The sequence below is a fragment of the Mastigoproctus giganteus genome, chromosome 12 (assembly GCF_048544385.1).
Source record: "Mastigoproctus giganteus isolate SK-2022 chromosome 12, ASM4854438v1, whole genome shotgun sequence".
Classification (NCBI taxonomy): Eukaryota; Metazoa; Arthropoda; class Arachnida; order Uropygi; family Thelyphonidae; genus Mastigoproctus; species Mastigoproctus giganteus.
This window is the reverse complement of record NC_143586.1, coordinates 162,569,750-162,713,928: the sequence shown is the minus strand read 5'-3', so window position 1 is coordinate 162,713,928 and position 144,179 is coordinate 162,569,750. Positions and strand designations below refer to the sequence as shown.

General features: G+C 40.3%; 1 pseudogene; it reads left to right on the top strand.

Moving 5' to 3' along the window:
* The first annotated feature begins 15,747 nt into the window (after positions 1-15,747).
* On the top strand, positions 15,748-16,430 carry LOC150077555 (ras-related protein rab7 pseudogene; annotated as a pseudogene).
* The last annotated feature ends 127,749 nt before the right edge of the window (positions 16,431-144,179 follow it).

The window sequence follows — 144,179 nt, the reverse complement described above, 5'->3', positions numbered from 1 at the left end:
AGATTTTGTATAAGCAATCCACAAGCCAAGAATTCATCTAGTTAACGACCACGATCATTTGTAATTCTATCAAACCACGATGTTTAATTCGTGAGAGACTATATCTCTTATTTGCACAGGTTGATCATTTAATTCGCGAGATGGCAGCCCATCGCACAATGTTTTGGCGAGGCGCCGGTGGATGACAGGAAAGTGAACGTCCAAGAATACGTTGACACAGTTGCAAGTTCTGACATGTTGTCCGATATTTGCAACGTGGCCTTAAGTTACATACTCTTAGTATAAACCGATTTGTGAATGCATAATAGAAGATATGAAAACTGAACAACGTTTTTCTTATTAGCTATTGTGGCCGACATGGTATTATTACTACACAGTAGAGAAATGTCAGATGTTTACAGAAACAAGTGTTTGAAGAAAATCAATTTTCCATTGGCACAGGTGCATTAAACAAGATCAAAAATCTGCGGCTACAACGACCCCTCTTTAAAGACTCAAATGGCATTCGCAGAATGCTTCTATGAAAGGGTTCATCAATGGTGTAAATATAAGCACTCCGAAGGTGGTTCCTCTCTTAGCCCAAAGCTGAAATAATAATAATTGTTTGGGAACAGAACGGCCTTTTGGCTAAGATCAAAGTGTATTGTGTCTAGATGATTAACATCAACAACAAATAGTTAATCGATGGGAAAGTCACCTTTGTTCAATGGATCTTTGTTTTACATGACTTTTCAAGAAACGATAGCATTAGCTCTTTATTGTGACTTTGCGGACAAATTCCTGGAATTGGCAGAGTGGGAAATCTCACAAGTAGGGTTTCAGCAAGATGGTGCCACAGCTCTGCTGCGCGTATGGTTTAATTATTTGGAAATCGAATTATCAGTTAAGACCTTTGCCCTCCTCGTTTTCCAGACCTCACTCCAGCTGGGATATCGGAAAGATGTAATTAATATAAGGACGATAGGAACGCTAATCTGTGAACATTGAACGAAGCGGGGGAAAATATAAACTACATCACTGATAACGTTCCACTAACTTTGCAGACATGTGTGTGTGGTCTCCACGCACCATCTTCCCATTCTTCGTCGCTTTACCAGCGTTCTTTTCTTCTCCCACCTACCGCCGGACTGAAAAGTTTAAAAGCAAGACCAACCGAAGGCAAACGGACCTTTCCACTTCTGGCTTTCGTGAACTTTCGAGGCGTCACTAACGGCATGCCATCCGGTGTGTCGCGCAGGGAGTTCTCGACTTCCCATGCTGCCTCCTTCACGGTCGAATGGCTCTCTTGTGCCATCCGCCGCAAGCCTTGATCCAAAACGGTAGCGGAACGAATAGCTGATAGCATAAAGCCGTAGAGTGGCCTCGAATCTAATGTAAGGCACAGGAGTTGATACGATCCTCAGGGTTGCGAAAGGGACGCCAGAAGGAGCAGACGTAACTGTCTATTACAAGTGGAAATAAGGCGTACCTTATTTATTAACCAAAGAGAGAGAGAAAAAAAAAGAAAACAAATTCGAGGTTAAAAAACAAGGCAATGTACCTGTATGAGTATATATCCTCGGTTCTTTATTTAAAACAAGAGTTGCAAGTGAGTGCTGCATGATTGAAATATTTATTCGAATAGTACGATGTATATGGACAAAACAGATATGGTTTTGCAGTATTACTCTTCACTGCCACAAGCCAGGGGTTAATAGAAGAAAAAGCGTAAGAGGAAGCCGAATAGAAGAGTATAACGTCCAGATACAAGACCAGATGTCTCAAGATTAAACTTGCCAAGAAGATAAAATTTGATTTTATAATACAGTATTAAGTACAAGATGCCATTACAAAAGTACAAAATCCAATTAGGTATGATTAGATTGTCCAATTAACATTACAAGGCATTACCGGTGAACACTAAGACAAAACAAACATATCTTTTATGATCATCAAAAGCCCATCGCCAGCTGCAGTTCTTCTTGAATGTGGGAAGAGTGAGGTTAGATGCAGATTGAGACCACAGGATATCATAGGCAGGATGTCACTTGCACCAAATGAATTTGCAAAATGTGCCTTCTGTACACCCTTTATCAATGATGGACTGGTTAAGGTCGGCATTCAGCGCTTGAGGGTGTAGCATCTGAAAAGGCAGAAAGATGTAGAAAGACTCTCGCGTGAGCACATAACTCGGTGGCACCCCCACCCCCGCGACAACTTACCTCCAAGCTCTCACTTTCCAAAATGATCGCGTCGAGAGTTGCCAGCAATCATTTTAAGGTATTTTTGTCTGTACATGTTGGAACACGTTGAGTGTGTAAACACTGCCCATGCCAGTTGTAACTGAGGGGGATGCTTCTGCTGGTTCATGGTTCACTTTAACAGCGAAAACCCTGCAGATAAAATTATAATAGCAACTGCTTGATTGTAGTGGGCGCGGCGGATGTTCACTGCAATCAAGGAGAGGTAACTCAAGGTGATATTCAAGGAGAAGTAGCTGAAGATGATAACTGAAACGAAGTTTCTCTTAGAAAATCGTCCCCGAGGCTAGTATGTTTGGTAACAACAGATATTAATGCACCACAGAGAGAAGGCTGTAAAACAGAAGGAATAGTTAGTTCGAAGTTGCCTGATGTAGTAGTATGAAAGTTCAATGAGTGCCTCAGCGATTTCTGGTGTTTAGACTGGTAGATCAGCAGGTGGCTCAACTTTCGTGAAGATTTTCAAATCATTTGCATAAGAGAGGATGTATTGTCTGGTGTCAACAAGTGGGACAATGAAAGCGGTGAACAAGAGGCCATATAAGACACTATCCTGAGGGATTCCAACAGAAATTGAACGTGGTGATGCTTTCTAAGTCGCAAATCTGCATTTATTACTACATAATCCCCCCCACAAAGTACCCCTTTTATAGTTTCCTTTTACTACAATAGAAAGTTTGGAATAATTTCATTAGAAAAGGCTCAATTATTTGAAATATAGTGCTACACTGAGGTTGAGTTTAGCTGTTCAGAATTGTTCGGGAGAAACTAAGGCGTGAAGCATCATCCTGATGCAGCTGAGTGTCCAACGAAAGGGTACAATAGTACAGGCGTTTCAATTGACCGTGGTTCGAGCCCACGTGGATGCTAAATACGGTAATATCCTTGTATTGTATCTGTCTTGGAAATTCCTCTGATCGTCCTGAACTATAAACAGAATTTATTTTATATTTGAGGAATATAATGACTAACTGGGCTGCAGTGTGAAAAAGCCCATCCTTCCAACAGGAAATATTGTTTTTCAACTTTTGAATATACTGCGCGGCTTAACCTTTTATATTTTATAAATAGAGTTTCTGTATTATATTTTAAAATAAAACCACATAGAAATTAAAATTGCAGATGTCTCAGTTACGAATTCCTATAATTTATTTAACTCGGTTTTTTTTTTCTGATACTGTTATGCTCACTGTACGCAATATAAGTGTCAGTCTCTTGATAAAGAACCCAAAGTATGTGAATTAATGAAAGGTGTTATGCATATTCCAAACATAGGCCTACCCAAATCTAAATCCCAAAGCAGCTAATTTACTAATTATCCCATTAAATATTCTTATTGTCATCGCGCTTATGATTATGCTATTACTGCAGGGCGTGTGCGCCAGAACTAATTAAAACGCCATACAATTTCCCATATAACTGCAACTCTGTCTGCCATAATTGTAGGATTTTGTCTCTGCCCTACTTTTAAATTAATAAGAGTTCGTGCTGTAATCTCATCGAGTGCATCCTAGTCGAGAACCTGTTCGTCATTAAGAGGAAAACAAAGCTCAAAAATGAGCGTATCGAAAGAAACGAAAATTAATCCATACTTGTAAAGGAATCATTGGGCCCTAATCTCCAAACAATTCTATTTTCTATCTTTTGTAGAGGAGGTATTAATCGTTCGAGGAAACTGCTACTTCGAGAATTATGGAAGTACGAACACGATCGACTAGGTCAGTGGCTTTGGACAAAATTACACTTGCGCCCTCTGTGAGAGCGCTTGTGTGCAACCATTAATTACTCTAAATATTGAAACAGAAATAATAGAAGCAAAACCATATGGAAAAACACTTAAATAACTACAAGGGAGGGGGATCGGAGTTGCAGAAAGCAATAAAGTACAAAACTTAATTTGTTTATAACAGTAATGTCAGAATGACACCTTGATATTATATTTTTGAAGTGAATAAATCATTTTAATAAATAAGCAAAAAAATTCTACAAATTTAAACAATAAAATATGAACACCAAGGAAATTGTCTTGCTCTTTGAGCCGTGGTCCACGTTTGCTGTCTACGCCCCTGGATGCAAACATGCGATGGGGAATATCCGGCGATTTATCCTTGATACCAGAAACCTCCTCATAGTGGTCAAGTTGTACGAACAATGTCATAAATAAATTTATTATTTGCTACTGACCGAAAATCTCGGGTTTTTCATCCAACAGACAGACAGACCGACCGAAGGATACACTTTAACAGTGACATCTAATAACTTTCAAGATAATTGCCTCAAGATATGAATAGAATGGACAAGTAATTCCACTCTGTAATAAAAGTATGCCGAGTCTTGCGGCAGAATTTTTAATAATTCGTATGAACTGTGTGTAAACCTTGAAATTGTCTCGAAGACTTCGCCTTTAACGATTTACATCAAATACCCGCACGTGAATATCTAGCTTATTATTAAATATGATCCTGTTTTTGCCCTTATTGTCTGGAAATTTAGACAACTTTACATGGACTTTGAATATTGGACAATTTATATACCAGATGGTGCTGTGTTTTTTAAATTTCTTATTCGACAGACTTCTGCAAGTATTAACTGAAGTAATAATGCTCACACCACGCGATCAAGAACGGAGTTTACTTAAGTAATTGGTGATGGTGATTGGAAGACCGTGGAGTCACATACAGTCATGAAGAAGCAGGATAGAATGGCTGCTGAATACAGCTTCCTTGGGGATAGCAAAACATCCTGGTGTTGAGTTAGTTTGAAGATGAACACACATTATTCTTCATACTTACTTTGGAAACGCATATCTTTTCGCATATTTACTTTGTAAAGACTTCGAAAATGATTCATCCTCGAAGAGTTAAAGCGAAGGTCACATGAAGTCAAAGTTCAAGTAAGAGATAGGCTTGTTGGTACGTTATAATTTGTACAAGTCTAAGCAAAAATTCTATTGTCTCAAACGGAATTAAGAAATAAGTTTTTCGTTAGTTATAGAAAGATAAGAGATGAACTAAGTTTGCTATTTTATCGATGTGCTGTTTTATCAAGTCCTGTGGAATTATGGTCTTTCAATCAATCTTATTTTTTTAGACAGTCTTTCAATCCTATTTTAAACCGTCCCATCGAAATACAATAATTAGTCAAGAAGGGCAAATTAACATGATACCAAAACTTGCAGCATCTCAGATTTGCAAGGGTCGCTTTCCTTTTCTAAAAATATCACGTCACTCGACTGAATGCTGCAATAAAAATGGGGTTAACAAAATTGGAGACATTTTGTAACTAAATAGAAAAAAAAAAACCAAACTATTTCCAATGTTACAAAATATTCGGTACGCAAAATAAGGCTGGAAAGAGGTTATGATATTGATGGGCAAGTTCATGTGGTTCGGTGGAGGATAAATCTGAATTTCTTTCAGCGTTTACCATGTCCTAGAAATCGGTAATTTCTGTCCTGGTGGTTACTGGTACTTAGAATTAAAGGCAGAATTTTGTTGCATTTGCTGGATTTTTGGAGATAATGAAGAACATGAAGTAGCCCACGCATCTGATAAAGTTGGAAAAGAGTCTTGAGTAAAAGCTAAAGTACTGCTGTAAACAAATGGCAATAAGAAGATTGCACTTTATGCTACTGCAAAAAAGAAACAAGGAAAAAACAGGAACATCTCCTTTAAAATGTTCATTAATACTTTCAGGAGACCCCCTTGAAACCTAAAATATTTCTCGAGATTAAGAAAATGATCATTTAATGCTGCTGAAATGTTAAGTGTTGTGACATTGGGGTTATTCTTTGTACTGCAGATACTTGGATACAAGACAGGGTGGCTAGCGGATTCGAATTTGTTGTACGTACTTTTAAAAGTGAAGGGCTTAAGGAAGGCTTCTAAAGCATTAAGACATTCCGTCGTTGCATTTTGAAAGATTAAGTAAGCTGCTGATGTCTTAATTTTTCTGTCGTTTGGAAGAGGTGCCTTAAGGGGAACATCGGTTTGGTGAAGTGTTCCTTTTAGAGTCTTGGAACACTACAGCATTTTTTCCCCTTCTCATTCACCGATGAAGATAAAGATATCAGTATTTAGAGGACTATAAATCTGAGGGCCGAGATGGGGACATCTAATCCACGTGCAGCTTTGTCTGGGTGATAACTGAGATTTTAGTACTGATTGCTTGATTTTCAGGTGTTCTTGTTTTGTCGGAACCAAAATGTGGATTTTCTACGCTTCTTCAGTGCAATTTCAGTCTCAGTGTTCTGGAGACCGGAATCGCACGAGTGGTTACAAACGAGGTTATCTGTTAATTTAATAACTAGAGTAACAAACAATACGTAATACTTAATTTTTTTTTTTTTTGGACCGGTGGAAATAGTTTATGATCACCGCAGATCGGAAGACGAGCGATAGAGAATTGCCGATCTGTATCCCATGGTAAGAATTTTTGAGTTATATGTCATTTGTGAAAGTGTGCCCTCGTGGGTAGTACAGTTGATACGGCGTCTCCGTAGCCAGATGAGAAGGAGCAGCAGTGCGTAGCACACGCTTCTTGATTAGACCGTGTTCGAGCCCGTCACCACCAAATACGGAGGATGCGGAAAGGTCAGGGAATAACCACCGCATATTCCTGGAGCAATATGGCCTTAGTTGCTAATGCTCCTAAAAACCAAATAACAAACAGACAATAACAGTTGATACAATCGCTGTCTTCCCCACACCGAGTGGAAAAGACCTGAGTTAGAGTCCCGTCGATGACGTGAGGAATTTTTATGGTCTTTTTTTCACAACGTGGCTGAGTTAGTTGGTCTCAGGAGGATTGCATGTTTTTTTTCTCCCAAAAAAATCCAGGGTTTTTCCTCCAGCAGCCAGAAAGTCGATCACAGAATGCACGCAATTTACAGACCATATATACGGAGCAATATGGACTTAGTCACTGATGCTCCTAAAACCGTACTACTCGTGACAGCATAATGGGTTTTCCACTTTTTGCATGTCTGTAGAGCTGTGGGATCGTATTTCATCCGATGGTTGAGGAATTCGAGGAATTCTTCAGTCAAGACTGTAGAAGGCCTGACGTAGCCGAGTGGTCAGGAGCGAGAGTGCATAGCACTCGTTCCTTGAGTACACCGGGGTTCAAACCTGTGACTACTAAATACGATAAATATTTGTATTGACGATTTATTTTAAACTCTACTGACTTGGTTGTCGTGCCGGAGTATAAACAGAAAATTTAAATCAGAGAAGTTGGTTGATTTGGTTTTTAAAGGCGCATTGGCAGCTAAAGAAATCAGAAGAGTAGTAGCGATCTTCCCCATGAGGATTTGGGTGTCCACATGCGAATCGGTGCTTGAACGCACGCTTATACGGACATTATGCACAATGGCGCAATATGGCTTAAGTCGTGCGTAAAACTCGACAACATTCTTTTTTCCACAGTTGTGCCCTACAACGGCACTCACGTTCGCGTTCAAAAATGTGGGATCTTGAAGACAGAGTCTTTATGCACTCGGGAGTGTTATTGTGCAATGGACCATTTCTAAGTGTTTTTTGCCTTTGTGAATACGAGCAGAATCCTGCTGGAATAGCTATTGTCCATCGACCGTACTTCGATTACAGTGTTTAACTATCGTATCTCGATCCTCTCCACATCAGGAGGGAAAACACCCTGGTTCGAATCCCGTCAATGAAGCGAGTAATTTTTTATGGGCTCTCTTCATAACAGCACAACGTGGCTGAGTTAGTCGTCTCAGGCGAGGGCTGCATAGTGTTTTTTTTTTTTTTTCCTTGAAACTCAGATTTTTCGGCTAGCAAACATTCAAATCGACTGTAGAATACACGCAATAGGCATTGTGTTCGTAAATAGCCTTGGCTTTGATGAGAGAGAGAGAGCGCGCACATATCTAGAATTTCCTTTTGATACGGTTTTGAACTTTTGTACCCGATCCCCTCCAAGTATGACCGTCGTTGGTGACTCTATAAGGATCCATGATTGAAGCAGGCATATAATCTGTGAGACATCCTTATGGTCATGGTTGCCATTTTTCTGACCAATCTGTCTTCTTTTGAAATGAATCTGTCCAGCTTTTTCACTTCTCAAGCATCCTGTGGAGTCCATATAATTGGTGATTAGTTGTTTCCTGGCCTGGTTTATTCTATGGGTGTCCTGGTGAAGATGAATAGGGAAGCATTTGAGGATTTGAAAGTGAGATGTAGCCTATTATTATTAGTAACCTAACAGTGGATGCACGAAACAAAGCCAATAAAATACGGAATTTTTTTCCTAGCACTGCATTAGACATTGATCATTAGACCTTGCAGTGCTGGAACACTGGTTAAAAAGTTCAAAGATCGACTACGTGCACTGTGAAAAATAGTGCTTGCTTGTAAGGCCTTTGTGGAAAGCTTACTGAAATGCCTTTGAAATGTCTAAAGGATTCCCACTGCTCGTTGTTAAAATTGTCTTCGAAATGTCTGAAATAATGTACCGTGGATAACACAAGAATAAGGCACAGATTTCGAAACACATGCCCATTCAGAAAAAAACGACGAATCTAATAAGTTAGTGATACCAAGCAATTATTCAATTTCTTTCTGTAGCCAGCGAGTTCTTTTAATAAATTAACTTTAGAGAAGTGAGGGTCTCTTGTTCACGTACTTATTAAACCTTACTGCACCAATTATTAAGAAAGGAAACGCAGTAATGAGAAAATCCATTTCTGCGGAAGAAAGACTAGTTGCTACACGAAGACCTTTTGCAGCAGGCGGATCATTAGACGATTTAAAATTCTCTTTATCGATTTCTGCTCAAATTCTTCGAAAAATAATTCCACTATGGGGATGTTTAAAGTTTTCTTGCTGCATCAAGAAAGTAAATTTTTTTTTTTTTACATTCAATGCCAAAATGATTTAAAGAGCTTTTTAGTATAAACAGCTAATGTGATCGTAGGCAATAATCTAAATGCGCTAATCCTTGATATTGTTTAATACACATCGTTATGGATTCAATAAATCCTCCCCCTATCTACTGTATTTCATTATTAACTTTTCATATTGAGTCTAATGGCGACTCCTTACTTAGAGTGAGATTATTCCTCGCACCAAGCTGCAGAAGACTTTTCAATCACATGATTATTGAACTGAAGAACCAGCCCTAACGATTTGCTATTCTAAATTTGATGGGGTTAAGTTCTTTACTTGTAAATACCCATATTTCAATATTCATTCATCATCAATACCATGAAATGTTTTCGAAGATGAAAAGATTTTCGTATGATGTGTGTATCATGTTGCATTTCACCAAATAATGGATAAAATGTATTGTCAGTTTGTTTGAATCTCAAACAGTTGTTAAGGTTCATTCTTCAGTTTTTCTTCCTTCATGGTAACGATTCCTCTGCTCGTGGACTTCACACAGCTACCGATTTACACCTTTTTACCATTCACTAGTGTATTTCGGCTGGGGAGACTTCCTCCACTGTAAAGGGCCGAATAACACCGAGTTAAACTATCTTGGAAGCATCCGTCAATGTGAACGCCATTGTCTTTGTTTCTTCTGCATAAATAATTATGGTTGATGATTACTTCTTGATACTAATAAACTAAAAAAGAAGACGCTACTTTTGAACTGAGTCTCCGAAAGAGACTCGCTCGTTGCTACTTTCTGTTTCTGACACCGGTACAAAAGACCGTATTTAATTTGGGCTTGTCCGCATCGGCAAGTGAAAGCGAACACAAACAAAAAAGACAGAAGGCAATCCCGTGTGGGTTTAAAAGGCACCAGGCTAACTTGCTCCAGGTTGCTTGACGTTCCTTTTTCGTATGCAACACGGGCGAGAGATGATTTCCAGTCAGCTGGAAACAGTCGGAAGAATTCTTCTCGCCCAATGGTATACACTTAATTTCCTGAGAGGTCGGGCTGCGACTGCCCCCAGACGAAATGGGTACTACGAAGGAAAAGTAACCGAATCCCGTAGAGGCGGAGAAAGAAATTTCCTATTAGTGGAAAGACAAGGGTGGGAAGGGCAGTCTCCTTCTCTCGCTCATATCACAATTTAAACTGTTCCTCTTGCTTTACAGTGAACTATTGATTTCATTTGTTACCAGTATGTGGTGGGTTCACGAGTTTTTTCCAAGGTGCTGTTATTCGTTCTGCCCACAAAAAGTGGAAGAGGAAATGGACTTGGTCGTGTAGCGACAAAGAAAGAAAATTGCCTTATTGTACACTGGAAAAAGTTTAGCCAAATTCTATAAGGAGACGAGGAAGAAGAAAAAGGATTGGAAAAATATTCAGTGAAGGGTAAAAATGATTTCGCTTCACTGAAATAATCAGAATTATATCTCACATTCCAGGGATGAATCGTTAAACAACTTAAAATATCAAGTAAAGTACATATGAAATTGAACTTTGTATTTTTTTCCCTGCAGCTGAAAGCGAGAAGTTGTGATTTGATGTCCTATTAGTGGGAGTTCGCAAAATTAGACAATATTGGAAGGGAGGGAAATGCCTTTGCATCGATAAACATGTCGAGTCCCTTTATGGACTTCCCCTTTTCAAATAATTTAAAGTTTTATCTACTGTGATCTCAGTGGCGCGATGACTGCGATTTGCATAAATCGAGACTCTTTCCAGTTCTATTCACTCAGAATGATGTTGTTCTGCACTGCGTGGTCACTTCATTAGGACCAGTTACATCTAACTACGACTTCTCGCAGTGACTTCTTCTACTAGATGGTAACAATATTTCGTTTTATATTAGAACTAATTTCGGATTTCTACTGCCTCTCTGAAGATTCTTCTATTTGACCCTTGGGAAAGCTACTCCTGTGGATTTTCTTTTTGGACTTGTATTGTCTGGTGAACTGTTGAAGCCAACTTGGAGTTGCTATTGATTATACATAGTGTATGTATTTGTTAATACTGAATCTTGCCCTATCAATGGAGTGTAATGGCGCAAGCCTCACCACAAGAAGTGTAAAAGCGGCTAATTGGGGGGGGGGAATCCTGGGGTCCGCAACAACTACATAAATACTTTATTAGGACCATGAGCTAATGGCTGTTTTACCGCTGTTGGACCGAATCGCTGTTCTGATATGGAGTAAAGATAGAAAAATGACACGTGGGACAGCCAAGCATTGGTGTAAGAACATGGTCCTCAGTTCCTGGAGTGGCGCGTACTGATGATTGTAATGACGAACCCACATTTTCAGATCGTCCCACAGATGTTCACTGCTATAGAGATCTGTGGATTGTGCTGGCCAAGGCAGATACTTGATGTCTTCTTCCTGTTTCTCAAACAGTTCTTTCACTTATTTGGCGCAGACGATGGCTGTTCTGTCATCTTGAAATTTCCATTACACGTAGCGATGTTATACACATGTAACGCTGCCAGATGTACCTCGTTCCTTCGCCTTACACCTTCGGCCACAGTTGCACCTGTTTACAGCTTTTTTCTGGGCGTTTTTCTGTTCGTTAAAAATTTGACTGAAGTTTGAACATTCGACAAGTGCAACCATCTCCTCTCTACTGTAACGCCTGCTAAACAGTGCACTGTATTGCCAATCGTATGTCTTTGGAAGTCCGTGATATTCCTCCTTCCCCGTTGCCGTTGAACTAACTTAGGCGATAGTCGGGCCACATCCGCTTTATAGCGCTTTACTGCGCAAGTAAAACTTTCATCCTCTTGGATTTATATATTTTTGCGTAGATCGCTGCATACAGCTCCAGTCTCTGTGGACTTAATTAAATGTGTTAAAAGTATGTAAAGAAGGGCTTCTGGCCTTGATTCAAACTCAAAGCAGAAATCGTGGAAAACGAAATAAGCCTGCCTCAGGGGCATCGGCGATCTGTCATGTTGGTGTTGTAAAAGGAATGCAAATCAATTCGTCCTTTTAACCAACTTGCAATTTAAAACCTACATACGCGGCGCAATGCCAATTTGATAAAATTCCACAGATTGCATAACGAGGACAATAAAATGATATGTAGAATTAACCCTCTCACGGGTGAGCAGCTGGATGTGTGTGTGGACTCGTGCACTGAGATTGCAAAACGTGGGTGCGCCTGTGCCGGTGACTTTTCCGATTGCAGGTGGAATGCAAAGGAATGCAAATGAAAGGTAGCTCAGTGGAGTGAGTTTATTTGTAGAAATTGCATTTTGTAGAAATGAACAGCATACATTTTAAATATTTTTCTTGTTTTGACTCGATTGGCCAACAGTACAGCGAAATTGCTTTTAAAAATCCAATCAAATTTTAAAAAAAAATCAATTACTAAATTTTTTTTTTTTTTTTTTTTTTATGCAGTAATGTCCTTTACTTCTGTATATTATCAGATGATTCAGTTTTGTCAACCTGTACATCACAATTCCCAATGATTTATTCACTTTTGAATTTTTTGTATACGCCCAAATCGGTCAACTGACGCCAACGGGTACGAGTTTCAATTCCGATTTTCTTACTGAAATATATTTTAAACTCGGTGATCACTGAATTATGGCCAACTACCTAATACCGTGTTGGGCCACTATTCGCCTATGCATTGACCCCCTAGATGTCTGAAGGGATCTGCAGCAATGCCCTGCAAGGCATATTACAGTGTTGGTATAGCTAACGGTTGTGTGTCCGTACACCTCACTTCACGTTCTAGAACATCCCACAGGTGGTCAATTCGATTTGAAGTCGGGCGAATTTGGAGGCCAAGCAAGATGGGTAATATCGCCACTGTGTTCCTCGAACCACTTGCACACAGTGCTGGTAATGCTCCGATGACACGGAGTATTACCAGCTTAGAAGATCCAGTTTCTGTCGGAGAAAATAAATACAACATGGCAGAGTTTACATGGTCTCTTAAGAACTGCCGTTAAAGCTTGATGCTTAAATGAGCTTATTAACGTGTGGTAGACCAGATGGGACACCTCGGCCGTGCTGGTGGCGACCAGAAATTTTCTCCCAGATGTGTCGTTTGTTATGTCGTAAAAGACTGGGGTCTGGTTTTCCCTCAGTCTTCAATCCTCGTTCCTTATAACTGGTCATGGATCATTTAATGAAGAACTTCAACTTGGACTTATAAATACTAACTTATTCTTCTGTGGACAGAGCGAAAATTGGCATCACTTACTATTTGCGGATTTCATCACTTACTTGAAGCGGCCTCTGTATGAACAGGGATCTGCTCTTGAACAGATCCCTGCTTTCTCCCCAGACCAGGTCCATCCATTTATCAGCACTTCAACTAAACTCGTTGGCTTCCAAACCATCGCGCAGACATCTTTGCCCGGCAGAAGTCTCTAATTGCCAACCATCGACAAACCAACTCCAATTAACCTCCTTTTTTTTTTTTTTTTTTTTTAGCAAGGAACTTTAATGGGTTTTTTAACTCCGTGGCTGAGTTAGCCGGTCTCAGGCGTAGATAGCAAGGTTTTTCTCCCCAGAAACGGGTTTTTTCGTCCAGCAAAACAGGCAAATCGACCACGCAATTTAAAGACACAAATACGGGTTAATGTATTCAATTACGGGCAACCCTAAAATAATTTATATTTTTATAAATACACCACGGGAACTTTTTTTTTTTCTCTTCTCTGGAGTGGATCCCCAGAGGAATGAGGAATCTGGATCGCCTTTTAACAACATCAGGCAGGTCAAAGTCTCGAATGGAGAAACTACGAGCACAACTGGGGCTAGCCCACCTCCACGTGGTGTGAACGTGTACGTGCACCCAGAATTATATATATACTCACTCACTCACTCACATGGCCCTTTTGCAGTTATACTACTATCTTCACAGAGATAAGAGGCAGAGTTGAACTGACGTTCTGAGAGCCGCCTTTTACAAAAAGAACATGCACACACATGTCCATAGACCTCACCAGTGAAACGTTTGTCCATACGGACGAGGAGTCCTGATTCTTACCAGCAAAAAATGAGCCATATTAAGCAAGCATCGCCACCTGCCTAGATAGCGGGCACCATGTACGAGGGATCTATGAACTCGTGCCGCTTGTGCCACACACGAAAGTGTCTGTCGGGGTGTTGCACCATGTATTTGGACTTATCCAACCAGCACATTCATTTCCAGTCCTCCAGTTTCCAACCAGCGTGTGTTGTTGACGCCACGGTATTCGCCGTCGACAGAGGGTGTCTCTTGGGCAGCCTGCTGTGGAACAACTCCATACGTCTGAGTGTGCGACGCATCGTCATTTGGGATATTATTCTTGTATTTCCCATATTGTTTTGAGGTGCCCACTGTCGCACAGTGACCTGCTGTTGTGCCCTTACAACGTGCTGCACCCTTCGCTCACCACGAACATCCACCTGGCGAAATACTTTACAGATTTTTCGGCGGTTGGACTCAGAGGCGGATTTAACGGCGGGCGCACCTGGGCCCCGACTTCTGAAGGGCCCACGCAAAACCCCAACAAATTAGTTGAACATATTAGTTCAAAACTTTGTGATTATTATTATTATGCTATTATTAATTATATTATACATATATTATATTCAAATTTTATTGGAAATAAAACATTAATAGTACATAATATTTTTTACTTATTTAAAAAAATGGTTAACATGTATTTTTATTTTCCCTGTCTCTCTTTTTTTTAAGGGGCCCAATATTTTCTTCTGCGCCCGGGGCCTCAACCGACCTTAATCCGCTCCTGCGGTTGGTGGTTTGACTCGTTCGACACCATTCTTTTCGTATCTTAACCACAGTAGGCCTTGAACAACCGACAAGACGTATCGTGTTTGATATAGAAGCACCCGACGCATGAACTCCTACAGTCATACCTTTTTGAAACTGTTTTATCTTTACTAAGTCCCATAACTGCTACTTTATCACTTTGATTTGCACAACCAGATGCAAATTGCCATTGCTCCTGCGTGGGAAGCTGTGGCTTTTTATACTGCGAACTATGGTCTAGTTCATTACGGATTGGGTGGTCATAATTCAGTGATCTGAGTGTATATACACTGAGTGATCACTGAATTATGACCATCTACCTAATACTTCGCAGGTCCTCCTTTTTGCCCTCAGTACAGCAGCTATCCGACGTGCCATTGATTCAACAAGATGTCGGAATAGTTGTGTGTAATGCGGTCAGCAATGGAGGTGATTGGTGTATCCAGACGCCTGATATACCTTTCCATAGTATGGGATTGATATCGGTGGAGTTCGGAGGCCAATCGATATGCTGGAAGCCAGAACTGTGTTCCTCAAACCATCCCTGCACAACAAGTGCCCGATAGTTCGGCGCATTGTCATCTTGGAAGACAAAATCGCCATTCGGGAAAAAGTGTAACATAGCGGGGTGTACACAGTCAGCAAGCAGTTGACGATAGCCGAGACCAATGATACGTTGTTCCACATACACCAGGGGTCCAAGTTCCAGTGAAACATGCCCAACGCCATACAATCGCCTCCACCGGCCTCTTTTGATACCATGCATGATGGATGAAGAGCCTCATGTTGTTGACGCCAAATCCGTAACGACCATCCACTGTGTAGATAGAGGCGGCGTAGTGGTCTTTTATAGGTTGGTCTCTTTGATTAGGTATTCTTATTTATAATAAGGGAAAATAACTCCACATCATGACATCCAGAAAGAAGGTTTTGTTGAAAGTAATCATCCTAGGTGATAGTGGCGTTGGAAAAATTTCTCTTATGAATCAGTATGCAAACAAGAAATCTAGTAACCAGTATAAGGCCACAATAGGAGCTGACTTTCTTACAAAAGAAGTGATGATTGAAGACCGGCTGGTAACAATGCAAATTTGGGATACAGCTGGACAAGAAAGATTTCAGTCTTTAGGGGTTGCCTCTTACTGTGGTGCCGACTGTTGTGTGTTGGTATTTGATGTGACATCGCCTAATACTTTTAAATCACTTGATTCGTGGAGAGATGAATTTCTTATTCAAGCTTCTCCTCGTGACCCTGAGAATTTTCCCTTTGTTGTTATTGGTAACAAAAATGATCTGGAAAAAGCAGTTGTTACTAAACGAGCCCAAGGATGGCGTCAAAGTAAGAATAATATCCCTTTCTTTGAGACAAGTGCAAAAGAAACTACTAATGTTGACCTTGCATTCCAGAAAGTTGCACAGGATGCCCTTGCCCAAGAAACAGAAGTTGAATTGTATTATGACTTTCCAGATCAGATAAAGCTTGCTAGTGATCAGAAACCAAAGCTAGATGGCTGTGCATGCTAATAATATCATGATCATTGGCTAATGATTTTAATTTGTCCTTTGAAAAACTTGGTGTACCCTCCACTTGACAGTTTTATAATTAAGGAGAAAGACAAATTTGCTAGCTTAAGTGGGTGACTGTGGACTCCTGGTGGGAATTTTCATTATAATCTAATTAAGCAGTGTAGGCCTTTTTGGGAAGTTGGGAGACTGGTACATTGAGTGTATAACATTCAAGAAGTGGGAGGGAGGGGGAAGTATCAGCTATAATTTCAAATTGTACATAATGTTTATTTTACTTAATAATAACTTCGAAATCAGTATTGTAATGTCATTATCAATCAGTACTATAAATCTCCCAGTCATGAGCAAAGCTGGTCAGATGTAACCAATTATAAGTACATTTAAGCAGTAATAATGCTTATATATTTATTTATAGTCTAAAGCAGGTTGGATTATCTGTGTGTCTGGCCCATCTCCACACTCTCGTCACTGGACCCCAAAGAGGAACATGCTTCATCATCAAAGATGACGGAATACTACTGTTGTTCCCAATTCTCTTAAGGGTCAAATTTATTTTGATTTAAGATTACTTCTCGAAGTATTTGTTTGTAAATGAATGTACTGTAGCTTGAATGCTTTTCTTGCAGATCCAGGATTTTTTCAAATGTTCTTTTTTCGTTCTTTATTTAAGTGGAAATATTTGATCTTAATGTCATAATGATGTCTTATACTACAGATCACGTAGATTCTGTATTCTATTGAATAAAGTGGTGAGGCTAAATGTCAAATTTTTGCTATTAAAATTTCAGTTATAATTCTGTAATTGTAATTTGAAAATTTGGTGAAATAGATGGTGGGTTTTACATCGATGTAATCAAAGGGTATAAGTATAAAGGTTTTTGAATAATTAAAAAGTATGTATTTATGTCATATTTATCGGATTAGTTTTAATTTCAATGTTTAAGAAAGATTACAAAAGCCAATTTAGCGAAATAAAACGAAATCCATGAAAAAGAACGAGCAAAATGCGTGAGTTTGGAACAAGGTTATATTAAAATAGAAAAATTCTAAATGTCTACAGTGTTGCGCTTCTGCTAGAATATTCCCAGAGGAGATGACCCAAGTTTCCCTATTTTTCTTTGGTATACACCCAACTTTAAAGTAATCTAAGAGGAAGAATCCTATTCCTTTCTCGTTTAGCTAAGTGGAAAATTTGTTCTTTCTTTGTTTCCTCTACAAATATTCGTCCTCCATTGCTATCTTTGCTTTTTTAATTTTCTGGGCGTGTGTTTCAAAAGAGTAATCCAATAATGAAAATTATTAAATTTGGAGTCTGAATAAGTAGAAAAGCACATTTTTCAACCCAAACACAGCTTGCTGGCTACAGGTTATGCAAGTGATATAATCGTATTTTCAAATGAGAAAGCGGTGTCTTTCGAATATAAAGCTGGATTTAATTAAGTTTCGGATTTTATTTTACTAGAATGAAATATTAGTTTATACAATCGTAAATAATAAATTAAAATTGTATTTTCCTCCATAAGAACGTCAGTACTGAGTCCGATATCGCTGTCTTTTATTCAGAAACAAATTAAGATATTTTTAACTATTTATTTGAGCAATTTTATTAGGTTGTTATCCTTTGGCACGCACGCAGTTTCATTTAGAAAAATAATAATCTTTATTGCTTGTAAAAATCTTTGACAGGATGATATTGCAGCTTTGACAGCCAAGGGTTTCGCAGCAACTTTACAACCTCCACTTGCTGGAAGAGAACATCGAGCTCGTCTCTCCCAAACAGAGGAGGAGAATGCTGTAACAAACACTGTATTGATTTACAAAGATAAATTACTGCAGTTACATTGCATGCATTAACTAACAACATGATGCACAGTGAACTAGTTGGTTGTCTCGATACCACAAAGGTCAGCTACACATATTACCAAAAATTAACATAAATTGGCTATCCGGACTGAACACGATCGATTGCAACGGTTATAGAATTTAATTTTATATTCTGAGATCAGCGCGAAGATCGCAACCTGGTAATCTGTTCTTACTAACTTTGCACATTTATGCATACAGTATTTATATAGATTACATTTATATAAGAAGAAATGGTACAAGGGATCCTTTAACAAATCTTAATGTCTTGGCCGAATAAAATGGAGTCTGGGGAGGAATCTGCGACTAATGTAACATACTGATGGAAGAGCTTTATTTGAGGGGACTCTCCTTCCATATGAGCCCCAGGTGAGGATATATTCTCCATCAGTTGAGAGTAACAGTGAGTCGCCTTACCCAAGATTAAAGTTCGATACTACGCACTTTAATTTTGGGGAAATCAAGCTCGTTTGTAGCTTGACTTCCCCAAACAGGAGACAAATGAGCCAAACAAGCTACAAATGAGCTTGACAAACGAGCTCATTTGTAGCTTATTTGTTAGTTCAGATACATTTGGGGGAAGTCAAGTTGTGGTATACGATCGTCGCCCACCGGAGAGTCCAGTAGTCCACGAGCATTTAAGGCTTATGGAATAGCTCTCAAATTTAATCGGAATAAAGAATCCCATAGTATAACACCATTCTGTTTGTTTATCTTAAGACAGCGATGGGGATACTATATGCAAAATATAAGCTAAAATAGAACAGTTTTTGTGTACTATAGGAAAACAACTAAAATAAAATTAGTGTTGAAATAACGAAGCCTTTTTGTGCAAACTCCATTTTTTTTTCTTTTATTTTAAATTACTTTTAATGATGCTTAAGCATTTACTTTGTTGACTGGGGGACCAGTTGTCTTGCAATGTTTGTTAGGCTAGAATTGCTATGACCATTGACTTTGCGAATTCCAAAGAACTCACTGGATTTCATGCGACTGTTCACATCCAGAGACAGTCTACAACAAGACCTTGCAAATGGCTGACTACTCATTTGAAAGAAATGTATTGGAGAGCTTTATTCTGTCAGACAGATTGAATGGTTGGGGGCTTCGATTTCTCAAAGAGGAGCTCCTTCGCCGGCACGCGTGCCAAAAATATTTATTAGCATATTACCTATTAAACATATTAAAAACTGTAATCAAGGGGATGGTGAATATTTTATCTTGGACTTGATGTAGCTAAGTGGACTCGACTTGTGCGTGTTAGTTGTGGCGGTCTGTGTTTTTAAGTGATTCATTACAAATCTTTAAAAAATTAAGAAGACATCGGCAGACTTCAGAAAAACATGTTTCTCTATTTTTGCTTTCTATCTATCAAGCCTTTAAGAATGGGTCCCTCTTTTGAAAAAAGAGCTACAGTATTTTAAACATTTTTGTCTAAATATTCTTTACTTTATCATATCGACTAAAAATGGGAATAAAGCGCCATAATAGTCATCTTTTGGTATCTCTCAATCACTGCACTTCAGATGAGCATATGTTAGTTCTAAAAGACTTCTTTATATTACATCTGTAATCCTGGTAGTGTCAAATTCTCTGCTACCTTTTGAACTTGATAATACTAAACAAACGTCAGAATAAAATCTCTACACAGGATCACCACTATACGTATTTTCATTCCATCTCTTGCAACTCATTTAAATATAATTGTAGAATATTTCTCTACAGTAGTAATCGATTTTGCCCTGTAAGATTATTTCAAATTCTGACATTCTTACGAGCGTTAAGATGTGATATTAATTAAATACATTCTACCAACAGCAACTTCAGCCACTGATTGTGAATGGTGGCTTATTGGACCCATTCCAGTGGTGGCGCATTGTGTTAACTTAGCAATTGATCCTAGGTGGTTGAATCCAAGATGGCTCATTCTGCTGCCTCAGAGATCGATCCTGTATGGTGGCTGATTGTGTTGCTTTCGTGACTGATCCTGGATGGTAACTTTTTGTTGCTACTTTAGTGACTAAAATGGGCGGCGACTTTTTGTGCTGCCTTAGTAAGTGATCTGTACGATAGATGGACGGTACCGGCCAATCTTTTGCTGGCCTAAACAACACCATAAATATAAATGCCTTTCCATGTCATTTGAGATCACCAGATTTGTCTCCAGTCGAACATGTCTGGGATGTGATTGGAAGGAACCTGACTTCAAATTCTATCTCTCAATTGAGAACTCAGATGGAGCAGGGGGGAATGGCATACCTAAAGACATATATAACATCTCTTCGACTGAATGCACGCGAGGTCACACCCGATATTAATTTTCAATAATGTAAATATTTTTCATTAATCTTCGGATTGCTCTTCTGGTGTTAAGGTAGAAATCCTACTGGCCATACAATAGCAGCAGGTAGAGTGCATACTGCGGTATAGATGAATGCTGGCAGCTTTCCAGGTGGAAAAGTGGCCAGAAACAACACATACTGCACAAATATAACGTTGCACACGTTTCTGACGTTTTACAGAGTTCTGTATTCATCATAGTGTATCAAGGTGCAGTTGAAATGGTGTCCAGGTGCCCCCCCCCATGAGCTACTATACTTTTCTACATGTCTATATTTCAAGCAGATATCGGAGATTATTTACCACTGTTTTGATATAATAACATTTTGATATAATGGGAGAATAATTAAAGAATGGGAAACCAAAGTAGATTTGATCAAAAACCCCATGCTTTAGTAACCATTCAACTCTTCTCAACTGAGGAACAACTAAGATATTACAATCATTATTTGCTGTGCACAGAGAATTACGCCCTGGGTAGCCAGCACGGCCAAATACGATGCAAAAGAAATGAAGACAGCGAAAAGAATCATTCACCGAAGGGTAAAGTACTGTGTGGTGCGTTTAAAAGATGACCGCAAATAAATAACCCGAAAGAAATATCTTCTCTTCGTTGGAAACAGAAGGAAAATGTGTAAATAATCCGATTTCATCGTAAAAGCAGCAGGAAAGACCACTTCGGAGGAGAATATAAGTAATAAGAAAAAGGCATCGAACTAAGAAAGTTTCCAAGATTTTGAGGATACATCAGAGTGCGCGTCAACATGTGTTCTTATAAGGCAAATTTGTTTCCCGCAAAGGACGCTCCACGTGGCAGTAGCAAGCACACACGCGGAGTGAGAGGTCAGGAGATAAACGTGTTCATTACATAATGCACACCTTGAACAGAGAACCACTTTTAGCATCCGAGTAGCGGCATGGCAGCCGCCAATGGGGAACCGCGTCTTCCCGGCGTTTTTTGCGCGAGCCCTTGCTACACTAATGCAATTTGGGATGAGAAAATGGGTTTGGACGGCCAATGAAAGAAAGAAAAGGCCTCGGAACCACTTAAAGAATTGCCTTTCTTCATCGTGGCCACATTTAATTAGGCTGGTGGTTGTTGTCTGGTGTGCCGAAAGTGAACAGCGTTCTTTAGTGGTTTATTTATTGGAGAGGCATTTCCCTAACGACCTTACCATGTATGGCTGCCAGGATTGTCGCAAATTCCGCACTGCTGCCATAATTACTCGACGCTCTACCATCCCGTTCCATCTTTCTCTCTGCTTTCTTTCATTTTAACTTAGCTGCCGTAAGATCTCAACATTTTCGTAGTTGTGGAGTCCTAAAATCACTTAATAAGCCGAACTTTTACGAATAAAAGCCAGAACCGGAAGTCTCCTGCGGTTAATAAGCGTGTCCATATCAACATTTCAAACGTATTGGTCCATTTATAACAACCCGAACACGCCGTGATGTGAATTACGCCGGTGCTCCGGGCGTGCTTCATTTCTGCGGAGACTGTGACACTGCCAGTGTTAATGATAACACATTGCTCAACTCTCGTGCATATCAACAGCGTTGAAATCTCGCTATATCAGTGACGACAATTTCCAATAGTTTAATTCCAGACAGCGAATATCAAACCACTGGCGAACACATTTCCAATCAATGATCGTTAGATTATATGTCCTAAATGCAGAGTCACTGTTGAAAGAGCCGTCTATGTTTACTGGGCTTGAGCTATCGGTGCTGAAAAGACCAAATATGGGGACTAGAAGATACTTTGCAGATCTTTATGCCTTCGTTAGCACAGTTGGTATAATTACCGTCCTCTCCCTCCTCACCGCGTGAAAACAAAAACAAAAAAATCCGTGTTTATGCCATGAATGATGCGAGAAGTTTGTGGGGTTCATGCTAGGGTAGCGTGGTTTTTTCACCCGGAAACTCGATTTTCAATAAACAGCAAATTGACCACAGACCATACGCAATTTACAGACATGTTATATATGGTGCAATATTTCTTAAGTTTCTGATGTACTTAAATCTCTACAACATCAACAAAGCAGTCTACACTACAAAAATAACTGTTGGTGTTCCACAAAGAGGAGTTTTCTCCGGATTGCTTTCATGGCCGCGTTCATTTGATAGCAAGGAAGATATTTTGGCGTAGTAGATGACCTTCAAGATGTAGATGATGATCTCTTTGAAACGGTCGCCAACAAAATTCTGCCCTCTTTCCATGGAGCCAGATCTCAACAGTGAACAATCTCAAAGGCATTGGGATAATTTTCGATCCGAAGCTTATATTCCTTATTGAGGTCATAGTAACAAAAGTGCATAGCTTTAGATGGTGCACCGAACGAAATCTATATAATTGACGTGAGGACAAAGAAATATATCCAGGCTGTAATTTACCAAGGGTAAATTACAGTCTTGGATATATTGGTGCTGTATTCTGTAGAAATTTATGCGTCAGCAACTCCGATAGCAAAGAAAAAAAAATTATGCGGAACTGGTTCTGATTTGTAGTTGTTTGCTGTTGCAGTAGCGAGGCTAAGGCCATGTTGCTCCAACTATATTGTTTGTAAATTGCGTGTGTTTTGTGGTCGATTTACTGTTTTGCTGGATGAAAAGCCAGACGAGTACGGACGACCCAAAGGGCGGAACAGATAGAGCTACTTAAGCTACCAGCCACCATAGTAGAAGGGTGACAACTCCCTCCAGGCTGCTAACTGACGTCATTTCATTCCCAAGTTCTGGGATTTCTTAATTTTGTATCAGCAAGTCTTTGTTTTGTCACATCCCTAGCCCTGTAGGCTGTGATGGGTATGTATCTGATTGTGTGCAATAAAATTGTTATTAATTTAATTTTTGGTCTCGCATGTATTGCTGAACTTTCTCTACCCGATAGATGATTCATTTCTGTGTGCTCGGTGTATGGAGTACGACGATCTTAAATTAAAAGTGGGCACTCGTTTTGTTATGCAGATAGTTCTTGGGGGAAGGGGCAATAAATATTTTAAAATCGATCTGATTTCTTCACTAGGGTCGAGATAAATTGTTGCTTTCTTTGGGAAAGAACTCTAATTGCTCTGGACAATGCTTGAGATGTAAGTCTTATGAGTGTGTGCGTTGGAAGAGCACGCTTGTATTTTTTACGTTTAGTAACGCGGTGGGAGTTTGCCTTTTCTTCCATTCCTTAACTTTTCTGTTTACTTTTGAAATAAAACTTAAATGCACTTGTGGACCATGGTGTAATACTTGATCTCTCTGGATGCCGCTTTCTTGGCTAAATGTATAAGCCATTTTATTAACAGTTGAGTTGCTTCATAAACGGCTAAGTTGTTCAGAGAATTCTGTGGATAGAATCTTAGGATTTCCAGAATTGTCTTCATTATGGAATTTTGGTGACGCAATATCTTCTTCTTTTGACAGGTAAGGATGATCATCGTAGATCAGATTCAATGATTAAGTTTCATCAGTTCCAATCGAGAGTTGTATATTCTCTCAGTCAGTTCAGTTTAAAAATTGTATACAAAGTTATTCGCAGCAAACGTTGTAATGATTCTTCATTACCATACGTAACTTTAAAAGTAGTCCATATGCAAAGAAAAGAAAAGATTCTCTGAACTATTATACCAGTTCTTACAGTGAGAAATTACGGCACATATAACCCTTTTTATGTTTGGTTTAATAAAAAAAAAAAAAAACGGATTCAGTCCGAAGGACAGGTTTAAGTTTTGCGCGCATGCTCACTTAAGAAAACATTTCGACCAAAATATTTATCAGAAAACAGCTTAGATGGCATGCAGAACAAGAAAATAAAGGGGAAGAAGAGAAAAAAATATTAAAATTGCGCAAAACAAAAAGCGGCGACCATATCCAGGACATGTGTAGAAAGAGATTTGAGGGGGAGGATGTAGGTGGGAATCCTTGCTAGTTCCTTTTACTGGTATCATCTATTTACAGTTTTATCTATCTGTCTCTCTCTGTAGCTGCTCGGAAGGAAACTTCTTTCTCTGCGGGGTCCTATAAAGGGACTATAAGTGCTGGTGTTATGATTGAGATGATTAAATAAACAGTTGATGCTGAATTGAAAGGATGCACGTAAGGGTCAGGTGGAAATGGTTAAGCGTTGTTGACAGTGGAGAGATTTTCGACAATGAAATGGACGTTAGTTGTAGGGTGGACGTGGATATTTTTAAATCTTTCTTCACCCACAGGAGAACAAAGAAAGTAATGGTTTGACTTTGAGAGAGAGAGTTTGCGAGTTACATCTGAAGAAAATTTGGAGCAATGGAACGTTCACCACTACATGAATACCGTGCCATGATTACACAGGACGGTAGACTCTTCCCTCTGGTGTAACAACATGGACTGTTCATACTTGAAGTGTCAGCCTGAAGTTTTCTTTAAAAAAAATCAAAATAAGATTCCACCAAGTTTTGCTGGGATACGAACAAACCCAGTTCGTATCCTAGCCCTTCTGCAATGTCAGAAGTTCTACTGAATGGAAAGAGTAGACTTTCATTAAAGACTTCATTAAATCTCCACTTACAAATAGAATCCTGCAGCTTTCCGCTGGCCAAAATGTGGAGGCCTCAGCGGTCAATTCTTCTTTGAGAAACTCCAAGGACCTGAAGCCACTCACCTGCATTAGCATATCAGCTCCTTAGTTAGTGAAGCTGTCAGCCAAAAGTTTGCTCGTTGACAGGTTAATTATCCGTCCCAATTTGTACGGGTAATCATCCTTCTTAACCAACACATCGTCTCCTCACATATGCCAGTTCTGCTCGCTCTCTCTCTCTCTCTCTCTCTCTCTCTCTCTCTCTCTCTCTCTCTCTCTCTCTCTCTCTCTCTCTCTCTCTCTCTCTCTCTCTCTCTCTTTTCTAGAAGAGAATGTTTTATACCAGATCGTGGTTCTTTACACATCACGCGGAAAGAACCACGGTCGGTTCTTTCCGCGTTCGTAACACAAATTAATGACCTGGTATACAATCTTTCTTGTGGTGATTGCGACTCGTCTTACCAAGGTTCGACGCCATTTCCTCTGAATATTCGTGTAAATCAACACGAAGCCTCAGTTCATGCTTCTCGTTCAGCAGCATTAGCCTTTAATGCCATTAACGAAAAACACACTTATTTATCGAGGCCAAAATACTTGTGTCCAACGTAATTATACGCGACTATTAATTGCAGAAACCATAGAAATTAAATTACACGAGAATTCTGTTAATGTTCGTCGGCCATATTTGATCTCCGATGTTGTGGATCTTTACGCGCATGCGCGAAGACAATCACTATTTAAGTTTCAGGTTCAATCCTATTCGGTAATTTTCATTCCTGATCACGACATACGGTCAAAGCGTTGTCAGCTTCAGGAAGAAAAATCGTTTTGAATATTTTCGTTAGATTATTTTTAATTGCGTTAAATTGATTTGAATTGTGTTAAATTGGTTTTTAATTATTTATTTTTTACTCTAATGTAAGTTTTTGATATTTTCGTTTTAATTTCTGGAGAGTATCATACGCAAGTGTTCTACGAACTATATTGAGGTAAACTCCTCTTCTTATTTTACAAATATTAATATCAACGTAGAAGGTATTACAGCTCTCATTCATACTATGTAAAAATAAATGAAGAAAGATCTCGTTAGAAAAACGGAAATTTTTAATATCGAGTAAACTAGTTAACTCGATATTAAAATTTTTTAAAATTTTATTTTTGTTCCAAATTTTTTAACTTACGATATGGTTTTCAGCTCATCTAGAATAATAAATGGTTGTGTCCAGTTTATATTTAAAAAAAATGCGTGGTTGTCTGTTTATTTTCGGTCTTTCTCTGTTTTCCTTAGCTCCTCATTGAAGAGGATCCAGTAAAGCCCGAAACAGCTGTATGGGGAGGTCGTAACAGCTTCCTTATTTGTTCAATAGTAATTTTTCCATAACTTGTAGCGGGACTCGGTCTCAGGAGGAGTTCGAACCTTGTTTTCTCATTCAGCAGTTCAAATTTACACTTAATTCGATAGAAATCATGGGATACCTGCCTAGTAACGGGTAGGCCCACCTTTCGCCCGGTTAAGGGCAGTCACACGGCGAAGCACCGAGTCCACTAGTTCACAAAAGCGGTCCACAGGTATTTCCATCCATCCATGCTTGCTGCACCGCTGTCCATAATTCCGTCGCATTTCTGGGTGGAAGATCGGATCCAAAGTTCGAACGGACCTTTCCGTGGAGCATCCCAAAGATGCTCCACGGGGTTCATGTCCGGTGAACGGGGAGGCCGTTCCATGGTAGTAAAATCTGCGGAATGCTCTTCGAACCATGTTCTAGTCCCCACGACTCTGTGGGGAGGCACATTGTCCTGTTGGAAGAGTGCATTGCTCTGTGGGTGCACGATGACCATGACGGGATGCAGATAGTCTGCAAGGATGGACACGTAACCTGAACCGTTCAGATGCGTCTAGAGGTACCAGAGGTTCCAACATGTGCCAGTTGAACACGCCCCAGACCATTACCGACCGTCCACCCGCTTGAACAGTTCCTTGTTGGCATGACGGGTGCATAGCTTCGTGTGGTTCCGCCAGATACGCACCCTCTCGTCCGCTCTAAATAACTGGAAACGGGACTCATCGGACCTGTTTCCAGTCATCCAAGGTCCAGTGCCGATGTTCTTTCTCCCCAGTTGAGGTGTAGAGTCCTGTGTCGTGGTGTTAGCAATGGGACTCTGGTGGGTCAGCGTCGGCGGCTCCCATGACCTATTGCGGCTAATGATCACCTGATGGTGTTGGTGGAGACGTTTTTGTCATCTTTAAATTCTGCGGTGACTTGTGCCACTGTCGCTCTCCGTTTGGCTGAAACAATACGAGACAATGTCGACGGCCATGTCCATCCACCACATTTCTCCGCCCACAGCGCTGTCCACGATGAGATGTTATTCCGGAAATGGCGTATTGCTGATACACTGTTGATACTGTCGAACGGGGATAGTGCAATTTATGTATCACCTCCGCGATAGAGTAACCCATGTGTCTGGCACCCACTATCATCCCTCTTTCAAAGTCGGTTAACTCACGACATTTATTCATACTGACACCGAGTTTCCATTTACGTGAATGCAGTGTACTTCTGTACCTGCCAAGCGGTAGGTCCATCCACTAGTAAGAGGGGTTACAGTCGCGTTGCCCAGGAACCAGGTATCCCATGAATTCTGTCCTTTCAGTGTATTGTGCTGCAACTTTTGTTTCCACGTGTCTGATTAAGAAACGAAAGAACTCCATTTCTCATTTAATGTCAAATAGGGATTTCAAGGGATGTGTTAAAATTGGGTAGAAAGGTTGAGTAAGTGTGTTTTTGGGGTTTAAGATACAAACACTACTGAATTAATAATCTAAACTGCTCAAGGATATAAAAGAAATGAACACCAATTGGCCTTGTGCTTCTAGTGGTAAGGAATTTCATCTCTACTGTCATCAGATATTTATGACTTGCACCAGTACTGCAAATGTTTATTAAATGACGTCGAATTGCTTCTGGACGTGAGAAAGCAGAGCACACCATATGGCGCCAGACTGTACATGGTATTCTAGCTCTAGTAAGTAATTTACAGTGCTTATTTAGCCGTAGTTCTCGAAGTGAGAGAAAGAGGGAAAAAAATGGCGCACTGATGACAATCGCGTCCACTTTTCGCCACAGGAATCTTAAATTTAGTTAATTTAAGCACTAAGAATGGCGTCTTTAAACAGCTTAAAGTCAAACGTTTGTATCTGAGAAAGGAAAATAAATCATCGAAAAAAAAAAACAATTCCAGTTAGCGAAAATTCGACTTATGGTAAATTCGACTTACCGAATTTTATTGATTTTTCTATTTAAAATAATTTGCAGCATAAACAAAGCAGCAAAATATAGTGCAGGCCTCATTGATACATTATTTTACTAATCAAATTTAACTACAATTTTAAAAACAGTTTTATGACTTAAAAATGCAAACGTGAACACGCATTCCTTTATTTAAAACCAGTAAGAAGCTTATTAGGCAAACTCTTGAAAACAAACCATCTTGTTTGTGTTGAATACCTCGTTAGGGTTGTGCTCTTAGAATTTCAGCGAAATGTTGGCACCACTTGCAAAATCGATCTATTTTATATCGAGTATAATCACAGGGAGGAATGAGTGCGATATTTTCGATGATTTCATTATCTCATGATGCGAATGAATCTATAACTCATAATCAGAAACCAATAGCGCCAAATTATTCCGAAAAGATTAAAATTCGAAAACTGCTCTTCACGAATCATTAAAATACCTCCAAAATTACCTCTGAACGCTTCTTTATGTATTACGTCTAGACATTTTACATTCCGGTTGTACTTTGTGTCTGGTCTACCGCGTATAATGATAGGGAAAGGATCCTAATCTACATATCGAACACTGGGGAAAGCGGTATATCATAACACTTCCACCTTTGCCCCCCCCCCTACTTTCCTGCAGCTTTATGATCATGCAATAAAATAACAAATAAATAAATATCTGTTTACTCTGAATACAGCCGAGACCAGAAGAGTTTCATATTCGTTGTGACTCTGTTGTATTGAATTACTTTTTAATGGCAGCCAGATTTTCTTAAGCAACGTTTCAACGTTGCTGGATGAAAAACTGAAAACCATGCTAGCCACGTTGTGAAACAGACCCATAAAACTTCATTGATGAGACTCAACTCGCGTCTTTTTTACCCGGTGTGGGGAGGACTGCGATTCTATTGACAAGGGGTCACCGTGCTTGTAGTGCCTTGGCTGTTGTTGTATAACCACATTGAGCTGAATAAAAGTAGTGTAGCAGTAGAAGTTAGCTCTTTAGGCGCACAAAATCATTTGTGCTTATTACCCAATGGATCTCAACAGATCAAAACAAAGTTTATTTATAAGTGGCAGGATGAGTCCAGGTTCGTCAAATGTCCCCCCCTTACTGTACCGTTGGAAACAGTTTCACAGGGGCTTTGTGGAGTAATATGCAAAATCCTAACGAAGAGAATTTGATTAACCTTAGCTACCACGAGGCTTAGTTATAAAGTCCAGCATAGTTCGTGCAAGAAAAATTAACGCTGGCTGGCGGTTTCGTCTTTAGCAGCACGCGACCGAACTTAGAGCTTTTGTTACTCTGCAGCGTATGCCTTTCCAGACCCTCCTCAGTTCTCCAGTAAATTCAGTAACAGATGGTCTTTCCTAGGGTTGTTGCTCCTTAAAAAGAAAAAAACTTGAGAAAACAGCAGGTACATCCTCCTGAATATTTTAAAGAAGATTTTCCTTTTAACTGCTAACATGCTTCTCAGTTTTATTTTTTTTTTTCAATTTATTTAACGCCTCTTTTTATTTCCGTGGTCGAGCAGAGAATTCGTTGGCAAAATGTTTAATAAGAACTGCATTCCGCGTTCAATTAGTAGAAGATCGATGGCAGTTTGTGGGGTATTTTAGAGGCTCTCTCCTTCTTTTCGCGTTAATTGGAATTCTGTTTTGTGACGTGTTTCTCCACACATTAAAACGCCAGACGGGGTGAGTGTTTATATTTAATTAAGTAATTAACTGGCTTTTGATTTTCTTAAGTGATCTTTAAAATGTCTAAGGGAACAAAAAGGGAGAGTTGACTGCGTTAAGAGGTCATCCGCCGGCATGGGGCATTTGGAGATTAATGACCAAACTTGGTTTCAAAAAGTTTTAATCGGCTATCAGTTGTTGGTGTTGCCAGTTTAATCGATAAGTTGGAAGAAGTCAAGGGGAGAATGAGAAAAAAGGGAAGGAAAATTATTGCGCAGATTACATTCAGTACTAGATAAAGAAAAGACCGATTAATCGCTGATGGCATGTATAATGAAAAGCAGGGAGTATAACGCTTGTGTGGTGTCTGCGTGTATAATTTCCTTTCTGATTGTGGGAAACCGTGTTTGTAGGGTATCTCCTTGTTGCGAATCTTTTCGGAAAGTTTGAGATTGGATATGGAGAAAAACCGGAAAAGAATGTGGATCGATAAAGTGAGATGGAAATTGAGAATGGTAGGTGAGAAATGATGCTTGAATGAAATAATCAGAAGGCAGAAAAGAAACTGGATCGGACGTGCTTTGTGAGGTGAAGAGCTGATGAAGGATGTGAAGGAGGGAAACGTTAAGGGGAAGAGGCCCAGAGGGAGATTAAGAAAAACAATTTGAAATGAGTTAACAGGGAATGGAGTGGTGCAGAGAAAGGATAAGGAGATATGGAGAAGTTGTTGTTGAGCGTATGCTGGACTTGCCCTTGGCAGAACATTACCAAATTCAGGACCTACAGGAACTGCATTTGGCAATACATGATCTGGACGACTGCAGCTGTAGGAATGCATTTATATTCAATACATGAGTTCTATTGGAGAAAAAAAGCAACCTTGAGTGATTTGTAGGTCTGTGGAAACCAACCTTTGGCGCACTCAGAATTTGAAGCCCCGTAGGAATCAAATTAAAGAACATACTTGTATTATTTTCTAACAATATCAGCGTTTCTTTAAATAATATTCACTTTATCACGAAGTCCCACTCACATAGTAGAAAAAACTTCGCTGCTTCCTTCACTCTTTGGTTAAAGTTAAGTTGGTTGTCGAGCAGTCATTTGAACAGTGCTTTAGTATTTATGATCCAAACAACGAAATTGTACTGGACTAACTATAATGGCGCATCAATGCTTCCTTATGCCAATCAGTTGAATAAAAAAAGTCTGACGTGGTGGCGATCTCATCTCTGATTGATTCATTCGTGGTCAACAGCTAGACCTTTTAACATCAATGAGTTCGTAATAGAAAGAAGTAGCTTCGAAAGTTTCGGCCCAGTATTTTGAAGTATGTAATTAAATATTTCTGCAGTTGTTCGCAGAAGCATTTAATTGAATGGATAATCTATCTGGAAATTATTTTCTTTAGAGTGGGCGATTTTATTACACATAACTGATGGAACTTCCTCAGAGCTGTTCTTCTGTTAAGTGGATGCATACTGAATCTTTAACAGCAGTAGTAGTAAACATTTCAAATGTTACCACTGTTGAATCATTATCACTGCCAGCCGAAAATTCGTATTTCAGTACGAATTTAAATAATTTTGGTTTGAATGCTTCTAAATGACCGAAGCCAAGAAAACTTTGTCCTTTTAATGGGAGGCTACAGGTGTTGTTGATTTTTCAATCATTAGCTTGACTACATGCTCAATCTTGTTCGACGGATTCAGTATAACTTTACCCTTAAAGGATTGAAAGGGAGAGGACCTTGCATTTAAGTGCTGGAAACAATTGTTCCCGAGAAACCCTCGTCGTCATAGATTTCGAAATCTCAAGTATATGACAATGGGGATACTTCAAATTGCTGACCCCCTAGCAATGTGGGTCATATTGCTCAAAATTTGAGGAAACTTCTGCGTAAATTTCTGTTGTGGCAAATTCAAGTACATTGGTCACTTTCCGTAATAGCTGACAGTTATGTAAATGACAGAAATCCGGCATGGATATGGAGTCTGTTATGTGAGACCAGGTTGGTGCATGCCTTTAAAGAACGTTCAGGGATTCTACACAGACAAATTTTCCCTATATTGCTCACCATTTCTACAGCAGGAGTCAGTATTCCGATTGGCTAAACTGACCAATTATGCCATTTCTACAGTACGAGTTGCAGGCTCATGGTATCTGTTTGTCGGTATTTGTGGAGCATAATTCTTCGCTGTGAAGAACTGTGAACTTATACCTCCAACATCAGGCTCATTGTGCCTGCATGTAGCATAATCCTTTGGCTGTGGAGACTAGAGATACAATGACCATCAGTGACATGTAATATCGGGGCAATTCAGATCAATTGTTGAGAAGACCGTTGACGCTTTTCGGGAACGCCTGTAGGAGAAACAGAGGCTCTAGTGGAGGATAAGACCACCACGACGAGCTTGTTGGACCGCGTTTATTTCTCGATGGATAATTCGTGATATTATTGTGGTTCCAGAGACTGTACGTGGAGACTTATTGAGGTATTACTCTTTACTGTTATGTTGTTGGGACTGTTCAGGTTTGAGAAAAAGCTTCTTCATTGTGACCACAATTCCAGGATTAGACTTCTACTCATGATTTTGAATCTTCGTGGTGGACCTATAAGTATCAATTGTTGGTTTAAGGAGCATCGGTTTGCTGGACAAAAAAACCTGAATTTCCGGGAGAAAAAACCAAACCACGATACCCTCGCCTGAAACCAAATCAGCCACGTTGTGAAAAAAACCCACAAATTCCTCCCATCATCGACGGGACTCAAACCCAGGTTTTTTCCACCCAGTGTGGGGAGCACGGCGGTCCTACCAACTGTGCTACCCACGAGGGCATCCTCGGAGGTCATCCCAACTTAATGTTGGGACTTTATATGTCAAATACTTTCACGGTATTGCATTGTGACGTGGACATTACAAGAAATATTAAAGGTACCTCGAGAAATGGGCTTTCAAATACACCAATACTTAGCAATTAATGAGATCACCTATCTCATTATCAAAGCTCAATAGCTCATTAGAACTATAACTTATGGAGTAAGCCGTAGTAGTGTGAATACAGCACACCAGTGCCATTACTGCGAGAAATACATTAAATATTTTTTTCTTGTGTAAATATACATGATCTCAAGATTTCTGAAGGATCGTACAAGTCATGAATTTTATCTTATATTATTCCAACTAATGCCTCGGTCATCATCTATCGGAAATCAGTTATTTTCTCACTCAATTTTCTTGTTTTCCTAATGTTAACACCTGCGCTGACGTCCTTCCATTGGATTGACTGAATTATAATTCAAATAATTGTAGTAAAATTAACTTGAAGAAATCGAACCGGTATAATTCCAATATTTCTACTACAACTAACTGGAATTCAATTTACGACATCTCTAGATGTGGCCTCTTTTTGCAAAAAATAAACATTTCCAACTCATCAGTTCCAAAGTCTAAGCCAGAAATAATTACCAAACATTTCTTATCTAAAAAATAAAGTTCTGAGGTCATTCTGGAGATTTTCTAACGAGTCTAAACATACGAGCAATTTCATTCCTAAACTGATTTTTAACCGTCAGGTGGCCACCTCCATTTGCAGATGGGGAAGCTGCTACGCTATAACCACATTGTTTGGAAATCCATCCCATATTTTACGTTGATGGTCTATTTTAAAGGAAATCTTAAACCACAACGCATTAATCAGCTTAAATTTGACATCTTCAGTGGTGTTAATATTTCGGACGGGGGAAGCGAACTCGCTGTCGAGTTTGATCACGAGTTCCATCCCTGGCACAACTCCAGAGAAATTTGATTATTTTCGATGCCAACCATTATCTGTTGTCACACAAAAATGAAACGAAACATTACGAGCGACACGATTTAAATAACTCTCCGCGATAATTAGGGATATTCGCGCATTGGTCTCGTTAATATATTTCCTTATCAAAGAGCGCCTGGAAATGATAAATCGAATATAGGCGAGGGAAATGGAAGGGGGTGGAGGGGGCATTAAGCCCGTTTCATTAACAATCTGGAATCTTTGTGTTAGAGCTGTGGCAACGCTTATTCTTTGCGGTGGAGACGTCATCAATAACGGAGAAACGCTGCGTCGAACAAATCCGATAATTTTATTCCGTTAACGTAAATATGCTCTTTTTGTACCCGCCGTAAAGTTTCACGAATACGTTTTAAGGTAAGTACTTGCGGTGTTAAAGATTTTCTTCTTTTTGAAGATGAAATCGCATTAAGAAGAAGGAAAAAAACACGATCGTACTGGAACAAAGCGATCTTTTTTGTTCCAGTGTTGCAAACGAGCTGTTAATTTGGTAGATAGGGACAATGATTGTATCTTCCCCCCCCCTACAGAGACAGGAAACGAAACTACACTTGTCCGAACACTCAGGAACAAATGGGATTTATACTAAGTACGCTTACTGTCATTTATAATATGGGTTGAACGTGTCCACCGACTCTCAACGCATTTATTCAGCCAGTGTACCATGTTTGTTTGGATTCTTCTCAGCATATTGGGATCGACGATTAGGATCGTTCTCGGTCATATGATACAGGATTTGAATGTCGTGCACTGTGCTCCTGGGAACTCTGATGTCAACTGTGGTCTGTCTGACGGATTTCTGTGGGTTGACATTAAACTTAACAATCACTCCAATTCAAGTGTCTTCACTTGCAGAAGAGAGACCGTATCGAGGCTTGTCGGCGACAGATGCAGTCTCTTTAAATTTCTTCACCAGTTTCTCAACTGCGCTGTGCGTCATTGGATTCCTTTAAGAATGTCTAGCAAACTCGGGCGCCACTTCCCTCTGGGTCCATCGTTGACGCAACCACTATCTCCACCCTTTCATCCAGTGTTAATGCCATTTTTTACCTGTGAAGAAAAACATTTTTACCATTGGTTCCAGACTTTTCGGATACCCTGTATAATCACTGTCTCCAATAGCGGGTGTAAAAGGCCTCAGTTCGAATCCGTTCGAGTCAATGAAGCGAGGAAATTTTATGGGCGTTTTTTAAAATGTGATTGGTCAGTTGGTCTCAGCGAGGTTGGTTGGTTTTTATCTCCCCGAAAACCTGGTTTCCAGGAAACAAAAAACCACGCACTGTTTTTTCCAATAAGTTTCTGGATACTGAGTGGTAACAGAAAAGAAAAATCTGGTGAGAAATTTTTAATGTCCAGCAAGTAACTCCATAGACTTTAATGGTATAAATCTCTAGAAGACAATTTCTATAATTTTTTTTTTTTTTTCTGTGTGGCGATTGGAATCATGATCCACGTCTTCTGTATAGCTGCTGCTGCTTGATCCCTACTTCTGTTAGGTCATGTTATTCTGATTCTATTTTTGTTCCAAAACATCCCACACGTTGTTCAGTAGGATGCAAATCTGTGCTAGAAATGGGTTTATCACATTGCTCTCTCTCCAACCAATGTTTTACTGACCGTGATAATTATCTCGGTGTTCTTATTTGAGTTCTGTCATCTCTCGAGTTAGCTCATTAGAGGAAAATAAGATGGATGAAAAATGGATTTAGAGAATAGAAGGCAGTGGGGAAACAGTTATACGAGGGGAAGTATCAAAGATTTGTTATCTAACCATGTTCTACGAGTCCCATATAATACTTCTCTGTGTAGTCACAACCCCAAGCGACACATTTCTTCCATCTTTCGTGTCCTTCTTTATGCCATTTTTGCAGGTCTCACTTTGCTCTTGAAACCATGCTGCTGCCAGCCACAGAAATTCCCACTACATTGCCAAAAATATTCTTTTCACACAAAAATGATTTCAGCTGCGGAAAGAGGAAGTCAGAAGGTGCCAAGTCAAAATAATAAGGCGAATGTGGCAAGGTACGAAGTTAGGACTTCCGGGTAAGGTCAACGGTTGCGACAGCAGTATGGGCTAGTGCGTTGTCGTGAAGCAACAGCACGCTTTTGCAGAGCATTCCGCATGTAACTGTTTCAGTAAGTTGCTGTAGTGGTGTGCATTGATGTTGGTACCTTTCTCCAAGTAATCTGTGAGAATAATACCCATGTCATCCCAGATGGTTGCACTCTGGCCTTTTTCGCAGTAGGTGATGATGGATTTTTCTATTGTTTTGAAACCTGTTTTGTTTCTGGATCAAAGCGATGTATCCACGGTTCATTCATAGTCACCAATCGAGAAAACAAACAATCAGGATCGCTCTCACGCATGGCGATCATCCGTCAGCGCAGCCTACCTTTTTTCTTTCTGAAGACATGTGAGAAAGCGAGGAATCCATCGTGCTGACACCTTATTCATATTCAAATCACTATGAATTATGATCCATAACTTACTCAGTCTCAGCAACTGTCCATTTAATTCTTATCCGACGTTCATTGAAGTTCAGCTGTTCAATTTTCTCCACGAATTCAGCAGTATGTGAGATATGGATGGTCGCTCACTTCTTTCCTCATCGTGGATGCTCTCCCGGTCGCATTTGAACTGCCTCCATCAACTTTTTATTATACGAAGTATAATGAAAATAAATTGTTTTTTTAACAAATTCACAGACAGGATTTAAGCTGGTGAATCTTGAATATGAGAAGTCTCACTAGTAAAATTGATCTCGCCCATGTAAAAGAGAGGTGAGGCGAATAGATGCATTGTATTGATCTTCACAGTAGAGTCCCTTTTAGGCTCGAAGGTATTATGCTAACGAATCTGAGCACTATATGTTGGGAGATATCGATATTGTCATTAAAATGACTGCGATGTAAGGAAGCTTTGGGCAGCCTGTTGTGGAACGTTGGAATAAGTTGTCTGCAAGGAGAGCCGAGGCGGAAACTTTGGCTAAATTCAAGGACGATTTGAAGAGGCACTTTCGAAATAATCGAGTTTTTAGGGAAGCGTAGAAAGTGCCTGTCTGGTTTCGCCTTGAATTTAACCAAATTTTCCGCATCTGCCACATTTGTGGGTAATTTATTACAACTTTCACAACACGCTGCCCCAAGTTCAATTTCATGAGATCAGGCCCACTCCTAAAATTTTATAGTGATACTCTTGGTTCGTGTCTCACTCACTAGTGAGTGTGTTCCTTTCTCAATTAATTTTCCCCATAGGGGAGATTAGCAAAATTAATTGAGGGAGGTTTGTACACTTGAACTAACATCCCTCTCCCCAATCTCAAGGTGTCTAGTTACTATGTGGTCTTAGGAGACTATATCGCCTAGGCCATTCTTCGTGGGAAATTCTTAGCGTTCTTTACCAACTTTGGTAAAGAACGCTATGCATCCCTATATCTTTCTGCATACCGACCCGAATACAATATTCCAAGCAGGGCTTTGCCATCGTCTAATAGAGAGGGATAATGACCTCCTGGTTGCAAAATTTTGATAAATCAGAATACCATATTGCTGCCTGCTTACACTACATGTTGAACTTTTTCGTAATCCCAAAGAGTTTTTCATCCTGAATATCCTATAATTCCTCTCTCCCTAGTCTAGAGACCATTTTTTTCGTTTCTCCAAGTACAGTACCTCGAATTTTGTAGCTTTAGACTTTGGCTGCCATTTTTTAGAGCCATACTTGCAACCGGTCCAAATTCAGGTTCAATATAGTCTAGATATTTGGATCATGAACCACTTCCCCTGCCCCTCAGATCATCAGCAGATTTTGACAGCTGAAACTGGACATTCTTCCACTCTGAAGAATACCCAATTATGATTATCCTGCAGTCCTGTCTTTTGTCCAATTCCTAATCCCCTGATTGATCTTCTCTGTTCCAATTTATACAGTAATCCCTCGTGAAAAAACTTTACCAAAAGCCTTACTAAAATCCAGCTATGCAATATCAAAGTAGATTTTCGCATCCAACTGCTTTATACTCTTGTCACAGTAATTTACGAGATTTGTCAGACCATGCTAAACCTCATTTAAGATGCATGCCATTTTGTTTTCTTTCTATTGCGCTTCTCTGTGGATTCCTAATTCTACCAACCCCAATAGTCAAACCGGTCGAACTGTAATTGGACTGGGAAGACTTTAACCAGCTAATGGGAAATATTCCTTGACTCAGACGATCTCATTAACATTACTGATGGTTGTCGCCTTTTTTAGTATAAACGGATATGCACCATCCGCCCATGGAACACTGAGCTCTCAGCGATAGTAGCTTTTCAAATAAGTACTTCTCTGATATCATTATGCCACTTATTTTACATCCACCTCTATTTTCAACTCTACTTTTTGTTCATCCATGGTACCAATATAATTTCATAGTAAGATCGTTGCAAAATACGTTCCAGTCCTCCCGGTAGCGCTGAAGGACATCAGTGGTTATAATCACCATCCACCCACAGCTAAGAACGATCTGAGTTCGAATCCTGTCAAGGACGTGTGTAGAGTTTTTTTTTTTTTTTTTTTTTTTTTTGCGCGAGGTTTAAGAAATAAACTATTAACATTGATTACACATTCCAGTGAAGTTTGCCAGTCTCTCTCTCTCTCTCTCTGTTTGCCAGTTAAACTGTTCAGGAAATTTTATAATCTGATTTAATTTTTTCCCTAGTAGGATCTGAGTTCATTGGGTGTGTCGATGGAAGTTCCTCAGGGCGACTTCCATCTATAGGAAATTAATATTTCCTATAGATGGAAATGAAACCTTAAAGCGATTTATACCATTCTACAATATTTATACATCAGGTGACTTACCAGAAGAGGAAGTTCCCAGCATGCACTAAAGCAGTAGCACTGAGCGTTCTTGCAGAAGGTTTTCCTATGAGTGTAGTTATAAATTTTGTCAGAAAGAAATTGGAGTTTTTTTGTGTTCAATAGGCTTGATGGCATTTTAGATTATTGCAGGAATCATCTTATGGGGTGAAGATCTTATTTTAGATCCTATTATTATTTTTTTACAATAACATTTCAAAAGAGAGAAGCGTGTTGGGGTTCACAGAAGTATGGATGTTCTTAACTGTATAGTTAAGCAATTCTTCACGGTTAGCTTTCTAATAATTTAGGCACGTTTATACGCAAAGCTTCCTGGTGAGCCGTCCAGCATCATTTAGAGGAGAAAGGGGGTCTACCTATCACTTCCTGTTGCGTTGGTGTCTATCTTCCGATATTCTCTTCCCAAAAGCAAGTTAATCTGGATCATTATGACTCCGTAGTAGAGTTTATAGCCGCAATTCGTTTCTTGAAAACTGCCGCAGAGAACTCTTGAAATGTAGTGAAGACATCAGAATTTTCAATGAGCAAATGTACATTATTTTCTGAGAGATTATTTTACTCAGCAGTATCTGTCTTTCATTCAAATAATCATTACCTTCAAAGAAAACATGCTGCCATGTCTCAGATGCACCACAGTGACAGAAAGGGTCAGCCCTTTCAAAAAGTTTAGCCCTGAGCGACCCGTGGCCGATCATTAAACATGATGTGGTCGTGCTAGGCACAAACCATTTTGAGACTGTGGGTAATGATGCGAATTCAACATTTGAAATATCTTCGTGGAACCGCACCGTGTTCACTTTGAACCCATCTTTGCAGCCAGACAGCAGTGAGTTCCTTCCAGAGTCTTCGTTTTTCCTCTTTTATCCTGTTGGCAGGGTCTGTTTCAATTTTAAAAATATTTACAGAAATTCCTTTTTTGAGATTGTAGATCATACCCCTGTAGGAGATATAAAGATCCAGAGGCAGGGTTCCAGCTAGGACGTGTAGAGCATTATTCGACACCGTCCTAGGAGCTTGAAGAATAAGCAACACAGAACGCAGTAATGAAAGCAGTTTGGTTCTAATCTTATTTTTGAGACCTTCCAAAACCAAACATCTGCTGCGTACGCAGCAATCGGTAGGAAGATGGTCCTATAGAATAATGACAATGTTTTTTTTGCTTAGGCCCTATTCTTTTCTGGAAATCTTTGCAATTCCAACCGTGAAGTTTTTAATTTTCTCAGAAATTTTGGATACCTGAGTATGAAAGTTTTAGTTTGTCATCGATTGTAAGTCCCAAGTACTTGGTGCTGGATACGTAGGGGATTTGTGAACCATTTAGGATAACTCTGGATGGTCTGCCATAATTGAATTGCTTTCGAAAAGCCATTAAATTGGTTTTTGTAGGGGAAATTTTGAGCTTATTTAGCATCATTGGTCCAGTTGGATAAATCATCCAATATTCTTTGAATCTTTTGTTCCAAAATTGATCTCGACCTTCCAGTAACGCCGACCGCCAGGTCGTCTGCATTAGGCAATCCCCATTTTCCTTTGTCAGTCATTGGTCTAAGACTGCATTCCATAGGAAAGGTCCCAGTATTGAACCCTGCGGGCACCCTCTGGAAGCAGTCGTGCTGTAAGTCAGGTGTTTGGCACAAACCTGATCTGCCTGCCTTGAAAGTATGATCTCATATGGTAGATATGATTATCACACATGACTGAACGTAACGACCCGAAGGCGCACTCACACCAGAGGGAGTCGAAAGCGCCCTCCAAGTCCACGAACACCACCAAAACATACTTGCTGTGAGAATCTTGGGTGTATTTCAGAAGAGACATTATAGCGGTCGAGTGACCCTTTTTGAATCCGTGTTGATGGTCTGAGCACAATTGTTGGTCCGATAACACGCTTGCAATTCTGGAAGAAATTAATCTCTCAAAAAAGTTTCTCTAAGTTTGCTAGGAGCGATATTAGTCTGTACGCCCTTGGGTTTGTTTTGACTTTTCCAGGTTTATATAAAATTTTCAGTAGAGCTAGTTTCCAGGGTTTGGTAAAAAGTCCCTCGAGGAACTATTTATTGTACATATTGAGTAGGATATTGGAAAACAGTTTAAAAAATTTCACAATTACCAAATTCTCTAGCAAGTCAATGCCAGGACATTTTTTTCTTATTGAGTTTGGCAGTAGCAGATCCTAGTTCCACTAGAGTAAAAAGGCAAACATCAGTAGATCCAACATAGTTTGTTTTTCCTCTTGATCTCTGCCTGTTCTGGAGTATCACAGTGAGATAGATCCTTTGGGAACAAATTAGCAACGATCGTCCCAACAGTGGAGTGCCAGTCTGTTGTTTCTAGGTTATTACTAATTACAGTCTGATAGGTTTTTTTTTTTTTTTTTTTTTTTTTTTTATGTAAACTCCAAACAGGAGAAGTATTAGAACCTATAGTACTTAGTACCGTGCTTGGGTTGGAGGTTGAGAAGACGAAAGAAGATATTTGTTGACATTGGACTTGAACTTCTGTAGATTGTAATTTTCAGGCAATACGTATGAAGGAAGGTTGTTCCAGAAAACGGCAGTTGAATGAATAAACGAGGAAGATGAAGTTGGTTCTGTGGGTTTGAAGTTGGACAGTAAATGGATGTCGGCTGGTGGCAGCCCGTGTTCGGACTGTTTTGAAAGAGAGAGCGGGAATTATAGAAGCCAATTCAGAAGAACAGTGCCCGTGGAAGTATCTGTAGAAAAGGCATGCAGCAGAAACAGTACGTCTATGAGAAAGCGAGTGGAGAGACTTTGTTAGAGATGAATCATTAATTAACCTAACTGCCCTCTTCTCAATGGAATCAAGAAGCCTGAGAGAGGTTTTGGGTGCACCGCCCCAGATGTGGGAACAATATTCCATGGTAGGGCGGATTTGCGATTTATACGGAGTGAGCAGCTGTTTGGAAGAAAAGTAACGCCGAGAGCGAAAGAGAAAACCAAGATTTTTAGATGCAGAGGAAGCAATATTTGTAATGTGCTTGTGGCAAAAGAGATTAGAAGTCAGGGTAATCCCCAAAAGAGATATATTATTTTGCCTAGAAATTGGAGTGTCACCAAAGATAAGCATCTTTGGTGACACTCCGAAGAATCCTTTTTGCGAGATATAAGACAAGACTGAGTTTTAGACGGGTTGAAATCAACTAAATTTTCTATGCCGCACTGAAGAATTACTTGAAGATCGGCATTTAAGAAATTGGTAGCAGATTTTCGAGAAGTTGAGGCTGATTGAGCAGGACAAGGTTTCTCAAAATGGAAAGTGGAATGCAACGTGCTATCATCGGCAAAAACTATGGATAGGATTTCCAGTCAATGGAAGAAGGTCATTGATATACAAGAGGAAAAGAGTGGGGGAAAGAACTGAACCTTGGGGGGACACCGGCATTAGTGGAGAAGTTAGAAGACAGAGAGCCATCTACCATCACCCTCAGTGAGCGATCAGAGAGAAAACTGGATAACCAATTACTAAAAACAGTTGGCAAACCATAAGATGGAAGCTTGTTTAGAAGACCTTTATGACAAACACGATCGAAAGCCTTTGAGATGTCAAGAGCAACTGCTTGTGTTTCACCAAACTTTTCCATTGAATTAGTCCATAAATGGGTAACATAAGCCAGAATATCACCAGTGGATCGACACTGACGGAATCCATACTGGCGATCGTTGATCAGACGGAAGGTTTCTAGGTAGTTTAAGAGTTGGCGGTTAATTGATTTCTCCATTACTTTAGAAAGAGTAAAAGTAATTGCAATGGGACAATAATTGGATGGGAGGTATTTGTCACCCTTTTTAGGAACTGGCTGGATATGAGCAAATTTCCAAGCAGAAGGAAGAACACCTTTGGAATAAGAAAGTGAAAAAAGGCGGCAAAGAATAGGAGTAAGTTTAGGAGCACAGGTTTTGAGAACAAGTGGAGAAATACCATCGGGACCTGGAGCTTTCTTAGCATCAGGATTCGTCAAAATCCTTCTGACATCATTTTGATGGAAGACCACAGGCGGCATTGAATGGAGCGCGTTGGGAATGATGGGAGGTGTTTTACCAAGATCATTAATACATGAGTTGGAAGGAAAATGGGATGCTAGCAGGTCAGCTTTATCCTTGGCTGAAGTGACAACAGAACCATCTGGTTTGGAGTGGGAGCAGAGATGGGCAAAAGTTGCCGCCAATAGCTCTGGCAAGAGACCAGAATGCTCGGCTACCATTAGGGCAAGAAGCAAGTTTTTTTATTTTTCTTCTGAGGCGAAAGGAATCGTACAACGAATAATTTGGGCATCTGAGATGAGCAGTAGTTGAATCAACCGACAACTGAGATTCTGTCAGAAAAAGTACATGGAGTTTGGAAGACTGCAAGTGGAAATGGACATCGTTGAGATTGGAATTGAGACCACGTATATTTGTGAAATTAATTAGGAAGTGCTTGGGAGGTTTAGATCTTTTCGCAGATAAGCTTGCTCTATTAGTTTGACAATTCATGGTGTATTCAATAGTAAGTAAAACTGGGGAAGAGACGCTGCATGAAGTAATGAAATTTTTGGATATGGCGTACATGTGGTAAGAATATACCCAGATCCTTGACATAACGTGGCCTCGACAATGCCTCCCGCCTACACAGTACTCGGACTCCCTCCAGTCACTATCTGGCAGAGTAGTGGTAGCTAGATTATACACTAGCTGATCCGGAAGCCTCCTAGAGAGTTGCCAATAGGTTCGGACCGGTGTACTAACTAGCGGCCGGCCTGCGAACACCGGTTTAGAGCTGTACCCTCGAAATGTAAGGAATATTGGATCTCGCCACGACGTTCATCATAACCTTAAAGGTTATCAATCATACTGCATGATGGAAGAGATTGGGAAGGGTTGACCGGAACTTAGCTCTACAGATAAACATGGGTCCCACCACTTCAAGCCTCCAATAAGCAAAGTGGTGGTATTGCACTGGTTGATGAATCATCTACCACCTAGTACTGCCTGGTAATATAGAGGGGCGGCATTCCTGCTTGTGGTGGGGACGCCACACCTTGACCCCTGCTTACGTTGTTTCACACCTGGGTGGTCACCCACCATGTACTTGTGCATGGAGATTATACCCAGGATTACTAACAGTCCCAAGATATCTGCACTTGTCAGTTTATTCCTCATTATTTTATATTTGATTCCCCAGGGGTTGGTATTCCCAACATGCTTGACCAAGTTTTGCCAGCAGGTCCTCTTACTTTCAGATATGGCTCGATGGAATAATTTTCTTTTCTCTCTATAACTGTTTTTCAGCCTTTCAACGTCCTCGTTAGAAAAATGTCTACTACGCTGATACAAGCGTCTGGCTTGTTGAGTTTGAAGCCTCAAGTCAGAAAGCTGAGCGTTCCACCATGGCACTGATGGCTTTATGTTTTCATTTAGTTCAGTTTGACATAGCTATATATAGATGTTGTTGAACCGTGCAATCGTCTCCCAGGAGAGGACTGCCTTTTTTTTTTAATAGGAATAAACTACTTTTCTCTCTTGTTAGCTGTCTTCGTACACAATATTTGCAAGTTTTATGCCAGCAAGTTTTTTTTTTTTTTTTAAACTACATATGTTTATATGTAAATAAAATTACTGATATACAGTCTCTTGATAGCCTGTAACTATTCCATGCCCTTTACTTTTTCTCAATAAAATCTTTCAGTTCTCCTGTCATCCGTTTGGAATCTTTATTTTGCATAAATTCTGAACTGGAATAAATGTGTTTATGGCCAGGAGGTCACAAAGCAGCTCAATAAACCTGAGTCCATCACAGTCCCCTTCTCCTTGCAATTAAAGACTTGAACATCCTTTGAACACAGAAACGTCCTTTGACCACCGAAATTTCCTTGAATACTACCCACTGCATGACAATAATAATCGCTCTCCCTCTGAACTACCATATTTTTGATACTGAACTATCCTCCTGAAGTGTCTTTTTGATACTACTTGGAACCTTGGTGAGAATTAGGTCTTGGATGTTTGATCTTATTTTGCTTTTTGTAACATGTGGAAAATAAGAAAATTGTCCATCTACAATTTTGACAATACGCACTTAGCCTTTATGGAACTATACATCTCAATCTAGATTGAGGCTCTTTTGCCCGATGTCTATAGGCACCACCCAGTGTAAACTGAATCTAGTCTACGGCTAAGTGTTCTATATGTGGATGTAAATCGGGATAGGGAAAAAACTTAACCTCCCCTGATGTATTTTAGCAATATTCTTATGAAATGAAGTGATCACTATAGATTTTCCTTTACTCTCCCTTTTAATAACTGCTGGACATCGATCTTCTTGTCCCGCATATCTAGCCAGAGATGGCAATAGAATACACCCTCTCATAATTAGGTTGTTTAAAAGATGGACACGTGTCGCTTTTTCTGATTCCTTCGGATTAAAGTTTTGAAAAGAATAATTCTCTAGCAAGCACAAAGGTGTCGCTCTTGCTAACCACATTCCACTACAAAAATTAAGGATCCATATAGAAAATTAAAACAAAAAAAGGAGACTGAGCGAGCGCCCTATGCACACTCACGAAATAGATTTGATGGATAGTTTAAGCGAAGGTGGAGTTGAAAAAGAAATTTTGAAATAAATATGACACTACAATTATGGCTGTTCTTCAGCGCTTGGCTGAAAGCGGACATTGATTACAGATCTGTCCTATCGATTTCAGCAGAGGTTATCCATCTTGCTTCAACTAACGCATGCTCGTGACAACATTTCTAAAGTTGTAGATGGGTCTAAGTTGCTTCGCTCAGTGAAGTGTTCCAGATGAACGTTTAACATCTGTGAACCAATGGAGCAGCGTGTGCGACTTGCAATCCTCGCTTTTGTGCATTTTGATACGTGACAAGAACTGCAAACAATTGTGCCCACCTAAATGCGTTTATAAGATAGTTGCTGCTCTTAAAACGAACAAGTGTGTACTGTATTTCCTCTGGTACTTTAAATGATGTAAATTTATCTTTCTCGACAATGTCTACGTTTTCGCAATTTATGCTCGTTTTAGAATAACTGCAAAAACATGAAAGAGAAACGGCCACAAAGTAGAAACGTGACCTGAGCGTGGCATTTAATTTTCAATATAATCATCGAAAGCATTTATACTCTTGTTCCAATGATTCAAATTGTGGAAACACTGCCTAAAAAGACGTCGGTTTACATTTTAAAACCTCCGCATCGTCTCAAATAGAATCATGGGTCCACAGCCTTCGACTCGGATTCGAAATGTGTGTCAGCGCAATAGAAGCTTCAACACGTTTTCCATACAAGGTGTTGAAGTGTTATATTAAATAATTTAAGGCAATTATTTTGCAGGAAGCAATGGGACTACGCTTAAGATTCACCATTGAACGGTCAGTGCTTTTGCACCGTGTTATGTTCATTGTGAACTGTTCAAGTCGATAATTGGCATCGTTTTAATTGAATCTCATATTGTGAATCAGCCTTCAACGAGTTGCCGAGGTATTGCCTTAGTTTATACTATTGCACACCATCAGGCATCTCTCATATTGCGGACTTGTACTTCATAATTGGGTTGTCACTATTGCAACAACAGGGTACCTGCCCACCTACCGATGAGTAAGCCAAAAAGCTTCCAAACTATGCCTTCTGGGTGGTGGGGGGATGTCTGCCCGATATAAAATTTCAGATTGGTGGGATTAATACTGAAGATAAACTTTTAGAGCTTTGATATGAAAAAAACAACTTCTTTTGTCAATAAAAACAAAATATCGGCCTCGATTCGTTTATTACAGCACGGTATAATTTTAGAGAAACGATATTTCTTTCTTACACCCTCCCCATCTTCACTTAATTTCTAAGCACTTTCGCAATATTGTTCAAAACGGATGACGGATACAGCAATTAAAGAATCTTTAGTCAGGATTACAGGTGCGCAAACATTTTTTTATAAAAATTTATGAAAAATGAATAATTTGGGTTCAAACGAAAATTAGCATCATCAATCTTCGAGCGTTATTTTGTTCCTATCGCTACTTGACTTGGCTACATCAATACACCATCTTTCAGGTGATTTAGCGATCGATCGAAAGAATAATGGCGCTTTCTAAATGAAGATTCGTTGCTCACGCTGGACCTCCCTCGATGCATACATTTATCTAAGTTTACGTAAAGTACTCGCGCTTTACATAATTTTCCCTCTTGCAGCGCAATTAAATTGGAAAATAAATAAAAGGTTAACGAAGAACCGAAAGTAGAAAGCTCAAAAGTGAAATAATGCAAGACGCCCGATTACTCCGAACTTAGAAAATTATGCATCGCGATTGTACCAACCTGTAGGAGAAAGTTAACGACTCCTTGGGCTTTAACTAACCCATTAGCTCATGCGCAATGCGATGGTCTTAGAGCTTCATAGGCTGTTCAAGTTTATTAGCTTCTTTTGGCTCTTATCTAATAATTGAGTTCCAAATCAATTTTAACCTTAATTATTCACCATTCAGGCCAAAGATGGCCGTGCTAATAAAACTGGAGGGAATCCTTGATAACAAGTTTCCATCGGCGACGCCTGAGCTGCTCGTCGGTCTTTAAACATGCAACGGCTATCCTTTGGTGGCCAATCTTCTTTGCTGAGAAAATTAACCTTGTTGTGAACTGCCAGTATCACTTAGGGACATACTTTTCGAAATCTCCCCTCACCTTTATGAAAAAAAGCAAAAAAAAAAATAACTGAATTTGTTGGTCCAATCAGTGTCGATTATCGCAGTCCGTGGTAGAATCTCGTGTGCATAAAGAAAGGTTTAACTGTTAATTAGCTGAGAAGAGTGTCTTAGTGATTAAAAACCTCGTTAAAAAGTAGACATATTTAATCTGCTTTTGTAGTGAAAAACTTATAAGGCTGACAAAAATGCGAGTTTCATAATTAAAAGCACGTTAAATTAATTGATTTTTTTTAATTATAGCAGCTACTATAATTGACTAGTGTGGCTGCAAGACTGTCGCTATGTCTTCAACCACCTGCAACTCTTTCATACTTCAATGAATTAATTACTCTTTGGACAACGTGCAACTCGCGCATATGCATGCACGCGTGCACATCAGAACAGAAGGTGTACTGCACTGATGGAATTTGCAGTGCTGAAGCACGAGAGTTATATGCATTAAAAAATCGCTTAATTTCAGAACTTCTTATTCATTTTAAAGGGAGAAGGTAATTTCCGGTTTACAGATAAATAATTACTTTGAAAAAAAAAAGTCAACGTTGTGTAGAATATTTCTTTAAACTTCAAAGATACGCCAAAGTTATTTTGATATGATATCTTAGAAATTAATTATTTCGTGGATGTCATAAAAATAATACACTGAAAAAGAAATCTGTCTTTTGGTCTGAAGTACGCATGCAGAAATTCGCATTGCTATATCGTCTGCAATTTACCTTCCTTCTTTTGGTTGAAATAAATAGCAGAATTTCTTCAATAGACTTCCATAAATTCATTGTAATCTTTTTTGACGAATATTCTGTAATAATACACCACAATCCAATAGTTGGTTACCACTGTTCAAACTGGTAACCCCAACTGTTGGATTTTGGTGTACCTAATAAAGTGGACACTTAGTTTATATCAATAGAAAGATACAAGAAGATAATTGGTGGTCAAGATGAAGTTAGAGGTCAGCTTTTACAGTACCGATACATCCATAACTGTCCGAAGAAGAAATCTAGACCTAGATTACTGTGGACAGTGTCAAGGCAACCTCTTCAGGTTGAAGCAAAGTACGGAATCGCTTCTCAGTGCTCTCCTTGGAATTATGCAGCCCACAGTGCTCAGGTGTTGATGAGCCTATAAAACAGAGAATTCAACTGTTAACCGTGAGACACCTTATGTGGTATTTCGTTTTGAGGACATCTCGGCCTTATCAGTTGAAAACTTCAAGAAATTTCCATCCGTAAGAAGCACATCATTAGGTTTTTCATAGGGATGAATCTATCCGTGATAGATCTTAGGTGTTCAAACATTGCGTCCCCAGAACAAGGTTGCACTAGAGTTCCAGTCGGTATTGCCATCAGTAATTTAGTGCGTCTCAAAAATATATTCCCATTTAACAAAAGTGGTCTCTATAGTGCTCTCGCCACCGATTCCTACAAATTTTGCAATGAAATTAGCCACAGTTATCACTCAATTGGTTTAGGCGCATTAGAGACTAAAACTATATTTCTCCATTGTGTGTGCTGAAAAATTCGGAATGACTCGCGGGCTGGACCTTGCTCTATTTTGTTCTCCTTCCCTCTTGCAATACACTTCTAGCCAAAGCTACTGCCAGACAGTTAAGCTCAGTTTCAGCGTGGGTCATGGTGGGCACTACTCAGGTGAATTTTGTACCTTCATATCACCATAATTATGCAGTGACGAAGATTTTATATATTTCCTGACTATAATCATCACATTTCTACTTAATGGTTCCCATCCATCGTGATCTAGGTTATTATATTATCAATCCGTCTATTGGTGTCACGCAGTTTTTACTGTATACGTCTGGCCTGTGCATACTAGTTGGTGCTACTTGGGAATGAAACAACGTAGAGGGAAATCCAGCTGAGACGTGGTGTAAATTAAAGTCCTTCGCCCCGCCACAAGATACTTACAATGGAGGCCTTTCCAGAATTTAAAAATTGCCAAATATGTCACCTACCCATCCGCTTTCTTTTTGTTTTTGCAGTTTCCATTCAGAACCGTGTTGATTTATTTTATTTATTTATTTTTTATTCTTAAAACAACTCAAGTTACCGTGGGAGAAATATTTCTTGGGCCTTTCCAAGGGAAGCAATTAGACTGACTGTCTTCATTCTGTCAGCAGACGTTTTGCATCACACGCAGTATTGCTCTTCGGTTTAGCCATTAATCTGGTCATCTGCTATAAAATGATGGTTTATAGCACCGAATACGGGATTTTTGAGATGGTTGAACAGAACAGTAAATAACCAACTCACGATTTCGATCCGTGTTATACGCCAACCTCAAGCTAATGGTTGCAGTAATTGAAGCAGGAAAGATAAACGAGCTAATGAGGTCCCCAAAGAATAACCGAAGGAATGTAGCAGAGCAATACGTTCCAAGAGAAAGGCACAAAAACCTGGAATGCACAAGGGCTATGCTTCAAACAATCCTATTATGTTCGTCCTAAAAATGTTGAGAAATATGCGGGTAGTAAGCAGAATAGAAAATGGAAATTTTTGGTTTTGCACCCACAGTGTTTCCATTATTTGTATATGACCATCAAGCTAACATTCTGACGTTACGGGACACGAATTTCATTTTCATTCAATTTATACCATGCGTTTTCACAGGTAAGTGGAATGGGAAGAAATGAAGGAGGAAATGTTCCCAAAAATTTTATGAGGGACAACGTATTCTGTTCTTCTCTTTTGACACGTTTTCAAGGATCAATTTATGGAGATTCTGAAAATACATCGAAAATTCTGCAAGTTAAATGAGCAAAAGTTCATAGATTTAAAGTCTGCATCGGTAAGTAGAAAACTGATGGATGGAGGACCACTTTAAAAGTGTTTGATTATTTTTTGATCAACAAGTTAACTATTGATGTAGGCCTAAAAGATTCTTCTGCTTATCTTCAATGACACTGATTTCTAGCCAAGACCATATATCTCTATCGGGGATTACCCTGACATCTAAACTTCTCTTTCGCTCTCTGCGTTACTTTTCTTCCAAACAGCTGTTCACGCTGTACAAATCGCAAATCCGCCCTACCATGGAAGATTGTTCCAATATCTGGGGCGCTGCTCCCAAACCTCCCTCAGGCTTCTAGATTCCATTCAAAAGAGGGCAATTAGGTAAATTAATGACTCGTCTCTAACAAAGTTCTCCACTCTGTCTCTCAGACATTCTGTTTCTGCTGCATGCCTTTTCTACAGATACTTCCATTGGCTTCTATAATTCCCGCTCTTACTTTAAAAGCAGTCCAAACCAGTCAACAACACGTGCCGCAACCAGTCAACATCCTTTTACTGTCCAACTCACAGAACCAACTTTTCTTCTTCCTCATTTATTCATTCAACTTCCGTTTTCTGGAAGAACTTTCCTGCGTACGTATTTCTTGAAAATTATAATCTGCAGAAGTTCAAATCCAAGGCCAACAAATATCTTCTTTCATTTTCTCAACCTTCAACCCATACACGGTACTATAAGTTCTGATACCTCTCGTGTTTAGCGTTCATTCAGTTTGCACACAGACTACTCTGATATCTCGTAGTCTGATTTGGCCTTAACTTATCGAGAGTGGGACCCAACTACAACCATCTTGATGCATCATCACAACACTCGTAGGTTTCGTGCCATCCTTTTTACCGACTTGAAGTTATGCAACTTTTCCAGTTACTGAAGCTGTGTGGAGTCAAGTCCCCTTGTTCAATACAGAATACTTCTGGGCACTTGTCGATAGAAATTTAATCAGCATTTTTAGGTCATCATCAGCCATTTTCAATCCACTGCAGGATGAAGGCCTCTCCAGCAACTTTCCAGTTCCTTCTGTTTTGAGCACTGGCCATCCATTTACTACTCAAAAACTCATGAATTTCATCTATCCATCTCCGCCTTTGTCTTCCAGGTTTTCTTCTAGCTCCTCTTGGGTACCATTCTGTTATTTTCTTAGTCCATCTGTCATCATGTCTTCGAGCTATGTGTCCTGCCCAAGACCATTTTAGTTCTTTAGTTTTGATAAGAATGTCCTTTACTTGAGTTTGCTGCCTAATCCATGTGTTTCTCTTCTTATCTAACAGTCTGATTCCCAATATAATTCGTTCCATTCTTCGCTGTGTAGTTCTTAGCTTCTCTTCCATTCTTTTGGTGAGTGCCCAAGTTTCACTTCCATAAGTCATGGTGGGGAGTATGCATTGATTCATTATTTTACGTTTCAGACAAACTGGGATATTGCTCTTCAGTATGTGACTATATTTCCTGAATGCTATCCATCCAAAATTTATTCTTCTCTTGACTTCCAGCCATTTATCATTATTACAACTAATAACTTGTCCCAGATAAGTATATGACTCCACCTTTTCAATTACTGCTCCTTCAATCATTATTTCCCTTTCTGTGGCATACTTGTTCATCATTACTTTTGTTTTAGCCATATTCATCTTTAGTCCAAAATCCTTACTAGCTGTGCATAACTGATTAAGATTTTCCTCTAATTCTTTGGGATCGTGGCTTATAACCACAATGTCATCTGCAAATCGTAAATGGTTTAGGTACTCTCCGTTCACATTGACTCCTTTCTGCGACCAGTCTAATCTTCTGAAAGCTTCCTCAAGGGCAGCAGTAAACAGCTTCGGAGATATTGTGTCTCCTTGTCGAACTCCTTTCTCGATTTTAAATTTGCTACTGTCTTTGTCTAGTCTAATAAAGGATGTAGCACTCTCATATATTTTCTTCAAAATCATAATATATGGGGTATCTATGCCTTGTCTTTCGAGTGCCCGAAACATTGCCTTATGCTGTATGGAGTCAAATGCCTTTTCATAATCCACAAATGCCAGGCATAATGGTGTTTTATATTCATTTGCTTTCTCCATTAGCTGTGATATTACGTGAAGATGATCCATAGTTGAGAATCCTGTCCTAAAGCCAGCTTGCTCTTTCGGTTGATTCTCATCAAGTATTCTTTCTAATCTGTTAGTAATGACCCTTGTGAACAACTTATAGATATGGGACAACAAGCTAATTGGTCTATAATTTCCAATTTCTGATTTATCTCCTTTCTTATGCAGCAAGACTATGATTGCATTATTCCACTGCTTAGGCATCACACCTTTTCTAATGCACTTTGTGAAGAGCCTTGCCAGTTTTTGTGTTTTGTCTCTTCCTCCCAATTTTAACAACTCTACAGTAACTTAATCTTCCCCCGGGGCTTTCCGATTCTTCATTTTCTTCAATGCATGTTCTACCTCATCAGGAAGAATATCGGGTATGTCGTATGTGTTGCTACTTTGCAATCCATCTTCCCCACTGCTGGTATCATTCCCTCGCTCCTTGTATAATTCTCTATAGTAGTCTTCTGCTATTTGAATTATGCCTTCTCTGCTGTTTATAAGTACACCATCGCTATTCTTCAGTTTCAGTATCATTTGTCTTTCTGTATTACTGCTCATGGCTGCTGATTTAAATCCTTTGTTTTCCCTTAATGCTTGTTCTACTTTTCTTGTGTTAAATCTTCTTATGTCCTCTCTGAGTCTCTTTCTAATGGCTTTGCATAATTCAGTATACTCAATTTTCTCCCTGTCAGTGTTTTTCTTGCTCTTCATTTGTCGTCTTTGGTTCATCATGACAAGTGTTTCTTGACTAATTTTTTCTTCTTTGGATTTCTTTTTCCCTATAGGTTTCTTGGGCTTTATCACTTTCAGAAAGTTGTAATATTCCTCGTCGATTTCTTGGTCCTGAGCAGTCTGCAGAAGCTCAAACTTGTTCTTAAGTTCCAGTACATACTGCTTTTTCTCCTCCTCTGTTATTTCAAAGACCTTTGTATTATTTACTCGAGTCAGTTTTTTCCTTTCCTTTCCTACATCTATATCAAGTGTGCATCTTACCATTCTGTGATCACTTCCAACATTTACCTTATTCAGGACGGTAACATCATTCACAATATATCTTCTGTTAGTGAGGATGAAGTCGATTTCATTAGTTGTTAATCCATTTGGACTCTTCCATGTCCACTTTCTGTTCACTCTTTTCTTGAAAAAAAGTGTTCATTACTGACATTCCTTGAGATTCTGCAAATTCCACAAGTCTTTCACCTCTTTTATTTCTTTCACCAATTCCAAAATTTCCTATAGTTCCTCTTTCTGCGCTGTTTTGCCTTTTTCCAACCTTAGCATTGAAGTCCCCCATAATAATAGTGTAGTGGGTTTTCTGCTCATCTAGAAGACTATCAATTTCGGTGTACATTTCTTCAACCTCTTCATCATCATGGCTTGATGTTGGTGCATAAATCATTATAATCTTTAGCTTATACCTCTTAGAAATCTTGAGTATTAGTCTTGACACCCTTGGTGATGTACTTTTGAATTCCAAAATGTTGTTTTTAAAATCTTTATGGACCAGAAACCCAACTCCACCTTCACTCCTTTCACTGTTTCCATTGGTGTACAGCAGATTTCCACTTAATAAACTTATAAGTGATTCATTTCTTCTTCTTGTTTCAGGCAAACAGATGATATTCCAATTCACATTTTCTAATTCCTTTTCCAGCTCTAATATCCTGTCTTCACCGATGAGTGATCGTACGTTATAACAGGCCAAGTTCAATTTCCATGCATGGCAGCCTGGTCGTACCCAGAGATTCTTAGCACTCTCTGCTTCCACTCTGATCCTCTCGCTGCCGTAAGAGGGAGAGTGAAAGCTGCTGGGGACTGAGGGCCATTTGTATTGTTGTGCTCTCATTGCTGGAGGGTTTGGTCTTTTCCTCTTCACGCTGACCAGGCGTCTTGAAGAGAACCACTCTACACGTTCGTTGCCACCTAAGTGACGTAACAGGGCTTACCATCGAGAAGGTGTGCATGAGTGGATTTTAGGGAGGCAGGCCAACCGGACTTCTCCTAAATCTTCTGTAATAGAGAGATATTGGATCCATCAGTGTTTTAGGCTGAGTGTCTGATAACACACAGGATACCTGTTCCCCTCTAAGCCCCTTAGCATTTTTAGGTATTCGGGACTAATGTGTTCCAGGAGGATTTCTCAAGCATTAGGGTTTTTCATCCATCTAATTGCCAAATTGCCTTTAGACAGTTTATGAAACGAATGACAGCTTTCAGTTTTACAATTTTCTGCCAACAAATAATCGCAAAGAACGCAGAATGCAGCGTTACACTTTTCGAAATTGTCCAAGTCGGCAGTTAATGCCAATTTAAAAAATAAAGTAAACGCTTTACAGTGCACGCATGCGATTAACGCATTCGCATAAAAAATAAGCGCATTTAGAAGAGACCCTGCTCGCCTCCGTTATGCGGGTCATAAAATTCGCATCGATAGTTTATTAACTCCAGTTTTGCAGAATAATTCTCTAGCCATTCAGAAATTCTTACGTTGTCACAAGAAAGCCAGGAGAAAATTCTTTTCTCCTTTTGTTCGTAGGTTTTTCTTAGACGTTAAAGTTGTTTGCAAACATCCATTTTATGTTTTTACGTTATTGTCCTTGATGTGGCTTAAATCGGCTGAGCTGATTCCGAGTGAAGTCTGTAAATATTTACAGTCTGTTAGATTGTTACTGACGCATGCAAATAATCTTATTTGTATTGTGTATCGTGCGCCAAAAATACTGTAAACAGCTGAGCAAAAGATTGTTTTCATGGTTTTCTTGCGTGTATGTACCACTGGTAAAAGTTGTTGGATTTGTGCAGTGGTACGATGTCAGTGGGAGAGGGTTTGTGTTGTAAGTAGTTTTATATTTGACTTTGGAAATCCGAATACTCGTATAAGTTTCTGAATTATACTGGTATTTAAACTTTAGAGAAGACTGTTTTGAGAATGTTTTCGATATGGGATTTATCATTCATTTTTTTATATTTAATTTTTTAAATTTATTATTGTCCCGGAATTGAATGATTACAGCTATTTTCCAATAAAAAAAGGAAAGTGGATTTATCAGAGCACAATACGCAGTATACATCCCAGTGTTCCCGATATTTCAAAGAACTCTTCAGGGGCTGTACAAATCCTTTCGTAGACCTGGTCTGGCTCGCTGATCTTATGTTGGGCACCGTGTGCAATTTTGTTTCTTCAAAAGTAGTAAATAATGATAGAGGCAGGAAACGGATGATCCCGTTAAAGTGGTTGTCTATCCATCCTAGTTGATTGGAATTTCTGTAAATTGAGGGGTTGAGAGCTGCAACTTATAAAATAGAACACACGTCATTCAGAAAGAACTTTTGTAAATTTTATGTTTCTTGATAAACATGGCAAGAAATAAGGAAAGAAGTGCTGTACAAAGAAAGTAGTTCCATGAGAAGTATTGGCAAAAAACGTGTTTCATTTAAAAGAGTACAAACTACCATTCGGCGATTCAAGGAGGCTGGAAGTTTAAAGGACAAACCACGATCAGGCGGATCGCACGTAATAAATTAAGCACAAGATAAGACCATAACAGTGATTTCTAAACGCAAATTGTCCAATGTAGATGAACATTAGCCCAAGCCAACGTTTCTTTCGATTTTCCGTTTTTCATAAGGGTTTTCGGACCGGTACACGACCATGAAGTCATGCATGTTTAAGACGAAGAAACCCCATGTCTACATCCACTGTAAAACTTTTTAAACAAGCAGGATATCATGGTCGTGTGGCGGTCCGAAAACCCTTATTAAAATCGAAAGAAACGGTTGGTCTAGGTTAAGATCCATCAACATTGGTCAATTGGAGAATGGAAAAACGTACTGTGGACGGATGACTCCAAATTTGAAATTTTTAGATCCAACCGTAGAGTTTGAGACGAACAACTGAATTAAAAATGGTGCCATATTGTTAAGTGCTAACATTCAAGTACAGTGGTGGTTCCGTCATGACCTGCGGTTTCTTCTGTTTTTCTTGAGTGGATGACATCTACAAGGATATCAAAGAGGGTGTCTTCCCACAGTTCCCGAACTTTCGCAACTTTGTCCTCATTTTGAGAAGTTAACGGAATTCCTCTTCTTGGGTAACCGCAAACATCCTCACGTCCGGCTTTGAACCGCTTATGCAATTCAAACACACTGGTATGAGTTAATATTTCATCACGCTTTTTTAACACTTCATATGTTTCTGTTGCAGAATTTTCCAAATTTAAAGAAAAATTTAATACTCGTTCGTTGTTCCATTCCAAAATCGTGACACACGGAACGTTAATGCTGCTAACGAAACTGATTGTTACTTAAATTGTCAGCCTGCTGGACATTGTCAGTAGCACCATCTATTGGAGGAAATTTGAACTCCAACCTTACCTTCAGCTTATTTTCAAACTTATCGCTCTTTTGTAGATCCCTCAAGCAGGTTGCCCATCTCTGGACCCTTTCAAGAAACTCAGTCTCTTTTTAGGCTCAACTCAATACCTGGATACAGGTTCTAGTGCAGTCGTACAATTGTCATATACATCAAGATTATGACCAGCACATCTCAACAAGAAAATTTTCAATAAATCATCAATAGAACACCGTGGACTCTTCTTTGCTGTCTGTCTGCCCTACAGCCACTCTGTGATCCACCTCAAATCCTTGGAGAATCACAGGGTGGCTGCAGGTAACCTAATTATTTTATATCCTGGACAGTGTCATTTCGTGTTTTTTTTTTATTATTTCCTGTGGGGAATCAAAGTTTCTCTTTAATCAAAATGATTAAAGAGAAATTTGATAATTGTTATGGTTTTGTTTGAGACATCCAGTCGCTTTTTGTTTCTTTTTTTTTTTTTTATGTTCTCCGTGATGAATAAATTCTGTTTACAAGAATTTTAATTTAGCATTTTTAGATTAAACATTAATGGGAGAACAACGTTCCCTTTCATACAAATAAATTAATTAACCTTTTTTAAAGTATGCACGAAACCATGATGGTAAATTATAGTCAACTTTCAGAAAATGTCAAAAAATATATCTCTGGCACAGTTTCAACATTTGGCCGAGAGATGGCGGTATCGACGCTTCTTGAACTATCTTTCGGTACCCGACTGTCTTTTACTCGAAGTGTTTCTTAATCAAGTATGTTCCAGGGCTCGGTTCCAGTTATCCGAGCGTCCATCAACCTAAGAAAAACGAAATGGATAATCTTTTAAAACTAAATCCTTGGGTAGGTATCGATTTAAGCAACAAAAAACAAACTTCTGGATATAAAATGCGAATAACTGCAGTATTCGATTGTCACAAGCCAAACGACTAGCATGACCAAATTCTATTGGCCAACTTTTTTTATTTAGCAGGCGCCACCAAGCGGTAAGTAATTCTTTGAGTTTTGCAATTTGTAAATTCCCTTAATTCGACGAAAGCCATTTGAATTCGATCGTAAGTTATCCTTAATGCACCTTCGCGTTCTGTAATAAAAGGAAATGAAAACATGTTTTCATAATGTTTACTGGACGTTTTATTGATTTTATATCCGAAAGGGACCCGGTTCCTGGTTATCTGTGCCTCATAACAAAGCTTTTACTGTACAATGAAATCATGCTCGATGTGGAAAACGTGTTCCAGGTTAGCGGTGCTGAAAGTGTTCAAGGTGAAAGCTCTCGTCATGAAACGTAGACAGTGATGCGTGCCAAAGAAAAGGTTTACGCACCCTGGTAGTCCTGCAAAGATGTGGTACTGAAACTGAAATTTTTGCCACAGATCCATAAAGGACATTATTGTGGAATAAAGAATGCCTCAAAAATCTATGGATATGATTTTGGAGATGATTTCTGGTTTTATGGAGGCGTGTTTTTCATCCAGAAGACAACGAAATTAATGGGCAATGTACTAAAAGTGCATGCTCTTAGTTACCTCACGGAAAATATTAAAACAACAACAAAAACACAAGTGGATCCCGCATATAACGTCGACCAGTTCTTTTCGACTATTTTTGTACCAGTATGGCAGTTGTACTAATATTGAAACAGATAGTCGTAACAGTGTCCATGTAGTTTACTGTGCAGATCAAGTGACCAAATAACATCCAGCCCTGCAACGGTTATGCTGTGGTCGGAAACAGCTTGTTGATGGGAAAGGCCAATGGAGGCTGACAAGACGTGTGCGTTATAGTCAGTCAGTCAAACACAGGAACAGCAATCAGAACAGAGTTTCGAAACGTACTTTGTCATGGATGGAGTATTGCAGCTTTAGATTCTAACTTTCGAAATCAGCCTCTAGTGGCTAACAAGGAGGTAGGGGTAGAATACTTCTCAGTGGAGTACTTATTGTACGTAGTGCTGTAAGTTTGTCTACTGGTCAGGTACAAATAAAAATTTAAAGAACAAGGCATATTTAAAAAAAAAAAAAAAAACTGAGAAGTTTGATGCATCTGCTAAAAACAAAACTAGAACCAAGCAGGTTGGGTAGATTATTCTCCATGCCACTTCATAACAGCTGGTATTATTCAGTAATAATTTTAAAATAATCGAAATTTCGATAACTGGAGTCCGGCTGTATTTAATGTTTATCTTTTTTTTTTGGAATTCTTCATTATTTTTGTTCACATTATAATTCATTGTAATTAAAGTGGGTTACTTTGGACTTTAATACCGCATGTGTTCTCCCCCATGAGGTGTGTTCCACCTTTTGGGTTCGCCCAGTGGCGCAGCATCGATCCATTGTGCAACACTCTCAGTCAATTCCTTGTAGCAGACAAAGGGGAACTTTTGCCCATTCTTCCTTCAGTGCAATCACTAGTTCAGCTGTAGGCTGTTTCATCGGATTCATATCTGTCCTGGCAAGACAATCTATTGGATTTGGTTTCCTTCAAACCAGGATTTTAGATGTTTTGGAGTGAAACGTTATCGAGCTGTACCACGGAGGTACACATTTTCAACTGCCAGAATATGGTCACCATTTAATTATCCAAAAATGTCAGTATGGGACTCTGTTATTGGCTTTTGGCAGTTCAACCAAACCACATCCATTCCGTTTCCACTGTGGGCGCAATGGTACGAATGACGTTCCTCAGGCATTCTCATGCCCGACCATCTAATCTGAAGAAAACACAGTAAACCGACCTCGTCTCCCCAAAGGACATGTTTCCACCGTTCCTGTTTGCACACACCTACACACCCCTTGTTCTTTGATCTTTTCGCTACATCGGTTATGGTTGACGTAAGAGAGACGAGAGCCAGGTGATGCAAATATAAAATCTTAGGGAATAACAGAAGTTCATTTATATGTGGACAAGCGGGTTGTCGTGTATCTTTATTTTTGGCTGATGGGAAAGTGTCCACTTGTCATCATTATTTGGTCTTTCTAATATTGATAAACTGTCCACGGATTGTGCATATCTCGACGTCGGTTGGCTTCTTGACTTTCCGCTCATCCATAAATAAAGAATAATTAATGTGTTTCAGATTTGAGCAGAACTCACGCCATCAGCGGAGATGTCACGAGGTCCGTGATTTTAATTACTCGTGCTTTAAGAACACTTCTCTCATCTGCGATGTCCTGTTGGACTACGCGCGTCACGTGGAAGGACTTGTGGTCCAGTGCGCCATTATAGTGAAAACGACCCCTCAGTTCTCTCTCTCTCTCACATTTAAGAAGACAGATCGATTAACAGAGACAAGTGGCAGACAGTTGGCACGTATCCAGAAGGACACTAATGTGCAGGGTGACTTAACCGTGCTTACAGAGGTCATCTGGGGTCAGTGAAGCGGAAGGAAGACTATGCAGCAAAAATCGCTTTTCAGAAGAGACTCGCTCGCTAAACTATAATTAAAGTTACAGCGGTATAGAAGTTAAGAGACAGTTTCCTGAAGTGGCAATACTGCCACGCGACGTCTGCGTCCATAAGACTTCAGTCGGCGCCACACAACGCACACTGCCGAAAAATGGTGTGTCAGAAACGAAATGAAACAGAATTTAGCGCTGTTTATTCTTTCGCCTAAAAGGACGTTTGACACGAGGGAGAAGTAACAAATGTAAAACTGAGTTGTTTACACATTGTGACCCCTCTATCAGAGGTTTGCTTCTCATTTTAAAGTATATTCTTTTAAAATTATTTTCAATTTCCTTTGAGTATTATTTATTATATTATTAATGAAAAAAATGGAATCGATTTTTCACAATGTCTGTATTAAGGGTTAGACATTTAAAGGCAATGTAGAGATTTTTTTTCGGCTGTGAAAATAAAGCGTTTTTGGTTGATCTTCTGAAGGTATTTGGACCAATTTGTTGAGGAATCCCAAATTTCATTAAAATCGGGCCTGTCGAAATGAGAAAAATGCCATCCAAAGATGAACTGTGAAAACTTCAACCAAAGAACTCTAAATATCAGATTGCATTCAAACTGTCTTATATCATTTCTGGTACCTCTCGCAGGGCAGGCTCTAGGGTTTGTGGACCGAGTAGGATTGTAGCTCAATATTCAGAGGATCTTTTGTCTTATAAATAAATAAAGCAAAAAGAACAGAATATTTGGTATGATTGTGGAAATTAAAACAGTAGATTAATGATAAAACTTAGTAAATATTTTTCTACACATTACTGTAATGTTGCTGTTGTAAGAAGGTTTTAGGAGCATCGATGATTAAGACCATATTGCTCAATGTACGCTGTCTGTAAATTGCGTATATTCTGCTACTAGTTTATCTATTTTGCAGGATGAAAAATCAACGCAGTCGTCTCATGGAATAAATTACTCACCCAGAATGTACAAAATTACCACATATTACCCCCCCCCCCCGTTCGAAGGGGAGGAGATGTACAGGATTTTTTATTTTTGGAGTTGCTTTGCGCATTCAAAACAACTGAATCCTAACCATGCAGAGATGAATACCTCAAATTGTTTACAGAAGAATCAAAAAGAAAGAATAACATCTCCTTCAATGAGGGTTATGAAGAGACTATCGGAATGCCATTTTCCCCTGCCTTCCCATGCAGTGAAAACAGATCAGTTGAACCGGCGAATGATCACACAGTTACGCTGTGAAAGTTTCTCCAACTCTTCTTTAATGTATGTCAAGGTCTGATGCAGCTTGTATGTAGGAAGTAAACCCGAATAACATCGGCATTAAAACAAATAACTGGGGCATCCATCTACTGACGTAGATTCGCATCATTACGCCTTTTTGTTGAAGCGCGGTGTTCCTTGTTGCTCGCACAACACAACATAAAGGATTGGCTTAAAGGGCAACAAGGTTCGGCACACACCGTGAAACAGCTGCAGAAATCATTTGTATTCGGTAGCTGCTCTAGCCTGTCTGACTGCCGAGGAGGTTTTTTCTTTTTTGTATCGTGCGAGTACTGAAATTTGAATAAACCCAAAACATATGACATCCAAGTTTCTAATTGTTCGATTCAAAGTTCCAGAATCTCTTCCAAATATTCTGTCCAGGAGTCATTTCGTCTTTTTAATAATCAAATGATTAGCATCTAGTAATTACTAATCATTTGATTATTTCGATAATAGAAATCTCTCGATTACTAATCATTCGATTATGCATTACTTAATCCACGATGTAGGAAAAAACTGACTCGAATAAACAATACGAAGGTCTTTGAGATAACAGAAAAGGAAAAAAGGAAGTAGGTACTGGAACTTAAGAACAGGTTTGAGCTTCTGCAGACCTTTCAGGATCAAGATATCGATGAGGAATACTGCAACTTGCTGAAAGTCATAAAGCCCAAGAAAACTATAGGTAAAAAGAAATCCCAAGAAGGAAAAATTAGTCAAGAAACACTTGTCATGATGAACCGAAGACGACAAATGAAGAGAAGAAAAACACTGACAAGGAGAAAATTGAGTATACTGAGTTATGCAAAGCTATTAAAAAGAGACTCCGAGGGAACATAAGAAGATTTGACACAAAAAAAAAAATTACAACAAGCATTAAGGGAAAACAAAAGATTTAAATCAGCAGTAATACAGAAAAACAACAAATGATACTGAATATGAAGAATAGCGATGGTATACTTATAAATAGCAGAAAATGCATAATTCAAATAGTAGAATACTACTATAAAGAGCTATACAAGGAGAGAGGGAATGATGCCAACAGTGGGGAAGATGGATCGCAAATTAAGTACCACATACGACATACCCGATATTCTTCCTGATGAGGTTGAACATGCGTTGAAGAAAATGAAGAATCAGAAAGCCCCGGGGGAAGACGAATTTACTGTAGAGTTCTGAAAATTGGGAGGAAGCGACATGACACAAAAATTTGCAAGACTCTTCACAAAATTCATTAGAAAAAAGTGTGTGATGCCTAAGCAGTGGAATAATGCGCAATCGTAGTTTTGCTGCATAAGAAAGGAGATAAATTGGAAATTACAGACCAATTAGCTTGTTATCCCACATCTACAAGTTGTTCACAAGGGTCATTAATAACAGATTAGAAAGAATACTTGATGAGAATCAACCGAAAGAGCAAAGCTGGCTTTAGGACAGGATTCTCAACTATGGATCACCTTCACGTAATATCACAGCTAATGGAGAAAGCAAATGAATATAAAACACCATTATGCGTGGTATTTGTGGATTATGAAAAGGCATTTGACTCTATACAGCATAAGGCAATGTTTCAGGCACTGGAAAGACAAGACATAGATACCCCACATATTATGATTTTGAAGAAAATGTATGAGAATGCTACCTCCTTTATTAGACTATGCAAAGACGGTAGGAAATTTAAATGAGAAAGGAGTTCGACAAGGAGACACCAGTATCTCCGAAGTTGTTTACTGCTGCCCTTGAGGAAGCTGTCAAAAGATTAGACTGGTCGCAGAAAGGAGTCAATGTGAACGGAGAGTACCTAAACCATTTACGATTTGCAGATGACACTGTGGTCAAAAGCCAAGATCTCAAAGAATTAGAGGAAAACCTTAATCAGTTATGCAGAGTTAGTAAAGATTTTGGACTAAAGATGAATATGGCTAAAACAAAAGTAATGATGAACAAGTATGCTACAGAAAGGGACAATGATTGAAGGAGCAGTAATCGAAAAGATGGATTCATATACTTATCTGGGACAAGTCATTGGCTGTAATAATGATAAATGGCTGGAAGTCAAGAGAAGAATAAATTTTGGATGGATAGCATTCATATGGATGGATACTGAGGATGGATAGCATTCAGATGGATACTGAGGAGCAAAATCCCAATTTGTCTGAAACGTAAAATAATGAACCAATGTATACTCCCCACCATGACTTATGGAAGTGAAACGTGGGCACTGAACAAAAGAATGGAAGAGAAGCTGAGAACTACACAGCGAAGAATGGAACGAATTATATTGGGAATCAGACTGTTAGATAAGAAGAGAAACACATGGATTAGGCAGCAAACTCAGGTAAAGGATATTCTTATCAAAACTAAAGAACTAAAATGGTCTTGGGCAGGACACATAGCTCGAAGACATGATGACAGATGGACTAAGAAAATAACAAAAATGGTACCCAAGAGGAGCTAGAAGAAAACCTGGAAGACAATAAAGGAGATGGACAGATTAAATTCACTAGTTCGTGGGTAGTAAATGGATGCCATTGCTCAAAACAGAAGGAACTGGAAAGTTGCTGGAGAGGCCTTCATCCTGCAGTGGATTGAAAATGGCTGATGATGATTAATCCACGTTGTCTATTAAAAAGCCTGTATAGTATAGCAAATTCGTGTAGAGCTGAGATGGTACTTCGATTTGTAGCAAGATCTCGGTAAACTGGGAAAAGAGTAAGAAGTGGATCCACTCTGCACAGGCACCGAATAAGTATCTGACGTCTTCTAGATCGAATTTAAGAAGACGAGCCTTCAAAAACAGTGCCCGGGTAAAATGTATGATGTAAGAAGGCTTGGGTAAAACCAAAGCTGATTATTTTTTGAGATAGTGAATTTAATTAATATTAGGTATTAAAAAAGAAAAAAACATTTGGCCATCTTCATTAGTGGAGCTTCCGAAATTTAAAAGAAAGGCGTATCACAATATGCCAACTTTCTACTATAAATTATCAGAGAGCCTTCCACGATGCATTGTAGCATTCATTACTAGCAGAGGTTGGCCAACACAAGTACAAGTGTCCCATGTCTTTTGGCTGGACAGTGTAGTTTAATATATAACAGATGTAGTCTGCAGCAGCGGTTCTTAAACTTTAGTGACCGAAGGATCTTTTTTTTTCATTTCGGAAATACTTCCTGTTGGGAAAAAATTGATCCAGGAAGTGGTTCTTCGAAGATCATGAGGATCTACGGAAATCTTACAAACCCAACTAATCAAGCCATATGAGGGCAGTTCAACTGAGGGATCGCAACATATCCGTGAATAATTCTTTTACAAAAGTGAAACAGAAAAGCATGTTCTTCTCTAAACTTAGTTTTATATACTGCGGTTAAGTTCGCGCACAAGTTGTATCGGGGGATATAGTCGCCTACAGACACATTCTGTTCCGGTTTGTATCAAAATCCCACTCGGTACTAAAACTCACGTGGGTCAAGGACTTCGTCTTTCGTTGTTCTACCGTCCGTTAGCTGGTGATAAGCTTCGTGTGGGAGGGCTCACTCGCTTGCCTGTACAACACAGTGTGTTCAACTTGGAAAGAAAAGCTGCTGTACTTGACTCCAGATAGATCGAAGCTCCTGTGATCAGAAGGAAAATAAAAACGTGGAATACTTCAAAAAATTCTTGAAGTATTCCACGTACGACATAAGTGGAATACTTCAAGAAGATTTTCCCATTCAAACTCCTTCATGTTATGCATAATTTTGGTAAACTATTTTAATGAACGAATTGAGAACTGTTTTTCGGTGTGATTGGCGAATTGCTACTGAAAATACTAGTGATCATTTCTATTCTTGAGCCGACCGGGCTAGCCGAGTGGGTAAAGTACCTGCCCGGCAACCCAAAGGTTGCGGGTTCGATTCCCGCCTCGGGCTTGGATCAAAGTACTGCAAAAACCTTGGGAGGTGCAATATGGCCACAGAAGCCGATGCGCCAACAACTACCAAATCAAAAAAAAAAAAAATCATCTATTCTTGATTAACTTTAATCCCATTTTTATTTTCTAAATGACGAAATCATTAAAATAATTCCCAAAGTGCCTGTTCGTTGCAAAAATAAACGAGTACATTTAGAAATTAACCGGATTCGACTACTGTCATCGAACAAAGTTCAAGTATTACAATTTCCGCATATCCATTCTACAAAATCCAACAACATTCTAGTAGCTTGTTTGCACTGCTATAGAATTTTTCATTTCGGACAGTACAATTACCACCAAATCTTTTATACACGCCACTATCTTGAGGTTTGTACCATTCAGAGAGCATGTTATGCCATTTTAGTGCTATCCAAATACAGTACCATGCACTTATCACTGCTGCACATCAGTAGCCACTCTCCAGCCCACCTCCTCAGTATTTGTATTACTAGTGGAAAATCATGCAAGAAACCAAGCTTATAAAGCAACAGCCAATAAAAAAATACGCTTTCCCACATCACTTCCAATAGTGTTTCCTTGAAATTATTTAAGTTATCAACTTCCACAACGACAGAAAGTTTGTTCCAATAATCAAACACTCACTGGCTGAAGACAAACTTCTGCACATCTAATCTGCAACCGTCCTTCCTCAATTTGAATTAATACCCCATCATGTGCGTAGTCTGAGGAAGAATCCCATCAGCATTGAGCTTGCTCAATCCATTCGAAGCTGTAAACCCCTCAATCAGGTCACCTCGCAGGTGCCTAGTCTCCAGACGCTGCAACTTGCAGAACTTTAAGCCTCTCTTGGTAAGCCCATCTGTCTTTCTTCACCAAACGTTTCTCTTCTCTGCACCCGTTCCAGCAGATTTACATCATTTCCTAAAATGAGGCCTCCACACCTGTATGCAGACTCAAGCTGTGGCATAACCATTGCCTTATACAATAGGATAATCACTTCCATATTCCTACTCGAAAAGTTCCTGTATATCATAAACATAACCCCATGAACTGTTTGGCAGCCCGTGTGCACTGCTCAGAAAACTTCATATCTGACTGCACAATTATCCGCCGGTCTTTCATTTTCCACTATGCCGGAGCATAGTACAACAGAGTTGGTACCTTGCATTTGTCAATGTTATACTTCAACTTCCATTTTTCAGCTCATGGACCCAATTTTTCCAAATCTTTTTTTGCAGTACTCTTCTTTCAACATTTTCCTTTTTTAGTTTTAACATCAGTTGACTCTACCGAAAAGTTTTTAACAATGTCTGAGCCCTTTATAATCACTTTTGAGAAAACAAAATGCCTCCTCATTACTCTTGATAGTAGATATACTTGAATATTCTTAATACACTGACAAGCAAATCAAGAACATTGCTTTCTCTTGTCGCTTCTCTAACATGCTCGTGGAGAGGTAGTCATCCAGAAAATCGTGAAGCATTCTGCTACAGTGTGAACTGCGAACCTACAATTTCCAATCGATATCTGGAAAGTTGAAATCCTGCATAAAGTGAGATATTCTAATTGAGTAAAAGTGTGGCTAGTGTACAGTTACGCTTCTCCTAGCACCCACCTCCTTCCTATTTTTTACTCATTTGTGTATCAGGTAAAATTCACGGAACAATCTGAGAGAAGAGGGTTAGAAGTATTGTTAAACGCAACCTTGAAGAAGATTAGTCCAAAGAGGAGATGCCAGTATTACTATTCATACTAAAACAAATTATACGCTGGTCATCACCCATACTTCAGTGATAAGCTAGCCAATAGGGGACGTGGATAACAGTGCCCTGTTGTTAGTTTTCTCTCGCACGCACCCCTATGATCGTGCTGATGTCAAACTCAACTTTCCTCAGTGTCTTTTCCTTCCAAATGTATGTCTTAGCTTAGCAATTAATCTTTCCTGATTTTATAATTTAATTTTTTCTTGCTTCTTCCCTTATCTCGAGGGAGAGGAGAGGCCCTCCCTCTCAGTATTCTCAATGTAAGGGGATACAGAAATATTAAGAAACCTCCCTGGTTGTCGCCTTGGAAGTAATGCTGTGTTCTTGCGTCAAATCCAGCTATTCGAAAGCTTCATAGTTTATGGATATTTCAAAATTACAGTACACTCTGGACAAAAGTAGAGTATTATACCAAAGATGAGCGCGCAAGTTTAGCGAATATTTGTACGAGTTCAGACGAAGTAAAAGAACAGTCCGTTTTGATGCATTCATCTCTTGGTCTGATGCAGTTAATTGCCTAAAAAGTTGGCCAGCATTAATCGCATCGTGACAAGTAAAGTTGCCCATTATATATCTGACCTTTTCAAAATGACTGTAGCATGAAATCGCGCCTGGCATGCAACCAGCTGGCTGTGCAGGAAGTTGTAGCACCGATGCCAAAGCCATTGGATTCTTGAACTCTGCTAAGTGCCTCGGCAGAGTTTTGTTTTTTTGTCAGACACGAATGTGTCCTCATCTGCATGACGTGAGCGGTCTTTTTAGGCAACCCCGCGCAAATCATTCCAGGAGGTCGGAATTGTTGGAATTATTAGTTGCCTCTGGCCCTCTTTATTAATGACGTATAGATCAAAAAGTAGACTCGGTCAAGGCTAACAGTCCACTCTGAGATTTGTCACTGCCTGCCATAAACACGCAGATAACGAGTTAGTTCACTTTAGAAGTTTGAGCCAGCACTGCCTCACAAGCACGCGGTCTACATATTTGTGGAGCTGATGATGATTTGTGGTTCCAACGTAATTACCACAAGACCTGAACTTTCACTCTTATCACCCCAACACTTTTCAACACTAAAAGTGTTTGTAACATGAATTTCTACCACTTTTTCGCATCTCATACTTATAAGTTTGGTATTCTTTCGAAAAAATCCATACGAGTAAAGCAATAAATGTTTACAGTAAATTACTGTAAAGCTTATCCTCTTCTGGTAGGCCAATTGGCGTCAACTTGTACATGGTATTAAATTTCAGTATGAATAATGAGAAAAATACGGAACTTAATAAATAAAAAAGAACAGGAGTGCATTAAGTGGAAAAAAATTAATACTTTAAAAGGATAATGGAAAAGCGGAAAGTGTGTACATAAATTTTAGTAGAGATCAAGATTCTCGAGTGATATTTGTTAACCTTAAACGATAGTGGTTATATTCATCCAATAGATGAAGCGAATACTACAGAGTGGGTGAAAACATTTTAGTTCTTTTAGGAGGTCAAAAAAAGATACAGTGCTGCTACACTTTTAGAAGTTAGGTTGCTTTCTTCCCCTTCATTTTGGATGGGGGACGAAGGCGACCTAAACATGAAAATACAACCCATAACATGGGTTGTACTTTCAGTTTTCTTTGGCACATTCCACTGGCTTAAAAAGAACAGAATGCAGACCCACAGGAGATGGATAGAATAATTGAAACACCTGACATGAAAGTTCAGTTTTTTAATAGCTGTATGGCGTATTTATGATCTTGCAGGTAGAGTGAAGGAAAGACTACAAAAGCTTATGCTTATTTAGAGGTCATATAAAAAGGTACATAAAGAAAATAATCGACCTGTCTCAATTCCAAAAAGGTCAAATTGTTGGTCTACGTTTAGCATGGGCATCTGTCACTAAAACTGCTGATTTATTTAATGTATCCAAAGGAACTGTATCGAAAGTGATGTCTCCATTCACTAAGTAGGAAAATACAAAATCTGAAAGGACGAATTGTGGCAGAAAATGGAAACTCACTGAAAGAGACCACCGGACATTGAAAAGGATTGTAGCCCGAAATAATAAAGCTACTGCCTCAAAAATAACGGCAGAACTTAATGCTGAGGTTCAGATATCCAATTTATAGCAAACAGTTCGGTGAGAACTTCACAAAGCTGAAATTTTGAGCAGAGCCGATATTGCCAAGTCACTGATGGTAATGCAAGGAGGAGGATGCAATGGTGTAAGGAAGACAAAAGCTGGACATTTGATGATTAGAAACACGTCATATTTTCAGATGAATCATCATTCACGCTTTTTCAACATCAGGGAGAGTTTACTTTGGAGAATGCCAAAGGATGCGCATCTTCCTGATTATCTTGTACCAACTATCAAACATAGAGAAGGATCAACAATGGTTTGGGCAGCAATATCTTGGTATTCTTTAGGTCCTATCATCACTCCAAATGGGCGAATTACTGACGCAGATTGCCTTGATATTATGAACGACCAGGTTAATCCCATGGTGCAAATATTGTTTCCCACAAACGACGCCATGTTTCAAAAATGTAATGTTCCAATACACGCAGCCAGATGTGTCCAATCTTGGTTTGAGGACCACGAAACTGCGGCTCTCCCATGGCCTGCACAATCACCAGACGACATAAACGATACTAAGCCGCTGTGGGCGTATTTGAAGAGGAGAGTGATAAGTAGGTTTCCTCCAATTAAATCACTCAAGTAGCCCCAACCGTTCCTCTGTTAATACTGTTCCAATATTCCTCTTAAGAAAATTCACGATTTGTTTGAATCTATACCACGTAGAATGCAAGCATATTTTAAATGCAAAGGGTGACCTAAACCATGTTTGGGGGGGAGCGAAATATAACTGTAGTAGGCCTTTCCTTCCCTCTCTGTATTAACGCGGTTTATTTCAATACAAAATGACAGTAAACATTCGGCAACACTCTTCTACAGTTTAGGAGAAGAGTCTGGGTAAGACCTACACTAAAAGTCAGGTCTGAGGTCAACATTCGACTTATTAACAGTGAACGTTAAAAGCTAAAACTAGGTACACTTGGGCCTAGGTACGAGGCACATTTTTACTGACCCCTTTACATAATTTCATGTTACAGAGACATCTCTTTATTTAGAGACGTGTTGCTTAATATTCCTTGCTTAGAAAACCCTGTACATTTTCGTTGAAAATGGCATATCTGTGGCGGAAATGACGTAATCTTGATCGGTTAAATGTCTTCCTCATAAAGCACGCTTCGGCTTTGGAAGTAGCCAAGAATTACGGATGTCTGGGGATGGCAGTGTTTTGTAGACGCATCATCTTTGAAACTCGAAGAGTTTTGTCCTTGCTCATTACGTCATACCGCTTTCGTTTGGTTGGGTAACGTCTGTGACTCACTTTGGTATGGTGTGAGAGAGTGAGTTTCCCTTTCTGCTCTGCCAATGTGCAATATTTCACCTGGGGGCTGACAACGTTTAAATTTTCCATTACCTTTTGTTTATATAAATAAATATTCATTTATTGCAAATACAGCAAGCCCATCACAGCACATGGCTAGGGGCAGGTTAAACTACAAAGGAAATTACGTAAAATAATCGAGTATATGTACATAGCAGATTTTATATAGATATTAGCAATGGCTAGGAATTTTAGTTGTGAATTTAAAAATAAAATTGCAGAATAGTCCTGTTCTGCAATTTTTGACATCCTCAATTTTTATTTCTATGTGGTTGGGTTGTTTCTGAAGGAAATAAGTAATTTGAGCAGATTTGCTCGCATTTACATTCAGAGATCTTTCAGGTACTCGATGATTTCACAAATCTGTGAATTCGCATCATTGATAACTTTGCGAATATCATCACTGGCTTTGGAGATTATAAATAACTTTAAATCATCCAAATCTACTGAAAATCCAGTAGATTTGGATTTTCTTGTAGAAGTGGTTGAAGAGATGTTGAAAATATAGTACTGGAGAGAACGGCTCCTTGGGGAATGCCTGTTGAGGTTGTGACGAGAATATTGTCAGTAGTAGTGGGGAAGAGGAGAAGTCTGCGATTTAGGCTGTATTGAAGATGGGAAATAATCATTGTGTCAACGAGAAAATGAGATCTATTTTTTGAGATCTATGTTGTCGAATGCACCTTTGATGTCAAAATAAAATACATCGCAGGTGTATAATACAATGGTGTCAGCTAGGCTTGTTGATTGTGGAGCGCCCTCTAGGACCAAAATGCATATTGACAGGCGCATTAGCGAATATTGCATGTTGAAGATATGGGAGCATGATTTTTTCAATAATTTTAGTAATTATTGACGAAACAGCAATTGGTCGATGGCCGGGATGGTTATTTCTGCAAGATTTTTTAGGAATCGGCGTAATCCTGAAAGTTTTCCACTGTCTTGGAAGGAATGGCTGGCAGATGCACCTGGATATTATATGCACTAACGAATCAATGATTTATACGCTGGACAATCTAATAAAAAAAACCAGGGATGCCGTCAGGACCTTCACTACTATCAGGGCGTATTTGGTTAACTGCAAGCTGAACTGTATTCTTGTTCACAAATTGGTTAATTAGCAGGGCTTGATCCGGAGACACATCATGTTGCACTTTGTCTGCTTGTTCATAGCAATTAAATGCTATAAATCTGTTTTGTGTACCTTCAGTGAAAATGTCAGATCTGCTTGTTTCCATATTGCATCTTATCCATTCAGAAACTAGATCGTGCTGTAAGGTAGCTGTTGTTTTTGTAGAAAGTGCTCTTTTATTGTGCTTTAGCGTGGACATAACATCATTTTTGTATGACTGAATTTTTTTGAGTTGAAACAAAGCTCTGCTCTTTTTATACAAAGATGAAAGCTGTTGTTAATTCCTTTATTTATCTAGTACCCTTATCCCCAACTTAATTTCGCCGCTTTTTAGCATAAATCCCTCCCCCCCATACAAGTGTGTTAAGTGACTCGAGTGAACAAATTACTCTTATGTTTTCAGAACAGTGACTGAGGTGTGGTTAACGAGTAGCTGACAACTTTGCTGATTATTCAATCTCTAAAGGAGTGTTGCCAATGAGCTGCAATTGTGGCACCATCTTGTTAAAACATCTTCGATTTTCCACACTGTCCAAATTTCAACGAATTTATATAAATCCACAGGGTGTGACGACATTACGTTTTATTTAAAATTATGCGTGAAAGAAACGTTACATATGAATCCAATTCAGCTCTAATTTTTACTACAGATGAGCTCAATATTGGCTGTTTATGAAACCTCAGTAGTCAAAACGCATGTTTCCACGACCTTAAGGTGGTCCTTAATAATAAACGGCAACCAATCAGCAAAAACCATTTCAGGAGAGAATGAGAAAGAGTTGTCTCGAAGGAGTAAAGCTTCAAAATGCAATGGCTTTCGAGAATTTTGAAAGTTTATAAGCAGAATCGAGTTTATTAAATTTATTGATCAGAATTTTAAAATTGAATGGAGTTAGAGCCCTTGGAAAATTCAGCTTTGGACTCCCTCGCATGTCTAAGTCGAATTGAATTATAGGGCTGAAATTGAATAAGTAGATTTATTATTACGGGATGAATGTGTGTGTGTGTGCTAAGAAACTAAGGCTGATGAGGCGTCAATATATTGTGCCATTAAATTGCGTGTATTCTGAGTCAAGTTGCTTTTTGCTGGATGAAAACCCGAATTTCTGGAAGAAAGCCATGCAACCCGCTATTGAAACCGGCTAACTCTGCCATGTTGTGTCCAAAAACTCCAAAAAGTTCCTCACATAATTGACAAGAGTCAAATCTGTGTCTTTTCTCGCCGGTCTGCAATAGAGTTAACAAAAACACGCGCTGTATTGCCCTCTATCGACTTTCTGATCATTACTGATTTATGAAACAACAAAGAAATTTCATCGATTAATAGCGCATGTGCATCATCGTGAGAATGTTTTCACCTCTTTGAATCCATCGCACGAACAACCCTTCGAATTATAACGTTTGTAAAATCTCGCATTTAATTCTTTGGGCCATTCTTTCTTCACCGACCTCTAGCGACAGCGCCCTCAGTTGCCACGAGTTCTGTGTGATGATTACTGTATCTGTCACGCAAACATTGGTCTCCCTCGGCTTTCGAATCCCCCGAAAGCGGACACCACTGTGGAATATTAAACAGAGAAATACTAAAGACGTTTCCATCGTGAACCGTGAAAAATACTTCGGACGGAGATCACTTCCGCCTAGAAATACGAATCGGCGGTGGGAACGATCGATCGTCTTTTGTCAATAGGAACGTTTATTGAGGTCAATATTATTGTGTTTCCGGTAGACAGTAACCGGAAATGACTTCTCTCACTTCGACTTTTCATCTATCTGAGAACTCCTAGTCCTTTAACTTCTTTCTTAAGATTGTCCAGTTTTCTTCGTCATTTCTTTGCAGTTCTATTGACGAATTTTTTTTCATTCCCCTTTTTTCTTACTGTTCAAATTACCAATACGCTGAAAACTGGAAAAAAAAAACCGTGGAGAGCTCGAGCAACTATCACGCGAGCTGAAATCTTGATTGTCTGGTCTCAGACTGAAAGACCTCCTTTGCCCAGTAAGAAGGCTGGTAAAAGAAAGGGGACATCGCTCGTGGCTATCGTTTTTTCATAAGAGCCCTCTCAAGATCATATCCATGTCTGCCACGCCCCATCGGAGACTCACTGAAGAGTCGTCGTGGTATTTTGTTTTTTGTAAAACGTTGGATTGCTCGTGGGTTGTTTTATTCACGATGGTTATGGTGGATGGTAGCGTGGAATGTGCGCGTGCGCAGACCTATCCAAAATAGGCCTAGAAGAAGTGAATTACTTTTTATTGTTTTACTGGCGACTACTCTGTTTGCGCCTTTTAAACTTTGAACAGGCAGTCACGTGCTGCCGCAGGGAAAGGTTGGAGATTACTCCCACCAAAGTGGCTTCTCGGTTATCTCAGATGAATGTTCAGTTCGCAATGTCGCGTTCAATTGCTTTGATGATGACAAGTGAGAACACTCCTTACTAACGCTTATGAGATGGGGGAGAGTAAGCCTCCTGCTTGCGAGTTTCTGCGGGGATGAGGGAAGAGATGGAGGAAGGTCGTTTGAGAATGGTAAGAATGAGTCGATAGCGTACTCTAATAAGATTATCTCTGCGAATGATAAAGAGATGGGAAGCGGAAGAAACAGAAGAAGGGAAGTTAAGTTCGAAGCTTGTTACTTACTGGTTCCGAAGCTGTCCTCTCCAAGAAAAATCGATTAAATTCTCTTTCCATCGTGTAGCGCGTGTTTTGCATTCGCAATTCGGCACCCTATTGTGGAAGGCCGTAATAAATTCAACTCGGGCATTTTAGGTGAACTAAATTGCTAAAGACGATTGAAATTAAATAGATATACTCTTCACGAGCCAAGCGGTTTCACGTTTTGGTTTACGTGGACAATTGAATCCTCCGATCGTATTAAAAACCTTCAGAATGCGAATGATACTACGACTTTCATACCATTTGTAAATGGGCGCCTCAACAAGCAAATGCTCAGAAACAAACTCACTTAAGTCTTTCAACTTGCTTTGAATAATGATTATTTTGGAGCTCATTTTCGTCTGCCTGTTGGTTTAGTGCAGATACACTCCCGCCTAAAAGTATGGAATCACAACATTTGAAATTAGCTACGACAATGTAAGTTTATTTTTTATATAAAAAAACAACACCCTACAGTGTTTTAAGATTGTTTATTAAGCGCTGAAATATTTGCAGCAAAAAATATTGAAAATATTAACAACTATACTTATTTTCCATCAAAATATCCTCCAAGGGATTTTATCACTGTCTTACACAGTCTTGGCATTCTGGCGATTAATTTTATAATAGTTTCTTGACTAACATTGTTCCAAGCGATGTGCAAAGTTTCCCATAAATTTTGTGAAGGTGGGCGGATTTCGCGGTCTAGATGATCCCATAAAAGCTCTGCTGAGTTTCATTCAGGGGTGGCCACACCATAATTTACAACACCCCCCCCCCAATAGCCTGTTTTTTAGTTGCAAGGTAGTCTCTGCACATCTTAAGGCTGTGCTTTGGGCCATTGTCTCGCTGTTGTAATATAAAATTTCTTCCACAAATTCGATGTCCAGAGGATATTGCATTATGTTCAGGAATGTTTTTATAGCCTTGTTTTCTTAAAATTCCTTCAATTCTGACCATGTCACCCACTCCAGAAAAACAGAAGCAACTTCAGGTCATGATGGAACCATCCACTGTACTTGACTGTTGCTGCTCATCTCGCATAAACTCTACGTTTCAATCCAAACATTTAAAATTTCGATTCATCTGTTTTCTTCAATTGTCCAATTTTGCTGGCTCTCAAATGTTCGACTTTTCAACAAGTTGAAGATTTGAACGGTCGGAAACAGTTCTTGCGAAATCGAGTTGGATTCAACTTCGCAGTTCGTAGATTTTAAAGCTTAGTGCAATGCGCGTAATTGGATTTGATCATTTACCGAAGCACTTGTATTTCGGCTGTCGATAGCGGCACAACGACAGTTAAGCGGCTACGGCCTTGCTTAATGGCACGAGTAATTAGATTTTTGATCGCTTGAGTCAGTCAGTAATGTAGATAACTGGAGTCACAGAATTCATTCACTAGCCATCACTAGGTTCCAAGTAAATAACTAGAACAGGAACGTGGAATTTTTCATAATGAAGCACAATCGATCGAGAATTATCGGACTATTTTGTTACATGGATCACTGATTAAAACTGCATTCCTCGGTGTGTTCTATTGATTCCGTTGAATGAAACCTATTGAATAATTGTTCCATTATTCAGGATAACAGCAGAGTGATCATCGAGTAAATCCATTTCAGTTGACTGCTCCCAAAATGAATTCTTTCTAAAGTGGCAGCTATGCAATCAGAAAGCTCTTACTTTGGAGAGAGAATTCAGCCTACTGCAGTGGCCTTCCCGGTCAACAGATCTCAGTCCAATTCAGCACTTTAGGATGAGGTGGAATGAGCTCTTAGAAGTAGAGATCCCCACCCCACATTCACTTACTACGGATGTATCAGCTTCTGCAGTGAGTACTAGGGGAAATAGCAACAGTAGACAGACTGCTATTGGTCCGCGTAGTGTGGGGCAAGAAATTTAGGGCATTATAATGGCAAGGACAGCTTGACAATAGCCCAACTCAAAGAGGAGAGCATAAGAAACGAACCCAAAGCTAAGTCCAGTTTCTTAATATGCTCATTCATTACACAGAGTGCTGGTTCCTAAAGAAAATAAGGACCAAATAAATGTCTTCATCATTTCTGTCTATTGTGGAGGATGCCTCACTTCATGATAAGCGAAAGGCACGCTTTTCTTCGAATCAGATTAGTAAAGAGCTTTATAAGAAGCGATTTCACGACGTATATGTCGACATCACTTACTTCATTCGTAAATGATGGACATCAGTGTGGTTTCAACTTCCAGTTTTCTTTCACGCGAGTCTGCATAATTGTCAGCCGTATTCCAAGCGAATTGGCTCTGTTTCTTGTCGACTTTTTTTGGCAACAACTCAACTGACGTAAACACAGTACCACGCGTGTTTATTCCTGATGTTGGCCTTCCACTTTGCTTCTTGTCCTTGACACTTCCACCGACAAAAGAATAATTTTTTTCCACTTTAACAAAATCTGCTTCCAAATTAATCTTGCAAAGCTGCCCTCATTTTGAATAATTGTTTGTCTCGTGTCTGTTTCCATTCGTGTATGCGAACAGAAGCAACCAATCTTTTCGGCATGGCAGCAACTGCTATCCACTTTCCTTCGTAAATTTGTTTTGGAGAAATCCACGACACGCAACAAACTTTTAATCTCATCGGAATCCGTCTTAAAATAACGCTCACGAATCGCAAACTGCAGTAATTTCGTTTATATTCTCGTTGGATTCATTTTAAAATTCTTTAGAAACCTATTATAAGTGAAGGGACGTTTAAGTCGTCTCGTTGTACTTGTGCCCGGATGCAGTGTATCGTATAGCATTGCCCACTGCGTTGCTAAAAGGTCCACAAAGATAGCACTAACCAAAAATGAGAAAATAATTTTCAACTGATATTTCGCTTAAAGTGTAGATCGATAGCTTCCAGAGTAAGAAAATATTACATTTGCAGTCTTTTTTGTATTGAAATTGAAAGGGTACAATTCATATTCCGAGATTTATTGAAGTTCCAACTGTCGTTCTGATTTATTACTTTACTTTGATAAAACTTCACAACTCAGTAGAGGACAATACGGTTTATATTTCAGATTTCTTAAATGCGAATGCTTTACTTTCTGCTGACGTTGACACACGTATTCTTCATCCATTTCTCCCACTCTCTGAAGATTACTTATTGGTAATTTTGAATTTCTCCTCTTTTAATTGGCCTCTTTGAATGAACGAAACCATGAAGGTACGGCTAACAACCATATTGAGGACGATAAACAATTCCTTTCGGATCGTTTCCTTCCTTGCAGATCTTAACGCAAAAAGAAACTTTAATATTTCGACTCATCCCAGCGCGCTTGTCAGTGTCTCCTCGGTCGGTTAAGTTACCAAATCAACCTCCTTGTCTTTACCCAGATAAAAGACTGGTAATCAATCTTCTATTAATCGCGCTCGAGTGGAGTTAAAATTGCGACCTTTCACGCCCCAAATCGCGTGACCAGGATGGCTACAACTCTTAGAATTGTGTCGAGCAAAATATGTAAGCCTTGGTGAAGCCAGTGACTCGCATAAAAAAAAAAGGATCAAAAAGACAGAATCTTCCTCGTAAACTCATTATACGGCTGGAAGGTGGAAGATTCTCTTCAGATAACGTATATATACGTTATCTGAAGGTTTAACGAGTGTGTTGCGAATATTCAGCAAAGCGAGAGCAAAAATTTTCCTTGGGTTTAACAGCTATTCGAGACCAGTTCGCCATATAAATTTGGAGCACCACGTGTCCCAATATGTCGAATGCAGCGTTAAAAGGGAAGTTTAAAGACAGATTATGGTTTTTTCTTCAAATGGGCTTTCTCATGTGTATTCTAGTGGAGTTCCTACTGATTCACTGGGGGAGGACTGCACTCGACAGTGGCTTTCCTCTCTCAACTCGCATGTTTGCTTGCGCATTGAAAGCTAATCATTCCTCCTAACACATTTATCCTATTACTGTAAATTGCATTTGTTGCAGGGACCTTCCGTCACCTCGCGGGACCTTCGCCATGCCCTTTCTTTCTCATCTCCCTCTATTAATGAAGCGTGCCTGTTTACGGTGGTTTGCTTTCCTTCCCAATAGGCGTATCCACACTTCACGGATTCCTTTGTCTTGGTGGAAGTCGTTCTCATCCGCACACCTCCCCTTCCGATGGGTCCACCTTCGACCTTTTGTGTGGTTCCTTCTCCTGGGTACACAGAAGAAGAGCACGGGAAATTCCCTTTGGGGACTTTACCAAAGTGATCAACTTTTGTCACTTTCAGCCGTTCATTGTGTGGACACAGCTGCACCATTCTGCGCATGACAAAAGCCTGTGACATGTAAATAAGGTCTCTGTTGGTGTGTCAAAGAGCGACAGTGACCCCGATAACCCGGGGGAGGGAAAGGCAATGAGATTGGCCATCCAACTTAATCGGGCCGAACGGGTGGTAGTGCGAAGAGTTTATGTGGAACTGATTTTGAAGTGGACATTGCTGAGACAGCTCAATCGATGAGATGGAAGGGGATTAAAAACGGAAATTAATTTAATGAGAATGGGGGGAAATGGCAGGAAGTAAATATCTCCTCATTATGTTAGGGACACTTATCGATAAGCAAGTGTGAGAGGCAATCCTGCTGCTAACCTAAATTAAATATAGCGGGAGAGCCAGAAGAGGGCAGATTGGTTGTACTGCTGTTTGTGAAGGATTTGTTAATCCAGAAACGGGTTTCCTGATTTTTGGCGTCGCAGAGTTTCGATATTTAACTAAAGTTATAGAAACGTTTCTAAAACTTTCATTTTTAATTTATTTCCATAACACGTTTTCCAGCGTCAACATCAATCTGCCACGCAAAGAGCACTGATTCTGCGCTGGCTATCGTTTTTGATCCAATGTTAGCCAATTACAATCTGATGAAATAAAACCCATCTATTGGCAGAATTATCCGTGTAGAATCCCCACAGCTATTAATAGAATCTTTGCGGGCGAATTTTGGCTTTTGAAACGAATTTGCTAGAATCATCGGATCCATTCAGAATTGCGCGCATAGCAACTTAGCAGCTTGCAACTACTCATGGCACAGAGACGTTAAATGCTAAAATTGATAACGCGCAGTTATTAGCAACAGTTTAATTGCTCATTGGCGATCTGAATCTTTCCGATGTTTGGGAAACCACTGAATGCATTAAGTACTTATTGCATTCAGTGGTTTCACTGGATGCGTTAAGTTCGCCTTAGCTAATTCTCTAGCAAGGCATCTTGACGTTATTCCAGCATATGGGGAAGCTATTTTCAGATGCAAGAGCACCTTTTTGCTTGTTTACAACCGAAATAAACTTAAAAGAAACAGACTATAGAATAAATTTAAGGTCACCTCCGAACGCAGTCTATTTTAGATATTATAAAAGGAGTCTTGGTTTAGAACCTGATTAGTGCACAGAGGCACTGTTTCTTCAGTAACACCTAAATAGAACGCAGTACTGTACATTTTAATACAGCGATAATCAATTGCCCCACACAGGGTGGAAAAGATGTGAAGTCCCAGTCGGTCTCAGGTGAGTGTAACATGGTTTTTTTCTCCAGCAAATTGGGATTTTTAGTTCAGCAGACAAAGTCGATACGCAATCTACAGGAGCAATATGGCCTTAGTCGCTGATGCACCTAAACCCAATTCCAACTACTATTCGATGAACAGTTAGAAGGAACCGATCAAAAAGGGAAGCCCTAAAGAAATGTAAGCTATCACATGATATCCCATATAATTTCATTAAGGAGGTGATAAGTTCTCCGAACATTAAAAAAATCCAAGGCGACAGGAAGATAAAGGTAGACAACGTCCAGTTTCCACCCCCGTTTTGAGCGAGTCCCTTGAAGGCAAAAGACAATGTTTTCAATAGACTGGTATCTGTGAAACTGCCCTTCTTTTGGAAATCTTTACGAGCAGAAGGATTCTTAATTTTTTGAAGAAGAACAATCTTTTAGCATAGCTAAGACGAAAGGAAAATACTTTTCTCACGCACCTATTGAAAACGAAAGTAATCGAGTTAAAGATGTAATCGCTAGAAACATTGATTACATAATTGAGAATGGAGTCGGACCCAATAGCACAGAATAAAGGGAGAAATTTGGTAGTTAGTTTGTGGCCAACAAGGTGGACCTACAGAGGAATCAACTACACAAATATAGCTCAGCTGGTATATGTAGTCACGTGGTTGAGAGAATGGCGGATTTCTTTTTGATAGGAATCTGTTGCAAGCATAAATCTTGAATGAAAGGTTAATCCCATTTTAGTGCTTTTTAAATTCAACAAAATAAGCTTTGGCTTTCTTGTAGTCTTCGTCACTGAAACACTTCATAGCACTCGTCTGGAAAATGTTTCTTCCAGTCAGATCCTCCTTCTAAAACTCCTATCTGAGGGCCCATTTTGCATTATGCCTCACCTATATGGACTGACATCAATTTTGGTGCATGTTGTCTAAAGGTGCAAAAGAGGACTGTTAAGTTCAATGGAAAAATTATATAAAAATTAATTTATAAAACGCAAAGGTCTTTATCCATAAAGTTAAACTGCAGTCATTATCAATCCACTGCAGGATGGAAGCCTCCTCAACGATTCATGTTGAGGGAAATAGACCATAATCTGTCACGCTGGTCCAGTGCGGGTTGGCAGATCGACCGTATTTAGTTGGCAGTCAGGGGCTTGAACCCCGGTCTGCTCAAAGAGCGTGTGCTACTGCACTCCCGCTCCTCACCACTCGGCTGCTACGGTGGCCAACCTTTTTCCATAGCCCATTGCTTTAAAAGTGCTGAATTCTGTGTACTGTGTGGAAAATGCCTGGATATTTGATTTCCATCGGAACGGGGGTGATCTTGAATTTCTTTTCTGTAAACCCGTTATCCATGAGCGTTTTATGGAAAACAAAAAAATCACATCTTCCATCTCTGAGAAACAGCAACAGATCAGAACACTCATTTTGGAGTCAGTGTAATGGAACCTCACGGCTTAGTCACGATGCATATTCTAAACGATCCAGGACACTTTTTATCGTAAGAAGTACCTTCCAAAGGAAATTATTGCTAAATCGAAGAGACATGTCGTTTTTCTTCTGTCTAGCAATACGTGTTGGTTGGGACAGTGAGAATTATTTCGCATTTCGACTCTAAATGGCCAAATGTGGACTAGTTACGTATGGTGGAATCCGAAATGATCCCCTCCCCTTGTGGCATCAGCATGTTGATGGTTAATATGTCATCAGTATGCAGCACCGAGTGCACACGCATTCACGCGCTGCTGTATTTATGGATGAAGGAAAAAATATCGAGAAACGAAGTTGCCTGGAGCAATTAAAATTCCATCTGTGGAGCTTTCATGCACTTCTCGATGCCGGGTTAAAAATGCCCGGAATATTCGTGTTCGTGACCACCCGTTTTCTTTTCTTCCCACTTTCTTCTCTTTAAAGAAAGTAGAATGTTTTCTTAGCATTAGCCACTCCGCTTGTTTGTAGTTACAGTGTCAAATCCCCAGAGGGCGTTTAGTACAGATGACAGAGAAGAAAGAAAAATTACTTGACTAGCTGGCAACAAGAAACGAGAGGAGGAAATTAATGGCTGCGAGGAGAAAGATCTGTGTCCTGCACTTATCGCTAACGCACTGTCACGCAAAGACGAATGGCCTTTCTTTCTCCTTTTGTACGCGCAGATGTTCTGTGGGCACCTTCCACGAGGGAGAGTGTGGGGGGATGATTATTGGGAACCTCATATAACAAAATTTCGCGAAGGCACCATTGTGAACAGCTCGAGGAGTCTCCTTCACTTTCTCATTGTGATGTCTTCTTCAAGGGTGTGCGTGTGCAGAAACCACCTAGCGATCACTCGGGAAACTAAGAAATCTAGTAATTAGATCTAAATAAGTACGCGATAGGGAAACGGGTGGTGATCAAACGTCATGTCAAGATGCTTGGGAGAATGTTTAGTCCTTCATCCGCGAACATGGAGATGTTTTAGTAGAACTTATTTTTTGCACGCAGATGGGATTAATCTTTTGTATTCTAAAGAAAAGCTTAAAACCGTATTTAGATGTTGTCAGTTCTGATCCGGTAAGAGCTTTTGGTGAAGGAGTTTCTGCTTGAATGAGGATTTGTAACTTCAACCTTCGTGTGTCATCTTTTCTTCTATTCGAGTGAGCTCCCCTGCCCAAGTGAAATCCAAACCATCTGAAAACACCGAATTTTTCTCCCCAGTTCAGGGTATTGAATTTATCTCGTGAGGACCAAAAATAAATCCTCTGACAAGGCCGGACGCTGGTTCTACCACGAAAACAGCAGCGGAACACGTGTTTGTTGTTCCCACCACACCTGTCATTGAAGTTGTCCCATAAAGTTGCCGCAATTGAGAAGCCCAACTGGTCCCGACACCAGTTCCTTAAACCCCTGGTGTCACGTTATGTTTTTCTCCCCGCGTCCCTTCTTTGCCGACCTCCAGCTATTGACCTTCACCCATTATGATTCAGAAGACGATGTCACAGTCGTAAAACGTCGTTTTCTTAAACGATTTACGGGGAGATCCGCGCAGCTCAGATCGCTTCATAAAGAATTAAGGGGGAGGCTGCCTTCTTTCCTCTCTCGTGGCCTCCTTCCTTTCTTTCTTTCTCCTTTAGGTAAGAAAAATAGAGAATTAACCCCGGTTCACAAACTCATAGATAGTCGCTTACGGGGTGTTTGTTTAGCGTCTCGTGGCGCCCCCTGGAAGAGACGACAGCTCAGCTGTGCCGCATGAGTAGGTGGAATTGGAAGGATGCCGGTGGGCTGTTTCCCCTCGGACAGACGAAAGACCGACGGAGTGTGGTATTAGATTGTTAAAGTATTTTATTGGCACAAAAGTCAGCCCACGTAAATCATACACTCGCATCCGGGAAGTGAGTGGGAGTAAACACTCGCAAGTTGCTGGACTGGAAGGAAAAACGGACACGCAGGGTGAGAGAAGCCACGCTGAAGATAAATACGCGAAAATATGACAGAGGCTGCTGTTTAACCCACACAACGTGTGCCATATCCTTCTTTGTTCTAACGATTGCCCGCCCCTTCCTTTCTTTGTCTGGACAGACTGTCCTCACTTCGGTGTATTTTTAATAGCTTTTAGACTTTTACTTTAATATCTTATTTTGTGCGCAACATTTCACCCAGACAACATTTTGTTGTCTGAGTGAAAGGATCCTTTGGGCTTGAACAGTGGTTATTAAGTCCTTCGGTTTTGTGTAGAACACACTTGGGTTCGAGCCTCAGTCAGAACTTGCGAGGACTTTTTCATGCGGTGGCCAATAATAACAATAACAGAGTGGAATGAAGGTCCAGTACTGCGATGAGTCACCTGATACTTCGGATAAATTATATAAAATGTGATTTAAAGCATACTGTAAATCTTTGCTGAATATTTGTTTCGGTAGCCTCCAAAACTGGAGATTATTGGACATTACACGTACAGTGGACAGTGACATGGTCTTATCAATAATTATTGATGGACCAACCAGCTCAAACAACCTTACTGAACAGTAATATCGGAAAATCTTCAGAATCTGGTAACAGCTTGACGCGAACCAGTAGCAACCAACTCTGATCTTAGTTATTTTAAAATTCCTCCATCCCATTGAAATTTTTTGGGCGCTCCACTGTTTTTGAATTCGCGTTCCTTTGCTGAAAGAAAACCGATTGTTCATTGTAGGAACTCCTTTCATACATTTTAATTTAATTCTCCATACGAATTAAGTCGTTGAACCTCTCCAGATTAAGTGACTTCCATCTACTCTTCTGTTTCGTGATTCATATACATGACGTTGTTTACTCATTTTTGTTGGTCGAATTTCTCCGGAACCCGATCAAGCATAATGCGCCATCTTGTGGCCATGCAATTTCACGCAACGATTATTTCAAACACAAAGAACCCAGCACGAAACAAAGATCATTCGGCTAAAACTTTTAGAAACGGAATGGAAAATCGGATTTATTTTATCTGGCGTGTTTTTCGGGATATCCGAATTCTGATTGCTTCACGACTTCTCTAAGGCTCGCCATCCCTTGGGTAGAGAGTCCGTTCTTTTTTCTCCATATGCGTTGATTTCTCCAGAGAGCAGCTTTAATTTGTCTCTTCTTTGTCTTCTCTGTGGACTCCAGACTGAAACAGGATATCTTACAGAAACGAGGGATGAATAATATCGAAACCTGGGTGTCCTGAAAGAAGATTTTTGAGTAGGGAGGTGAGCAGTTTCCTTTGAACTCATATTTCTCGAAGGGTACTTCGATAAACATCAACTAGGTCTTGGTCTCCCTTCTGGAATTCTCTGGTGGCTTGCTGATGTGAACGTTTATTTGTTTATCTTAAATGATTTGACCAGCCGCAATGAAAAGGCTGTCATTCTGAGGTAGGCAACTGCTCTGTCGAATCCTTAGAGAGCCATTATTAATTTATCACGCCAGAATACTGCTTCAGTCACTGTGTGTTCTTCTTAACAGAATGAACTTAAGAATACAGAGTACATTGTATATAAAAATACATTTATTAAAAATATATAAGAATTTAATGCCAAAATTTCAAATGAATCTCGCACCCAAAGAGCTGCAAGTGACCACTGAGCTCAGATGCAGTTCCAAGAGTCATCCAAATGTGTCCATTACATGATTGGTCTGGTGTACGTATATGAAATAAAATGGCAAATGCACCCATGTTCCACCCAGTCATAAACAGCCAGTGCATAAATGCTGATGAGTCCACTTTTTTGAGGTATATCGATTTTCCAGCATGTCAGCAAATTTGTCTCAATTTGTCCCAAAATTATGGTTCGCGCTCAATGCAGGATGATCTAAAAGCAATTTCACTTATACAAAAGGAGCCCTTGAAGATCAAAAACATACGCTAAATTAGACCTTTTAATTTCATACTTACGATGATCTGGTTGACAGCCATTTCCTGTGAAAAGGCGCGCAGAATTTCTCATTGTAATGAACATCCGGTTTGACTTAAAAGTGCGAAGTTATTTTCAGACTGCTTCTTATATTAAATTCACGCCGTACATAACAGAAAACGTTTTATTTAATCGACTTCTCTAGCCTTCCCTCCACACATACGCACGCACGGATCAGCAATTTCTTATGTTGAGCATTTCCTTTGAAGGAAGTGCCTCAGTTTTTCGGCTTTCCCCCATTTTTCAACTTAAATGTACCCTCGCCGCCTTATTTCTTTCTTCTCGCGCACGTTTATTGGCTGGAACACAGCGGCCTACTTTTCTGCCCTGGATCCGCATCACACACTCCACTTGACAAACAGACTGCTTTTACTGTGTATGATAATAGCTTCTATCCCTGGCATATTCTCTTCCTAAGCCGCATATTTTACCATTATAATAACAATGCTCGGAGGTCTGAGAAGTGGATATTGTATTAATGCATCGCGAGCGTCCTGTGGTTGCATAAAGGAATGTTGGTGTACGGTGGCGGCCATTTTGGACTAGATTTGAATGAGTTGTAGGCAATGGCGACAGCTTAGCCAATTATTCGGCTAATCTGAGGTAAACAATGAGATCAAAGGCTTCTTGGTAACGAATTCTTCGAGTTTATATTCAAACAACATTAAACTTTCTTTCAGAAACATGTCTTGCAATTTCATGAAAAAATAGTTAAATATACTTCTATGTTTGTCCGTCTGACGTCTAAGATATGCCACTTCCGTCTGTCTTATCAGTCCTGGGGTATTACCCACCGTATCTTTCGTCTTTTGCAAAGTGGTGTTTGTTCCGATTGGTACCTGTGGCAATGGCGTCTATTTTTGATATACTAAGAAGGTTGCTATCCAAGAAAAACTATTTTGCATCCAAAGACATTGCTCTTAACGATGAATCGTTCCTGTGGCACTATCTGTTGCCTATTTTTGGACCTCTAAATTATTTATCGGGGTTTGATTGTATCTCAGACATGCTATTTCCCTTGACTTTTTAGATATAACTTTTAATATATCTACTGCGATTGTAAAACTGAAAAGAATCGTCTCTGGAACCATCTAGCTCAACTCGGTCGTCTTCTTAGTCCAAAGGATTGGTCACAGGAAAGTTTATTCCATCTGTGTCTTTTGCTTTAAAAAAGTATGTTCTAAAATCATTCTATCCGAGTTTCCATACTCTTTTCTTCTAAATAGCCATGAATTCCTTCGCGCGCTAAACTTGCTGTGTTTAATCTGTCTGATTCTCCCCTCTGTGACAGACTGGCAGCTTGTTCTTTTCACCTGTCCATATTACTTGGATTTTCGTCGGCCTCTGCCTGCTGTGTGTTAATTCTTTTCTCCTGGCAATGAATCATCTCTCTTGAACCCAAGAGAACAGCTTAATCTTCTGCAAGATTTTGCACATAAAATCTTCGCCAGACGTGGATAACTCATCACTAGTACTTCAGTTCCTGGAACTAATAATTCGGCTCTACCTTCAATTCAGGTCATCACCTCCTTCATCTGCAGTTGGCTATACCCAGTACCATCGTCACTACCACCTTCTTTAGTTGAAGTATTCATTTTAACCATCACCTTGGACTTAGACATTTGATTTACTCATCTTTTGAATGGTTTGGACATTCAATATGACATTCAAGTTTAGCAGCAGTTTGCGCTCAGTTGTGGCCCACCTCCTCGTGGCATAGATGGGTTGCGTTGGTAAAAGGCTAAAATGTCAAGGGGGAGGTCCAGATTTATAGTTCACGTCGGTGCCCATGGTTCATAATTTCTGTTGCTTCATTCTGTTCAACTTACTAATAAATCAAGGAAATTAAGTTTATTTTTTTTTTTTTAGTTCACTACAAAGAGAAGTATTAGAATTTTTAAATTTAGATCAGGTCAGTTATTAGGAATTATCACGTAGTTACGCCGACGGAATCTGGACAAATAGCGCAAGAGGGAGCCACGCGTAAAGAATAAGAGATTCTTAATCTTGACGCGGAGAAACTAATTAGAAAATTCTGTCATCGCTTTTGGCTGAGTAAATGCAGGAAATAAATTCTGTTCTACAACTCAATAAAAATTGGTAGAGTTTAAAATACTCAATAATCGTTTCACAAAACATGGTTTGTCCAATGTCTTAGGCTTACTTTCAGTATCTGAACTTAAAGAATGGTCACAAGTTCCTAAGCCTGGAATACTGGCTCCTGAAATGGCTCAACTGGCGGACTGGCAACCAATACACCATTTCTAGGGCTCAGTTCTACATAAATCTGGAAGTCACCCCATGGAAACAACAGATTGTGGCAGCAAATCTTCTTACACTTGCCAGACTAATCACAAGACGACTCGACACCCCTGACATCACTGATTTAATAAAAACTCCACGCATTGCCGGAAGGAATCAAATGGACCCAAGGCTCCCACTCACAATCAGCTTGAACAACCTGAAAGGATTGAGACGCATGTTCCCAGGAAACACGGTAGATTTGATGAACAATCTAGCCATCGACCTGGATAGAATCTGCGAACAGCATTCATACAGACGTCAGAAGCTAAAGGACACATATGCAAACATATACTTATGAGACGCCACCAGAAGGAAAATGCCACCACAATGCATCTCGTTAAAGATATTGAAGCCATCACTGTTCCTCTCTTACTTAGAATCTACTACTCCAAAGACGCCTGGCTGCACTATTACGTTCAAGATTGAAGAATTGAAGAGATACCACGTGTAACAACCGGTGAAGGACTGCCTCCTTTCTTTATATTTTGTATATTTCCCTCATGCTTATGTAATTTATACCAATTTAGAGAAAATAATACCCTTTAATTCTTTTAATTATGTAAAATAATAAACACTAAGTTCTGTACCTGTGGGGTTAGGCATACATGGGCCCCATGTAACCGCCAGGCACATGTCCCGGTCTTAACCTCTGTGTGTAATATCACCCCCCCCCCTAGCTTCTAGCTGTCCAGGGGGTGGCTCTTTGGCAGAGCAATAAACAGATTTAATAAATAAATAATAAAAATGTAGTAATTTCCACCTGCGCCACGGATTAGAAAAGCGTCACCCAATTGTACGATGTCTTCTGTTATGTTTGTCCCGCAACGCAGAGATACCGGGGTCATTGGATTCAGAAAATGTACCCAACAAAAGAAATACTCGGTTTTGTAATTAGGAATATTTCTTTACTTCGCACAGCGTTCATACCTCCTTGTATTCGCATTTCGATGTCTTCTTTTCCCGTTAAGAATTCTGCTTGTTAAGTTTCAGAGAGAGATGATCTTTGCGTCTTTTTTTTCTTCTTCGCAATCATCTGCATTCGTTTATCTATGGGTTTCCAGTTCTTTATTCTTTTTACCCACCTGTCGTTCTCCATCTATTCTCTCTTTCCCATTACACATAGTCCCTCTTTAAAACTGATTGTATTCGGAGAGCCCAGTATACAGTGTGTCAGCCATTATGTGAAAGACCTGGCAAATGTGGTTAATTTTAAATTTTTTGGATTTGTGTGCCAGTTATGAATTCCATCTGCAGAGCAGTATTTGCAAAAGACAGTCTGCTGTACGTGGTATGTTCTGGCTATTCTCAAAATATTGGTCCTTCATTTTGGAGATGCCGCAGTGGCTCAGATTGAGGTGGGGGATGTGATAGCTTTTTCAGCAAATGAAGAATTTGACCTAAAGCTAGCTTCGCTTTCGAAAGTTCATTTGTCAGGTGGCACCGAAGAAAGGATCACGATAGACCTCATGAATCATGGGAGACTGAGCGACTTCAGAGTTCCTACGACTTCCATCAATCTTTTCATATTCGTTTCGTTTATAATAAACTTATTCACTTTGGAGTAGATAGTGGCAGTCGGTGTGGGAGCAGTAAAACGAGAGTCGAGTTCTTTTCGAGACAAATTTCTTAAACTTTTTTTTACAAATCAAATAACACGTGATTTTGTTAAATTCGTTTATTTCTCAACCCCGCCCATAGATGGCTGACTACCAACAGGAATGTCTGTCGTAGACTTCTACCTGATTACCTTCTGAAGGGATGCAATATTTCTGCGAATTTACTTTCGGATTACGGCACTCTTGACAGGGTATATTCTCGACTTCACTCGCGTGCAATCTGCGTCAGTGTGAAAGGCCGAAGAAATCAATCATAAAAACGAATAACGAGAGTTTACACCTGCTGTCCTCGCTTATCCCCTCATTGCCCCACTGGCAAAATGGGGGCGAACATCAATTCCGAATGTTTGCGTTCATTCCTCCTCTCTCTCTCCCCTCCCCCTCTTTTTTGCAAGAATCTGACACTCACTCAATCAACAGCCTTTCCCCCCCCCTCTGGCGTCCTCGTGCCATTCCCATTCACCGCCATTAAACCACCCGCGATACCCGTCTTAAAGAGAAGGTACTCCGTGGTGGCGAGACGCCATAACAAAAGCGATCCGTGGACTAAAAAGCCAACTCACTGACCAGAGGAAACCGATAAATCAATAACCTGACCGCAGGCCCGCCACTCATCGATGTGTTATAGTGACCTCATCTACCGACACAATGACCCAGAGATGGAGGCTGTGACGACATCTTGGGTGATTAGATAGCGGGGGAAGGCAAGGAACGTCTGCTATTCGATGAGTCATGTGTCAGTTGTGATGTGGAAGGAGACGAACCCATCACTCTTACGCTTGGAAACGTTTGATTGCCCTCTGAGCTCTGCTGATTACGATACTGTCAGTTTGTTGTCTATATTTTGAATCAATTCCCGCATTAATTCCCAAGCAAAAGTTTATAACCCAAGATGGAGCAAGGATTTAACAGCATTTATCAAGATTCAGCAGAATTAGCTCTCTCGGTCCTCACTGTTGGTTAATTGGTTTTTTATGCAATCGCAAACATGAAACTGTATAAGGCTCATTAGACATTGCCAGTGGGTGACAAAAGTCTCAAGTTCTTCGTCGACAACTTGGAAAGGTCTTGTTCATGTGCGTCTTTTAGAAGTGGTCGGTAAGTGTTCCAAACAAACACAAAGAACACAAATTTTTTTATGGTTCAATGTGTGAAAAAAAATCATCGGTATTGTCTTGGATTGAATCTGCGGGATTTTAATGATGGAAAGATGCGCGGGCTAAGCTGGGATGCAATAGATGCACAGAATAATGAAAGAAGTACGGGAGGAGGAAAGGAAGAGACTGGAAAAGAGGATTAATTGTAACTATATATAAAAAAAAGGATAGGAAGAGTGTGAGAATTGAAGATGATTGTTGTTGGGTTTTAGGAGAACCAGCGAGTAAGGCCAATTGCTTTGTGTATATTGTTTGTAAATTGCGTGTGTTCTGTGGTTGTTTTTCTGGACGAAAAACCCGCGTTTCCCTTAATAACATCTTTGTCGAGAGATAGAAGAAGTGGATAGTTTGAAGTATTTAGGTAGTACAGTGGTAAAGAAAGGAGAATTGATAAGGAGATGTATGTACAAGAGCAGACCAAGGAAGAATGTTTTATAACTGCATAAAAGGTCTAGTTTGGAGAAGCAGGTACAAGATGGGAGGAGGATTTATAACAAACTGTCAAAGAGGATGTTAGAAATGAAAATGGATTGTAAAAGACCAACAGGAAGGCCGAGAAGAGGTAAAGAACGATGTGCAGAGAGAAGAATGGTGGGAAGATAAAGCTAAATGGATAAGAATGGTTTCATTATCGACACTCAAGGAGCTGGAACGAAAATGAACAAGTAATTAAAACTTGCAAATCAAGGGACGTGTTGTGGAAAATATTAGGGCCCATCCTGGCCTCAGGCTAACGTCGGACGAGGCATTTATTAACTTTCTATAACTACTTTGCAATTACAAAAAAAGGGTCCCTAAAACAGACCTTGAGATGCAATGTAAACGCTGATAGACATTCTGGGTTCGCCATTTGGTAACTGTAGAGATATCTAATGCTGATTCTCATCATTCTTCCAGGTATCTTATCCAGCTTTCCCATACGAACATTAGAAAATACTCCTCACTGAATGGGCTGCCAGTGCTGCAACTCAGCACAGACTTTTTTCCATCAGTTTTTAAGAAACTGTTAAGCTGTTAGATTCTTTTCTTTTTTTAAAATCTTTTTCTCATTTGTTTTTTAAATTTTTATTTCTTTTCAACACTTTTCCGTGCAACCCTTGTTGTTTAAAAAATTTTGACTGGCAACAAAACCATTTCCAGTGCCATTCTGTCCGGATATTTAAATATTACTCCATCGAAGAAACAGATAACATCAAACGATCTGTACACACTATAACAGCAGATTACAAACGTGATCGATGAATTAGTCGTTGGACCATTTTGCACCATTAAGTAAATAAGCACCTGAAATTCGGCAGATCCACTTTGATGTCAAACAAACATTTCCAGATATTCTTCTGGAGGGTGTTTAAGGTAATGGCTATTGACGACAACTGTCAACTGGTTCTGGATGTACTAAGAGGAGACAACTGACTGGCATTAGATCCAACCAAATAAATAAATACACAAATCACGAAGAAAGAAACTCAGAAAAAGGGAAAGACGTTCAGTTAAATCCACTTCTGGTGCTGCGGAGTATAATGCCTTCCACGCATGCCAAAAGAATATAAAATAAAATGCAGCTGTCATTGTCAATCCATTTTCTCCTCGTCCCTCTAAATAACATTAAGGTGCATGTCAATCTGCGATCGTGTCTCTTTGAAAGTTTGCCGAGTATTACGAATTTGGTTGCTTTATCCAGGCAGTAAGGATCTCCATCGAAGCAAACAAAATGACATTCACAGATGATAGTACCGGCCCACTGTCTGTCTCGCTTACTTCTTGCGGCCTTCCATTTCTCCGATGCTGCTCTGTTCCCCTACCTTCCTCCCCCCCCCCGTAAAACATCGAAGGATGCTGTTCTAACTCTGAACATGATAGCGAGTCGTATCTTACGGTGATGTTGGTTAACTATTGATCTGCGCTTCTCTTCAGCCTCTCCGGAAATGAGATCCTTTAATGTTAACTTAAACTGAAATAAATGAACTCAAACTTCCGGTAATCACTTGGCCCTACATTTTATAGAAGTTGGCAACAGCTGTTGTTTCAAAGTATGCGAATTTATTTTTTTAATAGCCACTAGCGCTAATCTATTTCGATAACTTTGTTGCCTAAGAAAGTGAGGAAAAAATTACGCTGTTTATTTTCTTAAGGACCATGACGATGCTACCATACCGGCCCTGCTACCGGGGGGAGGTAACGATTATCTTTGGTGCGAACGATAACTTGTATTGGTTGTTAAGGAGCACGGATGGAGTACTTTCTTAATCTCACAGGAGGTCCTAGAATTTGCAATTTCGCTACTGCTTAAGACATTAAAGCACCTACTCACCATCGATAAGTTCTGTCGCTGCTCCAGTTTAAATGGACTGACCATGAATTCTTCCGAATGTCAGTTTATCTTCATCATCTTAGCGAGTGGTTCATAGCGTTATTTTCTTCCTCAATGATCTCTTCGATGTACACATTGATGAAACCGTCACCAAAGCTTTAAAACTTCTGCACTTATCAATGGAAACACTTACAGGTTTAAAAACTATAATTATACCTCATTTTATATAAATCATCTGTTATTATCCAGCCTAGAATTTGGAATTCCTTTCGGGTCACCCTCAACAACAAAATTGAAACAATACAGAAGAATTTTGTACGCTAATTAACCTTCTGGAATTCCATGTATTACCACAGCATACATCGACGAATCCCTCTGTTTCTATTTCAGTTTCCAGTCGCTTCACTGAAAAAGAACTAGCACAGGCCTCGAACACTTAGCCTATTTTCTATGTTCTATCAGGCCTGATACCCTTAAAAGTATAAATATTCGTGCTTCGACGGCCCACACCAGAAATCTCAACTCCTCTCTTGTCTCCAAGTCAAATATGGATATTATGAAATGCTCTCCTTTGAAGGCTCTTCCAACTTGTAAATGAACGGATTGATTGATTTGGTAGTTGTTGGCGCATCGGCTTCTGTGGCCATATTGCACCTCCCAAGGTTTTTGCAGTACTTTGATCCAAGCCCGAGGCGAGAATCGAACCCGCGACCTTTGGGTTGCCGGGCAGGTACTTTACCCACTCGGCTAGCCCGGTCGGCGTAAATGAACGGAAGATTGACCTCTTTGCTAACATCATGGATGTTACGGATGCTTCCACTGAGCTGATTGTGACCATTTCAGGTTGATTCGTTGGCTATTTCTTCACAGATCCTACGTCACTTCCTCCAAACTGGTGACAGTGGTGACTGCCAATGTGTTATCCGTCAATGTTCTCATTTTACCAGAACGTTGCTTGTTTTAAACACTTGCTGACCTTGACGAAACCTTTGAGACCAAAGTGAACTCTCGCTATAATCTACCCTTGACTCACCACACGCTTCCCGCAATAATTCATAAATTTGTTAACGCGTTAGACCACGTCAATTTTCAATTTCTATAAAAGATCTTTGATCTGAAACTAATCTGACCTGACGCAATATTACCAATTATGGGATTTATTCATGATGACTTGATTCATGAACTTGAGAGAAGTTTCCCCCATCAAAGGGGACCCTAGGAAATGGTTTCACTTAAACGGAAATATTAGCATTATCAGCGTCTAACAGTGGGAGGGAAAATGAGAACAGTCTCCAGGAGAACCCCTCTCTAGATGCTTGGGGTTTTTGGAAACAAAACCTAACAATAAAAAACGTTTGAAGCGTGAACTTCGAACGTGGATTTGTAGATTTGTCTCTGGCCTGGTGTCGTATAAAGCGCTGACAAACGGGACATTTGCTGCAGATGCAAAGCCAGGGTCATAAGAATCCATACAAAATACACTTATTGAGAAAGATGCCTGTGGAAAGGGAGTGTTTATTCACTTTGGGCCTCGAGTTACTAAAACTTAAATCCGTCCGATTGACTGATGTAGTCAGCGAAAGCCCGAATCTATGTCGAGCTCTGAAGAACACGTATCATGAAAACGCAATGAAGAGATTTTTTTATGAGATTCCATGATAATCCGCGAAAATTGACGTCAGTTTTCTAGGATAATCTGAGAGTAGGGCTCAAGGAACGAAGTCAAAATAATAAAACAATAATCGTTTGCAGGATGAACAAATTTCATCAGCTGAGTTTGTTGAAATTTGTGAGAAATGTTGACGAAAATTGTTTGAAAGAATAATTAGCGCAGCTTAATAAATCTAATTAAAATTATTGATGTGAATTGCTTTTCTACAGGATTGTCTGTGAAGAAATTTCAAACAAAACCCTTGGGCTCAGTAACTGGTCTCACCGGTTAATTTTAGAGCACTAAATTAGAAGCGCTTTCCGTGACAGCACAGTGGCTCTGTTCTTTGTCACGCGCTTGGAAAAATCCAGGATTTTTCTGTGAAGGCTAAGATGGAACCTCGAAATGTGATCTTGTACAATATCTGCCTTGACATCGTGCCCTCTATAATGCAACGTACAGCGAAACAGAAAGACTACGCCATACCAAAACTCTGATAGTACCCGCGGGTTATGCTCCATGCTGAAATCTGTGAATTAACTGTTTTGAATCTCTTAGGACATCGAGAAAGCGACTGTTTCTGGTAAGGACAGAACTGATTTATTCTCACCTCTCCAATGTCGGTGGCCAGGAAGCTTTCTAAGGTTCCCGTGCGCTTTGCTGTTGAAATTTCGCGTTCTCTGCGAAGAGCGTCACCCGTCAGTATTTTCAAACCAAACATATTTCATTGGATGCTGATGACATCTATTTTTCTGTACAGCGTCGTTTGCTCTCGTCCGCTGCTTTGTTCCCTGTCACAAGTCATCACGCCCTTCGAGAAAAAGGAGAGAAATAACACCGTGTTCTTCATTCTCTCTCTCGGTAAAAGAATGCGAGTGGAGCATTTCAGTTGTGCGGTGGTTTTAAAATAAATTGCAAACATCGACCACCAGTGACCTTTAGAATCCGCGCGCGTGGTGGGTAAACCTGTTGTTTGAAGAAACCGAAATGAACGAGGATGTTGGTGTCGCTCATGCACCGAAATGATCCAGCTGTGCGCGATATGTCGATGGAAGGGATGGAAAAACTCATTGGCCCGTGGCCAAGGCTTGCGCCGCACAAATGCAAATCAGGCAGAAAGAAATAGGCTTTTCTCTTTTCAGGGAATTGGACTTTGACGCATCTTCCACATAACACGAGAATGGAAATCACAGGCCTCTAATGTGAATATGAACAAATCCTGCCCCCCCCCCTTTTTTTTTCTGGAAATGGAATTTAGCTTTTTGTTCCCCTTGGGAGAGCAGCACTTGGACTCACTGCTCTCCTAGGACGAGAAGGAGCTTATAAAAGACTTCAACCAACTATTTATAGTCGTATTCCGCTATAATTAGAGAAGCAATTAAAAGACTCGACACAGTTGAGGACTTCTTTTAGTAGTTTTATTGAGAGCAGAGTGTAAGGATTTCTAACAGGCGCCGTCTGTCTTTATAAAATTACTTCAACTGTCTGAATTGGGATGGAGTTCTTCTCTGCTTTTCTTACAGTATTTGGATTTCGGTTTTCTGGGTAAAGGTGAACAGACAGGTGGTTATTTCAACTTGATCGAAATTTGGCCAGGTCGTCTCCAACTGTGAAACTTTATAGTTTTAAATGCGAAACGTCAGGGTAGACTTTGGGGTGTTTTATTAACTATAAAAACCGATTAAAATTCTCCACGTGCACTGTCCTGTGCGTGATTTAGGTGAAGTCATACTGAGCTAAAGCCGAAGTTAAGCTTTTCCATGGAGTTCATCAGTGAGAGCGTGATCAGGAGAGTGAGAAAAAGCTCTCTTCTTCAATTGAACGGACTGTCTATGAAGTGAATCTTTGCTGGATTTCAAAATTGGGTTGGCAACAAAAAAAAGGGAATTTCCGCCACATTTAAAGAGGATTTCTTCGATGTCAGTCACGAAGTAAATCAATGAAATTAACAATAAATCTTAGATGTCTAAATCTATGTCTTCTAAGTTGAAGATGCAGAAATTAATGTCTCGTCAGAATATATTGTAGTGAAGAGAAATCGCTACAGGAATTTATTTTTGCACAGAAACCAACTGAATTATTTTCTCCGTAGTTATATTTTAATTGATGGAGGTGTTGAAGGTTTCTTTGGATAACCATACCTCTGGTTTCCTGCTCCCATTTTGTTTGCCATAGCTCATGGAGCTTTGCGGCTATTCTTTTTCTTTTAGCATTGAAGGTGTTGGTTGTATCAAGGTCTGTCCCCAGAAAATCTGTGGGTATGCCCTTTTTAAATCTATAATATAAGCCTCTTTTGGCTACTTCCAGGTAAAGTGGAAGAGCTCTGGCCATCAGCTGTAGTACAGGTGTGCTTGCTGCGCTAATTTATTCCTATTTCTTACTATGGCCCAGCAGGTGAACCAAGCACCGGCTCCATAGGTGATAACAGGTAGGAACATTGCACGGTATATGATTGCCAGGGTCTTTCTTTTGAGCCCCCAGTCTGCTCGACTGATCCTGGCAATCATACCTGCATAATTTCTCACTTTCTTCGCCAAGTAGATCAAATGGGGATAAAAAGTTAATTTTGAATCAAAGACCACTCCAAGATATTTCAGTTCTGTTACCATTTTTATAGTGGTTGTGTTGATTTTGATTTGTGGACGTCTTCTGTCCAAATTGCTTTTTAGAAGTATTTGTTTGGTTCTTTTTTGGCGATATTTTGAGCATGTGCATTTGTGCCCACTCCTGCAGTTGCAAGAGAGCGGCATTTGATCTTTGCTCTACAACCACTCGCGTGTTACCTTTTTTGCAAGGAAAATCATGTCATCTGCAAAGGCCAGGCTTTCCACCGAGCTCAGATCCAAGGCCAGAAATTCGTCCAGAAGAAAGGGCCAAGGATTTAACCCTGCGGGCAGCCTTTATTCACAGGGCATGTCAATTCCTGGAACCTTGTGTGTACTGAGACACTTCTGTCTGTAAGGTAGCTGTTTATTACCTTATGGAGGTTTTGTGGGGCATTTTCCTAGCGGAGTCTCCCAAGGACAGTGTCACCAGAGTGAATCAAATTCCACGGCAAAGTCAATAGAGATATGCTTACCAATTTGCACCTCCAGAAGATTACGGCGAGGTCCTTCACCTGTTAATTGTTAATATCTTTATTGCAGGAAGTGAATGATTGCCTGTTGAATGTTTTGAATAGGTGTGAAGCCAATGTAGCAGAGTTTCTAATTTGGTGATAGTGACGGCTGGTTTGGTTTATAGAAAGCCTGTTTACGGCAGTTCAGCAATCGAGATCATTGAGGGTATATAAAGGGGCGATCCCACGATTTTCTGAAGGGAGTAGATAATGCAGTTAAAGAGGTTGATAAAGCATTGTACTTCGGAATCATTAAGCTTTAATCATCATGTAGCAGTAAAATAATGAACATTATTTTGATCATAAGAGGGGAAGATATAGCTCTATCCTGCTTGGCATCTTCTTCAGAAGTTTGCGGCCTGATGTAGTCGAGTGATTAGCTTGAATTGAGGTTTAGTTGACCGACCTTGGATCCATGTGACTGCTGAACACGGTAATGGTTGTTATCTTGACAATTAATTGTGTAATATTCATACTTCACCTGTTTTACATACTTTAACGCTCCACCGACTTTGTGGTCAGGCCAGAGCATGAACAGAATTTTTTTTTTTTGTTTCTTTAAATGCGACTCAAGACCTGGGTACAATATCCCAGACCCGGTCGCACCTGACTTGGAATGTTATACGATTACTGCACTTGAATCCTCAAATAATTTGAGCATAATTGGAGAAGGATAAAGAGTTGAAATAATTCTGAGGAGTCGAGTGACAAAGCTGAATGCGAGGGAAGGAAGGGTTTCCTTAAGTGGCAGTTGTAGAGACTATTAGCACTTAAGCAAACAATGTTAATGTAATGCTATGCTAAAAACGGCTAGGACCCAGGCTGCAGTGTGATGCCAAGCTATTTGGGGTTAATGAGAACGCTAGACACTTTCTACAAATTGGAGGGTCCCATGGGGTTTAATTACAGGCGTAAACCAAGAAGTTGAGCTGAGACAGGTTTTCTGCTGTTTGTCTGGGTAACAACATTCGTGTCATTAATTTCCAAAGAATTAATTTTTAATTTCAACACAAGTCAATACCATTTTCGTGGTACTATGATTTTCAGTTAGGGGGAAAGGTCTAGGTGAGCCAGAATTTCTTCTTGAAAAGATTGGGGGAGGGGAGCTGCTAATTGATTATGTTCAATTAAAATTATTTACAGGCATGCCCAATTATTCTAAGATATTCACACAGTTTTTAGTTTTCAACAGGGATTGAGTCTATGGGGGATATAATTGTCTTTTATCTTGTTGGCGAGGGCCAGCAGGTGAATTCTTTTACTTGGATTTACACGGAAATAAATCTTGTCTGCCTCACATTCATAACTGTCCAGTTGCCTTTTGAATTTGTTCAAGGTGTCAGCCTCAACTACCTGCTAGGGCAATTGCCAAACTCTGTAGCCCACATATATGGAGTCTTTCCTCATATGGTCGCCCATCTCACCATGCGAGTTTCCGGTCTTTGGGCCCTTTCAATAATCTCACTTTTTTTTTTCTCAGATAAGGTCTCCATACTTGAAAACGTATCCCAATTGTGATCTTACAATTGCCTTATAAGTAGGACTATGGTCTTTCTACCTCTACAGAGTAATTTTCGATAAATCATCGATAGCACACCATGGGCTTTCGTGGCTGTCTGTTTATATTGCTCAGAAAACTTCTGCCCTTTTCTTAACTCCCATATCCCTTCCTTTCTTTACTATTTTAAATTCAACTCCACTAAGCGTATAACTTATTTTGGGGTTGCTATTCCCCCAGTGTAAGACCTTACAATTTGCTGCATTAAAGCACAGCTGCCACTTCTCTAACCATCTTTTAAGTCTGTTCAAGTCATCCTGAAGGAACGCTTCTTGGCACTGATCATTAACCACCCTACCAGTCTTTACATCATCTGCAAATTTTGACTTCATACCTTCTATCCCTTCGATGTCATTTATGAAAATGAGAAACAGCAGTGGTCCAAGAGAACCCGTCCTTGTGGGGGACCCAATCAATATGAAGAATATCCATTAATCACAACCCTCTGCCGTCCGCCATGCAGCCACTCAGTAATCCGTCTTAGAATGTTTCCAGTAATCTCGACGTGTTCCAGCTTAAACGTAACCTCTCGTGAGGGACTTTATACTTTTACGTTTCGTAAAAGTCTAATCCTGGTACAGAGTACAGTCTAATCTCCCCATCCGTGAAAATGCCTAAAGAAAACTTAAATAGTTGAGGACTGTGGCCCTGCGGTATATTTTGAAAAAGAAATATTGCTATACGACCTCTTGAAATCCCGAAAATTCAAAGATTCGGTAAGGACCAGGTCCCGAGATTGTTTGAATTTAGAGGTTCGACTGTACTATGATTCTTTATTTTACTAGGAGGTATGCCAGCCTTTCTGGTCGACTATCCCAGTGGATTGCAGAATGCCCCGGAGTTTGGTTATAAAGACCTAAAATAAGGTTTAATGTTCAGTGGTTATATTTAATCGGAAGATTCCCTTTCCGAATTCGTGTTTTTCATTTTTATCTTCTTTTTAAATCGCTATCACTTTCTGTTAACAGAATGAAAGAATAGTTAGGGAATTCGTTTTCTCCCTCTCTTCTCTTGGCTTGAACAAGGATATCTTTGTAAGGCGGATATTTTTAAAACTAAATTACTCTTCTGGCCTGGCTGTTGTGTTCCTTGAATAAACGTAATTTTGATAAGATGGGATGGATGGATGAACATCAATAATACATTTATGAATGTATTAAACTTTCTCGGCCATTAATAGATAAATAAACAGACGCTGTAAGTGTTTACCGAATCTGCGCAAAGTCTAGAGTAGCAACTTAATCGTTTAGAATTGAAAAACAAATAATTAACGTCCCTTGTCATCCAGCTGATTAACTGGAAGCTCTTGTGTGCAGTGTCTGTCTCCGTCCTTTTTCAGTCTTTGAGACAAAGTGAAACCAGCGCATCATCTGCGTGTTCGGAATTAATTAATGTAATCAGCAAACAGTCTGGTTGACTCAGTAGTCTAGACAAATCATCTGGATTGCTGTAACATCCCACATTGAGGTTAAACACCTGTGTTAGCCGTCGCCCAGAAATATTTGAGCGTAAGGAAGCAAGCGATGTGGGATTGATCGCGCACTATTTAGAAATTAATGAGATATTTGGGATTAATCTAAGGCAGGGAAGGTCGGAGCAGCCGCTAAGATAAATTCCCATAACTCATAGGTGAGATGGCATTTCAATAAGAGTGATTCATTATCGTTCGTCCCAATGCCTCTTTGTCTTAACCACTATCATTAAGAATTCTGGCACGCCGCACCTTTCCCGAAATGTGCAGCGCCGCATCGTTCATCTTTTATTACAACTTATCAACTTCCATCTCTCCGCCACTTGGCCTCTTTCTCTCTCTTTAGGGCATTCATTGAGAATTTTTACAACGCGGGTTCTGCATTTCCAGTTGGCAGAGCGCGTATTTGCAATGTAGGATTATCTAAATACGAAGTGAAGTTATCCATCCCTGAATACTGTTGAGAAAACTCCATTTTAATGAAGGCCTTTTTGATTTAGTTGGTGGTTAGCTGCCTGCAGCAGTCTGGACATTGCAAGATTTGTTATTGCTAACAAAAGGCATAGCCCACCACAGGAGTTAACAAATAAAATAATTTTTATTGCTGCTTAGCAAGTATTCAGAGATAGTACGCAATACTAGGAACAGTATTACTCGTCACTCGACATTTCGAGGAGCATTACAATTTAAAATTGTAATGAAACTTCTTAAGGCATGAACTATATGAAGGCGGCTGTGAACGTTGCAGGAATCATTTTGTACCATGTCTCTAGGATTGTGTTCCGTATATCTTCGGTAATCCTTGGTGGAGATGCAAATGCGTCCCTACTTTGTGGAATAGCGCCAAACAGACAAGGGAGAGTTGCTTGGAGACCTCATTATGGCAAATGACTTAATAATATGGAATATAACAGGACGTCCACCACCTTGTGCAAACCCATGGGACAATCGTACATTGGTGTGTCCCTCTCAAGCAGAAATATGCAAAATAGAATCTCAGATTGACAGTACACACCTCTTGGTCGATTAGGGCCCATAACGTTTTTGATTACTTCCTTCTTACAGGAAAGACATTTAAGATTTTACAAGATACAAGACCAAAGTTGCTAATTGGGCAATTTTTGATGACTGTCTGCTTACTTTTCTGTCTCTGCCTGCTACCAAAAGACTGCATCGTCTTAAAGCACAACAACAAGCAGATGAAATCTAATCCGTAATCATCAATGCATGAAACGCTGCTATACCAATAGAAGAAAAGAATTAAAAACCACATGCCCTGGTGGACTGAAGATCTAACCACTGTGAAGAAAACCACGGTGAAAGCCAGAAAAGATCAGGGAGCAAAAAGGAAAAACGGGAGAGGAGACCAAATTCAAAGACTCCCCGATATTTATAAGGAACATAGAAGAAACTATCATAATAACATATATCATGAGAAAAAGAGGGCCTGGTATCTTTGGTTCAAAATATAACAGTTTCGGATTCATGGGGTTAATATAAAAATCACGGACAAACTCCAACCTGAGAAGGTACTTTCCTCCATTAAAACGATTATAACCAAGAATCTCCTTCTTGGAATGATTTAGTTAACAAAATTCTGGACTGCATTATTCATCAGAACATTTCGTTTCCGAAGACTTCCACAAACAGACATGAGAATTCAATGTCTTTCTTTTCAAGGTTCTCCAAACGAAAGGCCTTTTGTTAAGGAGGTGATCGATATCGACATAATCTACGATAGATGGGAAATGTTCCTGCCAGGACCTGGTAGAGGTGGATGTGCTAAAAAGAGCATGGTCCATGATTTCTGACGTTATCCTTAACTTGTTGAATGCTTGTCTCAAAGATGGCGTTTTCCCACAAAGCAGTGGAAGCATGCAAATCTTAAAACATTTTTAAAAAGACCAGACAACTAGCAGATGATCCAGGGTCTTATAGACCCATTCCGTTCTTACCAGTCTTCGAAAGGTTTTAGAGAAACTTGCCACTCTATTCAAGAGAAAATATTATCTCTCCTCATCAATACAGCTTCACTCTTGGGAAATATTGGACAACGGTCTACTGGAACTGTATTAAAGCAGTTCAATAGTAACAGTGGCACTTTCCCCAGACTATCACGTGTTCCTGTGGTGACAGCACTCCGAGTGAGCTTTATTTCTTCGCTCGGTTGAACAACGAACAAAAAAAAGGATAAAATCGGAGAGAAAAGAAAAACATGCGCATTATTAAAAACACGCTGATTGTTCGTGTGAGTGGAACCGTCAGTACAGCGCACGAGGAAAGCGAGCAACCAGTATATCGTGAAATTAGAGAAAATCCAATAACATGGTTTCTTTGGCAACAAATGTTCACTTTTTTTCCTGTCTAATCATATAACCTGAAATTATTGAAGATGTTCGCAGTGAGACAGAACTGGCGTTGTTTTTTTTTTTGATCAACAGGAATCGAAAGTGGATTAACGTTTATTTTCTTCTCTCTGTCTCTCAACCGTTTTGTCTTTGGTTTCTTTGTTGTTCCTTGGAGATACCGCGATGCGAATTTTATTTTGACGGCCATAAATCAGCTTTAGTTTGTCTTAAATATAAATACATTTCCCGGTTCTTTCACACGTTTGAATAGATTGGGAGCATCTGTAGTGTCGATGCCTGATAGTGGGATGTGATAAATGCCACACTTGTCATCCTTGACGATTGTATTGAAATCTATCTCTGAAAAACCTAATTTTTCTGAAAACCCCGTGACTGTACTCTTTCAGCAGCCAAAGTCTCTTCTCTCCCTCAAAGATATGAAGGTCGATGTTGCTCCTCCCCACCCAGATCAGTTCCAGGATAATGGGTTCCTTTCCTGGTGTTAGAACGATTGGCACGTGTGAGTGGAATTGGAGAGAAATGGGAACGCGAATAATCAACTTCTCGCCAGTTGAGAACATTGCAAACACCAAAAATTACTTCAATGAGAAGTAATGTTGTAACTTGAACTTGAGAGTGAACCTCACGTTAAAGTTCATGGCACAATGGCTATTTGGTCTTTGATCCTTGGACAGTGAAGTCTGCAAGGTGCAACCTTTGACCGACCATAAACTTGCTCACGACATACTTCTCCTTTCGTCATGATGTTTCCATAACCACGAAGTTGGCATTCGTGGCACAGTTAAGGCCCTGGCCACTTCCTGCCATCATCTCGCTAATAGCCATCCACTACTCCGCATACTGTAAACGTCAACCTGCCATTTTAGAGAAAAAGAAAACCCAAAAATGGTATGTACCTCTACACACATCTGATTTGGATGTTCCGGTGATCAAAATCATTTTCTGAACTCAATATTCATATTTATCAAGTTAAATAAATACTTACCCATCAGGATATCAAATTTTACATAAAATATTTGTTTTTTTTAACTTTAATTCTGTTCGTTAGCGCCAACCGTGCTTTGGATGACTATCCCTTGGATCGATTTTTAGAAAAACAATGGTGAACAATTGTTTGCGTTGAGGGTCAGCCACGAATGAACTTGTATTTCATGGGCTCATAACTAACTGCTTCTGGCTGCTGAATGTTATTAAATTATTCCAAGAGAAGTTTGACATTTCTTGTTAGTGTCTTGAAACAGCGGAAATGACGCCATAATTAATTCGGAAAAGATTAACTCGTAATCCGATCGCAGCGCAGCACTTCAGAAAGAGAAGGAAAAAAAGGTCTGAAAGGTTTAACCTTAAGCTGGACCATCTGGCTCACTTCGAGCGTTGTTAATGATGTTATTCAGCTATTTCTTACTTCTTGGCCTCGCTTCACCTGATGCGGCATCGTCCGTTGCAACAACAAAACTTGTTAAAGAAAACAGCCAAAAATAACAGGAACTTGAACAATTACAGTATGTATCCCTCACCTTAAAATAAGCCCGTTGTTTCATTGTAAATGAATGAATTTCAACGTAAGAAATTTACTTCTTTAATATCTTTCTTTAAATTTGGATGATCCTTGGATAACCTAAAGGAAGGGGGTTTTGAACATTTAAGATGATTCAAAGGAGGGCTGGCCGGCCTAATGGATTTGTTTCCGGTTCTTTGAATTCAGTTTAAACATTGAGTGGGAAGTTAAATATCAAATTCCAAAAGTACCTGATTACTGAAGTGAATTGAACCAGGTTTTCCCTCCCAATAATAATTTCATCCTTTGTAAAGCGATACACACTTTAACAAACCGTAATTTGTGAATCTGAGAATAAATTTAAATAGTTTTATTTAATAGCTAAATCACGTATTTGGTTTTTTGTTTACAAGAAAGGAAAAACTCATTTGAGATATTCAAAATGTCCTCCTCCTGCTCGCAAGAGCACGAATTGGCCATACACATCTAACACACCTATTTTTACTGCTCCACTTTGCTCGCATTGTAATACCACACTTACCGTGAAGCATATTATCATTGAGTGTCCACATTACCATTCAGCTAGAATTGCTGTTTCAGATCTACTAAATTCACAAAAACCACTGCAACTAAGACATATACTTGGAGATGATGCCAATTTATCAGAATTGTTTATTTATCTAAAAATGATCAATGTATAAAACAACTTCTAGACCCATCTCTAATGTGTTGATGAACATTCGAAAGTAACAGGCGCAATTAGGCCATAGTAACCCTTGCGCCAATAAATCCCACTATAACAACCTCATCTTGCAAGCATTCATAAAGGACAATGTTTTTTCAACAGATTCTCCATTGGTATTGGTTTTTGAGAGTGCACCTCATCTTTCAGGTATCTCCATCCAAACATATATAAGGGACTGAAGTCCGGAGGCCATGGCACGTTTTCAAAAGCAGTCCATCCACTGTTCATGTAATTCCCTGTCTAGATAGTCTGGACAGCGTCACGTGCTCCAGTTTTACCAAGCCTCACAGAGCATTGGTGAATTTTTACTTACTAGTTGATTTACCACCTCTGCAGCGACGTTCCTACATGTATTGGATGTCAGTGTACGTCAGTATTCCAGTGCGCGCTCTTCTCCTTTTCTCGCTATGCAGCATACGTCCACCTCCATCTGATTAATTCCTTCCATCTTACACATGTTCTTGTTCATCCTCGTTTCCGGCTACTCCGTCCTTCAACAAGCATCGAACCGATCGACGGTAAGTGTTTCAAGTCTGCGCCGTACTTCCTCCCCCTTTAATTAAACAGTGTTAATTAAATCCCCCCCTCACCAGCGGAGGCACATTTCGTTATCGGACTTAATTAAACAACTATTACCAGCAAGGCTACGAATTTGGAACCGTTCTGAACTGAGACATTGGCAGTGCTGGAATGGATTTTTATCAATCTTCTCGAAGCCGTGGAAAAGCGAAGCCATCTGTCTGTCCACGTTCTGTTCGTTCACCCTCTCTGCGTTTCATTATTTACTATTAACAACTGTGAAAAAGAAGAAATCAAAAACTGAGTCCGTTTTGGATTTAATGGCTGACGTCTTTAAATAAACCTTTTGTTATTTGCGTCAATTACTATAATAGCCGGATGCAGAATGAGGGTGGATTCAAAGATTCACTTGAAATCTGAATTTATCCAATTTCCTCACAGATAAATAAATAAATGCAACTGACTCAACAAGGTAGTGATACTCCACAACGAAAGATGGGGAAGTAACACCATCTTTTCGAACATAGTACAGTACACTAATGTATACGCTGTTCATTCTTGGGGATGGTGAAGGTCACCGTGTGAAAGAGTGTTTAGCAGCTTGTTTCCCTTCTTTTCTCTCTCTGTGCAATAACAAGGGTTGGAAAACGTCGAATGAGATGACGCAAATCCGCCATCCTAATTAAAGAGAAGTGTCACGATAGCCGTGAGAAGATCATGGTGAAGTGTCCGCCAATGCAGACCCTCTCCTGCTACGGGATTACATCTCTAAGTCATAATCCTGTCCGGTTGGTAAAAGCTCGGCTTTAAACCAATCGCCTTTTCGAAAACGTGTAGACTGTTACATTGTAAGCTTTGTACAGGCTCTGCACGCAGGCAACGCCCTGCATCAAAGTCTCTTTCTCTCTCTCTCTCTCTCTCTCTCTCTCTCTTTCTCTGAGCGATACTTGTTACATGCGCTGTTATCCGGACCTAACAAATCACACGCCACCGCCTAAATACTTCCTCTTGTTTCCATAGATTATCTTGCATCTGTGGATTGTCCAAGAGCAGACTTTCCTCGATGTCCTTTTTGCCCTCGTCTTTGCATTTACCCTTGTTTTCTGTTATGTACATATCCAAGCACACTTATCACTAGAGCAACGAAGAACTGAGACAATGGCGATATATTCTGAAACAGTTTCGTTCCGAATGAAAGTCTGTTGAAGGATAATTTCACAGAGGATGGGTGGGTCGCACGTAATAATGGTGAGCAAAAAACACTCAGAATATCCCCTTATCAATGTACTCTTTCGGTTCGTCTTCTCGGAAGGCATCGATCTATTGGATATTTTCAAAAAATTAAAAACAATTCGATATTAAAATGATTTTAAACTATCTAATGATTTTAAAGCCTATCTGAAGTTGCTTTTATTTTTATTCATTTTGAATTTTTGATTTATTTTTTTTTTATATAAAACTTTTTTAGATGTTCATTTTCACAACGAACCCTTATCGTAGTTTACTTTAGGATTTTCCCCCAAAGTCTACACGTCACCCTGAGACAGCATGGATATGGCAAAGGTTCCGTATGGATAAGAGGGCCGAAAGAGAATTTTTGTCACTGAGGGCGGTTCCTCCATTCTATGGGCGATGAAGTTTACAGGGGGTCTATTATCCATCTTCTGGAAGTGTACGGGGGTCTATCCCCTCTTCTAGAATTGTACTAGTATCTCGTACACTTCCAGAAGAATTTGAGACCATCTGTTTTGCAGATGATCTCAAATTCAGGACGAGAATTGTGTCCAATGACCAAGGTGCTGATATCGATTATATTATCCCCTCGAAATTAAATAACTATAGGGCTGTCTGCGAAACGTTAACCTCAGTATTAACCCATTCAAATCAGACTTAAGAATTGCTCAACAATTTACATGGACAGAAATTTGGGCCTCCGATGCCTCAACTAAGGCCTTCGGTAACGAATGCTGGCTACTGCGATGGGTGGATAATACTAAACATCCCTTCCCAACAAAGGACAGTGCTGGTCAATCGTCAGGGTTTTGATATTGACCTGAGGGATCCTTCGTGAGCTATTTATTTAAGATTTGCAACCTCTTCTGCTGGATACTCAAATTCAGTTATGCATGGACTAACTTGCATATTTCGAAATTGATACTCCATCAATTTCACACATAATCCATAGCACACCTGCCCAAGGAAATAAAAACCCCTTTGGTTAAAAAGTTAAGAACCACAACATCTCGGCCTAATTACCAGTGGAACTTGTTTCACCATCTTTCCCTTTTTCTGAGGTTAGACTATCAGATTGCGTTTATCTTTCTTATAAGGCAAAAAGAAAAAAAACTGAATTGAGAACCCCAACTTAAAAATAGTTATTTACATATGAATAGAAAAGGGGCTTCATATTTCAGAACCAGTCTCGTGACCTGTCATCTTCGGAGTAATTAGCGGGGGAACCTTTTAGCTGCACCGACGTAAACAAGTACCTGTCTTATCAGGAATGTTAACGTTCTACAAATTAGCCTTCTTGTTAGAAACAAAAGATTGCAGCGCATTAATAAATATTTTAATGGCAGCCATTGTGGTGGGTTCGCGAACACAACGGTTCTAAACAACGTTTTTCGAGATTCCAAAATTGCGTGGAGATTTGTGAAGCTTTTCTTCAGATAGAAATGCGAATTCGAGTATTCGGGCCGGCAAAATTGTGCTTGAAGGGGAACAATCGTCCTGGAGAATTAATAAAATTACGCGCTGGCGATATTGGTCGACCCTAATTAGCTACGCAAGAGCGCGCGTGCACACACGTGACGCATACATTATGCGCGAGCAATACTATCGCTTTCCAGGATGCGTGCGAACTGTTGCCTCCCGGCGTGGCTTGCGACATTATTTAGCGAGTGGCACCGGCTGAAATTAACTAAGGTCAACGGGGTCAAAAGAAACAGGTGAACAGACGTTTTCCTGCATACGATTGGGCCCTTTAAAGGTTGAAGCCGTAACCACGACCTTTACCCTCCGCAGGAAGTCTCCACCCGAATGAGGAAACTGCGGTAGTTTGTGGATGCCTTTGGATGAGGTGCCCTTAACTGCAGTCTGTCGCTGCCATCGATTTCCGCTTCTGTGTACGCTCATATGCATACCTCCAGCACTCAACAGCTGCACCCACTGATCGAATGGTGCCCCCGTTATTTGGAGGGACAATGTAATATCACTGAAATGGGACTCTTCTGGCCTCCTGCCAAGTAGCATTAATTGAAGACACCTCCTGTACTTTACAAAATTTCAGGAACCCTCCTACTTTGGAACGTATTTTTCATAAAGCTTTTCTATATTCGTTATATTGATCCTAACACCATCTAAATTAACGTGGAATCATCAAATTAAGTAGTTCGGACTTCTCACTGATTCGTACTACCCCTTCTACTATTGCTTTTAGTATCAGCCATTTTGTTTTTCTTCAAACTGTCAGCCTCAACTACTTGTTCAGCAAACAACAACTCGTCGCTGGCTTAAAAAAACCTCAAAAATCTAGTCAACCTCCTCCCATGTAATTTGAATTTATTGATGGCCACTAGTTATGGAATCCTTTATGATAGTGTGTTCAGTGTCAAACTGCACCAAGAGCTTCTCCCATATCCGCGTACTATGCATTGTGGGTGTGAAACAGAACACGGTCAATGCCAGAGGTTTAAAGGTATATGGATCTTATATTTGTGTAGTGTTGTGTACCGGTGTTCCTCTGGTCATTTAGCCGCTGGGCCCCTAATGGGACCCAACGCTGTACACACTCTGCTCCGTGGAGGCAGACCAGGTACACCAGTATTATAGTTATTTACACTGGCAGATCCTGCCACCTAATTTCCTGAGGACCTAAAAAAACATATATATATAATAAAATACATTGGACAAGTCGCGATCGTAGTTTAGTTAGTTAAGGTTCTTTTAAACATCGTTTGGGGTTTACACTGAAAGTCTGTAAGGCCTAAAAGGTCGGGCATAAATTTTGGTGTCTTAAATTTTGATGTTGGGCTGATCGCTATGTTAGAAGACGGTTTTGTGTGGGGAGGCAGAAGACTGGGGATGGAAGTAGGAAGCATAGAGAAGATGACCCCCCCCCCGTTTTTCAGTGGAGCATGCCCATGCCCCACCAGAGGTAAAGAAGGGTGGCAAGGGGAGAAGAGGGTTCTCCCCCTGCGAGGAAATGGGGTTTAAAGAGGCTGGCGCTCTACTCCAGTTCTGGAACGCTTCGGTATTGGTCTCTTTCAGGAATTTGTCAGTGGTGACGAGAATTTGTCTTGTATGGGGTAGTTTTCCTCAAGATAGTTGTTTTCTCCTTTTCCTGTGAGCAACTTTGATTAGACTTTTATGGTGCATTTTTCTTCTAATGGTGATTAGACTTTTATGGTGCATTTTTCTTCTAATGGTGATTAGACTAATGGTGCATTTTTCTTCTTTGATTCTGGTTTGTTTGAGTTACTCCGTTGTTCTGGTTCATCCATTCCTTCTAAGTTTAGCTTCTCTATTGAGTGTTGTTGTCTTCCTGCTGGACAGGTTGTATTGCAATAATTGTTTTCCTTCTTGTAAATAATTGATTTGCAAAGTTGGTAAAAGCTACGAACTCTTCTTGTGCATTCAGGAGTCGGGATTCTTGGTTAATTGGATTGTACTGGATGTTTGTAATGAGGCTCACTCTTATGTCGTCATAATTTTCGCATTCATGCATGACATGAGTCCATGATTCGGGTTCTCCGCAAGTACAATTTCTATCTTCTATTATGCCTAGTATGTTTAGTTTTTCCTTAAATGGACCATGATCCGTTAGTAGATAGTAGTGTTAAGGCCCGGGAAAAACCACGGTGGGGCTTTCGGGTGCATTTTTGTCACTAGTGGAAGAAATTTATGGGTTATTGCTCCTTTGGTGGTTTCATTCCACCTTCTGTGCCAGGTTTCTGTTAGGAATTGATCTATCCTTTTTTGTTCCCTCTTCCAGCCACTAGTCACGTCAAGGGTTATGCCACAGGTTGTAATTGGGATCGCTTTTTTGTGATAATACACTAGTCCCGAGCGAGAAACTTCCAGGTCAAGGGGCAGTGCACCTGCAATGACCTGGAGCACCGCCGTACTAACTGTGCTACTCGCTCTAGTGATTGTAAATAGTATGTTCCTCTGAATTGTTTCAAGAAGTTTCCTGTTTGTTACTCTGCTGGTTTTCGTCATCCATACTGGCGATCCGTATGGATGACGAAAACCGTATGGATCGCCATACTGTATGGATGACGATCGCCAGTATGGCGATCCATAATTACCGGGATGAAGAGGGATTTGTAATATAGGGAGAGGATCTTTTTATTTAGCCCCCAGTCCTTACGCGTGATTCTTGCTATAAGTGCTGTGTATATGCGTATCTTCTTGCTGAGGTAGTGTAAGTGGGGTTTAAATGAGAGATTGCTGTCAATGATAATTCCACTTCCCATCTTCCCATCCAATTGATACTGTAGGCAAGTATTTTGCTAGAGATTGGATCATACTTAGACGATCTAGTTAGGCATCGAATTCATCTGCAATTTGAAGCCAGTGGGGGTTCAAGTCGGACAGCCCTGCATTCAAATCTCCAACCTCGATCAGCAGTTGGAGATTTGAAATCTCTAACAATTCCCACGTTAGCCCTTTGATCAATGGAAAAATTATCTCAACACCACGTAATTGGTTTTGTACATCACCCCTAGCAGTTAACAGTTATAGTAAACGAGGATTCTTCCATTTTTTTTTTCTTTCTTACGTTCTTCCTTTTTAAGTTAGGATCGTATTTCTCATCCACAGAGGCTGCAGCAAAAAGAAATATTTCAAAGAGAAAACTATTTTGTGGTTTATATTTTTATCTGTCATGTAGATGCGGCACACATTGCCGCAGTGGTGTGTGTGTGTGTGTGTGTGTGTGTGTGTGCGTGCCTTTACGTGACATCGGATTTTCTTTTCACTGGTCCAATAATCTCAGAGATTAAGACGTGCTCATTATTAACGAGGCTTTAAAGTTTCTGACGGGAAAGTTCAAAGGTTAATTACTCTACTCCAGTTGTAGTGTTTATCAGAAGCACATGGTGTCAACGGTAACCCTGACATCCTGACAGTAACAGATGCTTAGCGTTAAAGGAACCACAAAATTCGAGAAGGTTTTTTGTACTCCAAATGGTAACGTAGAAAACTCCCAAAAGTTTTCTCTGGATTATTTCTTATCCCTCTTAATTAAGGAATAAGGAACGCATCGATAAGAAGGGATGAGGATCGTAATAAATGATGTAAGAATTTCTTTTATAACTTCTTAACGTTTTAAGCTGTTTTAGCTCTTAGATTTCATTAAAATTGAAAAGGTCATGTGTGTAACAAACTGAAATTTAAGTAGGCCATCAGTATGTACCATCTTGTAGTAATGCCATTGTGGAGATTCATTCATCCGAGGTTAGAGGCTCTATCAGTCTTGTATTTTCATTTCCTTCAACGACTAACTCCAAAGTGTCCTTTCCTTTTTACCAACCCGTAATATAATTTAACTACGAGATTTCATTTGCCATACCACGAATTAAAAATTATTCCGAACTGTTTATTGAAAAGATAAAATGTCACCTCCTAACACCCTCTTATTTTGGAGCTGTCACCTCAAAATAGAATGGCCTTACTCTTTTTTGATTCCTGCTACTCCTTCTGTTTCATGTTGAGTTCCTTATGGGTTTGAAATCTATATTCTAGACACCCTTTCCTTTGGGACAGCAGAATATTAGAACACCACTGTAGGAGAAGAAAGAAGAGATTGGTCTGCCAAATTGAGTTGCAGCCTGATGCACAATGTGTAAACAATCCGTTGGTTCCAAGTCTTGCTTCCATCTTCATACCGTGCATGGAGAAGTCAATTTTTGTTAAAGCATTGGATCCATCCTCAAGGCTACACCTTAAAGTATATATAATCTCTTTCCAAAATGGTCTAGTGCTAAAGTGGGATATTTATTGGTCCTCGTGTTAAGCAGATATAGGTTTTGCAAGAAATGGAAGACAAAAGCACTGATGCTGAGAAAAATACTTGTTGGTTCTTTTGCTTTGCAGTGTATGGAAAAGAACTAGCTGACAAGTTGATTCTGGACTGCAATAAAATTGGGCGCAGAAGGTTAATCAAGGCCATTATTTGCACTCTCACTGGATTTTTCATTTTCAGACTAATCTGGGCATTGTCATTGAAAGCAGCCTGCAGAGATTCCACCAGGACATGCGGTCAATGGAGAAGTGGTTCTGAGGAAGGTGGGATGAAGTTGTAATGTGTAATTATATCTGTGTGGGAAACTTTGTCAACTGACTCTTTCAGTATAATTTAAACTTTTGAGAAAGGAAACAACTGAAGAGGAAAGGATAAACCTTATGAATGCTACCAGAAAGTTTAAGTCATTAATTAAATTTCAGTTGATAATTCAGTGGTCCGTGGTTCAAACAGCAAACAATTATCTTCTGGTGGGAAACTAAGGTCATGTATTCTGAAAATGCTTTGAAGGATTTGAATGGATTCACGCTCTTTTTGTTTTTTCGTTCATAGTATCCATCCTCCCTCTTTAGATTAATTATATCCATGGTTTTATAGCAAAACAAGGACTATGCCTTCCCGTGTGGAAAGTGTTGTCGCTGTTTTAATGAATATGGAAATGAATTTTTGCCGAATCGAGTGGATGGAAAAGAAAAACTGAAAATCACGTGTTGAATATCTAGAGTTGGTTTGTAAAGACTTTGTTTACAAAGGGACTCAGCGAGTGACTTTGGAGGAGTCCACACATTTTTGAGTGGATGTTCCGGGAAGCTTGTTTGGGATCTGTATGGAATAATTTTTGTAAAATATATCGTATCTTATCATCTTGGAAGAAAGAAAATGCATCATGGTTTCAACAGAAGAGTAGCAAGAAGGCAAAAATTCATTATGAATCTTTGACAAGGATAGCAAAAGGGGAGGAGGGTCCCCCATCCAAGTACAGCGAGGAATAACTCTCTGTATTGGTAACAGTCATGCTCTGGTGATGATAGAAGACTGGTTGACTTTGCACAAGTCTCTTCACACTTGGTGGCCGTATCAGAACCTCTTGTGTATTGAGTGGTTTCGTGAGCACAGACAGACAAACATAATGGCAGTGGGCGAATTGCAATCATCCTCTTATGACCAGATCACTTCGACGTTTCTTGAACCCTCGCTTCCAGCAGAGTGGCTGCAATAAAATTCTCAATCAATCTATCTTTGCGTGGTATGAATATTTCACAATGTTCCATTTTAATTTTACATTTAATTCCTTCCAGATTGTTGACTAACAAGATGACTCGAAACGGTATCGATATTCCTTATCCTTCGAACATTCACGATGGCAACTGCTAAAGAACCCTCTTAAGGCAGAATGGACACGCAGCAATTAATCAAAGGCTACGTACACTATTCACCAAAAGCATGCGCGACTTTCGGGCGATTATGATTATTGCAATCGAATGTTCCATAAGATATGCCCTTTGTAAATTAACCACTCTTTCTCTCTGTTTGTCTTTTCTGTTCTTCTGCGAAATCCTTGAAAAATATGCAGCTGAATGAACACCAAAATTGCCTTGTTTCCACAAGCACAGTTTGTCGTCGAAACTGCTTGCATCACTAAGCTATATCCGTTTACTTGAAAGGCCAAGAGTCAAACTCGTGCATAGCGGCATATCTCCTCGTCATCTGCTCCGCTAGGACAATTATTCTGACGAGGCTTGTAAGGATAAGCCCGCGAAGGTGAGAATATGCTTATTCTTAATGAGAGCTCCGCAGATTTGACAGCATCGGGTCAAAGGTTAATTACCCCATAATGTGTCAGCCAACGGTGACAGGACAGACAACAAAATGGCGTTCTAATACCTAGACAGTTGCTGCAGCCGAGGGAAACTTCCAGTTCTGCAGCTCGTTTAATAGCATATTAGGAACAACGATCCTTGGACGCATTTAATCAATGTGGATGATCATTCAAAGGAGATGGAAATCAGAAAACGCTTTCAAAAAATTGATAAATAAATTTAACTTTTATTGTCGCCGTTGATCGCGTGATCTTCTTACCCGCACTTTAACAACAGTGGGTGTCAACCACTAGAAGAGCGATGAGAGGGATATAGATGTACAATAATACACAAAAACTACACGTTCTTCGCGGAATCTACACATCCCAGACTCGTGTTAATTCTACACACCCCAAATGTGATTCATCATTTCTTGCTGTTTAGGAAAAGACAAAGTAAACATCAATCCATCACTGCTGAAACGGGACCTTCAGCTTTGTTGGCAAAGACGCTATTAAATTTATTAACTGCCAAAAATTAACAGCATCCTTGCGCAAACAGAACATGTTGGAACCTTTCTCAACTACCACTGATGCTATACAACAGTAGCTAGAGATACTCGGTTTTCGTTTCCGCCTAATATCAGCTTATTGTTTTCTGTGCAAGGTGCTCCTTTCAGTCGAAAGATAGTTCCATCAATACAAAATTTCTATTTGATGGGACGGTCTTCGATAATAATTCGCTGTTGGTTCTGAAAGAAAATTACAAATTATGGCCCTCGAGTGACCTCCTCCTGTTCTCTTAATAATGATATAAAATCAACCGTCTAGTCCCTTCGACCTTTGAGACCTCCTCAAGCCGTGGAGGACCTGGTGGTATTTTGGTTTCGCCATACCACCAGGTCCTCCATTAGATCCTTCACAGAATAATTATATTCTTCTGCGAAGATTCTATTTGGGACAATTAGCTTTTACGTGAACCAGTGAGAAGCAGCAAATCCACAGATTCACGGCCTATTTTATGCTGACTTTTATATGGTTTCTCCAGAACAGATAGCTACGGTACCTTCCAATCATTGTTCGCAATGCCTGCAAGAAAGATCCAAAAGAGCAGAGGGGCTTATACTTAATTATAAGACGCTTTTCTGAGGCTGTTTTCTGGAAGCTGGACAAGCATGTTTAGTTTAATTGAAATCCTGGCTAGTCGAATACAAGTCTTCTTCCCAGTTAAAGATTTATTTTCTCCAAATAAATGAGCATCCCATTTCTGAAGGGCCAGTTTTATCTAATTGAAATGTCTGAGAGTGAACGTGTACTGCCAGGGGAGGTGTATGCCCTCTGAATATCATAGTTCCTCAGGAGAGCATCTCATAACTCCAGAGTTCTAAGATGCCCTCCTTCTACTGATATTAAACGTGTATTAAAACACGTGCTTATTTTATTGCCTTCGTGTGAAATGGGAATGTTATTCTGTACGTTCAACGTGCCATTAGCGCGTTATCGGATGTTCTGGCTGCGCTGTGTAGGAAACATTGATTTTGGCTTGGATCCGTGGCAAGAACTTCGAAGAAGAGTAATGAGTTCCGGCGCATCTTGGAAAGTTATTTGAAGAGGTAATTAGAAGCTTCAGATCTTTCTCCTTCCGAGCACCGAATATTTGAATATCGTCATACTGAGTAAACATTAAGAAGCTTGTCAAGAAACTTGTTAATCGCGAGTCTTAGAGGTTAATTCTGGTGATCTGAACATGTCTCATGTACTCGGGAAGAAATTCGCTCTCCACATCTTTATATACGGTTGACAAAGATTACAGGAATGTTTGTGACTTCCTTGGACCTTAAAATTAATTTGTTTTCAGCTTAATTTATGAATCAATATCGCACGTCCCGCGTTATTTCGGATTAAGCTAATCCCTTAAATTGTCGTTTTAAAATCTATTTCCTTAAGCGGAGATTTCCATTTACCAACTCGTAGCGCTCCCCTAAATAAGCCTAAACAAATAGGAATGTAAATGGGGACACATTTATTGGGCACGTGACATTGTTAGCAACGGACCGTGCTTGTAATGCAGCCTGTCAGCCAGGGTAACAAAAGCACGGGCAACGAAACAGGGGTGAAACAGCTCCACGTCATTGAGGCTGATTACTCCATCGCAAGAGATAATGTTATTGAAAACGCTTTGCTCGATGGAAGCCCGCGAGATATCATCTGTTATGGGTAAACAAGAGACCTCGAAGCGGATTCCATGAACGGACGCATTTGAATATCTTTAAAAACAGAACGCCACTCATCTGCCTGCATTAATGCGAAGGAAATTATAATTCTGGGGGGAAGTGGACCTCGCGAAACTGTTTACTATGGTGAAGCGTGCGACATACGTCCTGTTTCGTAGTAACCTTTGTTCCTCTACCTTAAAGAGCTTTCCATTTACCTGACGAAAGGAACTCTTTCATTCTACAACACGTGCAAGCGGGAGGTTCAGGAAATGCATAGACGGATAATACGAGAATGTTATATGCGGTTAATCGCTGAGATGAAAGATGGTGTTTTTCAAATGCAATTCTCACTGGGAGAATGCTTAAGTTTCGAAACATATTCCTCTTTCTGAATGAGTTTAATGTCTCTTTCGTAAATTGTGTATTTGCGGTTCAGTGAGCGATAGGAAAAATCTTGTAGAATGTTTTCTTAATTTCAAACTTCTTAAGAAGCACAAAATTAGAAAACTTTTTTTTTTTTTTTGTTGAGAAACAAAGAGCGTTCCAACACTTTCGATATAAATGAACAGAACAACCTACTGTAGTCACATTCTTTTTTAAATTGAAAAGACATTTGCACGAATCTTTCTGTGGTGTTCTTTCATTAGAAAGCCAATTTTGAAACTTGTGTTCAAAAAAGAAATTTTGTAAGATTCGTTTTGTTTCCAAATAATCATTATCAGCTACTTTCATTCCACTGATGAAGGCCTTTCCAGTTCCTTCTGTTTTGTGCAATGGCCATCCATTTACTGCCCACAAAATCTTGAATTTTATCTGTTCATCTCCGTTGTTGTTTTCCAGGTTTTCTTCTGACTCCTCTTGGGTACCATTCTGTTATTTTATTAGTCCGTCTGTCATCGTGTCTTCGAGCTATGTGTCCTGCCCAAGTCCATTTCAGATCTTTAGTTTTGATGTGTTTGCTGCTATTCCATGTGTTTCTCTTCTTATCTAACAGTCTGATTCCCAATATAATTCGTTCCATTCTTCGCTGGGTAGTTCTCAGCTTCTCTTCCATTCTTTTGGTGAGTGCCCAAGTTTCACTTCCATAAGTCATGGTGGGGAGTATACATTGGTTCATTATTTTACGTTTCAGACAAACTGGGATATTGCTCTTCAGTATGTGACTATATTTCCTGAATGCTATCCATCCAAAATTTATTCTTCTCTTGAATTTCAGCCATTTATCATTATTACAGCCAATGATTTGTCCCAGATAAGTATATGACTCCACCTTTTCAATTACTGCTCCTTCAATCATTATTTCCCTTTCTGTGGCATACTTGTTCATCATTACTTTTGTTTTAGCCATATTCATCTTTAGTCCGAAATCCCTAACTCTGCACGACCAATTAAGATTTTCCTCTAATTCTTCGGGATCATAGCTTATGTTGTTTCCAAATATAAATGAAAAAATCTTCTTCGTACTCGAGGATGGCCACAGGGGATCAAAGGAGTTTACAAGCTGCCCTCAATGGAAAAATCCCTAATTTTTCGAGGAAGTTGCAGACTTCTTGGCTGAAATACCAAGATGATCCTGATTTCGAAATAACTGAAAGAGGTATTGCACAAGAAGGCCAAACATTTGTGAAGGCCAAGCAATTCTGGCATTCCTTCCAGCAATGGCAGAATCGCTGCACAAGGTCTAATACCTCGCAAGAGTATTAGATTGTTATTTTTAATCTGCATGCACGCAGACTTCATTCTGTTAAATTCTTGTGTAGGTTTTCAGAAACAATTCCTCGCGAGCTGCATCTTAAGACGGCTTGTAGCCTGTGGGGCATTAATTTGCAACTCCTTTATAAAATAAAAATAAATCTTTCCCAAAGCAAAAAACAAACTAGTTCTTCCTCTGCCTTGACCTGCAGGTCTTATCTGGAAAATCTCCATAATATGCGGCATATCAGTGATGCTCAAGAATAATTCGATGATCCCTTAAGAAAAAAGGAAAGAAAGTAAAAAATGACTACTTTTTTGAATGCTTATCCTCTTGCCTTCATCGTTCTCTGATTGCAGTTTGTTAGAATAAACAGCCCTCTCGTTTTCTGTACGCCCACCGACTATTGCCACTAATCAGACGTTGCTAAGATACCTCCTCGTGCAAACATCCTCTGTTGCTGCAGTCGGCGTGTTTTGTGCGGATCAAAACCTTGAAGAAAATTACAGTGCGGACTTGAAGAAATTAAATTATTCGCATTGAGAGCTTTTATTTTATTTTTTTATGTTTTCTGTTTGTGTTTCTTAAAGTGCAAGAAAAACTTCGTGTTTTAAGTTGTTGTATTACAACTAATTATCGAGTAAATGAACTCGTTTTTTTCTAGACTTTTGGTCTTCAGCAGTGAAATTACTTTCTCTCGAGCATCTTTCGTGAAAGTTTTTGTTAAAATGAACAGTCTACTGAAGTCCATCGCGCAACTTCTTAAGAATTATAAATAACTTAAACAAAACACTCAATTAATATTTACTAACATATACACAGGATACTGAAAATCATGTTTCTAAGTAAGGACTATATCTACTACATCTATGAAGGCTGCTTCTTATGGTTTGGCAACTGTCCTTGGTAATTGGGTATCGATAGTCGCAGGCCTCCAGATTTTAAATTCATATTGAACTGTGGAATGTCCAGCAGTTTCCATCGAGGTGTGTTGTGATTTTGGGCACCAAGTTAATAACAGAGAAATCATTCAAATACTTTTAAAAATCATTTGTAGGATTCTGAATGATTTCTATGAAAAGCTCACTGAAAACGGATTCTTTTCACGAAAGCGATCGCTTAAAATACATTTAAATGTGCAATATCATCAAAGTGCAAAGTTATCTAGAAAAATAAAACTTCCATCTGATCATTGATCGACAATGTGGATTCCATCAGTGTCCATCCACTGGTGATATTCTAGCTTATGTTACTCATTTATGAACAAATTCAATGGAAAAGTTCGGTGAAACTCAATCTGTTGCCTTTGACATTTCAAAGGCTTTTGATCGTATTTGGCATAAAATTCTTCTAAACAAGCTTCCATGTTATGGTTTGACAACTGTCTTTTGTAATTGGGTATCTATTTTTCTCTCTGGCCGCTCACTGCGGGTAATGGTAGCTGACGCTCTGTTTTCCAACTTCTCCACTAATGCTGGTGTTCCCCAAGGTTCAATCTTTTCTTCCACTCTTTTCCTCTTGTATATTAACGACCTTCTTCCATTGACAGGAAAACCTATCCATAGTTTTGCTGATGACAGCACCTTGAATTCCACCTTGCTCAATCAGCTTTAACTTCTCGAATATCCGCCACCAATTCCTTAAATGCTGATCCCCGGGCAATTCTCTAGTGGGGCAAAGATAACTTAGTTGATTTCAATCCTTCTGAAACTCAGACGTGTCTTATATCTCCCAAAAAGGATTCTTCGCTCTTATCCTTATCTTCGATAACGCTCCGACTTCTAGCCAAGATCATATCTCTCTATTGGGAATTACCCTGACTTCTAATCTCTCTTTTGTCGTACGCACATTACAAATATTTCTTCTTCTGCATCTAAAAACTGTAATTTATAAAGAGCTGCTCACTCTGTACAAATGACAAATCCTCCCTACCATGGAGCATTGTTCCCACATCTGGGATGGTGCCCCCAAAACCTCTCTCAGGCTTCTATGTTCCATTCAGAAGGCGATTAGGCTAATTGACTCATCTCTAATAGAATCTCTCCACTCTGTCTTCTCATCGACGTGCTGTTTCTGCTGCATTTTCTGCAGATACTTCCACGGGCACTGTTTTTCTGAATTGGCTTCTATAATTCCCGCTCTCTCAAAGAAGTCCGAACACATGCAGCAACCAATCAACATCCTTTTACTGTCCATCTTCAAACTCACAGAACCAACTTTTCTTCTTAATTTATTCATACAACTTCCGTTTTCTGAAAAAACCTCTATTCACACGTATTTTCTGAAAACTGCAATCTACAGAAGAAGTCCTAATCTTCTCAAACTTCAACTAATGCACGGTAGTAAGATTATAGGTTTTAACACCTGTTTTTAACACATGAAGAACGTTGTAATTAGATTGAAAATAAATAAATTTGTTACTTTTTTCATATTTACATACCAAACAGTGAAAAGGACCATGCGTCAAAAACCAGTCTTCCACAATACGATATCGTTTTGAGGAGGTGCATTCCAATACAGGAACCATCAAAATGATGTATAATTTTCTGATTAATGTTGAGGAACATTTCTCACAGTTTTCGGTAATCGTGAGATCATCGGTACCTTAAGTTCAAGAATTGTAACTCAGACATTGTAAGGAGTCTTGAAAGCCAAACATTTCTCATATCCACCATACCATTCGTGCTCATTGAACTTGCCATGATTATCAAAGCGGGCTTTTAGTTCTGGAGGTTTGGCTGGTCACTTTATCCAAAGAATATCCTCACACTGCAGAGATTCGTAGACCAGCTGAGAACCGTATGAAAAGGTAATATCGTCCATGAAATGAATTCAGCCTACAGCATCTCAGAAAAACCTATCTACTCAAGGAGCTGATCCCTATAATTTTTGGCAGGCAACTACTTCCTTCAAAGGTGTGGAGGTGGTCCAGTGATCCACCTCCACACCTTTGAAGGTGTGGAAGTGGAACTGCTGCACTCTCTAATTAAAATAAATTAAGTAGTTTAGTGCAATTTGTTTGAATTTTGAATTTCAATTCTCTGGTGAACAAAAACTCAAAGTAAATATATTTGCAATTTAAGTCGATGTTGTTGATCTTTAGGATGGCTTTGGTTCTTTTTCAGCTTCTTATAGATCTCGTGGTACCCAGTAATGGCCATCGCGTCTGCTGAAGGAAGCCGCCAAGAAAGGGGAGAAAATGATCGCATTTGACGAAATATCGTTCTTCAAGATCTCCAGTCAGAGGATTTTACGCAGAATGGTAAGTCAGTCGAGTAGTACAGGCTTTACTAGATTCCTTAGGACTTTAAATCAATTATAGAAAATAAGCGAAATGCAATAAGTTAAGGAGATCCAAGAAGAAGACAAAGTGGGAAAAATGCGGATCAAGGAAAGAGCGAATGAAGTACAACAAATAGAATTAAAGATGGGGGAAAGGAAGGAGAGTACAAACCGATTATACCGTTGCCCAACTAACAGATGCGAGAGAGGGAGGACGTGAGAAAGCCTACAAAGGAGAACCTCCTTTCGGATCAGAAAGAAAAAATGGAGCGCGATGAAGAAGTGCACGTCTCTGTTCTCTTTACTTTTCATAGTTTGCTTACTGCGTCTCGCGCAGGTTGTAAAATTGATTTGATTCAATACGTGATCCGTTGCCACGGCAACGAGATACATTTCCAGGATAATTTTGTAACGACTGTTACGGATACGGCGCTATTCGGAGAAATAAGGTTAAAGGAAAAAGTTTATTGTATCGTAAACCCACTGCCGGAATGGGTTGCTGATTTTTACATCTTTTCTTCATTTTTTCCTTCTTGCCCTCTCGAACGTGGCGTTTCTAAGCAGGAACAATTTCAGACATTTGAGAACGTAGCCCATTTTGAATAACCCCTGTACATCATGCTTCACTGCCACACACATTTGCTATGCAGGTGTGCTCCGTTCGCAGACTCCCAATATACAACCGAATAACTTCGTATATAAAATCTACGTTTCCCTCCCTCCTCCCCCCATCTTTTATTAGCTTTCTTGTTATTTGATTTGAGTATTTCTCCGCTTCCCCGCATTAACATTTTCCCAATATGTCCCCCAAATAGAACAAAATAAGACTTTTAAAGTTATCACGGGCAGCCCTGGCATCTTTGTTATGCTCGCTTTAAAATAGTTAGTTTTTTATTTATTTATTTATTTTTTATTGCATGATGCATAATGCATTTCGGTCCAAAATCTTATTATCCGTTAAACAACATTTTGGCTGCCTCTCCAAGCTTGCTGATGCGATCTTCTCCGAATATCGAAATTTTCGAACGCATTACCTCGGATAGCTTAGGGCGGTAATCTGTTAAAGGCGTAATGCGTTAACGCGCGCAAATACTTGGCGTTTTAAACTACTTTATCTCGAAGAAACTGAATAAACCTTAAAGGGGGTTTAAAGCAGATGATGGTTATCCTTTGGTCGTGTCTTTTTAACGCGTGTGCCTTAAAAATAGTTTCAAATTAATTATAAATCATTTTCGTATAAATTAAGAATTATTTCTTATTATGAATAAGAACTTTCACTTTCTTATGAATCATGAGATTTAAATAGAAATTCCGTGTCCTCCATCGTCTCGTCTTTTAATCGACCAATGTCATTCTCCACGAAGTAGGATTCTAATTAAAGTTTAATTCCTCTTAATTAAGAGTAAGGGAGCTCCTCATTTAAAATCTCGTTGTGGTCAAGTCCATGTGCTGCTGCCCTCGCGAATCAGCAATAAAGTATACTGGGTTACCAAAAATATGGATACAATAAGGAAAAAAGATGGGCATTATAGGGTTCTATTCTTCAGAATCTTCGAGAAACACTTGGCATAAGTTTATCGCGTGTTCATACTGAAATATTCTGTTCTTCCGAATTCATTGAGGTTGGACTCTAGACAAACTCTTTCTACTATACTCTCTCTAGGAGGACACATCTGAAAGGATGAACGTTCCCGGAATACCTAAATTTAAACCGGATTATTATATCTTACAAGGGGTGTTCATAAATTACCTACCTAAGGTACTTCCAATAGTTATATTTCAATGATTCATCATGTTCCTACCTATCCCAACTTGAATCATACTAATTTTGATCCCACAATGTTTTTAGGTTGTGCTGCTGTAACAGAAAGAAGGAAGATACCTGTATCAAATTATGGATTTGCTGAAATTGGAGCATCGTTTAGTCATGAAATTTCCCACCAAAGAAAGAAATGGGCCATTCATGAATAGGTGTATGGTAACAGTGCACATTCACAGTACCAGGTGAAATTCTGATCAAAACAATTTAAGCAAAGTAGAGCACCCATCGAAGATGATCCATGTCCAGGAAGGACTCTGGCAGCGACCTCTCCAGAAAGGTGCGAAGCTGTGGAATCCTTGTGCTAAATAAAACGTTTAACGGTGTCCCAAATCTCTAGGGTTATAACCACCCTACATGAATATGTTGGATGACTAAGGTCAGTGCAAGGTGGGTCCCAGATTTCTAAGCCCTGTACAGAAGAAATTCAGAGTACAGTGTAGTGATGATAATTTAGAGCTTTATGGAAGGGATCCTGGAACTTTCTTCTCCAGAACATTACGGGTGATGAAACATGGGTTCGTTACTGGGATCCTGAGACCAAGCAAGAATCGATGCAATGGAAGCCTAAGGGTTCTCCTCACCCAGAAACTTTCCAAAGTGTGCTGCTTCTCCAGGACAACACACACCAGTGCACAAGTCACATGCGACTTGAGATGTTTCGACACCTCAAGAAAAACTTACGTGGATGTCGCTTGGTTGATGATAATGAACTGAAGTCTGCTGTTTCTGCTTTCTTTTATGGACAGGACAAAGAATTTTGTTTGTCGACAATTCCTCATTGCTGACAAAATGGAACAAGTGTATTGGGGGATTACGAACAAGTGTTCAGGGGGGGTTACATTGAAAATAAGAAGTATATTTTGCCTCTATCTCATTTCCTTCATAGATAGATAATTTATTGAACGCCCCCTCGTATTAAATATTCCAATCCGAGTTCTATGTTCATTTCGGGATGAAACGCCCATTTGTAGGAAGATCAACTGACTTGGAAAAAACATGAGACCCTCGCTTGAGACCGATTAATTGGACCACGGCTTGAAAAAAGTTCATAATAATTCCTTCGGTGTCAACCTACACTATTTCTCATCTTCGATCGGAGATGGGAACTGCATTCAAACCTATTTCACCTGGTGTATGAGAGGGCCACTTCTCTTTCCGCGTGGGCGTCATAAACAACTTTAATAAATATTATTTATTGAGAGTACTGTTTCAGTAACTTCCTCAGAAGAGGTGGCAATAGCCATAGCAACAGTGGCTGGCACCCGAATTATAGATAACCAACAATTAAACGCTTCATATAAGAATTGCTCTTCATTTGTAATACAAAGCCAAGGCAACCCGTGGTGATAGCATTCTGAGAAATCAATATCGTAGTGTAAGGACTTGCCCTTATTTCTCTATCATCCCCACAGCCGGATTTATTTCAGTGGATGAGTTTTGACATGACATTGTGCCAAACAACACTTCGGAGTTCATTCACGGTGTGTCGCTTTAGCCCAATGAACTCCGTCCGCTGCTTACGTCCTTTGTCTGTGTACGCCACTTGCTATTTGCACTAACATATTTGAGCCCGCAGGAAACGTTGTCTGTACGGTCTCAGAGTGCCACGGTAATCCCTCATAAAACACACGAGTCATCATTCTTCCTGACGGCTTAGGGGGGGGGAAAGGAGAGGGCAGCAGCTTTTCGCTCCCCTCTCAGGGTTGAATGAGGGAACATTTTCTTAAATCCACCACTGCCCACTGTTGGTATTCTTCGAAAAGAGAATCTCCAGTAAAATCGCTTCCATTAATCACCGCGGCCAAATATTAAGATGCCATTTATCTTCGGAAATGACGGCGGGACGGCGTGTCACTCCGGGATGAGTTACAGTTGCTTAAGCGAACAACGCAAAGATTGACACGACTGCAAAAAATTGAGCTTTTGGGAAGAAAGAAGCCCAGAATGTAACGGGGTAATTGTCTTATTAATTGTCTTCCATGATTGATGTCTGAAGGCATATTACGGGCAGAAGAGAGCGCTGATCGTCGAGGTAGAGGGCGACACAGGCGTGGAGGGAACACCGCCATTGCGGGCGAGGAAGCAAAAACGGAATATTTAAGGAAAAAGAACTTATAAAGGAGTTGAAGTCTTCATAATCGTAAGAAATGGGAAAAAAGTTGAAAAATTAGGAGAGAATGGGGTTCTAACCGGGGAAACGTTTGAAGTTAATTCGTCTGATTAATGTTAGGGGTTCCAGTAGAGACATTGTTGTCTTAGTGTATCATGAAGGGGGTTCTTTGCCCTATAAAAACGACTAACATCGAAATTTCTGGGAGAAAAACTACGCTCTCCTCGCCTGAGACCGACTAACTTGGCCACGTTTTGAAAATGACCCATAAAAATTCTATTGCTAAATTTCAACTATCTATAATGGGCTGCTGATAAATTCTCGACCTCTAATCGAAAGAAACAAGATAAACCAATTATATCCACATATTCGAGTTTCAACTCTACGCACTTTGATGTTCAAGCATTTGTAAACCTTTCAAATGGACTTCTAAAGGCTGCTCTTCAAACCAGGCTGCTATAGCTCTCGTGACATGGTGCCTGTAAGCTGGAGCATTGTTCTCCAAAAACAGCACTCCTTGGGTGAGCTTTCCCCTGAGTTTGGCTTTCAATTCCTCCTTCAGTTTGTCCAAATGTGATGAATAATTCTCGGCAGTTATCGGTGTACCCTTTTCCAGGTAGTTAATGAACAAAATCCCATCCTTGTCCCAAAAGACAAGAGGGCCTGACCTTACTAGCAGCTTCTGGGTAAGGAACTTCTTCGAACTAGGATAACCAATGTGTTTCCACTCCTTCAACTGTTCTTTGGTGTCCGGATTGTAACAACCATATTTCATCTAAGGTCACGATTTCAGCCAAAAAGTCATTGGCATCTTGCTAAAAATGAAGAATGGCAACCGATGGCAGGACACGTTTTGCATTTTGATCAACATTTATGTACCGCCCAGAAAGCTTCCCCATGTCCAAAATCCATGAATAACATTTCCAACAGGTTCCCTTTCTTGCCAAGTCTCAGCTATTCGTTTAGCAGACATCCATCTCTCACAAATAGTATCGTGGTGCTAATGATCAATCTTCAGTGTCAATTTTCAAAATGAACATTAAGAGGGCCGAGAATTTATCAGCGTCCCCCCTTTTAAACTTACCATAGAGATTAAGAATTTATTTATTTTTTAAAATCTGTTGCTTTTAAGCAAAGATAATGGTCGTTATCTGGGTGGCTGCTTCGATGCCTTAGCACAGACTCCAGCAGACTTTCTTATTCTATCTTCATTTCCTCTGTGTGTGCCACATCTACATGACCGCTAACTGACATTGGTTCGCCTGCCTTATTCGGGCTTTAGAAAATGCACGAGCGGTACTATAAAACTTCGGGTAGTTTCCCGCACCACCGAACAATAAATGCGCCATTTTCCCTTAGTTGTTTTATCCCTCCAGCGGACCGGGGTGTGATGACCTTTCTAAGTGAGCTCCGGCGTCCTTAAAGAATGCCGTTCCGAATTGAAATGCACGTGGCCAGGTGCAGACACACAGCCCAGAAATAGAAACTCCTCTTCTTATTCTCGGAAGCATCTGGGACAAAAAAGAGGGCTTAGCGGAGGTCTGATCCGCAGCGTTTCCTGGGCATTAATCCTTGTCTAGCGGGCGGGAAACACGGCGAGTACACGCCGCTTCTGCAGTTGGCGAGACTTAATGAATTACAATTTACTTATTACGGCCAGGCGCCCAGTAAAGAAGATTGATGTCAGAGGTCCTTGTCCACAGCGGGATAGTGCTACTTCAAGTGATCCCCGAGGCCAGTTTATCGGAGTGTTTATTCCTCTGGGAGGAAGGGGTCGCCACCCAAAACAAAAGTTTCCAAGATTTGTTTTTGGAGGAAGAAGAAATCCAGTTCTTAAGGCTGCGCTAACAACAAATGAGGATTCTCTTTGTGTGTGGTAGCAGGTGACTGGGGTGAGGGGTTAATTTGCAATCCTTACACTGTGGCTTGCCTTCTCAATAAGTTTAAATATTTAAGTTAGAGAATCGGGCAAAGTCAAGGCAAAAGTCAAGTCAAATTCGAATGGAAATATTATTTGTGATTCTAAGGAAGAGTTCGATTGTTCGCAATTAGTACCAAGGCAGCTGAAGTCATGAGAGGGGGAAGTGTAGGACGTGTTAACTGCGCTCATTCTGGCCACTTGGCTGTTTTGCCGGATGAAAAACTTACACCATCGCTGGTTCAAACGGGGAAACTGATGGCGTCGTCGATCGTCTGAGAGACAGGTTGGAAATACAGCGGGGGATCAGAATTATGTAGCGCAGCACTTGACATCCGCACGTCGGGGCAACGCCTACTCCGGCCAAGATGTGAACCATAGCCATCATTCTGCGTAGTCACCGGCGATGGCCCGAGGGAGGGAGGGAGGGAATATCTCATCCAGAACACGGCACACCCAGAGATCACGCGAGCTGCTGCAACCTCACAGGTGTCTGCCATCTATCTTTAATGGCGTCCCGATCCGGGGGTGATTAAGCTCCCACTTCTGCCGCTGCCCGAATTAAAAGGAACTCATTACAAAATCGCGAACTAGTTACGTGGCTGTCAGGAGTACAGCGCTCGGAAAGTGCACGAGGAAATCCACGCAATCAGATCGTCTCTTCCGCGCACAGGTCCGTCGTAGCTGGCCGGCCGAAATTAGATTGAACCTTCCGTGTCGGAGCCGCTGTTTTTCTGTCAGGTCGACCGTCATTTGTCTCCATTTCGCCCGGCCATCTAATTAGAAAGCCGTGTTCCTGTCGCATCGACTGTCGGCCGTACATAAAAGAATAATCGGAGGCGAGCCGCTCACAAATGGGGATGCGACGACAGCGCCACCTGCCGTAAACACGAAATATTATGTTAACGACGCAAAGAAAGTGCAGTTATCGGACTCCAAAGTGTCCGCACGATTCGGTGTATAAATCAGGCTCGCGATGAAATTGTCCATCCACAAAGCACCGTTCTTGTTGCTGGAAGAGGACTTCGTCGGCAGTTTTCTTAAGGCATTTTGGAAGTAACCGTTTGATGAAAAGATGTTAACGGTGTGGGGGTAATCAACCCTTCGCAATTTAAGCCATCAGACCGTGGCAAGTGGAGGCTCTCGGAGTGTTTAATCGGACATCAACACGATCGTATGTGCCGCCGTGAGAGCTACGCCCTATTATGAGTACTCGTCACCAAATCTTAAGTCCGTTTATCACAACTGCGAAAGAGAACCCAACATTAAACATTGCCCGAATTACTGTTGCATTCTTACCAAAAAGGAAAGCCCAATTCCTGCTGTGTCACGTCCATGGGAAGATTATAATGTTGCTAAAATGGCGAGGGTAATCTTTAGAATCAATGCGTTCATTTCATTTATTATACACAATCTCAAGAATCTTTATATATCAATTTATATACAGCAGATTTATATATATTTTATGTACATTCTCATATACATATCCATTCTATATAATAGAAACTGTATGTATGTATCTATATCATGTTTTGGGTGGCACCCAGGCGCAACTCAAACTCCACCTTTTAAATCTGTGTTAGAAAGGACTGAAAACGTGTGTGTTCATGACCAGCACCTGGTCGGTTGCCTCCTTGCACTTGTCTCTAGGCACCTTTAGCTGGGACCAGTTCTGCTATCTATCTTCGTTGCACCAAGTTCAAATCCATTGGATGTAGTGCAATACCAGTGGATGCACTCTATTCCATAAGTTGTCCAACCTGTAGGGGAAAAAAAAACACTAGTGGTGAAATAATCAGTAACATAACATATTAACAATTCTAAAATCAATTAGATTTAAGTTATGTACACAGTCATTCCCTCAAAGCAGTTGGCCAATCAGACTTACACTGGTGTGTAAAACTTAAGGAACAACACTATTTCAAAACGTTACAACCACAAAATCTTTACTTAAAGTACTCTTTACTGATGAGAGTAGATTCAGTCTCAGCAGCGATTCTGACGTCAGCTAATCTGGCGAGAGGTTGGCACACGGTATCACCCCGCAAACATCGATGAAAGGGATCGATATGGCGGTCGAGGTGTTCTTGTCTGGGGAGGCGTTATCTTGGATGGATGTACACAACTCCAGAAACTGGAAGGTGGTACTGTAACCGCTGCACGCTACTGTACTGAGGTAATCCTTCCCCGTATGCGTCTGTTCCGAGGTGCCATTGGTCCCGAGTTCATGTTTATAGATGATGACACCACACCCCATCGCACTGCGGCTGTTGATATGCTTTTGGAAAGTGAGGACATTGTTCGTATGGATTGGCCTGCCCGTTTCCCACGATCTAAATCCCATCGAACACATACGGGATGTTGGGGAGACGCCTAGCGGCACGTCCACATCCACCAGAAAACGTTCACCAGCTGAAGATGGCGCTGACAGAGGAATGGACGACGTTATTGCAAGAACTTATTAACAACATTGTTCTAAGTATGGACAGGCGGTGCAAAGCTTGCATCAACATTAGGGGTGGCCATATCTCCTACTGAGCACCACCTCTTCCCTTTGTTCCATCTTTGGCAGTGATGCATCTGTATTATGGCAGCCGGTGATACGTTGCCATTTTTGAATAAAGTCCCTCTGTACTGTTTTGTTTCCGTTGTTGTGTCGGTGTTGTTTCCTTCATCATTTCTGTATCTCACGAGGTTCCTTTGGTATGCTTTTCCCATATCCAGGCCACTCTTATGAGAAGCCACTGGTGAAAACCTGACTGGTCCTTAAATTTTGCACACCAGTGTATAATAATAAGCTGCAATAATTGTTCAGAAATATATAGTACATTAGTAAAAGCACAAATAAGGAATGTTAAATAAAAACATCTCAACTTGTCACAAACCAGCACTAAACAAAACAGAAGATAATTTTCAATATCAAATGACAGTCCAGTACCAAGTTTTCTCTCGACAAGTCCTTCCAATAGCCCTAGCCATCAAAGTAAGTCACTTCTTAAAAACCAACGCCAAAAGTCACAAAGTTCTTGACGTCCTGTACAAGAATCTTGACATTATCATTGGTTACTTTATGAACAACACTAAGTAATTCAGCTGTCTCCTCCTTGCACGCTGGACGCGAAAGCAGAACATGGATCCAGTTCTCACCGTCCCCACAGAAGCATAAGGGATTTGGTTCTAACCCCAGTTTAAACAACTTGTCCCTTAACGAGCCATGACCCGTTAATGATAAAAAAGAGGTGGTCTTCGATGGGTAAAACCAATGCATTGCCTTTTTTTATTTTGAGCGAAATGTCGTGTTGTTGCTCTACTTTCACTCTCGGTCCATCTTCTCTGCTACACAGTAGAGAATTGTGTCCATAAGTTCTATTTTTCTAAATTAAAGACGACTATAGGGTTGCTTTCAATATCCATAATCCTACGTGAGAAGCCTTTGAGGTTATATACCATTCCTCTGTATGCTATTTATAAGTCTAGAGGGATCTGTCCAGATATAACTTGAAGAACGCTAGTAGAGTGGTTAGGCAACACCTATAGGTAGTCAATATCATAGCTTTTTGAAGGGAAAGCAGTTTGGCCTTGATTTTGACATGTGACTCTGGTGAACCTAAGATACGATGGGGAGAAAAATAGTTTTATAATACAACACCAGTGTTTCAAGCCGTGTATCCCATTCAGCTCTTCTAAGACGAATAACATTAAACGTTCTCAATTTTATCAGCCAGAGTTTTCACACGAGGTAAAATTGAAAATCTGTACTCAACAGTTACACCTAGGTCGTGCTACTTATGGAATCTGGTTATTATTGATTTTGATTGTAGGAGGCCGATTGTAATCCAGGTGACGACTGAAAATCATAAGCTTGGTCGGGTTTCAGATATCTTTAATTTATTGTCTATGGCCCAACCCTGAAAATCATCCAGTACTTCTTTACCTTATTCTCCAAGATAAGCCTGGATCTCCCTGCAATACATATCACTAGATCATCGGCAAAAGCCAACTTGAAACAATCTGCAATTGTTAACCATTAATCGAGAACCGAGTTGCAGAGGAGAGAGAGATCCAAGGACTGAGCCCTGTGGACATCCTCTGGAAACAAACTTATTGAAATCTGAATGGTGTGACACAGCTTTAATGTCTATCAATGCAGGCAGCAGGTCGTGTTTATATGATTGAGGACTGTTTTCGTGGTGTGCACAGTCCTTTGATACTAGTGCAGAAACATTTGGATGTCACAGGTTGTCTGGAAATGTCCTATCCCTCCAAGGCTGAAGTTTATTCACCAGCGAAGGTGGTGAATAAACTTCTAATAGGAAAAATGTCAAGGCCAGAATTATGCAGAAACGTGATAGTGACTATTGGAAGACTGTAGAAAGAGGTGAAACGAGCTCTTCGGAGTAGAAGATCCGTTACCATGAAATTTGCAACAACTGTAAAAAGCAATTTAATCAACAAGGTTCGGCGTCTCTGTAGCATCTTTTGGGCACTTCGTTGAGTCCATGCTAAGGTGAATGCATGCTGTTATAAGGGCTAAGGGAGAGAGGCAACTCGATATTAGTGGGTGTACCTAATAAAATGGCCACTCAGCGTATATCCGTTTCTATATATGAACTGGAGGCCATATCAGTGGCATCATACCTACTTGTAACTGGTCCTATGAATCACAGATAGGACTGCACGTGTTTACATTGCCATCTGTTTAAATTGCTTGGTAAATTTCATGAGATTGTATCATAAAACCACAAGTCTTTGTCATCATCAACCACTTTTACACCCCCTCCTCTTAGTTTACAAGTAACTCTTGGACTATCTTCAATTGGGACCATATCTGCAAGCGATCCAAGTATTTTTTTAACTAACATGGTTAAAAAATACCACCCTTCCTGTCTTTAAATCATCAGCAGCAAATTTTGAAAACTTTTCACTGTCACGTCCTCGTGGTTAACACAGTTGGTATAATTCACCATCATCTCCTGTTACAGGGTGGAAAAGACCTGCGTAAATTTGGATAGATTAGAAACCAGGGGAGCCTCCAGGACATAGGTCCATTTGAGGGATGTTCATCTATGACCACTCTTTGCCTCGTATTGTTCAGTCAGCCGCTGATATAACGAAGAATCGTAACAGTATATAATCTTAATTTTCTTCAGTTCATGAGGAACCGTATCGAAGTCAAGAAAAACAGTTGATGAATCATGATTCCATCCATAATAATTACCTATATCGATAAGAAACGGGTTCTTTTGCCAACCGATTCTATGCTACATGAAGGATACCATTCCGACAGAAATGGTCTTAAATCATGTTCTTAACTACGCACTGTTTGGTCTTACCAAAGTCCTTGTCAATTGTTTTTCCCAGTCCCTTTTGGATTGTGGAGATATCGGCATTTCTCCAGTCCAAAGGGGACTCCAGTCCGAGTGCGGAGAGTTAGCTGTCCAAGGATGGAATGCGAAGTACGAGAAATGATTGGAAAAAGAAATCATTTCCTGAACTTTTTGAATTTACCACGAGTGTCAGTTAAACGTAATCAGATAGGCCATGGGAGAATCCTTAAGAAAGAAAAGATGTTGGTTTTTATCGGTTGTTTCCAAAGATACCAAAAAGTAACAACGGATCTTGGCGAATGGCGATCCAGCGCAATAAGGAAGAGGTGAAAGAGCTTTTATTTGCCGCTGTTCGAGAAATTAGCGGAAAGCGGGCTGCGGTCTTGTTTTCGTGGATGCAACCCCAAAAAGAAAAACACATCCGTTATTATCAGTGGTTTCCATGGTAATTTTATTTATTATGCCGCCCATGGCCGTTAAAGCATCCCTTCATTGCGCGGCTTTCTCTCCGCAGTTAGCCCACTGCTGCGGAGAACTTCGGGACCCATCGCCGTTTCCTTAATGTCTTCCGACTCGTGTTTCTCCTGATTTGTTCGAACATCGTTGGGTGGTCAGCACGATGTTTACGGCTACTTTGCGAAGATTGGCCTTGTTTACAGACTTTTTTCCGGCTACGGAACTTTCCTCCGAGAATATTTCGTACGTCGGTGGCGTTCCCTTCGATGAACAGAGGGCCGGGCGCCATATTTACTTTTGGAAAAGAAGGGAAAATCGTTAAAGGTCGGTTTGGCATTTTATTTCAGTCCGTGTGGTTTTCTTTGTTTGAGCTTGCTTAGGTCCCGAGTGGTCTGAGGAACTTGGCTTGCCTGCTTTGCAGGATGAAAAACCATGCAATCCTTGCCCGAGAATTTTTAAGGACCGGGTTTGTGGGACTTGAAATTTGAAGATGAATCCCTTATTTCGTGTTTTCCTCGATGAAATCCTAGCTAAGGGGAAGGTCTAATCTGTGGTTTCATTCGTGTCAGCATCGGTGGAAATACAAATTTCAATTTCTTATTTGTTTGGTGACAAGGAGTAGGTCCGCTTTAGTTCGAGCCTGGGATTGGCGGGCATGAACTCAACGTTGTTGGCAACTTACAAGGGAGATGCTGTCGCTTCCCTGCTGAAAAATTGGACGGTTGTGGATCTCTACCAAAGAACTGATCCCACAGGTGGATCTATGGGTTGCATCATATTCTGCGGTAGTCTCTTGTGGGCTTTCTTCTTGCCATGGCCGAGATAATCGAGGATGTATGGCCGAATCTCTTGTTTTTCATCCCAAAAAATATACAATCGAACATATAACATACTGATATTGCTTTAGTGCACATCCTGAGCAACACCAAACAACCCCTTTTGTTTAAGCAAAGCGAAGAATATTAGAAATGGACCACTCTCCAATTATTGCCAAAGTATGCCCGTCTCCAAACTGCATTATTTGCTTGGTTGATCCTGCGATTACAGTAAGAACATGTTGCGGCCGTGTGTCGCATTAATAGTGTCCATTAGAGGAACGCGGCTTTTAGGGAACTTTTATTTCCTAAGAGGACCGATCAAATATGGGAGGGCAGGGGGGACGAGTTGGAACCACCGAGACACAAACAGAACGGATCGATAGAGCGGAAAGTGGAGAAGGGCTGCACGCTGGAAATGGAAATGCCGGAAAGGCAGGGATTAGCGGCAAGAAATCCCGCAGATGAAGATTAGCGTGTGCATGAAACGCAGATTCCAGCTTGTCATTACACGTCCTTAGCGCAGTCCGTTAGGGTTGTTCGCTACATTCATCACTTCGTGCGTGTCTCGTTATCTTACGCGTGATTAATGACCCTTCAGAATCATCACACAAGTACACACTCGCCATCAGACGGGAGAACAGTCGCTCGGAGTGACCCACAATCCACTCCCACCCACATATCTACGGCCTGTTGTTACCGTCGTTGCCCACTGACCCCATCATTCAGCCATGACGAGAACCCGCGGACAACTGGGCCGATCTAACGAGCATTGCTGACAGCGTAAACAAACATGGCGTCCTTACTTCGCCCGCTGACAGAGAGTGTGTTAAACCCCTCGTGGAGGGTGGAGGTCAGATTCCCCCGATGAGTACAGTCTGGCCCAGACGATTACCGGACATGTTTGCCAACAGTCATCCAGATGGGGTCAACTTGTAACAAGCGGAGTCATATATCTCGTGTATCCCCGTAATGAGGTCTTGACATCCTGGAATTTCCTGTTCATCACAGACTCTGTGTCCTTCCTCTTTGATGTCTCTGGCAAGCAATGAAGAAAGCACTGGAAAAACACGAAGGAATCTCTGCTGGGAACAACGCCATCATTTCTTTCAGTACTAAATTTATACCGAGACTCCCCGAAGTTTGAAATAAATCCCTAAATGGACGCTGCCTTCTTTTTGAAGACCCAGAATGCCAATTATGGTGGTGAACATACAGTGTGTACGCCATTACTCTGTTGAAGACGAGGAAAATTTTCGATGAAGGTTATCGACACGTTTGCGAGTCAACCAACCTGTTTGACTCACAACCTCACCTTTCCAATTGCGAACGTGTCCATCTGTCAAATCAAAGGTAAATGGATACTACTACTTGAAGTTAATTTTAGAAAAGATTAGTGGTGGTCATCAACAATTTTAAAGGGTCGTTGGAGTTGAGACCAAAATCACTTGGAGAAATATGAAAACCCCAGGGCACGCAACATACTTGTGTGGCGTTTTTATTCAGAAGAATGAGTGAGCTGCAAGGTTCATCCGCTGACTTCGAAAAAAAGGTCAAAGTTAGCTGCAGCCTCCCGAATTCCACTATGCGGGGTTGAAGGAAAATCAAAGGGGGTGCGCTGCAGAAGGCCGTAGCTGTCACTGAGATTACAAAGTGGCCATGATTGATGGGATTTAAACTATTGAACGGATTGAAAATATGTGGAAAATTGAAGACCAAATCTGTTTCGGAAGTCTTCCCAAACATTGTCCTCCTTCCCATTACAGAGACACAGAATGGGATACGAAGGAAGACAGATATACGTGGGGAGGAGTCCCAGAAGCTTAGCTCGTTGTTGGGAATACAACAGATGGTTCTGCAACGAAATGAATCATAGCGGAGAGGTCAGAAAATTGCCCCCCGAATATGTCGATTTGTTATATTCCACGAAACTTGCCGATTCTACAGATGACACGTTCAAAGCAGCTGCTTCACTCCCTCATTGCGTTTACGATTGTCCGCATGCAACGGTGGGGTGAGCTCACGGAAAAGCTGCAGGACCCGCGCAAGAACTATCAGAAACAGGAAAGAAGACCAACCACCATAAGTATTATTAGATGGCGCTGCCTGAATATTTAACGAAAATTAGAGGACGCCTGACTGTTGCTGAAAACGAGAGGGGAGCGAAGCAACAATCCACTTCTCCTGATGGCTTTCGAATGAAAGTAATGGAATATGACGTATTTATGAATATGCGGCGCACTTTTTTTTTTCTTACACGTTGAAGGAAAGAACAAAAGTTTGGTGTTAATTTGGAGGTCATGTGACAAAGTGCATGAGGAAGACGGCTGACCTGTCTGAATTCAAAAAGAGGTCAAATTGTTTAACAAAGGCATTGGTGACTAAAACTTCTGATTTGTTTAATGTATCCAGAGCGATTGGTATAGCAATATCTTGGTGTTCTTTAGGTCCTATCACCACCCTGAATGGGTGAATAAATTGCCACTGATTGACTTGATATTCTGAGTGACCCTGTTCTTCCCACGATGCAAACATTGTTTCCCGCAAGCAATGTCAAGAGGATAATGCTGCAAATCACACACCTAGATGTGCTCAATCTTTGTTTGAGGAGCTGAAAGTGAAGCTAAGAATCTCCTATGGCCTGCACAATCATCTGACCAAAACGTCATTTAGGTTTAGGCCCAAATGGATGTCAGCTGAACTAATGAGACTTGTGGAAAAGAAGAAAAATGGATGGGATGCATATAAATTATTAGGGACACAGAAGCCTATGGTAGATATAAGTTAATCTGTAATCATGTCACAAAGGAGGTTAGGCAGGCGAAGGCAGATTACGAGAAATCCTTGGCAAAAGATGCTAAGAAAAACAGCAAGGATTTCTTTATTTATATAAACTCTAAAAGGAAGGGGATGAATCTGATTGGTCCACTTGATATAGATGGTTCAACAGTTGAGGATCCTGCTCAGATAGCAAACGAACTGAATGAGTATTTTGCATTTACATTCACACATGAGGAGTTATTCAGGGAGGGGGAATGCCAGAAGTTTATCAAACTGTAACAGGGTGCTTAATGATTTTGTTATAACTGAGAGCAAAGTGGAGGAGAAATTGTTGAAGTTAAACATAAGAAAGGCACCTGGGGTGGATGGCATCTATCCAGTTATATTAAAGGAGGCGGCAAAGCAACTAAGCAAACCCTTAGCCATAATTATGAGAGCATCCTTGGACTCAGGGGAGGTCCCCATGGGCAAATGTATCCCCAAGTCACAAAGGGGGATCGAAGGGTTACACGAGTAATTACAGACCAGTTAGTTTAACTTCTGTTCCGGGTAAAATAATGGAGTCACTGGTTAAAGATGCATTGCAGGATCATCTAGACAAGACTGCAGCAATAATTCAGACACAGCATGGGTTTGTTAAGGGAAAGTCTTGTCTGACAAATTTAATAGGATATTATGATGTCGTTACAAAGGAACTGGATGCAAAAAATAATTTTGATATCATATATTTGGATTTCAGGAAAGCTTTTGACACTGTTGCGCATGGAAGACTATTGTAAAAATTGGAACAGAATGTTATTAAGGGTAAGTTGCTACAATGGATAAAAGGATAGTTAAGTGGGAGAAGACAGAGGGTGGTAATCAATGGGTGCGGCTCTTCTTGGACTAATGTTATTAGTGGAGTCCCACAGGGTTCGGTGTTAGGTCCACTGTTGTTTTGTATATTTATCAATGATATTGATGAAGGTATATCAGGCTTAGTGTCGAAGTTTGCAGATGATACAAAGGTTGGCAGATTTGTTAATGACAGTGATGGCAGTGTGCTACTGCAACAGGATCTAGATAATTTGGGCAGATGGGCTAAGAAGTGGCAACTGAAGTTTAACCTTGACAAAAGCAAAGTACTGCATAAGGGTAGAAGTAACCCCAGAGAAACGTACCAACTGTGTGGTACCACACTGACAGTAGTAGCAAATGAAAAGGACCTGGGGGGTAATTGTGCAGCCAGATATGAAGTTTTCTGAGCAATGCTGCCAGGGCAGGTCATGGGGTTTTGTCAATGATATATAAGAATTTATGAAGGGATCCTCTTACCAAGAGAGGCTTAAGTTCTGCAAATTGCAGTGGCTGGAGACTAGGCACCTGCGCGGTGATCTGATTGAGGTCTATAAGGCCTTGAATGGGTTGAGCACGCTGAATTCTGATGGGATCCTTCCACTTGTTCAGATTACGAACCTACGGGGACATAAGTTCAAATTAAGAAAGGACAGATGTACAACAGATGTGCGGAAATTTGCCTTTAGCCAGCGGGTGGTTAATTGCTGGAACAAACTTCCATCTGTCGTTGTGGAAGTTGATAGGTTAAATAAATTTAAGGAGGAACTGGATAGGCATTTGGAGGGAATGGTGTGTTTTTTTTTTTTTTTTTTTTTTTTGGCTCATACTCTTGCTTTCTTGCATCACATGCCACTACTACTACGTGGACATATTTGGAGAGGAGGGTGAGAAGCAGATTTCCTATTAAGACAGTTCAAGATTTATTTGAATTCATCCCACCCGGAATCCAAGCTATTTTAAAAGCAAAAGGTGTCGCAACCGCATATTAGTGTATACGTGTGACTCTTATCGCAGGTGTTTCCATTATTTTGTCCACCTTTTCTGTATTAATGTGAATGAATCTAGCAAATCGTTTGAGTGTGTTTTGGGTGCGTTTTCTGGTCTGATATCGTGCGCAATCGTATAGTCTTTTTTTTTTGGTTATTCCCTTGTCGCAAGTATCACCTGCCACTGAACACTTTGGTGGATACACAACTCTATTCCACGAGGACAGTGATTGCTTTCGTATCGGTAATGGTGTAAGAGACAGCTTCTCCGATATTCTTCCCTGGCTTTCCAGGTTCCCTCGTTTTTTCCCTCATGGACAAGAGGGAAAGGAAACTTAGAACGTGGACCAGTTAAAACATCACTGGACAGAAGAATGGACACCTTTTTGACTCGATGCCAAGGCTCATAACGACTTTCGCGACTACCTGGTGTTTATATACAGTAATTTGACCACATCCAGTTAGTGCAGCAACCGTTTCCTTGACTCGTCTGAGTAATCCTTGAGTACTCTGACGCACTGAAAGCAAACCCATCTCCTACCGCCAGGGCGAAGAATAAACAGCTTTTATTTATGCGTTTTAATCAACGTATCAGATTCTAAATTATTACGTTGTAATAATTTCTACCAAACAGCTTCTTCACACTGAGTGGAAAACCATCTGGTGGCGTGGACGATAGAATTGCCTTCTCGCGCTCCACAGCCATCTTCAGTCGACATAAAGCTACAGCCATCAAAAGCATCTGGAAGCAACCATCAAGAAAGCAAACTATGTATAACTCTTACCCACAACGCATCACTAAAGATAGATCTCTACCAGTGGATGGTATATATAACTAGATTGTCTAGCCAGAGCGCCCCCCAGTCGGCTACAACTTCACGAGAACGTTCACCTGACGAGCCCACTAGCCACAGTGAGGATAACCAAGCAGCAGCAATTAATGCCCTCCCTATCCATCATTACTACAATAGGATGGCCTCGTGGGTAGCACAGTTGGAACGATCACCGACCTCCTCACACCGGTGGAAAAGACTCGAGTTCGAGCCCTATCGATGACGTGAGGAATTTTTACGGGCTTTTTCACAACGTGGCTGAGTTAGTCTGTCTCAGGCGAGGTAACTTGGGTTTTCAATCAATCTCATGTGCCACGAGGTTGATTGAAAGATACTATCCAGAATTATTCCTGGAGACAAGGTGAGAGATATCAACTCTAACATCAGTGCAATTCTCAACGACCTCGTAAATTACCTTAAATGTTTCAAGCTCTCCATCTAAATCGGCCAGGATTATCTTCTCACTGAAAGATAACCTAATAGGTCATAGCTACTATTGGAGGGTCTCTCCCAGATACTAAATATGCCCGTGAACCCTGAATAAAGATTATTTATTGATCTTAACGTGTCAAGTTCATCTTTCAGTATCAAAATACTTATTTTATGCACTTATGATCAACAATTGTCACAACACCATCAACTTGGTTTCACTTTTTGCAATATTGGTTTTTTATCAAATTTTTCATCCTGGAAACCGACGACCACAAGATACGCTAACGCCTCTCGACCTAAGATGCCTAAGAAACGTTTCAAACGTCCACCCAGCTACTTAAGTAACTGTTGCTTCTCTTACTATAATTAAGCTATCGATTTTATCGCGATAGCGTTCCTTTGTGCATCGGCCGACACTTCATTAGCCGTGTTTGCCGAGAGGTTATTTCGGCAAAGCTGCGGGGCCCTCAATAAAAATGAATCCTGGCAAGACAACGGAAAAACTTGCTTCGTTCGCTGAATGCAGACGTGGCAATGATACCGGGGGTTTTTTAACCCCCCGATGGTCGTTTAGGCAAATAATTAGCCGGTGCGTTTCAGGTCGGCGTTGACTTCGCAAGTGAAAAGAATCGGAGCCGTAGCCGTGCAAACGGGATCGTTAGGATGTAAATAACAACAGCGCATTTTCTGCGTTTTGTGTAAGATTGAGTAATTAGTCACCTGAACGAGATTTAATTAAATTTTAATTGATTACTTTTCTTGCTACGTCATCCTTTTTTTAAGGGGCCCTCCAAGCGCCGGTGTGATTACACGTTTTGTGCCTTGTTTAGGGCAATCCAAATATTTGTTAATTAATTAGCGACCACTGCGCCCTCCCCTATTTCCGGGGCTAATTAGCCATAATGTTATAATTAACAGTTTTGTTTAATTATTTATTTAATCTCTTTAATGACTCATTTTTCTACTTAATCGCGAAACTGCATCCCCCCCCCCCTGATAAATACTCCAAGTTTTCCAAATAGTATTTGAGCTGCGCGTGCATGGTTTAGTTACCCGACGCTGCAACGAGGAGTAAAGAAAAGCGGCACGCGCTCGAAAAAATTCGCTACTGCGGAAGGCACATCCCCTTACTTTTCAAACAGCCCTCTTAATACATTTTTTTTTATCTATTCTTATACATTTATTTTTACATCTTTTGTGATACTATAAGAGGACTCGAAGCCACTCTGGGGTTCTTTATTTACCTTTTCCCCTCCCCTGGTTTACGCTGACTTATAGGGCAGCTGAACAGGGATCGCCTCTGTTTCTCTACAAAGGGATGTGTCAACTAATTACTTTATGTATTCTCCGTGTTAGCTGCCCCACTCTGGGGGTCAGGTTTGTTTTTACCGAAATGACAGATGGTTTCTGTGGCATTCGAGTCAGGGGTGGGTGGTTCCCCTCGCCCGTCCCCACCGACCTGTCCCTTACTTTAGGACACATTTATCCGGAGGTTCACGCCCACATCCGAGGAACAACGGAAAGTTATCCATCAATACGAAGGTTTCTGGACCGAAGTGCAATTGACAGCAGTGCCCTCTGGAGGACGAGGCTGTGGGTCTCTCTGGGGAAAACAACTGGAAACAGCGATGAACGCGAGAGAGGATTCCCATTAGCAGAAAGTGCAAGACCTGATTTCAGTATGAAAATTCCCAAAATGTACACAAAAGAGGGGTGTTTTCCGGTAATGCAGAACGCACATTAAGGGGCGGCGACCAGGGAAAGGTTAATGGTGTACAGCTGCAAACGTTGATGCATTACAGGAAGGAACGTGTCGGTGCGAAAAGTAACGGAGGTCCAGATTTCATTTAATTCAAGTGTCACGAGTGGGTGCCGGCGTTAATTTTTTAAGGGCCGGCACATCTGCATTCGAATCCTTCCGTCCTGGTCGCTCTCTGCGCTGTTTTGAATATTTTGGGTAACTGCAAACGAATACATGCAGTGGCCTCGCTTTCGTCTTTGGTGGGGTCACATTTTCTGGGTGGGGGGAATTATTTCCTAACAGACAGAGCTGGCAACCCTCATGTATGCAGATTTAGGGTTACCTACGGGCGCTCTCCGAAAAGGTGTCGTACGAATCACCTTCGAACTCTGCGGTTATTGAAGAATCCTTTCGTCACTCTAAATGCGTTTCTCGCTGAAAACCGGCGAGGTTCGGCGTGCTTTGCCCGAACCGCGATAAGGAATAACTGAGTGTGTGGCAGTGATGAGGGACGGGTTCGGGGGTTATTCGGAAAGAGACAAGTTCTCGGAGCGAAGAAAGTACCGAGCTTTTTTAGACGCTGAGGAAGCCGCACTGTGAAGTGTTCGTGCCAAGAAATGTCAGAGGTTAAAGTCGTCTGTCTGTCTGTCTGTCTGCGTGCTACATCTACTCTTTTCTTTGCGAGGACTTTTCCTCTCACGCGGATCAATTACGAGATCGGAGTCCACAATTTTGTTTCTTTTCGTCCGCTTTAACCGAACACGAGCTTCTCGGGACTGCGCGTCCATCTGTCCTTAGATCTGGAACAAACTTTTCCTCGTGGGTACGACGCTCACGTGGTACACCACGCAAGAAATCGCGCGCGTGCATCCGAGAGTGTCCCGGAATGAGGGCGCCCCAAAAGTACAAAATAGAAACGAGTTCCGCCGCACGCTGACGGCCACCTTTTGCGTCCGTAAACGGGCGACACACGAACTTCTTGACGTGGCAAACGCGTCAACGGTCTTTTGTTTATTTATTTTTCGCTAAATTTAAACCTCGGTTCTGTTTCGCAGCGCGCCACCTGGTGGCCACTCCGAGAATGATCTAATTGCCGCCGGCGTTTCATATGTTCCGTCACTTCACCTCGCAATCGCCGGTCTGGTCATCCTCGTCACCCTCTCTTCTCACGCGCTGCCATTTGCACGCGACACCCTCGAAGTAAAGCGGTAATAGGGTCTACGCTCGCGCGTATGTTCGTACGTACGCGCGCGCGCGCATCGGTGTTCATTTCTGTCACAGTCTGCGGCTTCCATTGTGTTCCGGATGGGTATTGAGCGTTCCACCGCCGCTGGGAAACCGTACGTCGGCCGGCGCGCCGTATCATTGTCCACTTTTCTAATCTGGCACTTGTGGGGGAAGGAAACGGGGGGAGTGTACGGGTGACGAGGGGACGGAACGAAGGCAACAGACGGGGGGGGCAGCGAGAGAGGTGCTCTACTTCTGCTCTGTACGTCATCATTGAAATGAACAACTTCTGTTCGGAGGACATATCTATTGTCTCTCAACAGCTGCGGACCGCTTGCTCGTGACAACTGGGCTCCCTCTTATGTAAATGATTGTATTGTTCGGTAAACGAAGAGCCGCAGCGCTGTGACCGCTTGATTTCTAATGGAGTTCTCTCCCATCTTCTGGCCCATCCCCGTTATTCCATTCAATCTCACCTTCCTTCCCCCCCGCTCAGCCCTCTCGATGCTCGCCCTCTCGCGCTCTGTTCCCGAGTCTCGCTGAAGTTGGAGATGGGTTAAGATAATTGGATGCGTTCTGCCGATCGCTGCGCAGTGACGGACTTAAAGTACATTTAAATTAGTTTGTAATGAACGGCCGTCGGGGTTCCCCGGCAGTGGATTAAGAAGTGAGTCGACTCCGGAGAGGCGGGAACACCAAACGAACCTGCTTCTTTAAACAATGCACCTCCTGTTTATTCGAAATGAATTCAAATAGCGTTTATTAGCAACAATGAAATTAGTTTTTGGCGCAGTTCATTGTTTAGTTCTCGAGAGGATTTGTATTGTTGCAATCGCGAAAAAAAAAAGCTGTCTGTCTTCTGCAGCGTTTGTTTGAATGAAATTTCGTCCGCTCATTCTTGAGCGGGTGTGGCGTTAACTGCGCGAGAGGTTTGTTGCTGACGCGAGGAATATTTTTAATAATGGTTTCTGGAAATACTGGAATCTTGTTAAAGAGAACCGGAACTTAGCGTTGCGCAGGATCGCGGGAATTTATTTTTTAATAAATAGTCATTAGCCCGTCTTATGTTCAAAAATTGCGCGTGGAAAGAACGAGCCACTGTAAATTGGGAATGCGCTTGGTGTCCTGAAAGTTTCTCGATCTATGGGCACAGTTCGATTAACAACGGATGAGAGCGAAAACTTCGATTATACCTTAACTTTTGCTCACCAGTGTAATGCTGATCCAAAATCGTCTGAACAATAAAGGGTACGGACTGTTGTTTAA